Genomic DNA, 144,179 nt, shown 5'->3' on the forward strand with positions numbered 1-144,179 from the left:
CGCCGTTCTGCGACTTTCAGTTTCGGAGAGATAGAGTTTGAAAATATGGAAACAGACATAGTGAGTTTTATAAATTAGATATATGTTAAATATACGATTGAAAAGTATATAACTAACAGGTTGCCTGTTCGTAAAATATGCATAAATATTATATTTTAATTCATGCGGATTTCTTATTTACTAACATTTTAGCCTGACGTTGCCCAGGTATTTGGAGGTGTATGTTGAGCAAAAAAAAAAAAAAAAAAAACGGTTAATTTTTTTAAAACTTTGACCCCTATTATGACCCCTTAAAATTTGTTTTGGGCTCAAATCAAGTTATTAAGTTAGATCCATGTCCAAAGAACCTATATATAAAATTTCAATTATTTATACCCAAAATTGTAGGAGGAGTTTGGTAGAGTTCTCAAAGGTCAAATCATTGAACTTTGACCCCTTAACAGCTAAATTTCTGGCTTAAAACGGATTACAAAGATTTTCTCAAATCTCCATACTCTGTATATCAAATTTCGAGTCTGTAGACTGCAAATTGACAGTTATAGTATCGAGAAATGTACACAGACACACGCAGACAGATGGACACTTTCACTTTTATAGATATATAGATTATAAACAGAAATACAGTAGGTATTAAACGTAACGTTAAATTTCTTAAAAAAAAAACAAAAAACGTTCATGCGAGTATTATACTTTTTGCTAAAAAGTTCATTTCTTGAAGTAATAAAAACTCATGTTGCGATTGAAACCAAAACCTAAAGACATTAAGTCAAGTACGATAACCATTAGACCAGCTTGCCACGATCTTTAATAAGTGTTTTCAAACCTACTTATTTTTAACATAAGGAAGCTATCATTAGGTTTCACGAACCCTGCTAGTGTAACCCTAGAAAACAACCTTCAGTCGAGAGTGGAATGGGGCTGTACATGGATGGTAACATTTAATGCTACTAAGAGTAAGCTTCTTTCCTTTAACAACTACAAAAAAGCCCAACTATTGACTGCCATGATGACAAATAACACCTTACCTGAAAGCTCATCGTTCAAATTCTTCAGCTAACATTCAGAGGCATCAGGAATTGGAACAAATGGATTGAAAATGAACAAACGGTACAGCTTTAGGCCTTAACATATGTAAATTTGAGTTCTGTACCATGCATCCTTTTGTCAGGGGGAAAAAAAAAAAAAAAAAAAAAAAGATATAATAGACAAAAACAACTGACAAGAGGAAAAAATAATTTTCGTTTACACACAAAACAATATGCCTGACAACAATCATATTTACATTCCCTGACCACTTACCACCAAGCGTGATTAAATGTAATTTTTCCAATTGTAGATTGGTCTACGCTGTGTTCGTTTTACTTTTAAATTTTTGGTATTGTGGATACAAGAGTTACGTCCCTTTATCACAAAACTACCCAATGTTATTTGGAAAACAGTTTTGTGATAAAAAGACCAGAACTCTTGTATCCACAATAATACAATATAATTTCTGAACAATGTATCTCAATTTTATTTTCAATATTTAAAAAAAATAGTTTCATGGTATTTTTTATTAATACTTTAGAAATAATTAATACAGGCTTTTATCGTTCCACCATTATATATATAATATATATATATATATATATACACATATATATATATATATATATATATATATATATATATATATATATATATATGGTGGGGGTGACGTAAGAAGTTTACAATAGCTTTTTTAGAATTTTGAGAATTTTAAAAAATCAATTATTATTTATTTAAGAAGTATTTAATTACACTGGTCAACAACAAATTTGTTGTCTGCAGTTATAAAATTATTTTTATACATAAAGGCTTGAATTAAAGTTTGAAATGCAAAAGTCAAGTATCATATTCAAATTGTGCTCTAAAAACAGAAACATTCATTTCGAATGTGCTCCCGTCACATAAAAGAACCTTTCGGCTTGTGTGATAATAAAACTTCTCAAATGCACTTGTGATGTTAGGCTGTGTAAGGTGTTAACTTTGGTCCGAATTGCCTGTTCCTTCTTTCATTGGATTTTTTCGATTATTGGTTATCAATATTTATTGAAGACATTCCTATCCTAAACCTATCTAAGAACACTGCCAGAAGCATGAAATTTCTTCATGTAAAATTTCATAAAAGAAAAAAAAAAAAAAAAAAAAAAAAAAAATCGGCCCAGCCATTTTTGAGTCCACATGGAACAAATTCACACACAAAAAGACAAAGTTCATTTTAAATAGTAGAGATAATTCAAAGAGCAGGTCCATTTGAAAATATATATGCTTTATTTAATGTTGGGTTTGATTGACGATGTCAGATATATAACAGCTCGCAAAATGCAATGATTTCAACAGCCAAAATAATTGTCCATCCGAAAAAACACTGCCCCCCCCCCCAATCATATGAATCACCAATGTCCATCATTTCTCCAGCTTTCTTTTGGTTTTTTGTAATGTTGATACGGAAACTGCCGATTGGTGTAACCACTGACACGATTACTTTGGCGTCGATGATTTAAAGGTCCTTGAGATTCAAAATCGGATGACACGTGATTGACGGGTGATTTATACTCGTAGTCTTTATAGCTGTGGCTCCAGTACCTATGAGGACCCATTTTGCCTGGGCCATTTTTTTTATTATAATCATAAGCGCGGTCGTAATAGCCATCACGAGGAGGAGGAGGAGCATTTCTCCAAGAAAGAGAAGAATTCTTGTGACGATAATGGGTCGGACGTTGGTTGTCGTAATGTTCGTTATATGCCTGTCTGTCTTGAGCCGAATAAGATAGATCACCGGGACGATACTGATTAGGACCTCTGTCATAATGCTTATCATAAGGATGTCCGTTTTGAGCCGAAAAAGGATATTTCGGATTAGAGTGGTCGTAATGTTCGTCATTAGAAGAATTAATACGTCTCTTGTGTGCAGGGAGCTGAACGAATTGGTTGTCATTGTCATATGACCAACGGCGATGTTTGTTTGGACGTTCCATTTGCAATTTGCTATTATCCACACTAAAAGAAGAAATAAAAAAAATGAAATTAAGAAAAAAAAAAAAAAAAAAAAAATCAAAATCAAGCAACAAAAAATATAAAATCTTGTATTTATGAACATAAACAAGACCTAATCTCATCCTTGCCAACTATAATATAAGCTCACCTGTCTATTGAAATGTATGCATGTATGTTTGTATGCCTGCTTAAAACTTTCGACAAAGGCGACGGATTTTCATGAGATCGGTATCATTTTGAAACTCGACTCTTTGAACGACAAATATCGAAAAATTGATCAAAAACATTAATTCATTCACCCTCAATTGGGCACTTTTCTACAAGGAGGGGTCGCTTTTTTCGACAATATTTTTGAAAATCATACGCTCTTTTCGATTGACTAGCCACTTCCGGTTTGGTGATGGATGCAACGGCAAAGACGTCAAATTTTTTTTCCACGTTCTTCTTCACGGTACGGGTTCGAACCTGCCTGCCTATGACCACTTTTTTTTTTTTTTTTTTTTTTTTTTTTTTTTTTTTTTTTTGAGTCAACACACACCCCCAAACACCCGAGCAACGCTGGGCACCCAGGCCAGTATTAATTAAGAAATGTTCTAAGTTACATAGGCATAACCACTTATCAAGGCCCAGAGGCCACTCGAGGATAAGGGTTAAAGAGTGCACAGTAGTCAATTGGACAACATAGCAATTGATAGCAATGGAAATTCGGTAAATTTCTTAAGCGAAACAGTTCATCAAAAACTTGTTTACATTGGACTTGAAGACAACCATATTGTAGTCAGCTGGAAAGCAGGAAAACGGAAGACAGTTCCACAGGCATGCAGTTCTAAGAAAGAAGCTTTGTTTATGAAATCTAAGTTTAGGTTTATGCACAGATAAAGAGTGGGGGGAATTATTGATAGTGTTTTCAGCTAGACGAGTGTTTCTTGTGAAAGTTTGGCAGGGGGGGGTTGACCATAGATTGAAGCACTTGCCATGAAAATAATGATAAAGCAGAGACAAACTCGCAACATGTGAGAATCTGTGAGAAAGACGTTGCAAGGAAGAGAAAAGGATATCTCCTACGAGGCTACAAAGTCTATTTTGAACTCTGTCAAGGCAGGATAAGTCCTTTCTCTAGCAGTTCCTGCCCAGATGTGGCAACAGTATTCCATCCTTGGACGTACCTGGCTCTTATATAGATAGAGAATTGCATCAGCAGTGAGATATCTACTGGATTGATAGAAGAATCTTGATAGCTGGAAAATTATCTCCACTGTTTAAGTACTCAAGAATTCTGGTGAAAAAAAAAAAAAAAAAAAAAAAAAAAAAAAAACCTGCTCAATTATTGCCTCATCACTCTCCCGCCTCTCTTTGCTAAAATTTTTGAATTATTAATCAATCTAATTATAGTCCACCATCTTGTAAATGCTAATCTTCTTTGAGACAAACGTACTCTACTGCAGATATTTCAGCCATCATCTCTGAACACATGTACCATGCAGTAGATCAGGCAAAGGAAGCCTTTGATATACCCAAAGCCCTTAACAAGATCTGGCATAAGAGCTTCGAATGAAAATTAAATCCTATATTTCTGGATGAATACTCAACATAATCCGATCCTTCCTAGAATGCAATATACCTCGCCACTACATAATTTCCCAAATCATTACATTGGAATCATGTCACTACTGCTTCCCTGGCTGTACTGATATGCAGAAATTTAAATGTAATGTAAACAAATATCTTGTTAATCTTTCCTAAACATGCCCCCCCCCTCGCTCCCAAAATAGTAGCCCCTTACGTCCAAGTAGCAATATACTTTGTAAGGGGTGAACATGAAAAAAAAAAAAAAGTGACTATGCCTATGACAACAGCATATTCTTTTCATTGTTTTGACTCTCAAGTATATATCTGACCCAGTTAATCAACCGAGAACCATATCAATCTATATAAAAGCATATAAGATATCAACGGATGCACACTTGAGAGTAAAAACAATGAAAAGAATATGCTGTTGTCATAGCCCTAATCATCACTAATATATATTAGCAGGGAGACTCGACATTGTCCGGGATTGAATGAGGAACAACAAATGTTCTACACTTGCAATACTTGTATTGTCATCGAAATCGGTGAAAGCACACATCTTTCTATTAAATCAATCATCTGCTATAGTTGGGGACCTATCTTCGTGCAACAAGAGGAAGCTTCACATGCGTCCCCGCACGGATTTAGTCTGCAATACATTGTAGTTTACATTGCACTGTAGCGAACCTACTCTTGATTTTAGAAAATTATTTTCATATAATAGCTTAAATTAAAGTTCAAAATACAAAAGTCCAGTATCATGGTTTAATTGTGCTCTAAACAGAAATATTCATTTTGAATGTGCCCCTGTCTTACCAAAGAAGCTACTGTTGATTTTATACATCAGGCCCTTCTGCTTGTGCAGTGATAAAACTTCCAAAAGTGCATGTGTGATATTAAGCTCTATACGGCTGTTAACTTTGGTCAAAAACGGAATGCAACTTCTTTAATTGGATTCTTTGAATTATCGATAATTACAAAACCAATCTAAGAATACTCTCAGGCACATAAAGTACATTTGTATGAAATTAAAAGAATAAATAAATCGGTCCAACCCTTTTGGAGTTCATAGGAAACGAACTCACACATACTAAGTAGAAATACATACATACATACACACACTAGTAGCAACTCCAGGCAATAAATGTCTGTCGGACTTATATTCATTAACAAATTTTTGTATTATTGTAGATGTCACTTTTTACTTAAGGATAAAAAACAAAATGGCGATTACATGTGAATATCCTAAAAAATTTGGCTGTAAAAAAAAAAAAAAAAAAAAAAAAAAAAAAAAAATTCAATTATTTTAGAATTTAGAATTGGAGATCAATTTTACATGACTTCAACTTAAAATGATCCCTCATTTCCAGGTCATTTTAAAGCAGTTTTACTTGCTATAGAAAAAATTCTGCCTGTGTTTTCTCGGGGGTTAAAAAAGGGATTTTGACTTTAGGTAATTATGTGTGGTTTTGCAAGGGTTTTTGTTTTCTTAAGCCAACCCATTTGTCATAATAGCAAGAGTGTTCACTAATGGGTCGGGATACTAGGGTACAATCCTCGGTCAAATCATACCAAAGACGTTAAAAAAAAAAAAAAAAGAAAAGAAAATGGGACTTAATATTTCCATGCTAAACACCATATTATAAGGAGAGGATCAAGGGCAAGTGGAGTAATCCTGGGAACAGAGTGGCATTATAACCTACATCTCTGTATAGCAGCTAATGAAAAGGGAGCCTTCAGGTCGTCCTCGACTATAGTCAGTCACTTAGCTTTAACTTGTTTGGTGGGACCTTGTCAGTCAAAATTAAAGTCTACACTAGGGTTTTTGTTGGGGACGTTTTGCCATTCAGTCTTAGGGTTAGTAATAGCAGGATTAAGTGAAGGTGTTTTAGTGAAAGTTTGCCTCAGTTTGTTTAGTGATATGCCTGAGTATTTGGTGCTCCTTCGTTATTACAGCGAAATTCGAAATATTAAATTTCAAGTAAAACCAATGGTATCTACTTAATTGTCATGTTGCAATAATGAATGTATCCAAAAATTATGAAAAATGATGAGGTAGTAAATCAATTATGAAAACTTTCTGAAGAAAACTCGAGAAAATTAAGTTTTGCTAGTAAAAAAAAGAAAAAAAAAAAAAAAAAAAAAAAAAAGAAAAAGAAAAGAAACCGGAGAGATCGAATCGTAACAAGGGAGGGAATTATTTTCTGAAAACGGAAAATCTTAGGACAGTTTAGCAAAACTCGATTTTTTTTTGGGGGGGGGGGGGTATGTTCATTACTACGACTTGACAATTAAGTAAGTACCATTGGCTTTACTTGAAATTCAATATTTCGATTTTCGCGATTTCGCTCTAATAGCGAGAAAACACCAAATATTTTTTAGGGGACAAAGGAGAGCATTAGATAAAAGTATATTTTGTCAAGGTTTTAAACGATAGAAAGTAATTTTTTTTTAAATAACTTTCCAAGATAAAACTACCCCCCCCCCCGCCGCCCTGTTAATGCACAAAATTAGTTAGCTAAACAAATTGAATAGCCCAGAATAGGGGATCACTATAATTTCTAAAATTAACTTTTTCTTTTTTTTCTTTTTTCTGCTAAATTTTTCAGTGTGTTCACACATAATCGAAAAAAAAAAAAAAAAAAAAAAACTCACTTTTTAGGGTGAGTGGATTTAGCGGAGGGTAGTCATCTACAAATTCACTGAAACTTTAACACATATCTAACAAATTAGATGGTGAAATAATTCTTTAACAGTTAAATAAAAAAAATAGATAACTTAAAAAAAAAAAAAAAAAAGTTTATGCATGATAAAAGTAAATCAAATGATGTTTTTTGATATTTTAATATTAAGAGAAAACTTTAAAAAGAATTAATTTTCTAAAATAATTTTAAAAGATAATTATCAACTAAAATGTAAATTAATTCATGAAAATGATAAAAATTCACACGGACAATAAAAAAAAAAATCAAAAAATCAAAGCATTTGTGAAGTAGTGAAAATTGATTTGTGAAAAATCTGGGGTTGTTATTTAACAAAAGCTTAAAGCAAAATTAAAAATGAAAGGAAAAATAACAGCTAAAACAAAGCTCATCTATAATATAAATCTCACCTATCTGTTTAAAGATTTTTTTTTTAATGTGAGGAATGAAAGAATAAAACTTAGACCTTTAAAGCACTACTGAAAGCCCCAAATAACATTAAAGATACCAGTGCACTACTAAAGCTAAGATTCTCTTACTTTCTTTTGCAAAAAATGCTGATAACTCATTTTCTGTCTGTATTAATACATAACATTAAAATCGTGTTTAATTCTTGATAACATGAAATAATACAAATGACCTTTTGACCCCCAAAGAATGAATCTTTTTTTTTTTTTTTTTTTTTTTAAATTTTAGATATTTTTCTGGAGCTACGCACATTACAAAAAAAAAACAAAAACAAAAAAAAAAAAAACTTTGCAAGGGTTTGTTGTGTACTTTCAAGTTTTAGTGAACATACAAACCACTGCCCCTTGTATAAGTAGATAAGTGTATGTTCATTGCACAGACCGTGATCATCCATTCATTGTTACACTTAATTTTCTTAAATAATTTTAAAAGATAATTATCAACTAAAATGTAAATTAATTCACGAAAATGATTAAAATTCACACGGACAATAATAAAAAATAAAAAAATCGATCACTGCTATTTCACTAAAACTAGCAACGGGTGCCTGGCCTTGCCCGATCGTAAAATACACTTAAATAATTTTGCATTCATTATTACAAAATGAATGTTATATTGTACCTAATATATAGTACAGATTTCAAAAGTTAACAAGTGAAGCATGCATGGTCCCTTGTGAGTGCGCAGTGAACGAGGCACAATAAAAAAAAAATGACTAGGTTTAGCCCCCCCCCCCATTTAGTCACTAAAGTTCCCAGGAGACATCAAATCCTGGTGAAAATGAACAAACTGTGCAGTTTTAGGCCTTAACATATGTAAATTTGAGTTCTGCACCATGCAAAAAAAGAAATGAGCAAGATGGGCCTTTTTGGCTTAAAGCGGTTTATACAGAGAGCAAGGTACAAGCAAGAAGCCAAAAAGGCCCATCTTGCTCATTTCTTGCTCCAGATCGGACAAATTTTCAATTTCCTATTAAATTTTTCGCCCTCGCAGCAAGTTTGTTATTTGCACGAACTGCAACTATGCAACACACTAAACATGCAGTAGCCTAATGCATGTTCACAAGAGAAAAACTCATTACATATTTACCTTCAGAAGATAAAGAAAAAAAAACTCAGTCCACAAGTGTTGGGGACAGAAGTTGTTGAAAGGGATTGGTATGGAGGCCCACAAATCCAACTGACTATCTGACCTCAGAAAACCAAACTAATCTCCTTTGCCCATCCGCCAGAATATATAGACATTGCTGGGAACACACCAGAAAAAATTACTTGCGATAACGGCCTGTCAAAATCCATGTGAAAAGGCTGATCTGCTGAGAATCTATCGTCGTTTTTATGTCAAGTGCTCGTCTGAGCCCCAATCTATGGTCCAATGTTCAAGCCTAACGTAAACAAGTTTTTGAGGAGCTGTCCTCTTAAGCAATCCAATTTACCAAATTTCTACTACTAACGATTACTATGATATTGTCCCATTGACTACCATACACTCATTAACTCTTATCCTCGAGTGACCTCCGGGTCTTGATAAGTGGTGACTCCTTTGCAAAAAAAAAAAAAAAAAATTTTGTATTTAGTCAGCTATTATTTTTCTTGCTTGTACCTTGCTCTCTGTATAAACTTCCGTTCAAAGAAATTGTTTTCTTTTCAAATAGAAATCAAACCCTAACATATACGTACGGTAGGTGTAGATGTAAATCATTTATAACCACTACTAACATTTTATTTGAAAATCCCATAACCTTTGACCTATCTATTCTTCTTGCATAACTAAAAATAATAACTCGCTTTGCTTCTATCGCTATTATTGGGGCTTGTTTAGATAGAGTCAACATATCAATTTTTTTTTTTTTTTTTTTTTAAAACAACAGTACTAAATTGTCAGCATCTCATCTCTGTCATCCTTCAGGATGCTTCATCACCGAATCTACATGACTTCTCCAGTTCTTTCGATCTCGCATGACAGTTTACAGGTCCTGAACCCTTTCCAATCCTGTGTCCTGTAGCAAGTTGTCAATGTACCACATTCTTCTTCTACCACGGTTTGGGTGTCCATCTGTTGGTATCCAGAGAACTAACTTCCTCTTCGCTGTGTCTCAGCTACTCCCATCCTTCTCTACTGTACTTTCAGTAATACTGGTGGTAGGTTACCATAAAGGTTTTGGTTTGCTGCATGGCTCCTCTATGATGTATTGAGGGCCATCCCAAGCATCCGTGTATAACAGTCATCCAGTTTCTTCTTCAGCGCATATGTAAGAGTCCATGCCTCAGCATCATAAAAAAAGACTGTTTCTACAGTGTCAACAAAGAGTCTTTCAACATGACTTCTCCAGTTCTCTTGATCTTGCATGACAGTTTGCAGGTCCAAAACACTTTCCAATCCTGTATCCTATAGCAGGTTTCGATTTAGGTCATTCTGCTTCTACCACGGTTTGGGTGTCCATCTGTTGGTATCCAGAGAACCAACTTCCTCTTCGCCGTGTCTCATGCAGTGACTAGTGACTCATCCTTCTCTGCTGTACTTTCAGTAATACTGGTGGTAGATTACCATAAAGCGCATTTGTAAGAGTCCGTGCCTCAGCATCATAGAGAAGGACTATTTCTTTTAATTATCATATCGAAAATAATATGTGCAAAAATTACGAAAAATCATTGAGTAGAAAATTATTTATAGTTACAAATAATTTTTACAGAAAATTGGGGAAATTAGATTTTCCCTACAATGCAATTCTGTGAATATAGAGAATATACTTATCTCCCTTTTGCTAATGGCTAAAGTAATGTCTGACATTTTGTTTTAGCTGGAAGCAATACTTTTTTTTTTTTATACTAAAAACATAATAGCAGTTGTTCCACTCTCTGAATTTTCATAATTTTTGGATATATTACTATTTTCAACATAGCAATTAAGTACTGTTGTTTTTGCTTAAAACTACATATCTAAACAAATCGATCTGTCGATTATCTTAAACACCATACTATTAAATGAAAAAAAAAAAAAAAAAAAAAAAAAAGGACACACGGGGATAAGAGCGAGGAGAAGGTAAAGAACAGAGAGAAGAAGTGCAAAGACAAAAAAAGGAGGGGGATAAAAATAAAAAGACAAAAAGGGAGGGTGGGAAAAGAAAAATGACAAAAGTGAGGTGTAGCAGTAGACAATAAAAAAGTCAAAGATGCATTTAAAAATAAGTATTTAAATAATAGACAAGAAAGAAAAGTAAGCCAAAGAAGGCAGGATAAAATTTCCATCACTGAAATTTAGCCAATGCCAATAATTTAGTAAAAGGAAAATTATTCTCAAAATATAGATTCAGGGTGTGGTGAGCTTTGGTGGAATCTAACGGATGGCTGTGTCTTTTTTGGTGAAAATTATTTTCCTTTTCAAGGGCTAACACAAATAAAATAAAAGACTTACCCTCTTAAATGTTTCTCTATTTTAAAAGAATTTTCATAATTAATCTTTAATTTGGATTAAAAACTAAAAAGACAGAGGGAGGGGGGAGCCACAGTATATCAAAACAAAAACTTGTTTAAAAAAAAAATTAAGGAAAGAAAACAACAAAAACGAACACAAAAAAGGAAAACCAAAAAAGATAAAAAAACAAAAAAAGATGAGCGAAAGCAAAATAGAAAAAAAGATCAAAGGAAATGAAAAGACAAAAAGGAAACAAAAAGACGAAAAAAAGCAAATAAAAAACAGATATAGAAAAAGACAAATAGAAAAGGAAAAGAAAAAAAGACAAATAGAAAACGAAAAGAAAAGACAAAAAGAAAAGGAAAAGAAAAAAAAAGACAAAAAGAAAAAAAAAGACAAAAAGAAAAAAAAAGACAAAAAGAAAAGAAAATAGAAAAGGAAAAGAAAAAAAAGACAAATAGAAAAGGAAAAGAAAAAAAAGACAAATAGAAAAGGAAAAGAAAAAAAAGACAAATAGAAAAGGAAAAGAAAAAAAAAGACAAATAGAAAAGGAAAAGAAAAAAAAGACAAATAGAAAAGGAAAAGAAGAAAAAGACAAATAGAAAAGGAAAAGAAAAAAAAGACAAATAGAAAAGGAAAAGAAAAAAAAGACGAATAGAAAAGGAAAAGAAAAAAAAGACAAATAGAAAAGGAAAAGAAAAAAAAGACAAATAGAAAAGGAAAAGAAAAAAAAGACAAATAGAAAAGGAAAAGAAAAAAAAGACAAATAGAAAAGGAAAAGAAAAAAAAGACAAATAGAAAAGGAAAAGAAAAAAAAGACAAATAGAAAAGGAAAAGAAAAAAAGACAAAAAGAAAAGGAAAAGAAAAAAAAGACAAATAAAAAAAAAAGACAAAAAGAAAAGAAAAAAAAGACAAATAGAAAAGGAAAAGAAAAAAAAGACAAATAGAAAAGGAAAAGAAAAAAAGACAAATAGAAAAGGAAAAGAAAAAAAAAGACAAATAGAAAAGGAAACGAAAAAAAAGACAAATAGAAAAGGAAAAGAAAAAAAGACAAATAGAAAAGGAAAAGAAAAAAAGACAAATAGAAAAAAAAAAAGGCAAATAGAAAAGGAAAAGAAAAAAAGACAAATAGAAAAGGAAAAGAAAAAAAGACAAATAGAAAAGGAAAAGAAAAAAAGACAAATAGAAAAGGAAAAGAGAAAAAGACAAAAAGAAAAGGAAAAGAAAGAAAAGACAAATAGAAAACGAAAAGAAAAAAAAGACAAATAGAAAACGAAAAGAAAAAAAAGACAAATAGAAAAGGAAAAGAAAGAAAAGACAAATAGAAAAGAAAGAAAAAAGACAAATAGAAAAGGAAAAGAAAAAAAAGACATAGAAAAGGAACAGAAAAAAAAAGACAAATAGAAAAAGAAAAAAAAGACAAATAGAAAAGGAAAAGAAAAAAAAGACAAATAGAAAAGGAAAAGAAAAAAAAGACAAATAGAAAAGGAAAAGAAAAAAAAGACAAATAGAAAACGAAAAGAAAAAAAAGACAAATAGAAAAGGAAAAGAAAAACAAGACAAATAGAAAAGGAAAAGAAAAAAGACAAATAGAAAAGGAAAAGAAAAAAAAAGACAAATAGAAAACGAAAAGAAAAAAAAGACAAATAGAAAACGAAAAGAAAAAAAAGACAAATAGAAAAGGAAAAGAAAGATAAGACAAATAGAAAAGAAAGAAAAAAGACAAATAGAAAAGGAAAAGAAAAAAAAGACATAGAAAAGGAACAGAAAAAAAAGACAAATAGAAAAAGAAAAAAAAAGACAAATAGAAAAGGAAAAGAAAAAAAAGACAAATAGAAAAGGAAAAGAAAAAAAAAGACAAATAGAAAAGGAAAAGAAAAAAAGACAAATAGAAAAGGAAAAGAGAAAAAGACAAAAAGAAAAGGAAAAGAAAGAAAAGACAAATAGAAAAGGAAAAGAAAAAAAAGACAAATAGAAAAGGAAAAGAAAAACAAAGACAAAAAGAAAAGAAAAAAAGACAAATAGAAAAGGAACAGAAAGAAAAGACAAATAGAAAAGGAAAAGAAAGAAAAGACAAATAGAAAAGGAAAAGAAAGAAAAGACAAATAGAAAAGAAAGAAAAAAGACAAATAGAAAAGGAAAAGAAAAAAAAGACATAGAAAAGGAAAAGAAAAAAGACAAATAGAAAAAGAAAAAGAAAAAAAAGACAAATAGAAAACGAAAAGAAAAAAAAGACAAATAGAAAACGAAAAGAAAAAAAAGACAATAGAAAAGGAAAAGAAAAACAAGACAAATAGAAAAGGAAAAGAAAGAAAAGACAAATAGAAAAGGAAAAGAAAGAAAAGACAAATAGAAAAGGAAAAGAAAGAAAAGACAAATAGAAAAGGAAAAGAAAGAAAAGACAAATAGAAAAGAAAGAAAAAAGACAAATAGAAAAGAAAGAAAAAAGACAAATAGAAAAGAAAGAAAAAAGACAAATAGAAAAGGAAAAGAAAAAAAAGACATAGAAAAGGAACAGAAAAAAAAAGACAAATAGAAAAAGAAAAAAAAGACAAATAGAAAAAGAAAAAAAGACAAATAGAAAAGGAAAAGAAAAAAAAGACAAATAGAAAAGGAAAAGAAAAAAAAGACAAATAGAAAAGGAAAAGAAAAAAAGACAAATAGAAAAGGAAAAGAAAAAAAAGACAAATAGAAAAGGAAAAGAAAAAAAAGACAAATAGAAAAGGAAAAGAAAAAAAGACAAATAGAAAAGGAAAAGAAAAAAAAGACAAATAGAAAAGGAAAAGAAAAAAAAGACAAATAGAAAAGGAAAAGAAAGAAAAGACAAATAGAAAAGAAAGAAAAAAGACAAATAGAAAAGGAAAAGAAAAAAAAGACATAGAAAAGGAACAGAAAAAAAAAGACAAATAGAAAAAGAAAAAAAAGACAAATAGAAAAGGAAAAGAAAAAAAAGACAAATAGAAAAGGAAAAGAAAAAAAAGACAAATAGAAAAGGAAAAGAAAAAAAAGACGAATAGAAAACGAAAAGAAAAAAAAGACAATAGAAAAGGAAAAGAAAAACAAGACAAATAGAAAAGGAAAAGAAAAAAGACAAATAGAAAAGGAAAAGAAAAAAAAGACAAATAGAAAACGAAAAGAAAAAAAAGACAAATAGAAAACGAAAAGAAAAAAAAGACAAATAGAAAAGGAAAAGAAAGATAAGACAAATAGAAAAGAAAGAAAAAAGACAAATAGAAAAGGAAAAGAAAAAAAAGACATAGAAAAGGAACAGAAAAAAAAGACAAATAGAAAAAGAAAAAAAAGACAAATAGAAAAGGAAAAGAAAAAAAAGACAAATAGAAAAGGAAAAGAAAAAAAAGACAAATAGAAAAGGAAAAGAAAAAAAGACAAATAGAAAAGGAAAAGAGAAAAAGACAAAAAGAAAAGGAAAAGAAAGAAAAGACAAATAGAAAAGGAAAAGAAAAAAAAGACAAATAGAAAAGGAAAAGAAAAACAAAGACAAAAAGAAAAGAAAAAAAGACAAATAGAAAAGGAACAGAAAGAAAAGACAAATAGAAAAGGAAAAGAAAGAAAAGACAAATAGAAAAGGAAAAGAAAGAAAAGACAAATAGAAAAGAAAGAAAAAAGACAAATAGAAAAGGAAAAGAAAAAAAAAGACATAGAAAAGGAAAAGAAAAAAGACAAATAGAAAAAGAAAAAGAAAAAAAAGACAAATAGAAAACGAAAAGAAAAAAAAGACAAATAGAAAACGAAAAGAAAAAAAAGACAATAGAAAAGGAAAAGAAAAACAAGACAAATAGAAAAGGAAAAGAAAGAAAAGACAAATAGAAAAGGAAAAGAAAGAAAAGACAAATAGAAAAGGAAAAGAAAGAAAAGACAAATAGAAAAGGAAAAGAAAGAAAAGACAAATAGAAAAGAAAGAAAAAAGACAAATAGAAAAGAAAGAAAAAAGACAAATAGAAAAGGAAAAGAAAAAAAAGACATAGAAAAGGAACAGAAAAAAAAAGACAAATAGAAAAAGAAAAAAAAGACAAATAGAAAAAGAAAAAAAAGACAAATAGAAAAGGAAAAGAAAAGACAAATAGAAAAGGAAAAGAAAAAAAAGACAAATAGAAAAGGAAAAGAAAAAAAGACAAATAGAAAAGGAAAAGAAAAAAAAGACAAATAGAAAAGGAAAAGAAAAAAAAGACAAATAGAAAAGGAAAAGAAAAAAAGACAAATAGAAAAGGAAAAGAAAAAAAAGACAAATAGAAAAGGAAAAGAAAACAAAGACAAAAAGAAAAGAAAAAAAAGACAAAAAGAAAAGAAAAAAAAGACAAATAGAAAAGGAAAAGAAAGAAAAGACAAATAGAAAAGGAAAAGAAAGAAAAGACAAATAGAAAAGAAAGAAAAAAGACAAATAGAAAAGGAAAAGAAAAAAAAAGACATAGAAAAGGAACAGAAAAAAAAAGACAAATAGAAAAAGAAAAAAAGACAAATAGAAAAGGAAAAGAAAAAAAAGACAAATAGAAAAGGAAAAGAAAAAAAAGACAAATAGAAAAGGAAAAGAAAAAAAAGACAAATAGAAAAGGAAAAGAAAAACAAGACAAATAGAAAAGGAAAAGAAAAACAAGACAAATAGAAAAGGAAAAGAAAAACAAGACAAATAGAAAAGGAAAAGAAAAAAAAGACAAATAGAAAAGGAAAAGAAAAAAGACAAATAGAAAAGGAAAAGAAAAAAAAGACAAATAGAAAACGAAAAGAAAAAAAAGACAAATAGAAAACGAAAAGAAAAAAAAGACAAATAGAAAACGAAAAGAAAAAAAAGACAAATAGAAAAGGAAAAGAAAGAAAAGACAAATAGAAAAGAAAGAAAAAAGACAAATAGAAAAGGAAAAGAAAAAAAAGACATAGAAAAGGAACAGAAAAAAAAAAGACAAATAGAAAAAGAAAAAAAAGACAAATAGAAAAAGAAAAAAAAGACAAATAGAAAAGGAAAAGAAAAAAAAAGACAAATAGAAAAGGAAAAGAAAAAAAAAGACAAATAGAAAAGGAAAAGAAAAAAAGACAAATAGAAAAGGAAAAGAAAAAAAGACAAATAGAAAAGGAAAAGAAAAAAAGACGAAAAGGAAAAGAAAAAAAGACAAATAGAAAAGGAAAAGAAAAAAAGACAAATAGAAAAGGAAAAGAAAAAAAGACAAATAGAAAAGGAAAAGAAAAAAAGACAAATAGAAAAGGAAAAGAAAAAAAGACAAATAGAAAAGGAAAAGAAAAAAAAGACAAATAGAAAAGGAAAAGAAAAAAAGACAAATAGAAAAGGAAAAGAAAAAAAGACAAATAGAAAAGGAAAAGAAAAAAAGACAAATAGAAAAGGAAAAGAAAAAAAGACAAATAGAAAAGGAAAAGAAAAAAAGACAAATAGAAAAGGAAAAGAGAAAAAGACAAAAAGAAAAGGACAAGAAAGAAAAGACAAATAGAAAAGGAAAAGAAAAAAAAGACAAATAGAAAAGGAAAAGAAAAACAAAGACAAAAAGAAAAGAAAAAAAAGACAAATAGAAAAGGAAAAGAAAGAAAAGACAAATAGAAAAGAAAGAAAAAAGACAAATAGAAAAGGAAAAGAAAAAAAAGACAAATAGAAAACGAAAAGAAAAAAGACAAATAGAAAAGGAAAAGAAAAACAAGACAAATAGAAAAGGAAAAGAAAAACAAGACAAATAGAAAAAGAAAAGAAAAAAGACAAATAGAAAAGGAAAAGAAAAAAAAGACAAATAGAAAACGAAAAGAAAAAAAAGACAAATAGAAAACGAAAAGAAAAAAAAGACAAATAGAAAACGAAAAGAAAAAAAAGACAAATAGAAAAGGAAAAGAAAGAAAAGACAAATAGAAAAGAAAGAAAAAAGACAAATAGAAAAGGAAAAGAAAAAAAAGACATAGAAAAGGAACAGAAAAAAAAGACAAATAGAAAAAGAAAAAAAAGACAAATAGAAAAGGAAAAGAAAAAAAAGACAAATAGAAAAGGAAAAGAAAAAAAAGACAAATAGAAAAGGAAAAGAAAAAAAAGACAAATAGAAAAGGAAAAGAAAAACAAGACAAATAGAAAAGGAAAAGAAAAAAAAGACAAATAGAAAACGAAAAGAAAAAAAAGACAAATAGAAAACGAAAAGAAAAAAAGACAAATAGAAAAGGAAAAGAAAAAAGACAAATAGAAAAGGAAAAGAAAAAAAAGACAAATAGAAAAGGAAAAGAAAAAAAAGACAAATAGAAAAGGAAAAGAAAAAAAAAGACAAATAGAAAAGGAAAAGAAAAAAAAAGACAAATAGAAAAGGAAAAGAAAAAAAAAGACAAATAGAAAAGGAAAAGAAAAAAAAAGACAAATAGAAAAGGAAAAGAAAAAAAAGACGAATAGAAAAGGAAAAGAAAAAAAAGACAAATAGAAAAGGAAAAGAAAAAAAAGACAAATAGAAAAGGAAAAGAAAAAAAAGACAAATAGAAAAGGAAAAGAAAAAAAAAGACAAATAGAAAAGGAAAAGAAAAAAAAGACAAATAGAAAAGGAAAAGAAGAAAAAGACAAATAGAAAAGGAAAAGAAAAAAAAGACGAATAGAAAAGGAAAAGAAAAAAAAGACAAATAGAAAAGGAAAAGAAAAAAAAGACAAATAGAAAAGGAAAAGAAAAAAAAGACAAATAGAAAAGGAAAAGAAAAAAAAGACAAATAGAAAAGGAAAAGAAAAAAAAGACAAATAGAAAAGGAAAAGAAAAAAAAGACAAATAGAAAAGGAAAAGAAAAAAAAGACAAATAGAAAAGGAAAAGAAAAAAAAGACAAATAGAAAAGGAAAAGAAAAAAAGACAAAAAGAAAAGGAAAAGAAAAAAAAGACAAAAAGAAAAAAAAGACAAAAAGAAAAGGAAAAGAAAAAAAGACAAATAAAAAAAAAGACAAAAAGAAAAGAAAAAAAAGACAAATAGAAAAGGAAAAGAAAAAAAAGACAAATAGAAAAGGAAAAGAAAAAAAGACAAATAGAAAAGGAAAAGAAAAAAAAAGACAAATAGAAAAGGAAACGAAAAAAAGACAAATAGAAAAGGAAAAGAAAAAAAGACAAATAGAAAAGGAAAAGAAAAAAAGACAAATAGAAAAAAAAAAGGCAAATAGAAAAGGAAAAGAAAAAAAGACAAATAGAAAAGGAAAAGAAAAAAAGACAAATAGAAAAGGAAAAGAAAAAAAGACAAATAGAAAAGGAAAAGAGAAAAAGACAAAAAGAAAAGGAAAAGAAAGAAAAGACAAATAGAAAACGAAAAGAAAAAAAAGACAAATAGAAAACGAAAAGAAAAAAAAGACAAATAGAAAAGGAAAAGAAAGAAAAGACAAATAGAAAAGAAAGAAAAAAGACAAATAGAAAAGGAAAAGAAAAAAAAGACATAGAAAAGGAACAGAAAAAAAAAGACAAATAGAAAAAGAAAAAAAAGACAAATAGAAAAGGAAAAGAAAAAAAAGACAAATAGAAAAGGAAAAGAAAAAAAAGACAAATAGAAAAGGAAAAGAAAAAAAAGACAAATAGAAAACGAAAAGAAAAAAAAGACAAATAGAAAAGGAAAAGAAAAACAAGACAAATAGAAAAGGAAAAGAAAAAAGACAAATAGAAAAGGAAAAGAAAAAAAAGACAAATAGAAAACGAAAAGAAAAAAAAGACAAATAGAAAACGAAAAGAAAAAAAAGACAAATAGAAAAGGAAAAGAAAGATAAGACAAATAGAAAAGAAAGAAAAAAGACAAATAGAAAAGGAAAAGAAAAAAAAGACATAGAAAAGGAACAGAAAAAAAAGACAAATAGAAAAAGAAAAAAAAGACAAATAGAAAAGGAAAAGAAAAAAAAAGACAAATAGAAAAGGAAAAGAAAAAAAGACAAATAGAAAAGGAAAAGAGAAAAAGACAAAAAGAAAAGGAAAAGAAAGAAAAGACAAATAGAAAAGGAAAAGAAAAAAAAGACAAATAGAAAAGGAAAAGAAAAACAAAGACAAAAAGAAAAGAAAAAAAGACAAATAGAAAAGGAACAGAAAGAAAAGACAAATAGAAAAGGAAAAGAAAGAAAAGACAAATAGAAAAGGAAAAGAAAGAAAAGACAAATAGAAAAGAAAGAAAAAAGACAAATAGAAAAGGAAAAGAAAAAAAAGACATAGAAAAGGAAAAGAAAAAAGACAAATAGAAAAAGAAAAAGAAAAAAAAGACAAATAGAAAACGAAAAGAAAAAAAAGACAAATAGAAAACGAAAAGAAAAAAAAGACAATAGAAAAGGAAAAGAAAAACAAGACAAATAGAAAAGGAAAAGAAAGAAAAGACAAATAGAAAAGGAAAAGAAAGAAAAGACAAATAGAAAAGGAAAAGAAAGAAAAGACAAATAGAAAAGGAAAAGAAAGAAAAGACAAATAGAAAAGAAAGAAAAAAGACAAATAGAAAAGAAAGAAAAAAGACAAATAGAAAAGGAAAAGAAAAAAAAGACATAGAAAAGGAACAGAAAAAAAAAGACAAATAGAAAAAGAAAAAAAAGACAAATAGAAAAAGAAAAAAAAGACAAATAGAAAAGGAAAAGAAAAAAAAGACAAATAGAAAAGGAAAAGAAAAAAAAGACAAATAGAAAAGGAAAAGAAAAAAAGACAAATAGAAAAGGAAAAGAAAAAAAAGACAAATAGAAAAGGAAAAGAAAAAAAAGACAAATAGAAAAGGAAAAGAAAAAAAGACAAATAGAAAAGGAAAAGAAAAAAAAGACAAATAGAAAAGGAAAAGAAAACAAAGACAAAAAGAAAAGAAAAAAAAGACAAAAAGAAAAGAAAAAAAAGACAAATAGAAAAGGAAAAGAAAGAAAAGACAAATAGAAAAGAAAGAAAAAAGACAAATAGAAAAGGAAAAGAAAAAAAAAGACATAGAAAAGGAACAGAAAAAAAAAGACAAATAGAAAAAGAAAAAAAGACAAATAGAAAAGGAAAAGAAAAAAAAGACAAATAGAAAAGGAAAAGAAAAAAAAGACAAATAGAAAAGGAAAAGAAAAACAAGACAAATAGAAAAGGAAAAGAAAAACAAGACAAATAGAAAAGGAAAAGAAAAACAAGACAAATAGAAAAGGAAAAGAAAAAAAAGACAAATAGAAAAGGAAAAGAAAAAAGACAAATAGAAAAGGAAAAGAAAAAAAAGACAAATAGAAAACGAAAAGAAAAAAAAGACAAATAGAAAACGAAAAGAAAAAAAAGACAAATAGAAAACGAAAAGAAAAAAAAGACAAATAGAAAAGGAAAAGAAAGAAAAGACAAATAGAAAAGAAAGAAAAAAGACAAATAGAAAAGGAAAAGAAAAAAAAGACATAGAAAAGGAACAGAAAAAAAAAAGACAAATAGAAAAAGAAAAAAAAGACAAATAGAAAAAGAAAAAAAAGACAAATAGAAAAGGAATAGAAAAAAAAAGACAAATAGAAAAGGAAAAGAAAAAAAAGACAAATAGAAAAGGAAAAGAAAAAAAAGACAAATAGAAAAGGAAAAGAAAAAAAAGACAAATAGAAAAGGAAAAGAAAAAAAAGACAAATAGAAAAGGAAAAGAAAAAAAGACAAATAGAAAAGGAAAAGAAAAAAAGACAAATAGAAAAGGAAAAGAAAAAAAAGACAAATAGAAAAGGAAAAGAAAAAAAAGACAAATAGAAAAGGAAAAGAAAAAAAAGACAAATAGAAAAGGAAAAGAAAAAAAAGACAAATAGAAAAGGAAAAGAAAAAAAAGACGAATAGAAAAGGAAAAGAAAAAAGACAAATAGAAAAGGAAAAGAAAAAAGACAAATAGAAAAGGAAAAGAAAAAAAAAGACAAATAGAAAAGGAAAAGAAAAAAAGACAAATAGAAAAGGAAAAGAAAAAAAAAGAAAAAAAGAAAAGAAAAAAAAGACAAATAGAAAAGGAAAAGAAAAAAAAGACAAATAGAAAAGGAAAAGAAAAAAAAGACAAATAGAAAAGGAAAAGAAAAAAAAGACAAATAGAAAAGGAAAAGAAAAAAAAGACAAATAGAAAAGGAAAAGAAAAAAAAGACAAATAGAAAAGGAAAAGAAAAAAAAGACAAATAGAAAAGGAAAAGAAAAAAAAGACAAATAGAAAAGGAAAAGAAAAAAAAGACAAATAGAAAAGGAAAAGAAAAAAAGACAAATAGAAAAGGAAAAGAAAAAAAGACAAATAGAAAAGGAAAAGAAAAAAAGACAAATAGAAAAGGAAAAGAAAAAAAAGACAAATAGAAAAGGAAAAGAAAAAAAAGACAAATAGAAAAGGAAAAGAAAAAAAAGACAAATAGAAAAGGAAAAGAAAAAAAGACAAATAGAAAACGAAAAGAAAAAAAAGACAAATAGAAAAGGAAAAGAAAAAAAGACAAATAGAAAAAAAAGACAAAAAGAAAAGAAAAAAAAGACAAATAGAAAAGGAAAAGAAAAAAAGACAAATAGAAAAGGAAAAGAAAAAAAGACAAATAGAAAAGGAAAAGAAAAAAAGACAAATAGAAAAGGAAAAGAAAAAAAGACAAATAGAAAAGGAAAAGAAAAAAAGACAAATAGAAAAGGAAAAGAAAAAAAGACAAATAGAAAAGGAAAAGAAAAAAAGACAAATAGAAAAGGAAAAGAAAAAAAGACAAATAGAAAAGGAAAAGAAAAAAAGACAAATAGAAAAGGAAAAGAAAAAAAAGACAAATAGAAAAGGAAAAGAAAAAAAGACAAATAGAAAAGGAAAAGAAAAAAAGACAAATAGAAAAGGAAAAGAAAAAAAGACAAATAGAAAAGGAAAAGAAAAAAAGACAAATAGAAAAGGAAAAGAAAAAAAGACAAATAGAAAAGGAAAAGAGAAAAAGACAAAAAGAAAAGGACAAGAAAGAAAAGACAAATAGAAAAGGAAAAGAAAAAAAAGACAAATAGAAAAGGAAAAGAAAAACAAAGACAAAAAGAAAAGAAAAAAAAGACAAATAGAAAAGGAAAAGAAAGAAAAGACAAATAGAAAAGAAAGAAAAAAGACAAATAGAAAAGGAAAAGAAAAAAAAGACAAATAGAAAACGAAAAGAAAAAAGACAAATAGAAAAGGAAAAGAAAAACAAGACAAATAGAAAAGGAAAAGAAAAACAAGACAAATAGAAAAGGAAAAGAAAAGACAAATAGAAAAGGAAAAGAAAAAAAAGACAAATAGAAAACGAAAAGAAAAAAAAGACAAATAGAAAACGAAAAGAAAAAAAAGACAAATAGAAAACGAAAAGAAAAAAAAGACAAATAGAAAAGGAAAAGAAAGAAAAGACAAATAGAAAAGAAAGAAAAAAGACAAATAGAAAAGGAAAAGAAAAAAAAGACATAGAAAAGGAACAGAAAAAAAAAGACAAATAGAAAAAGAAAAAAAAGACAAATAGAAAAGGAAAAGAAAAAAAAGACAAATAGAAAAGGAAAAGAAAAAAAAGACAAATAGAAAAGGAAAAGAAAAAAAAGACAAATAGAAAAGGAAAAGAAAAACAAGACAAATAGAAAAGGAAAAGAAAAAAAAGACAAATAGAAAACGAAAAGAAAAAAAAGACAAATAGAAAACGAAAAGAAAAAAAGACAAATAGAAAACGAAAAGAAAAAAAAGACAAATAGAAAAGGAAAAGAAAAAAAAGACAAATAGAAAAGGAAAAGAAAAAAAAGACAAATAGAAAAGGAAAAGAAAAACAAGACAAATAGAAAAGGAAAAGAAAAAAGACAAATAGAAAAGGAAAAGAAAGAAAAGACAAATAGAAAAGAAAGAAAAAAGACAAATAGAAAAGGAAAAGAAAAAAAAGACATAGAAAAGGAACAGAAAAAAAAAGACAAATAGAAAAAGAAAAAAAAGACAAATAGAAAAGGAAAAGAAAAAAAAGACAAATAGAAAAGGAAAAGAAAAAAAAGACAAATAGAAAAGGAAAAGAAAAAAAGACAAATAGAAAAGGAAAAGAAAAAAAAGACAAATAGAAAAGGAAAAGAAAAAAAAGACAAATAGAAAAGGAAAAGATAAAAAAGGAAAAAAAGAAAAGGAAAAGAAAAAAAAGACAAATAGAAAAGGAAAAGAAAAAAAAGACAAATAGAAAAGGAAAAGAAAAACAAAGACAAATAGAAAAGGAAAAGAAAAACAAAGACAAATAGAAAAGGAAAAGAAAAACAAAGACAAAAAGAAAAGAAAAAAAAGACAAATAGAAAAGGAAAAGAAAGAAAAGACAAATAGAAAAGGAAAAGAAAAAAAAGACAAATAGAAAAGGAAAAGAAAAAAAGACAAATAGAAAAGGAAAAGAAAAAAAAGACAAATAGAAAAGGAAAAGAAAAAAAAGACAAATAGAAAAGGAAAAGAAAAAAAAGACAAATAGAAAACGAAAAGAAAAAAGACAAATAGAAAAGGAAAAGAAAAAAAAGACAAATAAAAAACGAAAAGAAAAAAAAGACAAATAGAAAACGAAAAGAAAAAAAAGACGAATAGAAAAGGAAAAGAAAGATAAGACAAATAGAAAAGAAAGAAAAAAGACAAATAGAAAAGGAAAAGAAAAAAAAGACATAGAAAAGGAACAGAAAAAAAAAGACAAATAGAAAAAGAAAAAAAAGACAAATAGAAAAGGAAAAGAAAAAAAGACAAATAGAAAAGGAAAAGAAAAAAAAGACAAATAGAAAAGGTAAAGAAAAAAAAAGACAAATAGAAAAGGAAAAGAAAAAAAAGACAAATAGAAAAGGAAAAGAAAAAAAAGACAAATAGAAAAAGGAAAAGAAAAAAAAGACAAATAGAAAAGGAAAAGAAAAAAAAGACAAATAGAAAAGGAAAAGAAAAAAAAGACAAATAGAAAAGGAAAAGAAAAAAAAGACAAATAAAAAAGGAAAAGAAAAAAAGACAAATAGAAAAGGAAAAGAAAAAAAAGACAAATAGAAAAGGAAAAGAAAAAAAAGACAAATAGAAAAGGAAAAGAAAAAAAGACAAATAGAAAAGGAAAAGAAAAAAAGACAAATAGAAAAGGAAAAGAAAAAGTCAAAAAGAAAAGGAAAAAAGACCAAAATAGGAAAGGAAAAAAGACCAAAATAGGAAAGGAAAAAAGACCAAAATAGGAAAGGAAAAAAGACCAAAATAGGAAAGGAAAAAAGACCAAAATAGGAAAGGAAAAAAGACCAAAATAGGAAAGGAAAAAAGACCAAAATAGGAAAGGAAAAAAGACCAAAATAGGAAAGGAAAAAAGACCAAAATAGGAAAGGAAAAAAGACCAAAATAGGAAAGGAAAAAAGACCAAAATAGGAAAGGAAAAAAGACCAAAATAGGAAAGGAAAAAAGACCAAAATAGGAAAGGAAAAAAGACCAAAATAGGAAAGGAAAAAAGACCAAAATAGGAAAGGAAAAAAGACCAAAATAGGAAAGGAAAAAAGACCAAAATAGGAAAGGAAAAAAGACCAAAATAGGAAAGGAAAAAAGACCAAAATAGGAAAGGAAAAAAGACCAAAATAGGAAAGGAAAAAAGACCAAAATAGGAAAGGAAAAAAGACCAAAATAGGAAAGGAAAAAAAGACCAAAATAGGAAAGGAAAAAAGACCAAAATAGAAAAGGAAAAAAGACCAAAATAGAAAAGGAAAAAAAGACCAAAATAGAAAAGGAAAAAAGACCAAAATAGGAAAGGAAAAAAGGCCAAAATAGGAAAGGAAAAAAGACCAAAATAGGAAAGGAAAAAAGACCAAAATAGGAAAGGAAAAATGACCAAAATAGGAAAGGAAAAATGACCAAAATAGGAAAGGAAAAATGACCAAAATAGGAAAGGAAAAAAGACCAAAATAGGAAAGGAAAAAAGACCAAAATAGGAAAGGAAAAATGACCAAAATAGGAAAGGAAAAAAGACCAAAATAGGAAAAGAAAAAAGACCAAAATAGGAAAGGAAAAAAGGCCAAAATAGGAAAGGAAAAAAGGCCAAAATAGGAAAAAAAAAGACAAAAAAAGGAAAAGAAAAAAGACAAAAAAAGGAAAATAAAAAAGACAAAAAAAAGGAAAATAAAAAAGACAAAAAAAAGGAAAAGAAAAAGACAAAAAAAAGGAAAAGAAAAAAGACAAAAAAAGGAAAAGAAAAAAGACAAAAAAAAGGAAAAGAAAAAAGACAAAAAAAGGAAAAGAAAAAAGACAAAAAAAAAAGGAAAAGAAAAAAAAAGACCAAACAAGAAAAAATGAAAGATAAACCATAGAAGAAATAAAAATAAAAGGTCAAATTAAAAAAAAAACAAACTTACCCTTTTAAATTTTCTAAATAAAGTTCCCTTTCTATATTATGACCACGAGCTGTATTAAACTCTGAAAATATTAAAAAAAAACAGAAATCCAATCAGAAATATGCGTGATATTTTTTACATTCGTGAATGAAAAGCATTTTTTTTTGTATAAATAATTGAATTCGTTGAAAAAGCATCACAAACAATGATACATTCCAGCACTAGCAAGAATTGCTCAATGGTAGAGCTTCAGACTTCAGACTCTAGGGTTCTAGTTTCAAATCTTGCTAGGTTGAGCCACACTGACGAGTCATAAATGCCGAAACATAACTATGGATAATTATATATATATATATATATGTATATATATTTATGCACATAATAGTAGAGAAATCTGGTGTTGCCTGTGATTGAATGAGGATCAATGAATATTCCACACTTCCAATACTTTTATTATCATCGAAATCGTTGAAATCGCACATTTTTTAATAAAATCAGTTGATTGTCTGCTCTAGTCGGTGACCCATTGCAATGCAACAAGAGGACGTAGTCCACAATATATTTGTAATCTACATTGCACTGTAGAGAACCTACTGTTGATTACATAAAATTATTCTTATGTAATGGCTTGAATTAAAGTTTAAAATGCAAAAGTCGAGTATCAAACAGAAACATCCATGCATCCGTCATATCAAAGAACCTACTGTTGATTTTATACGCTGTGCCCTTCTGCTTGTGTGATGATAAAACTTGCCAAATGCACTTGTGATGTTAGGCTGTATAAGGTGTTAGCTTTGCACAAAATCAGACTGTTTTTTCTTTTAATCAAACTTTTTTCGATTTGATACTTATTGGGTGCATTCTGATACAAAACATATTTACAAACACTCCCAGACAAATAAAGTACATTTGTGTGAAATCTAGAGAAAAATCAGCTGAACTGTTTTGGAGTCCGTAGGAAATGAGCTCTCATACATACACACGCAGAGAAAGTGCCTTTTATATATAAATAATATATATACATGTATATATATATATATATATATAAACTAGGAGGGAGACTCGATGTTGCCCGGGATTGAATGAAGATCAACAAATTTTTCACCCTCCCATACTTTTATTGTTATAAAAATCGCCCATTTTTTAATCAAATCGATTAATTGCCTAGTTAGGGACCCCATTCCTGCAGTGTACTGGATATTTTTCCCATGCAGTGTACATAGAACTGTAGAGAATCTACTGTTGATTTTATAAAATTATTTTCATATAATGGCTTGAATTTAAGTTTAAAATACAAATTGTCAAGTATCATAGTTCAATTGTGCTCTAAAAAGAAACATTCATTTCTAACGTGCCCCTGTCTCCTAAAAGAATCTAATGTTAATTTTATAGGCTTTTCTATAGGTTTTTTTCTGCTTGTGCGGTGATAAAACTGCTCAAATGCATTTGTGATGTTAGGTTGTATAAAAGTGTTAACTTTGGTAAAAATCGGACTTCCTTCTTGAATTGAATATTTTTTTTTTATTATCGATACTTATGAGATGTAATTTGATACACAACCTATGTAAGAACACTTCCAGACACATCCAGTAACTTTGTGAAAAAAAATAAAAAAATTAGCCAAACCGTTTGAGTCCACAGGGAACAAACACAAAAAAAGTTCCTTCTATATAATAGTCGAGATACTTCAAAATGCCTAGGAGCAATTCATATATACCTACATATTATTTCATTATGTCTTAAATTTCTTTTTATGTTATGCTCAACCCTCAAATTTTGAGTTTTATATATTCTGACAAGTACCTATATAAAGAATCTATCCATATTCGTTAAATCTTTTTGATCATACATTTATATATATACTATCAAAAGTACCCGTCGTTGACTGGGTTCAAAAACAGCCTACAGAAAATGAACTTTGATTTATGAAAGTATGATAGGTTATGAAAAGGAAGGGTTGTAAAGAGATAGCTTCGAATTTGGAGGGTATCAAAACCAAAGCAAAATATGATGAAAGTAAAAATAAAATAGATAAACCCCATAATTTATTATACCATACCTGTTCACACTGAAACACTTATCACAATATTCTGTGGATCTATATTAAAAAACCTTGTTAAACTTTGTCACATATTTCCATTCTATGGAGGTCAGGTGCGAACGAACACCCCATAATTTTATTATACCATATTTCTTCAAACTGAAACATAATTATCAAAGTATACTTACGTAGATAGATATGAAAAGTCTTTATTAAAGTTTGTGCCTATTTCCATTCTATGGAGGCCAGGTGCAAACGCAGACCCCACAATTTTATTATACCATCCCTATTTAAGTTAAAACATACTTATCAAAGTATTCTTATGTACATCTATATCAAAAACACTTGTAAACGTTTTTTTATTTTTCATTTTTAAATTTTTTATTTCCATACTTTGTGGACCAGGCGCGAACGCAGACCCCACAATTTTAATGAACCACCGTTCTGCCAGATCAAACATACCCATTCCTGTGTCTTGATACCTCGTCTATCATTATATGTAATCAGTTTTTTAAAATAGTCAACCATATAGGAGCCTATGCGTGACCAGACACACACACAGACAGACATTCAGCTTTATATATATATATGTATATATATATAAATATATATACTAAATGCTTGGTGTATCGCGCCATTGTCTTCTCATCACTCTTATACAGTGCAGAAACTTGGCCAGTGTACAAACTGGTAGTCTGTAAGCTCAACATCTATATGATTTTAAATGTCAAGTGGTATGATTTTGGCAGATTTTAAATGTCAAGTGGTATGATTTTGGCAGATTTTAAATGTCAAGTGGTATGATTTTGGCAGATTTTAAATGTCAAGTGGTATGATTTTGGCAGATTTTAAATGTCAAGTGGTATGATTTTGGCAGATTTTAAATGTCAAGTGGTATGACTGTCAGCAACAGGGAGATCCTATCACAAGTCAACCTCCCAAGCATGTATGACCTGCTCATCCGGAAAAACCTGAGATGAGCCGGGCACGTAAACAGAATGGTGAACTCCGACTACCAAAACAGATACTGTTTTCACAATTGGAGGATGGGGTACGAGGCAGACCTAAGCTCATGTTTTGTGACACCGTCAAACGAAATCTAAAGGACAGGTTGATCCCTACTGGAAGCTGGTAAACCTTCAGTCACGACCGTGACAAGTGGAGAATGATGGTTCACAGGAAGTCGTCTTCGGACACAAAGGACAGCACATGATGATATATATATCTATAAATATAAAAGCGAAAATGTATGTGTGTGTGTGTGTGTGTGTGTGTGTGTGTGTGTGTGCTCGCTTTTGCTGTGTCTACAAAAGGCTTCTTTCAGAGAAGCGGTCGGTCGGTTCACAACTTTTTAAAACTTTTTATATCACATAAAAATCGTAATATCTCACAGTTAACAACGAAGTTCGCCTGTCTATTTAATTTTCTCGATTTCGGGAAGATAAATATTCAATATTTGTCGCTCGCCGCATGTGGGTTAGTCTTTTTTCTATAAAATCTTTGGGGGGAAAAAAAAAAAGCGTTCAGCAGTAAATACTATCCCGCAGTCAAACCTGACCTCATTAACTCATTAAAACGAGCACCTGCTAAATCCAACTAATTAAATAAATTGAAACGTGCTTCCGTTAGCATTTCGCGGTGGAGCAATGGTTAAAGTCGCACTTTTTAAATTTTTTTTTCACACACTTTAATTTACAACTTTGCCTCAACGGTTCGGGTTCGATCCTCATACTTACTTTTTTTTTTACCCCCCCCCCCACACCTCCAAACACCCGGGCAACGCCAGATACCCCTCGCTAGTATATATATAAAAGAGAAAGAGACCAAAAAGATAAACAATTGTGAATTGTAAATCAATTTCAAAAAGAAAAACAAACAAAATCAACCACTAATTTTGTTTGTTTTTCCTTTTGAAACTTATTTTTACTCAATATTAATATAGCTCTAGGATACATATACATTGAACTTATATATCTACAGTACTATGAGCACTGTTCTTTTAAAAATATTGATACATTTATTAATATACTAGCAGTTCAGCCTGGCTTTGCTTGAGCCCTATGTACTGTTCATAACTTGCCCTACCTGTGAATACACTATATGCAAGATTTTAAATGTTTAGACGAAAATTTGTCTGAGTAATTTCGTAGAGACTGCAAAGGTCAATTTTTTTTTTTACTTTGACACCAATTTTGACCCCTTAACATTTATTATTTTGGTCTCAAATCAAAATACAAAATTTTACCCATGTTCAAGTTACCTACATTTAAAATTTCAAGTGTTTGGACCCAAAATAGATAGAATTTTCAAAGGTCAAATCGTTGAACTCTGACCCCTTGAAAGCCAAATTTCTAGCCAAAAACTGATTAAAAAGATTTTCCCAAATCTCAATACTCCTTATGTCAAATCTCGAGTCTCTAGACCGAAAATTGGCAGAGTTATTTCGTAGGGAAATACACACACATTTTCACTTTTATATATACTAGCAGGGGGGTACCTGACGATGCCCGGGTGTCTTGAGGTAAATCAAATAAATTTAAATAATAAAAAAAATGTTTTGGTAGGTGAGTATGAGGATCGAACCCGTACCCTTGAATTTGAAATTAATGTGTGAAAAAAAAAAAAGTGCGACGTAAACCATTGGGCCACCGCGGCATACAACGTAGACAGGCTTGAATTTATTTATTTAACTATAAAAACAGGCGTGCACAATAAAAGTTAACTCTGCTGCTTCCATTTAACCTAATTAAGAAGGTCAAATAGAAGTCACGCAGCGTTTGGGTTTGTTTACCCAAATTTGACTGTTTTTTCCCCCAACAGATGTTGGGGAGGGGAAAGCAGCTCCCAATTGTCCAGATTGAATAGCAACTGTCTGATATACAAGATTGATTAAAGCTGATTGCTTCTGGACGTTTTTCCTGGCGCAATGCTGAGAATACGTCCGTTTGAGTTTAGTTTCACTTTATTTATACTAAAAAGCCCAATCAACACGCGAGAAGCCAAAATAGCAATAATTTTGTAAAAATCGACGTAAATAAATCTATACGCTACACGCTTTCCTAAATCCTAGATATTATTATATAGAACCTATATAAACAGTTGTAAGCGATCGTAACGAACCCGAGAGCGTGTGCGAAAGAAGCCTTTGTGAGACATACACAAAATAGTCACGCATATTTTGCCTTTTATATATATATAGATCGATTAAAATAAACTCTACTCTTTAGACTCCAGGTTTAACTTCCACTATAAAATAAAATATGATGATTGCAACGTCTTGTCAGACGAGTGCCACTCCCTCAGACATTTAAAATCCATGAGCCCAAATGCCTGAGGGAGTATCTATACAAATATGATGTTACAGAGTCTTAGCTTTGTACGACAGCTAAGTTTCTTTCTCGGTTCAAAATGTTGAGATCCAGCAACAAGCAAGAGCAAGATAGCCAGCAACAAATTAAACTGCAGACCAGCTTAATGCGGGTAATGGTCTTCCGCTTTATGGTTTTTTAAATCTGAGATTTGCTTCTCCTAGAAAGGTTGCCCTCACCACGGCTTACGGGAGCCCTCTCCACCCCAATACACATATACACACACACAAATATACAAATATAAAATATACATACATATATATATATATATATACTAGCATGAGAGGAGGGGAGGACTTGCTCGGTCATAAAATAGGCTTAAATATGTTTTAATTTATCCAGATTTCGTATATATTATTTTAGTGTCGTGATTTCCAAGATAAAAACAAAGTCAGCTAGAATCAAAAGTGAAAGCAAAACTGGCATTCAAAGATGGTGACGTTACCACTGTACCAACGTGACAGGCATCAGATAAATGTACAAAATGTATAACGATTGTTTCAATTTTGACATTTAATTGACCCCTTTAAAAACTATTTTAACCGACTAAAGACGGATAAAAGAATGGTCCATAAAAAATCCAATCATCTGTGACTTTTAGTTTCGGAAGAGATAGAGTTTGAAAATATGGAGACAGACAGACATATAGCCTTTTATATATTAGATTAGCGAGGGGTACCCGGCATTGCCTGGGTGTTTGGAGATGTGTGTGTTTGTGTGTGTGTGTGTGTGGGGGGGGTTATAAAAAAAAAAAAAAAAAAAAAAAAAAAAGTAAGTATGAGGATCGAACCCGAACCGTTGAGGCAAAGTTGTGAAAAAAAAAAAAAAAAAAAAAAAAAAACGTGCGATGTTAACCATTGCCCCACGGAAACACGTTTGAATTTATTTAATCACTTGGATTTAGCAGGTGCTCGTTTTAATGAGTTAATGAGGTCAAGTTTGACTGCGGGATTTCATTTACTGCTGAATGCTCCCCCCCCCCCAAGATGTTCTAGGAAAAACACTAACCCACATGCGGCGAGCGACAAATATTGGATATTTATCTTCCCGAAATCGAGCAAATTAAATAGACAGACGAGCTTCGTTGTTAACTGTGAGATATTACGATTTATATGTGGTATAAAAAGTTTTAAAAAGTTGTGAACCGAGCGACCGCTTCTCTGAAAGAAGCCTTTTGTAGACACACAGAAAAAGCGAACATACATACATACATTTTCGCTTTTATACATTAGATTAGTGTTGGGATGATTAATCAGGATCAAAACTTTTTAGGTGCATCGGAATTCATATTGAAAAAATTTCAGCCCATTTTCTGATGCCAAAAATGATTCTTTAAATTGTCTTATGTAAAAACTTTTATATAATAACTGTTACTTGTACAGCAGCATTTCTCCCATCAAAGCCTTCATGAGATAAAGGCTTTGGGTTCAGACACAGTTTCAGGGCCGAAGCATCATTACCACTAGTCCAGAGCGCTCCAGCAGTACCTCATGATACCACCAGACTTTGTTGAATTGTTGTCAATCTATGGGATTGCCATATCTATGATGATGCAGATAGAGCCTTGTCTTGTATTTCCTTTGTGTATTTTTTCTTGTCTGATAGAGAAAGACCAAGATTAAAGACCGTGTAGTTTCAGTTCGCAATAAAACCGACTAAAGAAAGATAAAAAAATCCAATCATTTGAGGCCCCTAATGCTGCTCTGTGACTGTTAATTTCGGAAGAGATAGAGTTTGAAAATATGGAGACAGACATATAGCCTTTTATATATTAGTGTTGGGATGATTAATCAGGACTTTTAGCTGCATCGGAATTGATATAGAAAAACATTTCAGCCCATTTTCTGATGCCAAAAACGATTCTTTTAATTGTCTTTTTCTTTTCTAAATTTCGTTTAAAGCAAAGCGTTCAGCGGTTGGTCGTATTGATTTCCAAAAACCAATAAAACTAAAATCTATAGACCCCCCCCCCCAAAGTGTATTTTATGCTTCAGAAAATAGCTGTAAATTTAACATGTTTTTACGGTAATTGGAAAAAAATAACAATTCAATAGTTAAATATTAAGAGATTTATAAAGAATCGGAACCAGGAATTTAGTAAGAAATCAGTAATTGTACCGAATTGGGGAAAAATATTGAAATCGTCCCATCACTTATATATATTTTTTTATTTTTACAACCTCAAGTATTGACTTAATCCATTACAATTGTTTTTGTGGACAGAAAATTTACTGTCTGCGTCGTCACACGGTAAAAATCAAAACGAAGCAAAAAGTAAGTTATCTATCTGCGGAAACAATCGTAATGGATTAAGTCAATGCTTGATGTTGTAAAATAAAAAACATTCAACTCTACTAACATACTGAGCACTTTTATCCTGTTTTTTTTTTACCACTTTTACCTCTGAATATTTATATGTACAAAATCAACTTTAACAGAAACAACATCTGATCAGTTGGTGAGAACAGGAAATTTTTATGAACACATAAAATCATAAAATTGCCATCCGATTAACGAAACGGCTGTAATGAAGAAATCCAAGATGAAATAAACAAAAGTTACAAAAAAGAAAAAATGTAAGTCGTTGAATTTCAACAAGTTTTGTACTATATATATATATATATATATATATATATATATATATATATATATAACTGTTACTTGTACAGCAGCATTGCTTCCATCAAAGAAAATAAAAATGAAATGTAATAAGTCCCCAGACGTACCCCTCCACCGTACTGTATACAGATACTCTATGGCTGACTGGGATAGCTTCCGTACATTCATATCTGATTTACCTCTGCATTCCATGTTTAAAAAGGATGTCCTCTATAGTATCAGATCTGACCGAATGGTTAATTGTAGGCATAGACCGATTCATACCATCTAAAAAAAATTCCAACAAAAACCTTACAGCCAGCCATGGTTCTCCCCAGAATGTGCTGCTGCTATCGCGCGTAGAAATCACTTTTTCCATAACTACCAACGTAATAGATGCACCGAGACTAAAGCTACTTTCAGGACTGCCAGCAACCACTGTAAAAGAGTAATAAAAAATGCAAGAGAGCTATACGCCCAGTCTGTTAAATCAAAGCTGATCAGCGGCTTGGTTCCCACCAGTTTTAGCAAATAACAAATAGGATCCTGAACAAAAGTGTGCGTTCTATCCCAACCATTATCAATGGACCAGAGGTCATCTCGTCAGCATCAGACAAGGCCAGACTATTTGCAAAGAACTTTGCAGCTAATTCTACCCTATGCGACGAAGGCCATCAACTCCCCATATTTCCTCCTATAACACACAACACGCTAGGTAACATACAAATATCTGTGCATGAGGTCGCTAAGCTAATCAAGAACCTTGATTCCAGTAAAGCAATTGGCCCTGACGGTATCCCAATTATAGCGTTAAAAAAGCTTCAACCAGAACTTGCTCCCATACTTACGAAACTGTTTAAGCGTTGCCTTAAGGAGAAGTGCTTTCCGACTCCCTGGAAAACCTCATCAGTATGCCCTGTATTTAAGAATTCAGGTGATAAGTCATCTCCCTCTCAGTACAGACCAATACGTCTCCTGAGTGTTATGAGTAAGTTGCTAGAATCCATATTAAATAGAGAAATAGTCAACCACCTCAGCAGGAACAACCTTCTTAGTGACACACAATATGGTTTCCGCTCTGCAAGATCTACCGCAGATGTGCTAACGGTTATATCTCACAGGATTAGTGAATCTTTTGACAAAGGCTTTCTTTCTAGGACAATTGCTCTTGACATATCAAGCTACGGTATCACTGGAAATGTTTTCTCAATCATTAAATCATTTCTCTCCAATAGGCTCATAAGAGTAGTGGTCGATGGACAAAAATCAGAGGCCTGCAGTATTAATGCTGGAGTCCCTCAAGGGTCAATCCTGGGCCCAACTCTCTTCCTGATCTACATCAATGATCTCCTTAAACACATACTTAAATCATTCGTTGACATCTATGCTGATGACACGACTATCTACGGTAACACATCAAAGGTTGTATATGACAAAGTTCTCTCTGATTCTCTCTCCTCTGATCTCGAGTGCGTGGTTCAGTGGGGGAAGACGTGGCCGGTTACCTTTAATGCATCAAAAACCAAACTCCTATCTTTACATCATCAACGCTCTGATCCCCATCTGGCATCAATTGAAATGGATGGCTCTCGTCTAGGAGAAGCCCCATGTTTTGACAAGCTTCTGGGTCTGTCCTTTACTCCTGATCTGAAATGGAACATGTACATCAAGTCTGTTGCTAAAGGTCGCTGGAAAGATGGTGGGATCCTTCTACCGCTCCAGAAGATATCTCACTACTGATGCAATTCTCTATCTATATAAAAGCCAAGTATGTCCAAGGATAGAATACTGCTGCCACATTCTGGGCAGGAGCTGCTAAACACAGCCTATCCTGCCTTGACAGAGTAAAAAATAGACTTCGTGGCTTAGTGGGGGATGCCCTTTTCTCTACCCTGCAACCTCTCTCCCACAGAAGAGATGTTGCGAGCCAATCTTTGTTTTATCGTTATTTCCATGGCAGGTGCTCGTCTGAACTCCAATCTCTGGTCCCCCCTCGCCAATCCTTCACGTAAAACACCCGTCTAGCTGAATCCACTGTGAAAAATTTCCCCCACTCTTTATCTGTACCTAAATCAAAACGTAGATTCCATGAACAAAGCTTCTTTCTTACAACTGCATGCCTGTGGAACTCTGTTCCGTCTGCCTGCTTCCCACCTGACTACAACTTGGATGTCTTTAATGAACTGCCCTCTTAAGTAAACATTTCATTAAATCTCCACACTAACGTACTGTACTTGCAATAACCCTTACCCCTGAGTGGTTTCCGGGCCTTGATAAGTGGTGACCGCCTTCAGGAGATAGCTATATGCCCAGTCTGTTAAATCAAATTACTTTGGGTTCAGACATGGTTTCAGGGCCAAAGCATCATTACCATTAGTCCAGCAGTACCTCACGATACCACCAGACTTTGTTGGATTGTTAATCTGTGGGATTGCCATATCCGTGATGATGCAGATAGAGTCTTGTCTTGTATTTTCTTTGTGTATTTTTTCTTGTCTAATAGAGAAAGACCAAGATTATTAAAATATGTGGAGGTTGAGTTCGCAATAAAACCTCAGCACTTTGATAGGAAATACAAGTTTTCCAGACATTTCTGATACATTCTCCCCACAGATCTTCATATCTTTCCAACTTACATTGGTGTGTTCGGTTTAAATTTTCCTCTAATGGAACCGTTAATTCAACAACAAAAACATTTTCAAATTAATGGACCAAATGACAATATCTGGATGCTGATTTGTTAACGGTATTTCAGTTGGAAATATGAGTCGGCGTTTTAAGTCGAACGCAATGCGCCGGTCCGTGCAGCCATAAACAATATATATTTCATGTATCCACATAAAATGTTAAATATATTTTATCTATTCTCAGTATTTACTTAAACAGTGCTCAATACACGAGTAGAGAGGTGTTATGTAACGGGGCCCTGCAACAGCAAGCGAGCAGAAATTAATTAGTAGATATATACATATTTCTATACATTTTCTAAAACAAGTTTTTAACTAACGGGTCGCTAAAGGTAGATGGCTGGTGTCAACAGGCAGCAGTTATGAAAGATCACATCAAAAGTTTAATGAGTGCAAACATCTGCGAGCTAAGGGCTGATCGTGAGAACAAAATCGAATGAGAATTGAAAACTCACACGTGATTTGGGGTGAGATTTAAAAAGACAATCAGTTAGAGTCCAGGAAGTGAAAACGACAGAGGTTTCCAATCATGTTATCTACAAGATAATCAGAGAGTTGGTTCGTGAAACCAGAGTCAAACGATTATCATGAAACAAGAGAGATGATACGGCAATGTTATTCAATCCGACCCATTATGCTGAACAGCCAATCCAGAAAGAAACTACAAGAAAGTGTCTTGTATTTTATTAACATACTATCCTATTTTGAAAAGATAACTATTTCAGCATCCATAAGTCAGATATGAACCATGGCAAGAAGTGGGTTGGTTGGTTGTTTTTGTTTTACGGCATATCAACCCTTTTCGGGTTATTTAATGCCGAATTCCTAAGATTTTGAAGAAAATTTTTTTTAATAGAATATATTTGTTGTTTTCACGTTGGTTTCTATTTAACCCATAGTTGGGACCCTAACAGGTACTACCACTCCGGGTCAGAGTGGACCAATAGTAATTAAAGGGTGGCTCCACACTCCCCAAAACACACAAGCTGTGGCCTCACCACTGGATATAGTTTAAGGTCATAACGAGGACCCCCCTTGAGGGACTTTTACTCTCTGCAGGGGGGCAGTCGGCATATTCTAATGCCCCACCGACAGGGCCGGCAAGAAGTGGGAGGAGAGGAGGCAAAAAATACAGCAAAGCTACGTTCATTTATCTGTGCATTATGCACGCCCGAAGTTTTATTGCTGCCACCAATCATGTATTTAGTAATCAATTAAAAACTAACATGCGTAAAGCAATCTGCCACATGTCCTGTTTATTGTAGGTGTTAAAGAACTGCACAAGGTGCCTTCAATAATTTTCCAGAGTTTTTTTTGTACATGCATTTAAAATTGTCATAGACTCTTGAATTTTTATGATTTCAGGTTCTAATGAACAGCTACAACCTGGATTGGAATACACCCTACTAAAGCCTGATTTTTACAGCTGTTGAATTTCAAAAAATGCAATCTGGATGTGAGGACACTTTAGAAAAACGATATGCAATAAGATTCTGTTTTTGACCTTGAAGTAGCATTTTTTTTTTAGCTCCTTATATCAAGTGACTTCATACTTTGCCTGGAGTGATTTCCATTTAATATAAAAAATTTTTTAACATAGCACACCACCAAGAGCATTCAATCTCAAAGAAAGGGAATTTTGCAGCTTTAATAAGAAAAACAAAGTGCTCACCCCTTTAAGAGAGCTGTTCATTACAAAAAACATTTTTTTTTTTTTTAAATAAAAATTAAATTTTTTTTTTTTTTTTTTTTTTTTACTCACTGTCAATAGCCACTTCTGGAGATAATTTTAATTTATCGACCATGTACCTAAGAAAAAAAAAATATGTTGGATTATTTGTTGGCATACAAACAGGTATCTTTAACAAGAGACAAAAAAAAAAATAGATGGAAAATTATATATTTTTATTAATATAAACAAATTTATATGGTCATGACACTGGATATGCTAAGATTTCAGACAAATGGTCAGTTAAAGCCAGAAGTCCTCATCAGGCAAATTTAATAAATGTTTGCTTTCCACAGAAAAAAACCAGTTCTGTGATGAGTACGTTTCAAGTAAATAATTAATCATTTACTTGAAATGTACCCAGTTTGTACATACCAATCGTAGTGGGTTAAAAAAAAAAAAAAAAAATTGTTTCATATAGATTTTCAAAAAATCCAAGCTTAATGAATGCATTTTTTATTGGGTTCCAGAGCATATATAGTTTTAAAATTTTCCAAGTTCCAAATATCAAGTTTTCTCAGTTAGTCATTATATATATTAGGTTGGTGCAAAGATGTTATTTTTTTATCAGATATGTATATATATACGTCAAAAAACGACATTTTTGCACCGACCTAATGTGTATATGTTCTAATTTAGAAGTTTTAGTTGGACACACAAGGAAACAGCTCCCATAGTAAGTAATTTATGAAACAACATAACTAGGTAAATACCCTCACCCCTCCAAAAAAAAAAAACCCTGACAAGCAGCTAAATCCCACCCCTACACGATAGCGATCCCTAGGTGTAAAAAAAGCCTTCTACTCCAATAGTTTCTTTCTCAGAACTGCTAGACTTTGGAACTTCCTTCCGGGATTCTGCTTTCCCAACTGTACTGACATGCAGAAGTTAAAGTGTAATGTGACCAGACATCTTGCTACTCATCTCCCTTCATAATGCTTCTACAACTTATGTCCCAAATAATAACCCCCTACTTCAAAGTGGCACTGTGCCTTGTTTAGAATGAAAATTGAATAACAAAAAAACAACAAAAAAAGTGCAAACCTACTTGCAAATAAAATACCCTGTTCTGTTAACTCCATGAGTACAATGGACTGCAATGACATCATCTGCAATAATAGAAAGGAAATGGATTAAGATTATATATATATATATATATATATATATATATATATATAATTTAGTAATTTAAATTTTATGACGTGAAATTTAGTAATTTAAATTTTATGACGTGAAATTTAGTAATTTAAATTTTATGACGTGAAATTTAGTAATTTAAATTTTATGACGTGAAATTTAGTAATTTAAATTTTATGACGTGAAATTCCAACTCTAGAATTTTTACTATATGCAAGACAAAGAATACATTTCAATAAGAGTACAAAATAGACTTCGTGGTTTAGTGGGGGATGCCCTTTTCTCTACCCTGCAACCCCTCTCCCACAGAAGAGACGTTGCGAGCCTATCCTTGTTTTATCGTTATTTTCATGGCAGGTGCTCGTCTGAACTCCAATCCCTGGTCCCCCCTCGCCAATCTTTCACGAAAAACACCCGTCTAGCTGAAAAATTTCCCCCACTCTATATCTGCGCCTAAATCAAAACGCGGATTTCATGAACAAAGCTTCTTTCTTAGAACTGCACGCCTGTGGAACTCTGTTCCGTCTGCCTGCTTCCCTCCGGACTACAACTTGGATTTCTTCAAGTCTAATGTTAATAAATTCCTAATGAACCGCCCCCCCTAATTAAACACTTCATCAAATCTCCTCACTAACGTAATGTACTTGCAATAACCCTTATCCCTGAGTGGCTTCCGGGCCTTGATAAGTGGTGATCACTGTGTAAAAAAAAAAAAAGTATATCTCCTTAACTTATAGGTTTTCGATGTTTACCCATCTCCTCAGAGGAGAAAATATCAGCAAATATTATAAATGGTTTATACCTAATTTGCTAAATACAATAAACATAGAAAATCATAAGTTTTTAAAGTTTTAAATCATAGAGTAAGGGAAATTATATATTGAAAAGGATAGCAGGCCGCCCAGCATTGCCCGGTCGCAAAATACGCTTAAATATGACATTTTGATTAATGCAGATTTTGTATTTATTATTATTATATATATATATATATATATATATATATATATACATACACACACTAGCAGTTCAGCCCGGCTTTGCTCAGGCCCTATGTACTGTTCAGAACTTTATGTGTATATGTATCTATTAAAAAGTGTGAATATGTACGGTAATGCCTTTCTATATAATAGTCTTCCTTAACTACTATAGAGAAAAGTTAGTAGAGACCGCAGACGTCAAATTTTTAAAAACTTTGACCCTAATTTTGACCCCATAACATTTGTTTTGGGCTCAAATTAAATAAAAATGTTTGACCCATGTCCAAGTAACCTCCATCTAAAATTTGAAGTGTTTAGACCCAAAATTGGCAGAGGAGTTTGGTAGAGTATGTAAAGGTTAACTGTCAACTTTGACCTCTTACCAGTCAAATTTTTGCCTAAAAACTGATTAAAAAGCTTACTGCATGTCTGAATATGTTTAGACCCAAAATTGGCTTAATAGTTTACAAGAGACCGCAAAGGTAAAATCTTTTGAACTTTGACCCCTTGAAAGCTAAATTTTCAGCAAAAAAACGATTATAAAGCTTGCAAATCTGTAGACCAAAAACTGAGTTATTTGGGAGGAAAATGTACACACACACATTTTCATTTTTATAGATATACTAGCGAGGGGTACCCGGCGTTGCCCAGGTGTGTTTGGAGGTGTGTGTGGAAACTCCGGTTGTGTGTGTGTGTGTGTGTGTATGAGGATCGAACCCGAACCGTTGAGGTAAAGTTGTAAATTAAAGTGTGAAAAAAAAAAAAAACGTGCGATGTTAACCATTGCCCCACCGCGAGATGCTAACGGAAACACGTTTGAATTTATTCAATTAGTTGGATTTAGCAGGTGCCCGTTTTAATGAGTTAATGAGGTCAAGTTTGACTGCGGGATAGTATTCATTTACTGCTGAACGCTTTTTTTTCCCACCCCCAAGATGTTATAGGAAAAAGACTAACCCACATGCGGCGAGCGACAAATCTTGAATGTTTATCTTCCCGAAATCGACCAAATTAAATAGACAGACGAGCTTCGTTGTTAACTGTGAGATATTACGATTTATATGTGATATAAAAAGTTTTAAAAAGTTGTGAACCGACCGACCGCTTCTCTGAAAGAAGCCTTTTGTAGGCACACAGAAAAAGCGAACACACATACATATTCGCTTTTATATTTATAGATAGATAGGACCCAATATATAGTAATGATTTTAAAAAGTAAAAAAAAAAATTAATGGTGTTACCACCGAGAATCGAAACCAAAATGTTTAGCTTACGATTTACTTTTTCCTTTGACATTAATGCCTGAGCTATGAAAACATTTACTGCAAGGCTAAAAATTAAAACTTGAACCAATAGCTATTACGTTACACATGCATCTTTGTAATGCTGTCGTTCAATCTTCACCTGGTAAATTCCATTTTTTCATTTTCACACCGATTTTCCCTGGCTAAAACCCAAATATGAAGTTTTGCAGGAGTTTGAATACCCTATATATTAAGTTTCATATCTATAAACTAAATACTGACAGGAGTTTGGTAGGCAAAATGTTTAAACAAATATATATACACATATATATATATATATATAGAAAGAGGTTTGTGTTTACTATAACCTTATTACGTAAATATTACGCAAGTATGAATTATGTAGAATACCTGCATGAATATAATTACACATAATAGTTAACTAAAGATGATCATCCCATAAGAAAACCGAAAAAAAAAAAAATATTAGGGAATTAATTAAAATGAATGCTTAAAAGAATATGCAAATTAGCTAGATCTCCTCCCTGTTATTTGTGGCAATCATTTTCGAGGATGCTGGCAATAGCCCTGTTGTCATAACTTGAATTGGTAAAGAACATGAGTTGTACAATGGCACATTTCCGCTCACGCTTATTGAACATTGTGTCACTTTCAGACATGATAGGTTTCTATCGCTCTTGGAATTTGTACATCTGGCCAACTAGTAGATGGTCTGCAACAAAAAAAAAAAAATCAAATGGAAATGGAATCATGTTGTCTTTTCTAGAGCAACAATTTTATCATTTAACCCTGTATATATATATATATATATATATGATAGCTAATGCCTATCCTTGGTCTATAGACTTGAAACTTGATATACAGGGGAAGTTGGACCTATGGAAAAAAATTCGGAAAAAAATCTAGTAAAAATAAATAAGGAGTCAAAATTATAAAAAAATTAGAACTAGATAAGTATAAGTTGACTTAAAGTGCTCTTATGTATGCACAAATATACATTTATACGTCAGTTCATTTTTTAAAAACTATTTCTTATCCATCTGACGATAGCTCAAACAGTATCATGTACACACACACACACACACAGAGGCCAACTTGGATAAGGGTAGTAGAAAGACAAGGGAGAGGAAGTGGTTCACCAAGGCACACAAAAACTGTTTTAGATAGGATAGTTAATCAGAGTGGAGCAGTGACTTGGACAAAGGACTAAACAATAGAAGCCAATATATTAAGAGTTAATTTTGTGGCAGTTTACTGACAGTCTTAAGTTTGTGACAGTTGAAAGCAGGCTGTGGCACGGAGCAGCTAGAGGAGGTAAATTGATCAACCGACTAACAAACATGACTTCGACAGGCAACTAAAATGTGGACATTATCATTCAGAGGATCGTTTTCCATGATGGCGTCACATATGTACTCAGAGCCCAACTGCTAGCTACGGATCTATGTGTCACAGTCTGTGTTTTAGGTTATTTTATGCTTTTATGCTTGTGAATCAGTGCTCGCTCTCGGCAATCGCCAATGTGCGAGAGATAACAACATGGCCAGAACGACAGAGAGAGAAACCACGGTGCACAGCACTGGGGGTTGTCGATAATTGTTGAGAGGAAACATTTATTTGCATTATTTGGATTCTTCGGGCGACCGTTCTCATCTTGAGTGTTATTTTTCGCAACGTTTCACTCAATGTAACCTCTGAGCTTCTTCAGGTATATCTTTTCAAACTCGGGAATTTGAAGGTTTAAGGCTTCCAAAATTGGTACTAGAACTGTTGTTCACAAGAACCCGTGGAGCAGTGATTAGATTTGGTTTGGCTCTTTTATGGCATATCAATCCTTTTTGGGTTATTTAATGCCGAATCCAGTTATTTTGGGAACAGTTTTTATGCTTCAAGTTCTTTATATTTTCAAATATTTATTAGTAGAGTTTGGTTTGGTTTGGTTGTTTTATGGCATATCAACCCATTTCTGGTTATTTAATGCCGAATCCAGTTATTTCGGAAATAGTATTCATGTTGCATTCAGTTATTTTGTAGAACGTTTTTATTCTTCAAGCTTTTTGTATCTTCAATCGCCAGTTTGCAGTGCTTTGTTTGGTTGCTTTATAGTGGATTTTATCGTTTTTGTTCCCTGCCCTGCAAAACATGAATGAGTTTTGCAATGGCAGAGGGAAAAGAGTTGCAGTATTAATGTTTGGTACATTTTAAGCTAGGAAATCAGTCAGGAAGTGGGGAAGATAGAAAGGAGAAATTGGAAGAAGGAAAAGGAGGAAAAGGTTGTTATTGTTTTTGTTTTTGCAGAATATAATAAAGTTTTGCAAAAATAAGTATAAAAACAAAAACATCACTGTTTTTTTTTGTTTTTTTTTACATAGACATCACCACATTATCAAGGCCAAGAGGCCACTTAAGGATAAGGGTTAAAGAAATTAGAAATTGGACAATATAGTAATCATTAGTAATGAAAATTTGGTAAATTTGATAACTTATATGGAACGGCTCATCAAGAACTTATTTACGTTAGACTTAAAGACAACCATATTGTAGTCAGCCGGAAAGCAGGAAAACGGAAGACAATTAGGTATGTTTCATCTCAGGAAGCCAATATCTTCAGACAGCCTGATTAGGTAGCACCAGGCAATAGTTAGAGTACTTGGAATAATCAATTGTGAAAGTGATATTCTCATGAAGGTTGTAGGTTCAATCCTGAGTGTTGGCAACCGAAAAATACAATAGCGAATTACTTAGGACCTCTATTCAATCATGGCTGATGGAACAAGAACATGCTACTATCAAGTAAATAAAGGGTTCCATTTGAAATTCCGTCAAAATTCCTGGGTTTGACAAGATACACCTAAAGAAGGTTGGAAGTTGACCGAAATGCTGTGAAAATGACACAAGATGAGAACAGTAGTTCGAAAAATCCAAATAAAACAAATAACCAATCCTCATCTCAAAAATTCACACTTGTATTTTTTTTCGAAAATAAAATGCAAAAAGCTTAAAGGTTTACTCACCTTTCTCCAATTTATCTTCGATGGAATCAACGGCTAAAAAAAACCTGAAATTATAAAAAAAATTTTTAATTGATGTTGAAATAATTTAAAAAAGTAAATTATCAATTCATTTGTTCGCAGTTTTAATCACATATTTATAGAGACAGGCGACTTCCTGCTTTAAAAGATGTATTATATAGAGGAATTCACTATAGATAGGTTGAACCGATTGACTCCAAAGGAGGAAGTTTTATGGGAATATCAAATTCACAAGCCGTCCCCAGTTGCTTGCATATCCACATCAGGGGATATGGTGTACCTAGTATTTCCAAATAGTCACCCATTTGATATTTATCAGGTTCAATGTTGCTTAACTTTAGTGATCTAATGAGAATTGAGGTGTCAACGTGATTATCTACATGTCAGAGTTTGTGTTTTTAAGTTTTATTTTCTATACTTGTGAATCAATGCTCGCCCTCGGCAATTGTCAATAGCAACATGGCCAGAATGAAAAGAGAAGACAACAGAGAGATAAATCATGGTGAACAGAGGTTTTGAGGCAATATCAGATATTTTGTAATTTATATGCAAAACTAGGAAAACAAGTGACTCTGCAAAAAAGTGCCACAAATAGGCTCTGGATGATCCCCTTAATGTGCAACCTTAAGGGAAAAGGTCACATAGCCCACTACACAATTCAGGTCATTAGCTTTCCAATGAGCCTTCATTTGTTAAATTCTGATCAATAGTCACTGTAAAACGTAACATGCGACCACAGACGAGATTGAAGTCACTACACGAGTTTTTAGTGTAATTCGAATCTTGTTTGTAGCTGAATACTTGATGCTTCGCTAGGGTTATCAAGGGTATTTTTTTATCGTGACGCCATCACTAGATGGGTTGCCTATCACGGCTTAAGAGAGTCCCATCTACCCCCGAGAAGGATAGACCGCACCAGTTTCCCAACTTGGTATTTACAGTACATACAGCGTCTTACCTTCCAAAATAGTCATCATCTGGTACTGGCCAGGTTCGACGTTGCTTAACTTTGGTGATCTGGTGAGAACTTGCACGTCACTGTGATTGTGCTGTATATCAATAGTTGCTGAGATTTGGAACTTATGAAGACTAGCAGGGGTGCCCGGCGTTACCTGGGTGTTTGTAGGTGTAAAAAAATTTTTGGTAGGGGGGTAGGCTTGAACCCAAAATCTTGAGGTGAATAGCCTGATAACTTACCTCAACGCTACGATGACAGCGGAATTGAGAATAGTTGAAATTAAATGACAGGTGTGTAATTCTAATGAGGTCAAACATCACGCCATAGGGGAATGAAACCATGCACTTAATTTTGGCTGCAAGCCAGTTTCCCCAAGACGTTAGGGAAAACCAGTTCCCCATAAAAAGGGGAGTGTCCAAATGAATAGCAATTGTCTGCATTGATCAAAGCTGATTGCTTTTCTGAACGTCCCGGCACGAGTGCCAGATAAACATGCCTTTGCTACGGATTCAGTTTCGCTTTTATACTGAAAAGTCAAACAAACACGTATTGAGTAAAAAATATCGAAAATAGCGTGTAAAAGTCACCCAAATAAACGATACACACAACCTCCTTTCGTAAATCAGAGATATTATAATCTAGGTAGTATATAAAAAAGTTCTAAGAAACAGTGACCACCCCAAGTGCCCCCCCCCCAAGCCTTTGCCGGACATACAAAACGTGCACACACTAACACACATCTTGCCTTTTATATATAGAGGAAAAAAAACAATTCAACATCTCAAATTTTTCAGATGAGGATTAATAATTTGCATCGTTTGAATTATAATTCTCATATCAGTTATTTTCGCAAGGTTTCTGTAGGCTTAACCTTTGACCTTCTTTCTGCAGGTTCGTCTTTTCCAACTTGAGAATCAACAGGTGCTATTTCTCACGCCTTAATTCGTCATACATAGTAAAAGCAAAAATTCAACATTAACCTTTTAAGCCAGCAGCACTCACACTAGGTGAATTGAACTGGCTTCCTACAAAGGAGGAAGTCACAAGGGAATATCAAATTCACAAGCGGTTCCCAGTTTCATGTATATACCAATCAGGGGAGATGATGATGTTAGTTTTTTGCAGTTTGTGCAGGGAGGTGTCAATATCCTCCTACATACAGCGTCTGGTATTCTTAAACAGTTACCCATATGGTACAGACCAGGCTTGATGTTTCTTAACTTTGATGATCTGATGAGAATCGGTGTACACTAGTGTGTCAGCATAATTATGCCATGGATATTCAACATAATACTATTTTATTAAAAGGCCTTTTTTTTTTTTAATAAAACAATTGTCTGTTGTCTTTAAGGACATTAGAAAAAAGAATTACTTAGATTTAAAAAAAAAAAAAAAATTACACATTTAAAAAAATTTACATTTAAAAAAAAATTACACTTATACTTAAAAATGTATACTTACATAAAAAAATACACTTGCATAAAAAAAATTTACCCTTACATTTAAAAAAGTATACTTACTTAAAAAAAAAAAAAAATACACTTGCATAAAAATACTTACACTAAAAAAAGTTGTTTTTAATAAGTGATCACTTACCACAACTAAAAGTCACTCATTATAAAACAAATAATCTTTAAAAATAATAAACAAAACTGGATAACTCATTTTAAATTGAATATAATACGAGTTGTCTACCTTTAATTTAAAAATGTGCAAACAAATAAAAATTATAAACTAAAATAGCTTCACTGCCTTCCGGAAAGCTTTTGGCGTGTACAGCTATTTATTATGGGATAAAAAAAATTTTTTTTTAAATACATTTATGTGTTTGACTAGCTAAAATATTCAGAGTTATCTACTCTTGAATATTTACAAATCTCCTGATACAAACATTGAGTATGCAGAGTTATCTGCTCTTGAATATTTCTTATACAAACATCTTGAGTATACAGAGTTATCTGCTCTTCAATATATTATATAAGGCTGCAGAGAGGAGAAAAGGGCATCACCTACTAGATTATTTTGTAATTTATGTGCAAAACTAGGAAAAGAAGTGACTATGATTCAAAGATTTTATGGCTGTAAAAAAGTGCCAAAAATAGGCTCTGGATGATGGATGATCCCCTTAATGTGCGACCTTAAGGTAAAATTGTTACTATACAATTCAGGTTATTACCTTTCCAATGAGCCTTCATTTGTTAAATTCTGATAAATAATTGCTGAGATTTGGAACTTATAAAAGACTAGCGGGGGTACCCGATGTTACCCGGGTGTTTGGAGGTGTGTGTGTTGGGGGAGTAGATCAAAACAACCTTGTTTGAAAAAAAAAAAACGTTGGCGAGGTGTTTGGAGGTGTAAAAGAGAGGAAAAAAAAAAATTTTTAATAGGAAGGTAGGCTTGAACCCCGAAGCCTTGACACGAGGGTGGAAACGAAATGGAAAAAAACCCGACACCTCGGCAACGAGGGGAGAGGAAGTGATAAGCGTCTTAAGTTAAGGTTTATAAAGTGAAATTGACAGGTGCGAGAAAGTCACGTGATGTCTGACCTAGTTTTGCGCTGCAAGCCAGTTTCTGTTTCCCCCGCCTCATCATTCGCTTTTTTTGTACTGAAAAGCGTAACGAAGACGAAAATAGTGCGTAAAAGTCGGGCAAATTAAAGATAGCTGCGATCCCCATTCTTAAGTTGTAGATATTATGATTTAGATAGCATATAAAAAGTTTTAAGAAAGAGAGAAGCCCGGCGAAAAAAGCCTTTGGCAGATATACACAAAAATGCACACACACACACACACACATTTTTGCTTTTATAGATGAGGGAAAAACAATTCAACATCTCAAATTTTTCAGATGACGATTGATAACTACTAGATTACGAAGCTGACTTTGTAAGGATGGGATAGGGTGCTTCAAGCGACAACAGAATTCTATTTTATGATGTTTTTAGCTTTTATAAAGGTAGAAGATTGCACCAAGGGTGAGATACCTTCTAGAGACATAGAATGATGCAACTATTTTTCCAGCAACCTTGGCAACTGATTTGAAGTAATCCATATCATTTGGATTCATCGGACTACTGTTCTCATTGTGATTTTCACAACATTCCGGTCGATGTAACCTCTGTCGAACTTGGGACTGTTTCTGTCAAACTCGAAAATTTTGACGGAATTTCGAGCGGAACCCTTTACTTCATGGGGGGAAGCGTGCTCTTGTTCCGTCAGCCATGACTGGATAGAGATCTTAAGTAATTTGCAATTGTATTTTCTGGTCGCCCACATCGAGGATTGAACCTTCAACCTTCAGGAGAAGGTCACTTTAACAATTCATTTTTTCAAGTACTCTAACCACTGCACCACGGATAAATTCTACTACAAATTTTATTTTAAACATTGATTTGATGCAAGTTTTCCATTTCAGGTCAAGAGTAAAGGTCAGTCCCAAAAGTTTGTTGAAGCAGGATGCTTCTTTAAAACAAGAGCAATTCATATCAATTGGCGCCAAGTGGGGATCAGAGCATTAATGATGAAAAGAAAGAAGCTTAATTTTGGATGCATTAAAATGAACCAGACACCTTTTGCACCACTGCACCATATGCTCCGGGTTTAAAGAGTGGTTGGTTGGTTGTTTTTGTTTTACAGCATATCAACCCTTTTCGGGTTATTTAATGCCGAATCCAAAGATTTTGAAGAAAAATTTTTTAATAGAATATATTTGTTTTTTTTCAAATCGGTTTCTATTTAACCCATAGTTGGGACCTTAACAGGTACTACCACTCCGGGTTAGAGTGGACCTGGGAGCAATGGCAATTAAAGGGTGGCTTCACACTCCCCAAAGCCCGCAAGCTGGAGCCTCACCACTGGATATAGTTTAAGGTCATATCCAGGACCTTGAAAAAGTGAGAATCAGAAAGATCTTGGATTGTTGGCCTTTGAAATGTTGCCATATAGTGGGGTGGCTTATGGCCAAAATATGACCAAATCGTTACATGCTGGCCCAAAGCACCAAAGTTGGTACATCTATACTTTGGGTTAATACAAACATTTTTGAAGGGGGGTACCCGATTTTAAAGGTCAAGGTCAAGGTCAGGCGAAGGTTAAAGGTCAAAATGTGGTAGTACTGTAATTTCAGGTGTCATTTTAGTTTTATCTTGCTTCAAGTAGTATAGTTGGTAACATGATTTGTAATAATATGTATTTTTATGTTTCAGAGTGCTTCCTGGTTGAGAACTGAAGTCAGCAAGGCAAGTCAGTAGTGGAGAGCTTGCATTTCAATCTTCAATGCAACATGGATTGGTCAAAGTGCATCATATGCGGTACAGGAGATGGGGCATTAAAGTGTCCTGCAACACAGCAGGATGGCAAAGGTTCACAAGCATATGAAGAATTTATGAAAAATGTACATGGTTTTAAAGAACTGAAATCATTGCCTGCAAGAATTTGCTTTGGTGATGATGTGACAACCAATGACCTCAATGTGAATTGTGCTAAGTGGCATAAAAACTGTCATTTATTATTTGCCAAATCAAAATTGTTAAGGGCACAAGAGAGAAATGCTAGAAAGAGAATTGTTGACCACTCTGGCGATGATGTTAGTATTGGACAAAGAAAATCCAAACGTGTATCTCGAAGTGATGAAGTAATGGGTTGCAACATGTGTATATTTTGCAAGAAGTCAGATGGTATACTTCACAAATGTGAAACTTTAGAACTAGACAAAACACTGCGTGAGCAAGCAACAGAACTACAAGATACTGACTTGTTAGCTACTATTGCAGATGGGGATCTTGTTGCTATTGAAGCAAAGTATCACAAACAATGTATGGATGCATTCCGTGTTCGATACAGAAGTTACAAGCGATCCATGGCTACATTATCGGATACAACTGATCAATCAATGACAGACTCAAGGGTATTTGTAGAAATGATATCTTATATTGAAGCGAATGTTGAAGACGGGGAGTACATATTTCCATTAGTAGATCTGCACAAAATGTGTGTAGCTCGCTTTGCAGCCTTGGGATATGAAAAACAGGTGAACAAGACACGGCTGAAAAACAAACTTTTGAATCATTACAAGGATCAGTGTCAGGAACAATCAGTTGGCAAACAAACAGTTCTTGTCTTTAATGAAGGCCTTCAGAAGCTCATAAAGGAGGAGTTGAAGTCTCGTGATTTTGAGAAGGACGCTCTCTCAATGGTACACATAGCAAAGTTAATACGGCAAGAAATTTCAAAGACAAAATTCTGTACATTCAGTGGAAGTTTCACCACAGACTGTCAAGATGACTCAGTGCCAAATTCACTCAAAGTCTTGATCTCCATGTTGTTATATGGTTCAAACATCAAGGACCAGACCGCAACAAATTCACAAGAATGTCTGACCATATGCCAGCTGATTAGATTCAATTGTAAAGATCAGCCCAAAGTAGCAGAGAACCCACGCCACCATAGATCCAAAGAACCACCGCTTCCCTTATATGTAGGCTTGAGTGTTCACACGCAAACCCAGAGCAAGAAAATGTTGACACATCTCCATAAACTCGGAATCAGTGTCAGCTATGAAAGAGTGTTAGAAGTCGAAGACTGGCTGACAAATGCAGTATGTGAACGATATCAAGAGGAAGGTGTGGTGTGTCCTGTGCAACTTATTGATGGTGTGTTCACAGCAGGGGCACTAGACAATCTGGATCACAATCCAACATCACAAACAGCTGAAGGATCATTCCATGGCACAAGTATCAGTGTGTTCCAGTTTCCTGCAGAGAATAAGCAAGAGACAAGTAGAGAGCCCATCAAAATACCACCACAGGCACACATTAGAAATCCATCCCTTCCAGATAGTTATCGAATAGTTCCAGCTATTGCTTGCAACACCGACACTGTTAATGTCACAGAAGCTGCAGCTATGGAAGACCCTGATCCTGAACCTGTTCTATGTGAAGCAATATACAAAGAAAATCAGTGGTTAGAGGAAAGGATACCTGTAGCCCAAAAGAACAAATTAGAAAAAGGTGATATCATGGCCTGGGCCTCGCATCATTCTGCACGCGAAGGCGAAGTTACTGATATTCCCGGGACAAGTGTTCTACTGCAACTCTTTTACGAAAGGGCTGCATCGATGGCTATGGTCAAGCATGGTATGGAAGTACTGAAAAAAATAACAACATTGCGAAACCCTGGGCAAATACCTGTTATTGCAGTGGATCAACCTCTCTTTGCTTTGGCCAAATATGCACAGTGGAATTGGTCTGAAACCCTTGGCGAGTCTGAATATGTTGTTGTCCTGGGAGGCTTACATACTGAGATGGCATTGTGGAGAATGGTTGGGGATCTCTTGGAAGAATCTGGTTGGTGTATTGCACTGACTGAGAGTCGTGTTGCTACAGCTGGAACTGCTGACTCCTTCCTGAAGGCTGCCCACTTAACCAGAACAGGACATGCACATCAGGTGACAGCAATGACTCTTGCAAAGTTGCAGCGTGATTCCTTTCATGAAATGTGTCCAGAACGCAGCATACACTTCGAAGACTGGAGAACTGACATGACACAAAACAGTCCAACCTTCGCATTCTGGGACAGGATTCTTCAGCTGGAGCTGCTAGTCCTTATCTTTGTGAGGTCACACAGGGAGAAGAATTTTGCTCTTTATGTAGAAGTGTTGGAAGCATTGGCACCATGGTTCTTTGTGCTTGATCGCATGAACTACTCTCGCTGGCTGCCAGTACACATAAAAGACATGAAGACTCTTCCGCCATCAATCAGAGCTGAATTCAAGAAAAACTGGGTGTTCCTGAAGGGTAGGCGACCATTCTCAGCCATGCCTCTAGACCAAGCACACGAGCAGAACAATGAAAAAGTGAAACATTCTGGTGGTGCAATTGGCCTGACCACGAATCCTGCTGCCTTGAAACGATGGATGATTGCCGGTCCAGAGCAGGCAAGGATTCTCGATGAATTTGAAGAGATGAATAACCTGTCTGAGGAACCTTCTTTCCAGAGTCATGAGCAAGGACATGCCATTCAGGAAACATTCCACAAACAAGTCAACAATATGTGTGATGTTATCAAATCAATGGGGAATCCATTCTTGAACACAGCAAAGGAACTCATTGTTCTTGACACCCATGACTGTATGGATGAACAGGTTGTGGAAGCACTATACGGAATGGAGCAACTGGGCAAAGAGCAGTACTCAAGGTATGTTAGTGATGTGCTGGTGAAACGAGACAAATCCATCCACAGCACAATCAAGAAAAATAAACTTCCACTTTTCAAGCGACCACACACCAGTACTCCCAGCAGAAACGTGACTCAGTTGCAGGAAATAAAGAGTGATTATAACCTATTCAGCCAACTCTTCATTGCTACTCAGGTCCGTGACACAAACCTCGAGGAGTTTTTCTCACATGAAAATCACCCATGGCCACCAGCATTGTCACTGAATGGGAAACTTCGTCTACCAGGAAATAAATCAGAACTGTTGGCTTGCATCGACCCAAGTATTCAGCCAGAACCACCATCACACTTCGATGCAAAGATTTTCGATGGGGCTGCCATAATACACATCCTGCCGCATGAACACAAATGTACATTTGGGGAGTACAGTGACAAAATCTTCATTCCTTGGACAGAGAGGCAACTGCAAAGCAGCACTCGAATTGACATTGTTTGGGACAGATATCATCCAGACAGCTTGAAGGCAACTACACGTGAGAAACGAGGGAAGGGGGTACGCAGGAAGGTGTCTCGCAATGCCAAACTTCCCGCGTCCTTTGCTGGGTTTCTGCAGAATGACAGAAACAAAGAAGAGCTTTTTGGTAGTAGTTTGGTTTGATAATTAGCTCTAATAATAAGAAAATTAATAAACTACAAAATACAACTATACAAAATACATCGGACTGTAACTGTAAAAGAAAAAATAAATGTCCCCTACAAGGCTCATGTAAAATTAAAAATGTTATCTATAGCTGCACAGTATCAAAAACTCCAAATCTACAAGAACCTATTAACAGCCATAACTCAACTACCAGATTAAATAATAACACCAACTTAAATCAATCTACCGATCAATTACTAATCAACCCACCACATAATAATCCAACAATAGACCTAACGGAAAACAATCACAATAATCAAGAGGTAATATATATTGGTTCCACATCTGGCCTAATAAAACATAGAATTTCAACGCACAAACATTCTTTTAAAAATAACTCTCTATCAAACCAAACTACTCTATCCAACTATATTTGGCAACTAAAAAATAGCAATATTTCTTTCAACTTAAAATGGCAAATAATTGAGACTTGCAAATCATATAAACCAGGAGATAAATTTTGTGCACTATGTACAAAAGAGACCCTAAAAATTTTAAAATATGAAGATATAAAAAGTACAACCAAACTATTAAATTCAAGACACGAGCTTCTGACATGTAATCATAAACGTTGGTTTAAATTTAATAAATATAAACCACCTTAAATCATTAAAAATTACTCATTAGTAAAAATAGATTACAATTATTTTTATTTTTATTTTTTTTTATAAATTAAATTAGACCAATTACCTCACTTAGACCCGTAAAACAAATAATAAATAAAGTCAATAACACATGACAATTATTTCCCCTTAAAAACTTGTAAAATAAATATTCTCTCTCTATATATAAACTGTAGCGTGTTTAAATCAAAAATACGCTAACGGAAACAATTTATTGCACGAGCGTCGCCCTTTTAAAATTCATCATTCAATAAAATAAAAAGCTATAGCAAACATCTAAATGACTACTTTAAACACAGTTCCTGATTTCAAAAAGAGAAAAACTAAAAGGTAACTATCTCTATATATTTTTAAATCAAATTTATTATGTAAATTCAAAAATATATATTTTTTCTACTCATTTCTATCTCTAACCCATATTAATTTTCTTATAAATTTTAAATCCAAACCTTTTATTTCAATTTTTTCAGATTCATCTGCCTTACTTTTAATGCTAGGTTTATTTATGGTGTCTTTTAAATTCAATAAAAATCCTTCTAAATTTGCTGATGAGGAGACCGTGCTTACCAAAAAAACTATATATAATTGTTCTACATAACTTCATGTATACCACAATAAAAAGCACGGATTTCCGAAACGATCGTACAGATAATTGATTTTGTTGTTGTTCCTTCTTATGAAACGGATTTTTAATTTAATTAAAATTTGATTTTTAAATTATAAATCGCATTACTTAATATTGAATTAGCTCTAGGACATTTAACTATCGAGCTTATTATATATCTAAATTACAACGAGCACTTTCTATTTCCTGTATTTTAATTAAACTAGTAATTTCACTGTTACATTAAAATACACTTAGCTCTTTAGACTATTGTTCTAATCTCCTTTAAATTATATATATATATATATATGTGTGTGTGTATATATATATATAACTATTTTTTAATTATTTAAACTCTTCAGCAATTTTTTATGGACCTACATTTATTTTGTTTAGTTTTTATAACATGTAATATGATATATAATATTTCCCTTCCTATATTTAATGAAAACTGCTTTTAAAATATAAGTCAATTTATGAGGTGGGTTCCCTCTATCGTGCTTGAAGCCTACTCACCTCTGAGAGTATCCTGTACCTTTACAAGGCCACCATTCGCCCATGCATGGAGTATTGTTGCCACATCTGGGATGGTGCATCTACCACTAGTCTCTCCCTCTTGGATAAGCTCCAAAAAAGTGTCTTCAATCTAATAAGTCCCACTTTGTCAGCTAAGCTCCAACCCCTGCTCCATCACCGCAATGTTGCATCTCTGTTTTACAAATATTTTAGTGGAATGTGCTCTGATGAACTCGCTGCATTTGTGCCATACGTATACCCAACAAACCTGCTTGGCAACAAAATCACACCCCTTCACTGTTGAGGTTCCTAAATGGCAAAAAGCTTTTTACTCTTAATAGTTTCTACTCTCAAACAGCTTTGAATTTGGAATTTCCTTCCTGCTACCTGCTTCCCTGACTGTACTGATATCCAGAAGGTTAAATGTAACATAAGCCAACATCTTTCCTAGGCATGGTCCGAAATAGTAGCCCCTTATGTCCAAGTGGCGATATGCTTTGTTAGGAGTGAACGTGAGTAAGAAAAAGTCGAGTTATTGCTATAGAATGGAAATCCCCTGTCGATATATTCTATATCATTGAAAACAAGATTAAAAAAAAAAATAAATGCGCAAGATAAATAAATGAAACTTACTGTGAAACAATCTCTGGAGATGGAACAACCCGTCCAGGTGTAAAAATCTTTATATACGAAATGTCTTCTAATTTCTAAAAAAAAAATAAAGACAATAAAAATGTACAGAAATATTACAGGTTCAATCTCAGGTTTTGTCATTCCTTGGAACATTCAATAAAAACATGCTTGCCGCATCCTTACAAGCATTTATAGAAATTTAGATGTTTTTTTTTTATTAGCAATAATAATGAGGTTAATAAAATATTAAAAAAAGTGCCAAAAATAAGCTCTGGATGATCCTCTTAATGCATAACCTTAAGGGAAAAGGTCACGTAACCCATTACACAATTCAGGTCATTACCTTTCCAACAAACCTTTATTTGTTAAATTCTGATCAATAGTCACAGATTTGGAACTTATAAAATTGCCCAAAAAATGGTGTGTGTGTGTGTATATATATATATATATGAGAGAGAGAGAGAGAATAAAAACAAAGTTATATTCCAGAATTCGTGATGTTGACCATCTTATAATTTATCCCTTTAATTCAGTTGACTTATACGATTCTTGACAGTATCTGTTTCATAGCGCAAAATCAATCAATTATTATATCAATCAGCGAATCTATTATCAGAAGAAATAGCAACTATCAATCCGTCAAAAGGAAATGAAGTGTGATTTGACATTATTAAAATTTGAAAATTGGAACAGAAGCTGTATATACCTTTTTTATTTTTCCATTACGCCATTTGGAATATTATCATATTAAACCCAACTATTCGTACTAACAATCTACATTAATTTATGAATCTTCTACAAAAAAGTTCTATTTAATAATTAGTAAATTTATTAATTCTAATTTGTGTATACATACCTATGAAAATAACATCAATAAATTATAAACTATTATACATGTTTGTATATACAAAACTAAACTAAAAAAAAAAAAATTAAAAAAAAAACAATTGATGATTACGATTATAATTAATCAACTGATTTGAATTGAAAACCATACATAATTCAATTCTGTTGACTTATAATCAAGCTTATCATACAATTCAAAACCAATACTTAGGTTAAGTTTAAAAATTATCTGAAAACTCCTTTTTATCTTAATTGTAAATAATTAAATTTATTTGAATTAAAGTGAGGCAGAGTTACTTCCCTAGGAACAAATCTAATGAGATATTAACTTTTCTTATATTTATTTTTATTCTCTTTAATTTCATTTTTTCTTTTCTTAACATTCATATTATAAACATTTTGTAACCCATAGTCATCCATATTCAACTAATAATTCATTTTAATATAGTTTTAATGTCTTTCACTTAATATTATTAAAAAATTTAATCCGTTTATATTATAAATTAATCTGTGGAATATAAAATTTGAGTATTAAAAATTATTTCAATCGATAATCATAAGTAATATTTCATTTCTGCTAATGTTGAATCGTAAATTAATTGGTTACTTATATACTTTTGGCCTTTTCCAATGTTTCTTACATTTGTTTATTATTTATTAATTAATTTTACTATTATTGTGGGGAAAAGAAGTAAAGAGAGCAAGACAGAGAGTCGAATTTACGATGTTCTTTCGTAGAAAATATATCAACAAAACAAATACAGTTAACTCTCAATTTATAAAAAAAGATTTATTACTTTCTAGGAAATATTTCAATGAAAATAATAGTTCATTTATGAGTGAACAAAAGGGGGGAATTAGTTGAGATTAAGGAAGTTTTAAAATAATTATTTACATAAAATTAATTAAAAATGAGCATGCGATAATAAAAGAGGGAATACAAAAGTTAGTTACTGTGTCTGTGTGTTCGCCCACATTGTTTTATCAGCCGACTCGCCTGCTACGTTCACAGTGTTGTCGCGTTAGTTTTGAGCTGCAGACAGTAGTGATATATATATCTTTCAACACTATCTCTGAATTTTTGTTAACTGCCTTTTTTTGGAAAATACAGAGGTTTTTAAAGATTTTCACCGGCTCCCAGACACATAATTTCCGACAGCCCGGAAAACTCTCTGATTGGTCAAAAAAAAATCAAAACATTGAACCTCCAGAGCAATTCAGTAAAAAGAAAAAGGGCGCCTCTAGCCGCTTGCGCAGAAAACGTCTCGGGGCACTTGAATTTCCAGCAGCGAAAGAGTGAACATCGTAGCTCACCATATAACTTTCCGCCCAGTAAACGGAGTTTAAAGGTTCATCGTTCATGATAAATAGCTTTGGGGTTTTTTTTGTGAAGGAAAGTTTGGTAGTATATTTACATGTAAATGTAGGTTGGGAAAAAAAAAAAAAAATTTTTTTTTTGTTTAGAAAATTTTTACATCATTTTTATTTTTAATAATAAAAATATGTGTTGTCCTTTTTCCACCTGATGGTTCTCCCGGACTTTGATTTAGTTTGTTTCTTTTCAACCTCTGTATCAGAGGAAGATACAAAAGTGTCAGATACTGGAAGGGGTGGAACAAAATCTTTTGACGTTGTTGAAGAATATGCAGGCTTCAATCTATCTATGGAAACGTTACTGTGTACATCATCAGACATTTTAATAGTAAAATATTTGCCATGACGATGTACTACTTGGAATGGACCTGTATATGGAGCTTCCATAGATTTTCGAATCCTGTCTGTTCTCAACCAGACGCTGTCACAAATTTGAAGATCCTTAGGAATGTACACAGTAGGTAAAGAATGGAGGTGTCCACTGGATAATCCGTCTGTGTCAAATTTCCGCATCTCCTCAGCTAGAGCTTTTATGTGAGCATCTGTTATATCAATGTTTGCATCCTCGTACGCATCGATTAACAATCTAGGTATCTGTGCATTAGCACCCGTAACTGCAGTAAATGGTGAATAATTGGAATCGTTGGGTGTAATCCTGATACCTAGAAGAACTATAGGAAGAGCAGACAACCAAGATTCTCTTCTGGCAATAATTGCTGTCTTTAATGTTCTGTGTGCTCGCTCAATCATTCCGTTCGCTTGGGGATGGTACGAAGTCGTTCTCAGCCTGTGAAACCCTATAATTTTTGACAGTTCTGAGAACAGCTCAGACTCGAATTGGCTACCTCTGTCTGTAATGACATGGAGGGACACACCAAATCGCGATATCCACAGATCAACAAAAGCAGTTGATACTGACGCTGCAGTTATTTCGGTCAATGGACAAGCCTCTACCCATCTCGTATTTCTATCGATGCATGTTAATAAATAACGATAGGGAGAGAAATACGGGTCTGTTTTGCTCTTGACTGGTGGTAGAGGGCCAACAATGTCAATGTGTACAGTTTGAAATCTGCTGGATGGCAATTCAAATGGATGCACGTCACTTTTTGTGTGTTTGTTTATCTTTGCTTGTTGGCAATGCTGACATTCCTTGCACCATTCCTTTATTGACTTGGCCATTTTGGGCCAAAAATATCTGGAAGTTATCATTTTAGTTGAAGCAGCAATTCCAGGGTGTGACAAGTTGTGTAAACTGTCAAAAACAGATTTCCGGAGCTTTTGTGTGACAAAAGGTCGTGGAAAAGGTAAAGACACGTCACATAGGATTGTATTATGTTCATTAATCTGATACGGCTTCAGTTGATCACATAGAGTTTTTGTTTCTTCATCAGTGGTTTGGTGATTGGCCATCTCCTGTAAGTCACAAATATCAATTGTGATTGCATACGCTGGTCGCGATAAGCAATCAGCTACAATGTTCTGTGAACCTTTTATGTGTGAAATATCAGTCACATATTCACTCAAGAAACAAAGGTGACGCTGTTGTCTATCGGATTTTAAAGGTGTTTGGCTTTTAAAGGCGCTGCAGAGCGGTTTATGATCTGTTAATAACAACAAGTTTCTGCCTTCCACCTGATGTTTAAAATACAAGACTGCTAAATAAGCAGCTAGCAATTCTCTGTCAAAGGTAGAATATTTTTGTTGAGTTTGTGATAACTTTTTTGAAAAGAATCCAATAGGAATTGGTTGATTGTCAATCATTTGATGAAGTGCTGCTCCAACAGCGTAACTGGAACTGTCCGTAACAAGCTGATAATTAGTAGCTTTTGAATCGGGATAAGGTAGAGCGGTTACACCTGATAAACTTGTTTTTATCCTTTCAAAGGATTCAACTTCCTCCTTTGTAAAATCTATTTTCTTAGATTTTTGATTCAACCGAATACACTCGGTGAGTGGTAAACTGATTTCACTGAAATTTGGAACTAATTTTCTGTAAAAATTTGCCATGCCAAGGAATCGACGCAGTGATTTTGAATCGTTTGGTTGAGGAAATTCATTTAATTCGCGGATTTTCTTGTCACTTGGCTTAAGACCATCAACAGATATGTGAAATCCCAAAAATTCAAGTTGAAAAACATTGAAAATACATTTAGAAAGGGAAATTTTAAGGTCGTACTCACTGAGTTTCTGTAAAACAGTATCGAGGTGTTTGGAATGCTCTTCTTCACTATTTGAGAAAATAAGAATATCATCGATGTATATAAAAATACAATCGATGTCGCGGAAAATATTGTCCATCATCCTTTGGAAAGTACTAGATGCGTTCCGCAAACCGAAAGGCATGTAATTGTACTCATATAAACCGAAGGGTGTTGTGATGGCTGTTTTGCATACATCATCCGGATGGACTGGTACTTGGTGATAAGCAGAAGATAAATCAATTTTTGAAAAAACTTTCTTACCGTGCAGTTTTGATGACAAGGAATTTATGTTTGGCACTTGGTATCGATCTGGTTTTGTTATAGTGTTTAGTAACCTGTAGTCACCTACAGGTCTATAAGTCCCATCAGATTTATTCACCATGTGCAAGGCCGAACTCCACTCTGATTTAGAGGGGGATATAATTCCGGCATTCTGGAGTTTCCTGAATTCCTCTTTTGCTATGTTGTATTTCTGGGCTGATAACTGCCTCGTTTTAGAGAAAGATGGAGGGTTACTGCCAGTTTCAATTCTATGAAACACTTTAGGTTTTGTTGCATTGGAATCGCGATGTGGAGAAATTAAGTTGGGATATTTTTGCGAAATTGTGTGAACTGTTGTGTCGGCAACGTTATCCGAGCATAAAGCAATGTTCATAAGTATTGGTGATGGCTGTGCGTTTGAATATCTTTTGGTTGTTTGATCAATCAATTTGTTATTTGTGCAATCAACTATTAATCCAAAATGATTCAGAAAATCATAACCTAGGAGAGGTCTGGTAGTTTCTGCAATGAGAAAGGTCCAAGTGAAATCACGCCTCAAGTTATGAAGTGCCAGGTTTAATACTGCTTGACCGGAACATTCAATGTTCTGACCGTTAGCTGACACAATTGAGATGTTTGTTGGGTATATAACTATACCGCTTATATATTTTCTTGGGATTACAGATATTGCAGCTCCCGTATCCACAACAAAATTCAATTTTATAGCTCCTAACCGTGCGGCTACTTCAAGAAGCGGCGAAGATGTGGAAGCTATCACGCTTCGCCGGGTTAGTTTTCCGATGTTTTACTAAAAGCAGGGGAGGCAGGACGAGAACTGGGTTGCATTTGCACATTCCGTTTGTCTGGCCATTTACACCATGGTTTGCAATATTTTGCACGTTCGGCAAAATATAGATGTGAACGGCAGATTTTGGGTCTCTGATCCTTGTTAAAAGGACGAACTCCATTTGGACAATTATATGATTTTTGTGACGGATTACTTTTTCTTTGAGATCCGTCATCACTCTGGTTACGATGGTTTTGGTTCCATGATATCTGTTGTATATGCGTGGCTTCCTGTCTATTAAAATATAACAGCAGGTCATCGGACATTTTACCAAGTCTTTCCAGATCGAGATCAATTTGTGCTGCTACCACGGGTTTGATCGAATGAGGTAGGGCTTGGATGAACTTATGTCGGACAATGTCTTCTCCAACACCAATTCTACCTGCTAACGACATGAGTTCGTTCAAATAAATCGAAGGACGTCCTGTCATGATTGAAGATGACATTAGTTTGTCCAGCATTTCAGGCTTTGATTTTTCATACTGATTAATCACAGCATCTTTTAACTTATCAAAGTCTTTTGATTCCAGTATGCTGTTTTGTAATTTTCCAACTATATCCGTTGGTAGTGACGCGAGAATATGATAAAATTTTTGTCTTGGTTGCTTAATGTTCATAATACTGAACTGGGCTTCCATTATTGAAAACCAAGCTAGTACATTTGAATCAATAAATGCCGGAGTTTTCATCGCAATTGACTGCACTGGTTTATCTTGTTCTGCTGCCATGTCGACTTCGTTTTCTGCCATTTTAGTTTTCCCTTTTGTTATTCACACTTTTGCTGTATGTTGTCTTTTATAATTTTGTTATGAAGATAGGTTTTTATGTTAAAAATTTTTTTTTTTTTTTTTTTGAAAAGTAGATTTTTATATTCAGAAGGATTTGTTTTATCGTTTTCATACAAAATTTTTTTTTATTTTTGTTGAATTTCCATAGTTTTTCGCGACCTTGGTGAAATTGTTTCTTGAGTTTTTTTATTTACTTTTGTTGAAATTCACATCAAAAGTTGGTTATTTGAAGTATTAGAAGGCAGTTTTTTTGTTTGTTTGTTGGTCCATGGTGAATTTGTAGTGAAATTATTTCTTGGGTTTTCATTTTGTTTAGTTTCATTGAAATTCACATCAAAAGATTGGTTACTTGAAGCATCAGAAGATAGCCTTTTTTTTTGTTTTTTTTTTTTATAGAAATGTTTGCGTGTTCAAAATAATCACGTCGGTGGGTCGCCAGTTTTGGCCTTTTCCAATGTTTCTTACATTTGTTTATTATTTATTAATTAATTTTACTATTATTGTGGGGAAAAGTAAAGAGAGCAAGACAGAGAGTCGAATTTACGATGTTCTTTCGTAGAAAATATATCAACAAAACAAATACAGTTAACTCTCAATTTATAAAAAAAGATTTATTACTTTCTAGGAAATATTTCAATGAAAATAATAGTTCATTTATGAGTGAACAAAAGGGGGGAATTAGTTGAGATTAAGGAAGTTTTAAAATAATTATTTACATAAAATTAATTAAAAATGAGCATGCGATAATAAAAGGGGGAATACAAAAGTTAGTTACTGTGTCTGTGTGTTCGCCCACATTGTTTTATCAGCCGACTCGCCTGCTACGTTCACAGTGTTGTCGCGTTAGTTTTGAGCTGCAGACAGTAGTGATATATATATCTTTCAACACTATCTCTGAATTTTTGTTAACTGCCTTTTTTTGGAAAATACAGAGGGTTTTAAAGATTTTCACCGGCTCCCAGACACATAATTTCCGACAGCCCGGAAAACTCTCTGATTGGTCAAAAAAAAATCAAAACATTGAACCTCCAGAGCAATTCAGTAAAAAGAAAAAGGGCGCCTCTAGCCGCTTGCGCAGAAAACGTCTCGGGGCACTTGAATTTCCGGCAGCGAAAGAGTGAACATCGTAGCTCATCATATACTTTCATTTTTTTATTTATATATTTATTTATATTAGCCAAATCTATAAATATAAAAGCGAAAATGTATGTATGTATATATGTGTGTTCGCTTTTTCTATATGTCTACAAAAGGCTTTTTTCAGAGAAGCAGTCAGTCGCTTCACAACTTTTAAAAACTTTTAAAAACTTTTTATATCACATATAAATCGTAATATCTCAGTTAACAATGAAGCTCGCCTGTCTATTTAATTTGGTCGATTTCGGGAAGATAAATATTCAACATTTGTCACTCGCCGCATGTGGGTTAGTCTTTTTCCTATAACATCTTGGGGGGAAAAAAAAAGCGTTCAGCAGTAAATGAATACTATCCCGCAGTCACACTTGACCTCATTAACTCATTAAAACGGGCACCTGCCAAATCCAAGTAATTAAATAAATTCAAACGTGTTTCCGTTAGCATCTCGCGATGGGGCAATGGTTAACGTCGCATGTTTTTTTGGTTTTTTTTTCACTTTAATTTACAACTTTGCCTCAACTGTTCGGGTTCGATCCTCATACATACTTTTTCTTTTAATCCCCCACCCCCGGAGTTTCAACACACACCTCCAAACACCCGGACAACGCCGGGTACCCCTCGCTAGTTGAATGTTAAAAAGGTTATATTTTTGGTTCTGTAAGACGAAACTAGATGAAAATTTGCAGGCTTTTTGAAAATCATAATACTATTCGATGGTTAAAATTTTATGACAATAGGTAAAAAAGAACCTATATTTTCCAACCAATTAGACATGCCAAAATTTGTCTACATTTGTGAATATAGTGTCCTGGCAAGCCAGCTTTAGTTTTGTTGCTTTGGGATGAATTTTACTTCGGATTTTTTTTTTTTTTTTGCTTGGTTGTCTCCCCTGTGGTCTTGCCAGGTCACTAATATAAATACTAGGTATGTGGACAAGTAACCATGTACAGCATGCACGCAATACTCTTCGAAAGATAGCTGCAATGGTTGGGACACGTCAGGAGGACGGATGGGGAACACAAACCTAAGGCAGTAGAAATGAAGGGCGTCCCAAACTATGCTTCTTAGATTTTGATTTGCATGGAGCAATGCGACATCACTCTCCAGGTATGGGAAAGCCTGGCTGACAATCATCCTGTTTAGCGATTGACAGTATGACAGGGCACGTTCAATGCAGAAGCTGCATGTAAGGAATTAATTGCAATGAAGAAAGTCAAGCGGAAGCAGCGGCATCAGCAGCCATCCACCTTTATCTGCACCAAGTGCGGCAGGGACTACCACTCCCAAGTTGGACTGTTTATTAAAAATCAAGAATGTATTTAAGTTCAAAACTCTTCAGTGATTTTTTGAACACCCAGTATATTTGATTTTTTTTTTTTTTTACCTTAATTGTTTGTTGACTAAATCCCCCGCCTTGCTTCCTTGACTACTAACATGCAGAAACTTAAATGTAATGCAAACCGACATCTCGCTACTCAACTCCCCACTTAGATGTCTCGGCATGATTCCTAATAGGAGCCTCTTATTGCCCCTAATGGCAATTTGTCTTGCTTGAGATGAATATAATTTTTTTAAAAAAAGTGCTTGAAAACACATTTTTCACCCCAAATGTGAAAAACATTACAAAAAAAGTCCTCAGATGTACCTCTCCACCGTACAGTATATCGATACACTATGGCTGACTGGGATAGTTTCCGTACATTTACATCAGATCTACCTGTGCGTTCCATGTTTAAAAAGGATGTGTCCTCTATAGTATCAGACCTGACAGAATGGTTAATTGCAGGTATAGATCGTTTCATACACTTGAAAAACTTCCAGCTAAAACCTAACGGCCAGCCATGGTTCTCTTCAGAATGTGCTGCTGCTATTGCGCATAGAAATCACTTTTTCTATTGCTTCCAACGTAATAGATGTATTGAGACTAAAGACGTTTTCAGGAATGCCAGCAACCATTGTAAGAAAGTAATAAAGAATGCAAGAGAGTTGTATGCTCAGTCCGTCAAGTCCAAAGTAGCTGAGCAGCAGCTTGGTTCCCACCAGTTTTGGCAAATAGTAAATATAATCCTGAACAGAAGCGTGTGCTCTATCCCAACTATCATCAATGGACCTGAGGTCATCTCGTCAGCATCAGACAAAGCCAAACTCTTTGCCAAGAACTTTGCAGCTAATTCTACCTTTTGCGACCAAGGCCGCCAACCCCCAATATTTCCTCCTGTATCAGAAAACACACTATGTGATATATAAATATCTGTTCGTGATGTTGCCAAGCTAATCAAAAACCTTCATTCCAGTAAAGCAACCGGCCTTGACGGTATTCCAGTTATAGTGCTAAAACAAACTTCAACCAGAACTAGCACCCATACTTACAAAACTGTTTAAACATTGTCTTAAGGAAAATTGCTTCCCATCACCCTGGAAAATCTCATCAGTATGCCCTGTATTTAAGAATTCAGGTGATTGCTCATCTCCCTCTCAGTACAGGCCAATAAGTCTCGTGTGCGTCATGAGTAAGTTGCTGGAATCTGTGTTAAATAGAGAAGTAATCAACCATCTCAGCAAAAATAAACTTCTTAGTGACACACAATATGGTTTCCGTTCTGCTAGATCTATAGCAGATGTGCTTACAGTTATATCTCATAGATTTAGTGAATCGCTGGACAGAGGCAACCTTTCTAGGGCAATTGCTCGGCATATCTAAGGCCTTTGATAGAGTATGGCATAAAGGTTTACTTCACAACATCTCCAGCTATGGTATAGCTGGAAATGTCTTCTCGATTATTAAATCATTTTTCCCTGATAGGTTCGTAAGAGTAGTAGTTGATGGGCAGAAATCAGAAGCTATTATTAATGCTGGAGTCCCTCAGGGTTCCATCCTGGGCCCTACTCTTTTCCTGATTTACATTAATGATCTTCCAAATCAGATCCTTATATCATTCGTAGATATTTATGCTGATGACACTACTATCTATAGTAGCACATCTAAGACCGTAAACAACCAAGTTCTCTGCGATTCTCTCTCTTCTGATCTTGAGCACGTGGTACAATGGGGAAAGGAGTGGCTGGTTATTTTTAATGCATCTTAAACCAAACTGCTTTCTTTACATCATCAACGTTCTGATCCCCATCTGGCATCAATTGAAATGAATGGCTCTCGTCTTGGGGAGGCCTCATGTTTTGACAAACTTCTGGGCTTGACCTTTACTCCTAATCTGAAATGGAACACGTACATTAAATCTGTTGCCAAGGCTGCTGGAAAAATGGTGGGATCCTTTTATCGATCCAGTAGATATCTCACTGCTGATGCAAATCTCTATCTATATAAGAGCTAGGTACGTCGAAGGATGGAGTACTGTTGCTACATTTGGGCAGGAGCTGCTAGAAAGGACTTGTCCTGCCTTGATAGAGTTCAAAATAGACTTTGTGGCCTCGTAGGAGATGTCCTTTTCTCTTCCCTGCAACCTCTATCTCACAGAAGATGTTGCGGGTTTGTCTCTGCTTTATCATTATTTTCATGGCAAGTGCTCGACTGAGCTCAATCTATGGTCCTCCCTCGCCAAACTTTCACAAGAAACACTCGTCTAGCTGAAAACACTATCAATAATTCCCTCCACTCTTTATCTGTGCCTAAACCTAAATGTAGATTCCATGAAAAAAGCTTCTTTCTTAGAACTGCATGCCTGTGAAACTGTCTCCCGTTCTCCTGCTTTCCAGCTGACTACAATGTGATTGTCTTCAAGTCCAACATAAACAAGTTCTTGATGAGCAGTTCCACTTAAGTTAACAAATTGACTGAATTTCTATTACGTACAATTACTATATTGTTCAATTGACTACTGTACACTCTTAGCCCTTATCCTCAAGTGGTCTCTGGGCCTTGATAAGTGGTGATGCCTATATAAAAAAAAAAATAAAATCTTATCACAAAAAGTAGTAATCTAACTTTAGTAAGTGGTTAAAAAAAAAACAAAAAAACTGAATTATTTAATAGAAGGAATTGTATATTTATAAAGAGAAAAGATTAAATTTAGCTTACGTTCAAATTTTTTCAAAAGACAAGTTTGTAATATCTATTTATTAATAGGAGAGTTCATTCTCTGGTTATTCGATGATTCAGGGGAGATAATTTGAATATAATTCAGGAATATAATTGATGATGATTGTCCAGAGTCCCCCCTCCCCATATAAAAAAAAAAGCAAGAACAAATCTGTATGGTAGCCATGACGGAAAAGAAATATATTCCAAAAATCATAAAAATTGATCAAATACTTCTATTTTTATGGATAAAATAATTTTTAAGCAATTAACATGAATACCGAAAAAAAAAAAATCTCTAAAGTTTGAATTGTTCCTTGAAACGTTTTTTAAAATTGCGTTCCAAAACAGCAAACACCTTGTTTAGCCATAAAATTTTATTATTTAAAAATAAAACTACTTGTTTTATGTGATTTTTGGAATATGATATTTTCTTTCTATCACAAGTACATACATACATCATACAGATTTTTCTTTATTTTTATTTTTTCATATCGAGTGGACTCTAGTTGAGCATCCATAAATTTCTGAAGATATTCAGTCTACACCTTTATAATCAAGTTAGACTCAATCCTTTTGGAAAAAAAATAAACCCAACAATAAAACACAAACTTGGATACTTACATCTTTATTATAATACTTAGTCGTGTTAGTGAGATCTATAACCATTGCAAGCTTTTTCCCAAGGGATTTCACCAATTCAATCAGGTCTTCAGGAGTAAACCTAGAAAATAAAAAATACGAAGTACTTCAAGAAGTTTCCAGACTTTTTTTGTACAGGCATTTACAAATGTTATTGCTATACATCTTTTGAGATGACTGACCAATTTTTATGATTTCAGGTTCAAATGAACGGCTACAGTAAGAATTGGAATACATCATACTAAACTAGGAGGTCAGAAGTTTCGCTATAAAGATGTAAAAAAGCGGCACCTGAAGGCAATGAACATCAATGTCGAGAGTTGGGAGGTACAAGCCAAAGAAAGAAGTGGTTAGCGGAACAGTCTCCACAAAGGAAAGAAAGAAATAGAGAAATATTGGAGAAGACTTAGAGCTGAGACACTATAGATGACACAACCCTGGCACACACATGCAGTGCCTGTGACCGGATGTTTCACACAGAAAGAGGACTGTGCCAACACCGAAGGATAAAGCACTGAGGCCCCGACTAGTCATCGTCAAGATTGACAGACTGCGTACATATATATGGAATGTAGAATTTTATTATAACGACTAAATGTACTTAAAATGGTGTTCTAAAGTTACATAAGATAGTGGCTAATAGTCTAGACATAGCAAATTTTTATGTAGCATCTGTTATTGCAAACCTAAGGTATCTTGTCCAGAAGGGAATTTCTGCAATCAAAATATTATATAGGAAATAAAACAATCTTTACAAAAAAAAACAAAAAAAAAAACAAAAACAAAAAAAAAACAATAACTTACCTTTCTTCTTCTGTTAACATCTGAAACAGTAAATAGATTTATTTTAATAAGATACTTTAGATGAGTGTCTTTAATATTAATCTATGTGTCATTCCAAAAGTAAAGCCTCCTATTTTTTTTAACACAAAAAGTTCAAGAGCTATGAAGACGGGAGGGGTGCCATTTCAACAAGCAACATTTTGTGTTCTAGAATTTGTCCATGACAGGGGTTTCTTTCTTAGAGTTTCATACCGGCAGTATCTGGAACAGAGAGATGAAACTTTCAGGTTATGAATGCATCAGTTCAGTCATCATGACGATGCAATTTCCAAACACCTCTGATCCATTCAGTTGGAATAAAAATAGGAGACATTACTTTTGGAATTCCCCTCATATACTATTAAAAAATATCTAGAAACTGATAACTGGTTTTGAGAGAGAGTGTTCATACACAAATAGAAATGTGATTGACTGAAAAATAAAGAACCGCGTTTGTACAGATTTTCAATGTCTATTTTTAAGAACTTTTTAAAGTATCTCAAGACCATCTCCAGAGAAAATTCAAATTTTCAAAATGAAATTTGATATATAAACAACTAGCCTGGATGCCCGGGTGTTTGGAGGAGTGTGTTGAGCACAAAAAAAAAAAAAAAAAAAAAAAAAAAAAAGCGGTGGTAGGCAGGCTCAAACTCCTTAATTGAAAAAAGAGAATGACTTTCGAAAATATTGGCGAAAAAAAGCAACCCCTCCCTGTAGAAAAGTGCCCAGTTGAGAGTGAAGGAATTAATGTTTTTAGCCAATTTTTTTATATTTGTCATCTGAAGGGTCAAACTTCAAAATGATACCGATCTCGTGAAAATCTGTAGCCTCTGTTGAAAATTTTTGTGAGACAAACATACATTTAAACATACAAGTGAAATTTATATTAGAGACTAGCAGGGGGGGGGGTACCCGGGTGTTTGTAGATGTGTGTTTTTGGGTGAAAAATCGTTGGTCGGGTGTTTGTTTAAAAAAAAAAAACAAAAAAAAAAACGAAGACTTGACGCGCAGTTGAAAAATAATAACGTGTGAAAAAACGTGCGACGTTTAACGGTAGGTGCCCGTTTTTGATGAGTTAATGACGTCAACTTTAAGTGCGGGACAGTGTTTTATTTACTGCGAGTCTGTTCGCTTCTTTTTTTTATACGAAAAAGCTTAATCTATGCCAATGAAAATGTTCAAAAAATAAAGGTGAACTAATAGCAGCCATAAACGAAAAATGGAATAGGATAAGAGTGGATTTATGCCAAAAACTTGTTTTCTCATTCAAAAAAAAAAAAAACCTATATGTTGTATGAAGCTAAAGGTAGTTATATAAATAAATAATTTGTAAGTGACCACTTTTTTTAACAGACAAAAATTTCCTTGTTGTAAAATAGTTTCTATCACAAAGAAAATATATATATATCACATGTGGAAAATAGGTTGGTTGTTTTTTTTTTTTTACATAGGAGTCACCAGTTATCAAGACCCAGAGGCCACTCGAGGATAAGAGGTAAAGCGTGTACAGTAGTTAATGGGACAATATCATAGTCATTGTTACTAGTGTATTTTGGTAAATTGGATTACTTAAAGGGGAAACGGCTCATTAAGAACTTGCTATTGTTAAAAATTTGCATAAATTTATGTTTATTGATAAAACTATGGATGACACATTTTTCCTCACACCTTTTTTTTTTTAATAGACTGCTATTATATGCTATCAAAAATATCTATACACTATTAAAAAATAGTTTTGGGGAGTTTGTTCGTACACAAATAAAAATGTAATTGGTTGAAAAATAAGAGGTCACAGCAAAGCAGTAGTCAATATCAGAGTTCAAATCTCACTTAAGTCTAAAGGAGTATTTTTTAAAACTACATTTTATAAATTTAAAGAAATTAACATTAAATAATCATAAAATACTAGCGGAACCTGTGGAAATCCCACAGGCGACTCATTCATACGTAATATATTGATGTTGGCATTCTGTAGATGTTCAGCATAAATGGAGACGCTCTGATATTATTGTAACTATCTTGTTAAAACTGCAAAAGTATTTATCTAAGCTAGCAGAAACGCTTGGTGTAGTCCTGTAAAACACGCAAAAATATATTTTAATTCTTGCAGATTTTGTATATATTATTATAGAGTTAATGTTCTATCGATTTTATATTATCTATATATATAAAAGCAAAAATGTGTGTATGTATGTATGTTCTTTTTCTGTATGTCCGCAAAAGGATTTTTTTTCAGCGGTTTCTCGAGGCAGTCACTCATTTTTTAAACATTTTATATGCTGTCTAAATGATAATATCTCCGACTTAATCATAGGAGTCGCCTGTCTATTTAATTTGCCTGACTTTGAAACGTTAAATATTCGACATCTTGGGATCGCCGCATATTGCTTTCGTTTTTTGATATAAAAAAAGCGAAACTCAATCCGAATTCCTGGCCCACGGCCAGTGGTCTCTAGAAAGCGATGTAATGTTTGGTCAATGTCGGCGTACCGTCATCATATCAGACGGTTGCTTTCATTTAGAGATGAGACACTCCCCTAATAAACGGGGGAACTGTTTTTCCCCAAAGTTAGGTAAAAAACAAACCGGGTTATTGACCTCATTAAAAACTGCCCCGCAGAAAATGTTAACTGCTGAATAGCTATTGCTTACATCGTCGTCGTTACGCTCACACAAAACGTTAACTCTACGACTTCCGTGCGGGCACCTGTCAATTCTCTTCTTACTTAAATAAATTCAAACATCTTTCAGTAACTCATTCTGGCTGGCCGAATGGTTAACGTGTCGTTTTTTTTCACATTTTATTTTCCAACTTCGCCTCAGGGCTTCGGGTTCGATCCTACCAACTTACCAAAACTTTGCTTTATCCCCCCCCCCGTTTCTTTTTGATTTAAGAGTACACAGGCCTCGAAACACCAGGGCAATGCCGGGTACTGCCGCTAGTATATAATAAATTTGGGATTTCAAAAGTAAAGAATATATCTATATTACTTGGGTTCATCAGCTTGAATCGAAACCGAATATCAATGTTATGAATATATATAACTTTAGTTTCTCTTCAGCAATTACCAAAACCAAAACATGAAGAATTCTTGATAAAATTATTTATAAAAAAAATAGATTACTAAGGTGCCATCAGCTAAAATCGAAACCAAGACTTATGCGAATTCTTGATAAAATTATTTAAAGAAAATAGATTATTGGAATGCCATTAGCTATAATCGAAACCGAAATTATGAAGAATTCTTGATAAAATTATTTATTAAAAGAAATAGAAGTCGTCATGAGCTGATATATTTTCCCCTTTTGATATGAAGAAATTATGATTTATTACACAAAAGATAATATTAATTATCCAAATAATAACATAATAAAAATAAAATATAATAAAAAATAATTATTAATACTATTATTAATTATAACAAAATAAAAATATTTAACATATATAATAATAAAAATAATAAATTACTTAATTAAAAGGAAATAACAACTAAAAGATTATATGAAATAATATAAAAAGTATTACTTAAGAATTTGAATGAAAAACGTTTTTTTAGCGTCTCTGGAGACTTTCAAAAAATGGAACAAAAAATATTCTAGCGCTAACTATAAACAGCAAAGGATCGTTATTTTTAACTCAGTTATAACACAACGTTGGGACGCAATGAGAGGCGACCACCTATTATAACTCCGACCAAAGGAAAACACAAGAAAACTCGAGTCGTTAAAATAACAGATGAACCAAACAAGATAGAGAGAAAAATCTTTCATCTAGAGACTGGTAAATATAGATTTTTCTGAATTATCTTTGACCAAAAAGCATTTATGTCTAAAAGATAAAAACAAACATTATTAAAAAAAAAAAAACCATAGACTTCTATTAAAAGGGAAATAACTAGAAAACAGAATTATTTCCGTTACACTATCGATTATAATCAGCTTATGAGACATTCGTTTTTCTTTACTATTTTTTACTTTGTTTCTCCTTTTCCTTGTTAATAAAAATTTGTTTTTCTTTTCAAATTATCTTCTTTTTTTTTTTTACTCTTTTTTTTTCATTGATATGTTTGCGGAGTTCCGATACCCCTAGACTAGGAACAAATCCGTAACAAAGTACATAACAATTAAACGAAAACAAAATAAATAACATCTATGTAAATCGCGATATCTCCAAAGCAGTCGTGCGAGATGGTCTAGTAGTAGCTTCTTACCATTTGGTCCCGATTTAGAATCTCGCTAGATTCAACCACTGATAAGTCGTAGATAACGAAACACGTGCAAGTAGACAATTTTAAAAACAATGCAGAAAATAACACACACGCTATTGCATTAATATATAGATTATAAAACATAATTTTCTTTAACAAAACCATTTCATAGTTTGATAGTACAAAAAAGAAAAGATTGACCAAATGTGAAACAAAACAAAATATAATTTATTGAAAGTGGAAACGGGATTAAGGACAATGTAATCCTTTAAAAATGGGCAAACATTTTTTAACAACTGTTATCCCCAACTTAATAAGTTTCAGACAGTTTCTCTCTTTTTTTTAAAGCTTTAAAAAAAGACCAGTGTTGGGACAATTAATCGGAATTTAAAAAAAAAAAAAAAAAAAAAAAAAAAAAACGGAACTTTTGATGGTATTGTAATCAGTATTGGAAAAAAAAATTTGTGCCTATTTTTCAATGTCAAAAAAACGATTCTTTTAATCGTCTTTTTTTATTTGATTTTGTTTAAAGCAAAATCTTCCATTGCTGGTAATAATGATAAAATAATAAATATTTATTGATTTTTAAACAACCAGTAGAACTAAAAACTATAGGTCATGTCCCACAAGTGATTATTTTTATGTTTAAGAAAATATTTGCACATTTGACATGTGTTTTTATGGTAATCATGAAAAATAACTATAATTAAATATTTAGATATTTATAGAGAATCGAAATCTGTAATTGTATCTGAATTGGGAATTTAGTACGAAATCGGTAATTGTATCGGGATCATCCCATCACTAATATGTGTATATTAGTTACAGCATATCAACCTTTTTCATATGATTTAATGCGGAATCCAGTAATTTTGGAAAAAGCTTTCATGTTTCAACTTCTTTATATCTTCCAATATTTAATCATAGTGTTTAGTTTGGTTGTTTTGTAGATCTAAATAATTGTTAATTTATTTTATTGCAGACTATTATCCTCATCTTTCTTAGTTTCACAACGTTTCGACCAACTATTCCTCTGGCCTTCGTCAGGTGGTAACCGCGACGGGACAGGAACTCCGAATCTCATGCATTCTCAGCAATTACTGCCATCCATAGTTGTTGTCTCACCATGTTTTTGGCCAAAGTAAGCCTCCGGCCGGCTTTGGGTAGGATTGAAAGCGCTATCTTTAGACAATTTTCACCTGGAACCGCAGAGATTTAACGTCTATCCACTGCGCCATGGGCCCCAAAGTTCCTATCCCGTGACAGTTACTACCTGACGAAAGCCAGAGGAATAGTTGGCCGAAACATAAAACAACAACTAATAAAGATGAGGATAATAGTCAGCAATAAATAAATTAATAATACTAATCTCAATAATGAATTCCAATTGAATAATATATACCAAAATTGTTGTTTTTTACTTTGCAAAACATGATTGAGTTTTGCAGATAGAAAGGAAAGAAACATCAATGTTTGACGCATTTTAGGCCAGAAAGTATTTTCAGACAGCCGTATCTGGTATCACCAGGTGAATGAATTTGATTGTATAAAAAATTACTCGCTCTCTAACCACCAGATATGTGGGGGATTTTATTAGGGTTTGATATGCTGTCAGAAACGGACTCAAAATGTCATTTCCTTCTGTCGAGAAAGTGGAGCATACTTACGTCATCGAAAGTTGGAATGGAGGGGTGGGGGTATACAACCAGTAAAAATAAAATCTAGAGATCATCTCCCACAGGTGTTTAGGGTTTATTTTTATGTTCAAGAAAATATTTGCACATTTGACACGCGCTTTTACTGTGATCGAAAAGAACAACAACTTTATAAATATTTAGAGATTTATAAAGAATCGGAATCAGAAATTGTATTGAAATAGTCAAATCACTAATACTTACCATTTTTAATGGTGTCTTGCAGGCAAGGAATTGTGTTCCAGGAATCACCTGTCCGATTTTGGAATAATTGTGCCATCTGAAAAAGAATAATTAAGGCAATGTAGATTTTTTTTTTTTCTTTATAGAAAAGATCTGGCAAACTTGCATATTAACTTTCTCGAACCATTTCCCATTTTGAACATCGTAGGAAGTAGACAACATTAGTTAGTTTGGCGACCAGCCCAATCATGTTCCTCGCTTCTTGCTAGTTTCATTTTGCACAATGTTTGGATAAAAAGTAATATTGTTTTTAAATATAATAAATAAGAATATCCATAAATTTATTTCTGTAAAAATGTGTTTGTAAATAAACATTTGATAAAAATAAGTATATTTATCTGGGAAAAAAAACAACTACATGTGAAAAATTCATATTTTTTGGAACTACAAGGTGATTTTCTTAATAAAAATAAAACGTTAGTTTACCAGATTTTTGGAATATACAAGGTGCCTTCAATGTTTCTAGTCTTTTGTACAGACATTTAAAATTGTCGTAGACTCTTGAAAATTTACTATGTTATTGCTATACATCTTATGAGATTGCTGACCAATTTTTATGCTTTCAGGTTCAAATGAACAGCTACAGCAAGAATTGGAATACACCCTACTAAAGCCTGATTGTCACAGCTGGTGAATTCCAAAAATGCAATCTAGACATGAGGACATTTTAGAAGAACGATATGCAATAAAATCCTGTTTTAAACTTGGAAAAAAATGCCACAGAAAGGTATGGAATGCTTCAGACTGCTTTTGGAACATCTTGTATTAATCAAGCATCAGTTTTTGAGTGGCATAAGAGATTCGAGGAAGGCAGAGTGTTTGTTAAGGATGATGAGCTGTGGGAGGAGTAAGGAAGTGGCCAAATAAAGAATTTCATGACTAAGGACCATCATGGGTCTATAGAGACAAGTGCACAGTTTGATGTCAATGTGGTAACTGTATACACAATTATTCATAGGGAACTGAAGATGCAGAAGATTTGCACAAAGTTTGTCCCAAAGGTGCTCAGAGAAGATCAGAAAGAAAGATGCCATGGACATCAAGAAAGTTCCTCACCCTCCCTATAGTCCAGACCTTGCTCCCTGTGACTTGGTTATTCCCTAAGCTCAAGGAAAACCTTTGGGCTGTTGTTATTGTTATTATGAGACAATTGAGGAGATGAAAAAGGCTGTGACATTGACATGCTCACACAAGAGGACTTCCAGAAGTTGTTGAAATGGTACAAGTGCATTGCAGCCGGAGGAGATTACTTCAAACGGGACTAGAGTTTCATGTGCATATAGGAAATGGGGTTGGTGCAAAGACAATCGATAGGAAATTGTTCACCAAGGAACACAAAAGGAAGCAAAAACATTGTTGAGCAAGGTGTGGCGGTTATTTTTATGACAAATGGTAGATATAAATTTAGAGTTAATTTATGAACAGTTTTAGGTGTGGCCATGAGTTTTGCAACAAGAACAGCTGCAGATAATCTTGGGTTTGCTACAATTGAGGATAGTTGCCAGTTTGGGACAGTTAAACACAAACTGTGGTCAGAGCAGACGGAGAAATGAATTGATCAACCGACTGATGAACATAGCCATGACCGAAAACTAAAATGTAAACCTCAGCATGCAGAGGATCGATGGTGTCACACACACACACACACACACGCCAAGTACAACTAATATTTTTAGAAAGTGTTGGAGTCAGTGTTTTCTTTGTTTTATTTATTATGCTTGTGAACCTTTGAGAGTCACTAATGCAAGAGATAACCACACAATCAGAAGAGAAGAAAGAGAAAAAAATCTATGATACACAACATTAAGGTCGGCAATGTTGTTGAACAAGGGGACCACATGGTATTGCTAGAAATTATTTGGAAGGTTATTTCTAACTTCTACAGTAAAGGCAAAAATACTTATCGTTATTATTATTATAAGTATCATTATTTACTCACTAGGACTTTTAACAGAGGCCAGCATCAAAGATTTCTCCTTGAGAACAACCTGCGGTGTTCCCTGAAGTCTGAGTGACAACGAGTCTCCGCAGTCTTGGACAGGTCATTACAAGTGATTACTCACTAATAATAACCGGTGGGTGTTTCCCTGGAGTCTGAGTGACAATTCTCATCGGTTTTCTAATACACTCCACTTCTATGATAAACAGCGCAATGGTCGTTTACCAATAATTTATCATTGACAACAACCATTGGGATTTGATTGGCGATATGTCTCCTCAGCATCCCAACATTCTCTGCATCCTTCGAACGAAGATCTATTAGAAATTATTTGGAAGGTTATTTCTAACTTCTACAGTAAAGACAAAAACACTTTTGCTTAAGAACAATCATCTTTTTTTGGATAAAGTCTTTGTATTTCAACAAAGTTTTGTACTATATATTCTCTGCACTTGTAAAATAGATTCATTGAGATTTACTCGAAATTAACAGTGATTCAGTGTTTATAATAGTCTCAACATATTAAATGAAAACGGTATACATTGAAATTAACAATATTTAAAAAATAAACATTTATAATATATATATATATATATATATATATATATATAAATTTCTTTTGCTAACCGTTTTCCTCTGAAGAAAAAGCTAAATCTTTTGTTAGAAATTATTTCGAAGGTTATTTCTAACTTGTACAGTAATGGCAAAAATACTTCTGTTTAAGAACAATCTTTTTTTTTTTTTTTTTTTGAATAAAGGTAGTAACAAACCAAACAAAATCAATTATTGCATTCAATTAAAAATATATTACAATTCCAAATATAACAAAGAGATACTGGAAAGTGTTCGACTGAGCTTCAATCTATGGTCCCCCCTCACCAAACTTTCACAAGAAACACTCGACTAGCTGAAAACACTATCAATAATTCCCCAAACTCTTTGTCTGTGCACAAACCTAAACATAGATTCCATGATCAAAGCTTCTTTCTTAGAACTGCAGGCCTGTGGAATTGTCTTCCGTTTTCCTGCTGTCTATAATATGGTTGTCTTCATGTCCAACATGAACAAGTTTCTGATGAGCCGTTCCACTTAAGTTAACAAATTTACCGAACTTCCATTACTATCGATTACTATATTGTCCTTTTGACTACTGTACACTCTTTAACCCTTATCCTTGAGTGGCCTATCGGCCTTGATAAGTGATGACCCTATGTAAAAAAAAAAAAAAAAAAAAAAATATACTTTGTCGGTTTCTTGAGTGATTTTCTACGTTTTCCTTGTTTAAGAAAATCAGTTTAGTAGAGGTGAGGCGCTCTTCCTTATTTTTTTTTTTTGTCAATCAAAATTAACTTCCTCCCAATATTTAAGAGTTCCTTCCTTGGAAATTTTTTTCTGAGAGTATATATATAGAACCTTTCCTCTCAAGTAAAGTGTGAAAAGAAAAAACAAAAAAAAGAAAAAACAAAAATAAAACAAAAATAAAAAAAAAACATTAATTATAATAAACTCATTTATGCAAATTTCCAAACATCTTATTCAGAATATTTCCAACAGTATCACAATGGTTTTATAAAGATATAGGATACTGGCAAATATGAAAATTTTTCTAGCCCTGTAGAGGGAGCCCACCTTTCTGTGTATTTATTCCAATTCATATTACTTGAGAATGTCATAGTGGAGAGAGTAAACAGACTTGCGAAAACAAACATGGCGATGTTTGAAAGGTGCTAAATGGCTTGCCTCTCCACAAGGGCAGAGTTAGACACAAGGTTTGTAATGTAGGGAAAATTCAGCTCCCTAAAAAAAAAAAAAAAGGGGGGGGACACTGAATAGGAACAAAAATAAAAATTGTCTCAGCCATGAAAGATTTCTCCCCCACTGACCGAGGACAGAAATGGTGAAGTGTAGCATCAGAACAGATACTACACTGATCTTTATTTAGTTTTTTGTTAAAAAAAAAAAAAAATAAAAAATAAATAAATAATTTTAATGCTAAACAAAAAATGCAAAAATTACAAACAAGAAACTTAAATATGAAGCCCTTAATAAGAAAATCTTTTTGTTTTTATTCAAGTAACAACATGGCAATAAAAGTAATGGCTTTATCTTGTTAAACTCAGGTGATCAAGTGTAGTTTTACACGAGTCATTCTATAAGTAAGACATCTTCATTTTTTAACTAAAAAAGCTAAAACATTGAAAAGCTATGAAGATGGGAATGGCACCATTAAAACGAGCAACCTTTTGTGCTCCAGAATTTATTTTTTATACACAGTCACCACCATTCCCAATGCACTTCAGTTAACCGCGCCAGAGAATGCTTTGTCACTCATGTTTGTTGCTACTCTGAAATCGACAAACCTCTCTCCTAACTGTGCTGACATCAACTATCAGCTAAACAGGTGCTGGTGAATGTTGATGGGTCAATTTTTTTCTGCATGAGGGAATTCAATGATGCATCCCTGTTTCTGACACACATCTATCACAGGGTTTTTTTTTTTTTTTTTTTTAAGAGTCTCACACTGTCAATATCTGCAACAGAGATGAAACTTTCAGATCATGAATTAGTAATACCCACGGACGAAAAAACGCTTTGGATAATCACAGATTTCAAGGTAGTTCTACTAAAATAGCCATATTTTTTAAACCAAAGCACTTCAAGTCTTCAAATTACTACTGTTTTGTTCGGAAATGAATATACTTTCAAATGAATTAATAAATATTAATGTACATTATATATTTTAAGAGTTTTAAGCAAATAAAGTGATAAAAATGTGAACGTCATAAAATGGCGTTTTCGGTAAGGTTTTGTAATGACCCCCCCCCCCTGTTTTCTAAAGGTCCGTACCGTGATTGTATGAAGAATTTCGTCATGAAATTTGGGAACCAATTAGAAGAGGTGTTAATCTTAATACTGTCAAGTGTCCGAAATATTTTTGACCATTTCTTTTTTTGTTGTGTTAAAAATAAGACTTTAATATGACGAGTATTGAACATTTTGAAAAAAAAATTCTTCGGACACCCAGTAGTAAGTAAATCAATCTTTTTACTATCTTTATCAATTAAAAGTATTGTTTTATGTTGAGTAGGACCGCGGTAATTGATAATTTAAAAGGACCTACCCGAAAAAAAAAAATTGTTTCTATTTATCGAATTTGGTCAAATGAAGTTTAAGCAGCAGCAGCAGCAGCTCCAGCCTGTAGAATCAGCGATAGCACAGTTGTAAACAAACACGCGTTCTTTAATTTTTATTCAAGAACGAATTAAGAAAAACATGAAAATATGAATATAAATGTTCTTATGTTTAATTAGAACTATTTTGTTATCAGAATAACATTAGTTTAGAACTATTCGGTTTTCAGAATATATAATAACAACAATCTTAACCAATTCGGCATTATAAATCTGTTGCAATTTCTCACATTTCTCGTCAAATTTAAAAACATGGTTAAAAAAACAAAAACTTTTGTAGATATATAGCTTGCATGCACTTTTATTCTTTAAATTAGTTTTGAACAGCGAATTAAAACAATGTTTTACTGCGAACAGCCACAAATGTTTTTTTTTCAAAATCAAAATAAGTATCAAAATCTCGTTTATACATAGATTCGAAAAAGTTGTCAAAAAACAAATATATAACAAATAAATGTTATCAAAGGCAAGATAAGTTACTTTTCTACCAAACTGGATATATTTTTTGTGTTTTTATTCAATGTAACATGTTTATTCAGCTCGAAAAAAATACAGTGTTTACCGTGGAAAATTAAAAATGGCGCCCGCCCGGCCCGACTCTCTTTGACACGGTAAGTTTGAGAAAAGGAGTTAAAATAAAAAAATTATACAAAATACTGTTAAAAACTCACCGAATATATGTCAGCCTATGTCACGGTAACATATATTGAGCGAGTTTCTAGCAGTATTTTGTCTACTTTTTTATTTTTAACTCTTTTCCCCAAACTTACCGTTTCAAGAGAGTCGGGCGGCGGGCGCCATTTAAATTTTTCCAAAACATCGGTAAACACTGTTTTCAAGCTGAATAAACATGTTACATTAAATAAAAACACTAAAAAATTATCCAGTTAGGTAGAAAAGTAACTTACTTTTGATAACATTTATTTGTTATATATTTGTTTTTTTGACAACTTTTTCGAATCTATGTGTATAGTAATACAAACCCTCAAAATCTATATCAATATTCTTGAAATTTTAAAAGCAGTTAGAAAACACATCAAACTACAATTAGGAAGCTTTTTATTTCGTTATTTTTTTTTCTACTTATTAAGCGAAAGATATTTTTACAACCTGCTCCAGCATAGTATAAACGGCCTATGGAATTAACACCTTCAACCTCGAAAATAGAAATCAACAAATTTTTGAACGCTCTTTTTGAAAAAAAGCTCTCTTAACTTCACCTCTAATACAAATTATGTGTGGCAAGTCTCCTCCTAAAACACTCTTTAACCCTAACAATAACACTAAGTTCGAGTGGCAAGCCCCCCCCCAACAAAATACCTCTGTAAGCCACATACAAGCATCTAAAACAAACAAACAAAAAATAGATCCTTCCTTAAAGAAAAATACACATAAAAATAAATTGGTTAACTGTCCTAAAATGCTAGAACGGCCAGGAAATGATGAATTATTTTACATTAAATTTTTGTGAAACTAACCGCTCCCCCCTCTAATATTGTTTTTGTTAGCTTTGTCTCTGTCAAGTTTTCAGTATGTTCACACATAATTTTCCTTAGCCCTAATTAATTCAAAGTCCGAATGGCAACCCTCCCCATATTCTCATTGCATAGAAACCCTCTTAAAACTACACATAATCATCTTAAAAAAAAAAAAAAAAAAAAGCATGCATATTTTCCCATAGAAAAAAAAAACAGTTAACTGCCCTAAAATGCTAGAATGACCTGTAATAGGAAATTATTTTACATTCAATTCTAAAATAATTTGTTTATCTTTCATTAAAGTTTTTCATGGCATTTTATACATAATTTCCTAAAAAGGTAGAATCACATTTTGGAGGGGTGGTCAGAAGATGTTGAGTGGGGTTAAACAGAAGGTGTTAATCTACAATAATACCAAAGAAATATTGCAATATATTCATTTTTAAATGATCTTATGTTTAGATTTAAGTTTTTTGTACATAAAGCACATTACAATTCAACTTTGAGTTCTCCAACTTCTTTTCTGTTTATGGATACATGGCATTTTTAAGGAATTGCTGCATATTTATGCACATTTACTGCCGATTATTTGGAAACCATAAACTTTGGGAGATTTTCAGTTGCATATTCTGATTCCTTGTACAAAAATACACTTATATGGTAAATTTCATTTCTTAGTCTTGTGTTTTAACAAAGATATGACATTTTTACTGAAAAAGTAGTGTAAAAAATGTGACGAAACGCATATGGTCTTAGAGGGAAAAATATCCAAACGTGTGAGGCACAAAAATAGCCATAACTTCCTTAATTTTAATCAGATTTAAAAAATTTTAAAAGATTCTTTCTTAGCTCATCAAGCTCATTCTATGCATACCAATATTGAAATATTTCAAGCTATTTCAATTTTTTCATGTGTATTGCTACATGAATGCATAAGTTCAATCATCATAACAATGCAATTTGCAATCCCCTCTCATCCATTCGGGTGGAATTAAAACAAATAGGAGGCATCACTTTTGGAACGTCTTTCGCATTAAGGTTTTTAATAGGGAGACTGCTTATCAAATGGTTTTAGGATTAGTGTTACTGTTAGGGTAACTGACTTTTTTTTTTTTTTTTTTTTTTTTTAAATCTTTTCAACATGAATATAACTGAAGGCCTCATATAACCATTTTGATTTTAGTGTAATAGTATGCCGCACAAGCATCAAAAACAAATTCTGAAATAAATTGCAATTTCAGCACGTTAAAGTATAGAGGTCAGTATATAATTATATTTGACATTTGTGCACTGCTGCAAAGGAACCACTTTTTTGGGTTTTCAGTTTGGAGATTCGGAGAGTGCACAGTAGGGGGCAGACAACTTTCTTTCGTGCATTGATACAAAGTTTTGACTTCGTTACAAAAATTGAAAATTTGAAAAATAAAAAGTTTTTTTCAAAATTCACACGCATTTCAATAATACACGAAAAAGATTTATAAATGCTCAAAGTCATACATTTCGACAACTTTTATTCGTTCATGACAAACAATAAAGTTTAATAATTATATTTTATGAGATGAAAATTCCTGAATTTATATATTATATATATATATATATATATATATATATATATATATATATATATATATATATATATAGGTGTGTGTGTGTTAAAAATCTATTTTGTGTCATTATAATTTTCTTATATTCATTTTAATTTAATAAATGTGTAACAAATCTTAAAAAGAAAAAAAAAATGTATTTTTGTTGAGATTCGGTACTGAAATTGAATTTTTCTACCCCTACGGTGCAGTGCTGCCTGCAGTGCTGCACTCTGCAGTAGTGCACTAGTGCACTCTCTAAACTGACCCCCCGCCCCAAGTGGTTCCTTCGCAGTAGGGCACAAACAAGTGTCTTAAATTCTACTGCGTTTACTGCTAGTTATTTATTTTTTACTCTTTTTTATACTTCTACAGTTTATCGCCGAAAATGGAGACGCCATTTTTTTCGCGCACCTGTGTTAAAATCCGAGGCCGAAATCAGTATTTTAAACTATGAACGAAACATGAAATAAAAAACAAAATAATTAAACTAGATAATGATTTTTCGGTTTCATTTTAAATTTGTTGTTGACCCTTCAAAGTTGCTTTAATGTAAAAAAAAAATGAATCATTAAAATTATTTATTTGTTCGGAAAAAAAAAAAAAACTATTTTAGGGTTTGTATTACTGTACACATAGATTCGAAAAAGTTGTCAAAAAACAAATATAGAACAAATAAATGTTATCAAAGGCAAGATAAGTTACTTTTCTACCTAACTGGATATATTTTTTGTGTTTTTATTCAGTGTAACATGTTTATTCAGCTCGAAAAACATGCAATGTTTACCGATGTATTGGAAAATTCAAAATGGCAGCCGACTGTCTCTCGGAGAGGGTACGTTTGGGAAAAGGTATTATAAATAATGAACTAGACAAAATACTGTTAGAAATTCGCTCAATATATGTTACCGTGACATAAGTTGACATATATTCGGTTGTTTTCTAACAGTATTTTGTCTAGTTTATTATTTATAATACCTTTTCCCAAACGTACCCTCTCCGAGAGAGAGTCGGCTGCCATTTTGAATTTTCCAATACATCGGTAAACACTGCATGTTTTTCGAGCTGAATAAACATGTTACACTGAATAAAAACACAAAATATATATCCAGTTAGGTAGAAAAGTAACTTATCTTGCCTTTGATAACATTTATTTGTTCTATATTTGTTTTTTGACAACTTTTTCGAATCTATGTGTACTGTAATACAAACCCCCCAAAACGTTTTATTTTTTTTCTACATATTTTAGGCGGTTCAAATGAATATGCTCTATTGCTATTAGGGAATTCCCCTGACATCATATTACGCAATAACCAAACTAGGACGATCACCTAGAGAATAGAGAAATTTGAGGTTGCAAATTTTATTGCGCCTGGCTTAGTCATCTCTTCAATTTTGATGGCGACATTATGGACGGAGGCAGTAGAAAATAATATTTTTAGACTTTCATTCTTTTCAAAAGTGAAAATTCAACTTGGTGACTTATAAAATGGCTGGCTGTGTTACCGATTTTTTTTTTTTTTTTTTTTTTTTTTGCATTGATTACGAAGCATCAGTTTAATAACGCAATAACTTTGTAACAAGGAGGTTTTGAAGCAGATGCTACTCGCCAGAAAGTAATGAGTTAAAATAAAAAATAAAATAAATAAAAACGAATTTCCGGTTTTGTAAAAAATAAAGGTATTTTTTTCCGACCTGTCCCAGAGCAGTATAAACACCCCCCAACCTCCCAATGTTAAGAACGGCTTTCGAGATTGAGGGGGGGGTATTCGGAAATCCGTTTTTAACATGGGGAGGTTGGGGTGTTTATAATACTCTGGAGCAAAAATTTACTGTTAATAAATTACTGTTCCACACACGTCCAGCTTTTCTAACCTTAACGGTTGTTAATAAAATTAAGTGCACGCGTACGAACAAGTACCCCCCCCCATATACTTGTTATTTTCGCCCCCCCCCCTCTCTCAGCGGATTTTTATTAAATAGGGGGTACTTCTACAGTTTATCGCCGAAAATACTGACGCCATTTTTCTTTGGAGCAACTGTTAAAATCAGAGGGGGGGAAAAAAGTATTTTAAACTATGACCAAAGTAGGAAATAACAAAAAAATTACAAAATTGTTTCATTAAAATTATATTTTCTTACGCAAACTTTTCAATGTCTTTTGATACAATTTTATACAATAAATGTAGGCACCGCCAAAACTGGGGGGAGGGGGCAGGTAAGTACTTTTTGACGGACCGTCTTTTTAAAAATCTACCAAAAATCAGGTAATATCCAATCAATACGAAATTTTCAGCGATTATTAAGAGAATGAACTTTATAACAGTGTACTTATTTTTCATAAACGATATATATATATTTTTTTTTTTTTTTTGCTTACAAACCCCCACCCTTGTTTTGAGGGGGTTCCAAATATGCTTAAAATAATCTGAAACTGAAAAAAAAACATCATGTTGTAAGGGACGGGATTATAGATAGATAAAAAAATTTTTTTTTTAAAACTTGTTTGCATACCTTATTTTGATGTCTGAATATCAAAACTTCGATTTAATTATCCCGCTTTTAAGTTTTGAAGTTTGAAATTCGGTGAATATGTTAAGTAAAATAATTAAGTTAAGCAAAACAAAAAAAATTTTTTTTAATATTTATACGAAAAAAGCCATTTTAAAATCTTTGATAAATAAATTAACAATTTCTTTTTAGCGAGCCGAATAATGCATGACCATTAAATAGGGCATGCTTTGAAGAATCGATACAAAAAAAAAAAAAATTCGATAAATATTGTGCCCTTTGTGTTAAAAATATCATTATTTTTTCGATCAAGTTTGGAAACGTTTGCCGCCTTTCGACTACGGTGGACCAAACGCGCTGAAATAATTTTTTATTTCTGCTTTAAATTGCCCCCCTCCCCATTTTGGAGAGCCTGGCCCCCACACACATACACATTAAAAACGAAACTCATAAATAGTCATCCATCTGGTACTGGCCAGCCTCAGCATTAATAATATATTGAAATTTTCGTCACTGAAAAATAAGTTTTTTTTTTTTTTTTTGGTCTTCCGTAGTTTGCTTTTTATCAAGCACAAATGTAAACAGTAATCAAATCGACTCGAAATAACTGGTTGCCTATATGAATAAGTGGAATTATTTGAAATCCAGGTACTTATAATATTTTTGCATATTCTCATAGAAAATCACCCTAAATCTTAGTTAGACAAGAAATAAACAACTTAATTCTTTCAAAATCCTTTTTTTTTTCTTTTTTTTTTTTTTAACTATTTATATACCTTTTTTTGTGCAAAACAAAAAACGCCAATTGTTAACTTTTGCGGAAAATTTAACATTTAAAATTTAATTAAAAATAGAAAAAGTTTTACATTATTCTGCTTTCTATATGATAAAATTCAGGGTTTTATCTTTCTGGAAAAACAAAAGTTACTCAGAAATAATGGATTTTAATAAATGTAATTTCGTTTTAAAAAACAACAACTTGATTTTTCGGCCATTTTTGGCGGTGCCTAAATAAATGTTTTTGGTTTTCAAATGACGCACGCTTAGGTGTGTCAGAATTTTGGGGGAATTTTTGACACCCCTAACACAAAACTGCGAATAAAATATAGAAAAAACTCGTAATTTCTCTTTTTAAAGTGGGTTGTTTATTTTCTTTATGGATTATACTTCCAAAATAAACTATTAAAGTCGTTTAAAAAAATAGAAATATTATTTTTAAATTTTTTTTTAAAAACCAGTGTTTACAAAGTGTCTGCGCGTGTTCATGCAGCCATTTTGTTTACATAATGAAATCAATTGAATTTTACGAGTAAATATTTTTTCAATTTTTTCACTTTAAAAATCTATCAAAATTTTTCTAATGGTTCAATTTTTACAATATTTTCAGGTTCAATGTGAAATTTTATGCTCTTTCCAATAAATCGAATATAATATTCTAGACAAGGGTTTTTTTTTTTTTAAAAAACTCACCCTCCCCATTTTGAAATGTCTTTAATTGACATTTCAAAATGGGGAGGGTGAGTTTAAATAATTTTCTCACCTCAAATTTATATATCACAAATTGAAGAGAAAAGATCAATAAATAAAATAAGCTAATTTAAAACAACAAAAAAAAGAACAGTTATTTGCAAATTTACCTTTAAAGTCCAAAGTTTAAAACCTTTTTTTTAAAAACCATGTTGCATTTTTTTAAAGTGAAATTTTATTTTGCACAGAAAGTTTCGTTTAATTAAAATTATTTCTACTTCATTCAATATTTTCTTTTTAGATATTAAAAAAAATTCACTCCATAAAGAAACAAAATATATTAAATCAAAAACTCATGTACTTCTTTAAGAGAATAAAAAAAATAAGAAATCGCTCAACTATTTTTTTGTTATCGGTAAAAACTGATAAGTGAAATGGGACTATTTTTCACATACGGTGGCCCATATTTACTAACTTTTATTACAGCCAGCAATAGAAAGAGACATTAATTCTGTCGCTTACAGGCCACCATAGTTCATAACTCTAAGAAAGGGAGACAGTTATCTCCCCTTTTCACCATTTGAGACCAGCTGAAATCGCAATATTTTTTAATACTCGCTTAAAAAAGTATTTTATTTAAAAAGGACATGGAATATAAAATATAAATATGAATAAATTCTTAACAATGAAGAATGGAAGTACCCACTGATTAGTATTTTTTATAGGTAAGTGATTTTTTGGAATTTATATATACATATATTTTATCGAAGTAAGTTAAAATGCATTGATTTTCTTTAAATCTTTTTTAAAGATAACCGATTAAAAAAAACAAACAAATATTGCATAATTTGCTGTAAAACCTGTTATTTTTTTTAAATTTGGTCTTTGCTCCTTTAATTAAAAAAAAAAAAAAATCAGGGTTTGAATTACATTTTTCAAGTAGTTATAAGCTTTGAAAGATAGGTCAAATTATTTAATTTTTTATCACGCATTTTTAATGGCATTTTCTGTTTTTAATAATAAATACGTTTCGTGAAAAACTTTCCTGTTTTCATTAATTAAATCGAAACATTTCCAATTAAACAATTACAGATATGTTCTTTGATTTTCTTTATTTACATTTTTTCTTTTCCCATAGTTTTTTCCGGAAGTAATTAATATCTAGTTTAATTTTTTTGTTATTTATTCCCTACTTAGGCCATAGTTTAAAATACTGATTTCTCCCTCTGTTTCTAATCAACAGGTGCTCTAAATAAAATAGCGTCTCCATTTTTGGCGATAAACTGTAGAAGTACCAAATAGGGTACTAATCTATCCTATTACTAAAAAAAATTAAAAAGTCAATATTTAAATATTTATCGAGGGTGCTCATTTTCTAATGCAATGTTCTAGTAAATCGATCACCCATTTTAGAACCACTCAAAGTTTTTGAGCCAAATTTTGTTAATTCAGCCAATTTTAAGGAGTTTGGCAATTTTTAGTATTTCGCTTGAAATTTGCTCTTTTTTCGTCATTTTACATAAATATTTATGGCTATCTTCAAGTTTCGTCACCCCACATTTTAAATTAACAGGAAAATCTTTGGTATACTTACATGTGTGTGTGCGTGCACAAATTGATCCTCCATATTAGAACCACCGGATGAGAACACATACACCTCTTTTACATAAAGAATTTTTGGCACTTCTACAGAATTGGGACGAAATTTTCGGAAATCATACAACTGAATTTCACATGCAAACAATGGTATCTACGTATTCCTCATATTTTTAAGATGATTATATAAAAAAATTACGAAAACTGATAAGGTAGAAAATTATTTATTAAAGAAAATAAAAATAGAATTTGATGAAAACGATCATAAAACACAAGTTCAACAGGGAGGTAATTTTCCGTTTGAATTAAACAAAGATGGTGGCAATTTTTCACCCGTTAACACGATTAAAGTATTTTTTTTTTTAATAATTCAGTAATATTCAGGTAATTTCGACTGTATAATTTGGAAGCTAAGATTGTAATTTATTAGAATTGACAAAAAAGTCAGTTTAACAGTTGAAACCATTGTTTTTTTTTTTTTATCTGAAAACTTCATTTATCGATTATAAAATCTCGTCACAATAATGTAGAAGCACCAAATATTTCATTTATCAATCTAAGACAATAATTAATGATTTGTGTATAGTTCTCTCGGACTACAAGAACTTACACACTAGGGTAGGAAAGTAGGATTGAGAATCAGCACCCTCGAGGAGAGGCACTCTGACCTGCAAAAAGTGCTTGGGCAGCCCCGTCGTCATTCTCCAGGTAGGGCGCCTTAGGAGAATTAGCAATAAACTAACCCCTTCTCAAAGAGAGAAGGCAAAGCCTGGGAGGGTGGACTTCCTAGAACTGCAGAGAAACTAACACCCATCGCAAAATCAACAAGGAACAGGTCATTACAGGAATGATCTAATCTATGTTGATTTTGGGGGCCCGGGATGTGCGCTAGAGTACCAACTAAAGTCACCTTTACAAAAGTTATTTTTAGGGGTATTCGAGTCTGTATCGCATATCGTTTTCAATAGTCGCCATGTTTTGTTGTTTTCGCGCATGTGCATTCAATTTTTTGTGTTAGGTCAGAACAAGAAAAATGGCTTCAGTTTTGATACAGACTTAAAAATAAAAAAAAATACTGTTAGAAACTCACCCAATATATGTTACCGTGATATATATTGGGTGGGTTTCTAACAGTATTTTGTATAATTTTGTTTTTTTTTAAGTTATCAAAACTTTAAATATTTAGGTGTCAACTCACGGCCATTTTTCTTGTTCTTACCTAACGCCCAACACTTTTTATTTTAGACTGAATAAACATTTTAAAGTGAGTAAAACCAGTAAAAGATGGAACGTATACACTATTGGACCTGTGCGCTGAAATAACATTTAGAAAGCCATTTTTAAGATGGGGAGGGTGTTTTGTAAATATTCTGTACTGTGTCAGAAAGTTGAAAATTACATCATGTCTTCCATTGTATTATTTTGGCCCAAATCAGATTGATTTTTTTTCTCTGCAAAGCGTTGCGCTTTCGCAGGCTTTTTGTATTTTGCGCGTTTCCTTTTCAGTTTCAGTGAAGAACCTGGAGTAGACCGATGGGCGAATCTGTTCCAGTCACATCAAGTAGCCGAATCCTAAAAGAAGGACGCTTGAAACTCGACTTCACGCAGGAGGCATGGAGCCTCCAACCTTCATCTCTTTGAGACAGTTTATCTTATGCCTAAATAGTTCGGCACATTACCATAAGTCCGCTAGAGACTTTGAAACAATTTATTCCATACCTAACTATAGGCAAATCTCGATTAAGTCCATTAAGAGACTTTGATTGGTATGAATTACCGCACTAACATTTTCATGAACTTCTGCACTATGCTATCAGTGCAAATATTGGAGCCTTTACATCAGATGGCATCTTATCGACTCCTCCTCCTCCGACTGCAAACTCATATCTTCAAAGACAGAGTGAACCAGTAAATAGTTCCTGTTGAAGAATCACAAGGTTAACAGTTTTGTTTACAGAGGCAAAAGATAGGCATTAATTTTTTGCAATAAAAAAACGCATAAGAAATCTTTCTAACCGTTTTTTATTCCTTGAACAGTGGCAAAACAAGGCAATCACAGCAAAGGCCTACTTTTAAAATTCAATCCAAGTTTTATGGATCCTCAGTTGCAAAAAAGGAATGCCCAGCTTTTGCCGCTGTAAACAGCGAGCTGTTAACAACCTCGTAAGGTAATAATCTTTGATTCTTCAACAGGAACTGGAAGCAGGTTCATAGTCTTTGAAGATATGAGTTTGCAGTCATACAAGGAGTCGATAAGATGCCATCTGATGTAAAGGCTCCAATATTTGCACTGATAGCATAGTGCAGAAGTCCATGAAAATGTTAGTACGGTAATTCATACCAATAAAAGTCTCTTAATGGAGATGTGCCTATATTTAGGCATGAAATAAATTGTTCCAAGTCTCTAATAATCCAAGTCTCTAATAATCCAAGTCTCTAATAGTCCAAGTCTCTAATAATCCAAGTCTCTAATAGTCCGTAAGTCAGTTAGAAACTTGGAACAATTTAACTATTTAGGAATAAGATAAACTGTCTCAAAGAGATGAAAGTTGGAGGCTCCATGCCTCCTGCGAGGAGTGAATTTCAATCGTCCTTCTTCTAGGATTCGGTTGCTTGAGGTGACGAACAGATTCCACACATCCGTCCAGTTCAGGTTCTTCACTGAAACTGAAAAGCAAACACACAAAATACAAAAAGCCTGCAAAAGCGCAACGCTTCGCAGCGAATATAATCAGCCAATCTGATTGGTTCAAAATAATACAATGGGGTTGGGGGGTGATATAATTATCAAATTTCTAACAACTGTCACCTAAGAATTTAATTTAAAAAAAAAAAAAAAAAAAATACCAGAAAACTTGAATTTAACTTGAAAATACTATTTAAAAAATAGTGCATAAGCGCCTAAAAACTTTTGCAGATAGGTAGAAGAGATGCGAAAAAGTGGCCAGAAATTCAAATACGTTAACGAACATGTTAGCAAAGGCAAGATAACTTATTTTCCTACAATTCTGGAAAAGTTGACGTTTTTACACACTTTAAAACATTTAATCGGTTCAAAAAGCACAATGTCCAGCGATAGGTGCGAACAAGAAAAATGGCGGCGAGCTGACACTTAAATCTGTGATAGTAACTTAAAAATAAAAAATTTACGAATTACTGAATTTAATTTTAAATTTATACGTTAATTTTGTTTAAATTGTTAGGCGAAAGTAAAAAATGGTTATAAAATGCCCTCCCATTGTTATATTAAGAAAATGGGTTTCTAAAGAATAACGTTATTATTTCGGCACGGTCTGATTTTGCATAATCAATTTAAGGTAAATTTTTAACCTGGTTTCCACCATAACATTTTCTTTTAAAAAGACGGTTTGAACAGATTTTCAGGTATGCTAAAAACGAATATCTCAGTTTTCCGCAAATAAGTAGTTTTCCAGATATTGAGCAATGTAATTGCAATGCTTATACACTTGTTACCGTGCTATTTGTTTTTAAATATTATTTTTTAGTTTAATTCAAGTTTTACAATATCATTTTTATTTAATTGTTAAGTGAAAGTACAGAATAATTACAAAACACCCTATCTCCAATGTTAAGAATAGCTTTCTAAATAACGTTATTATTTCAGCTTGGTAACAAAAGTGCATAAGTACCGTCATTTCGTATATTATTGCCGGTGGCTATCTTGGTACGCGCACTCTTGCATCTCTGAGAAAATAACTTGCGGAGTATGCGGTTTTGTGGTTGTTGTAAAAATGGAACGGAAATTTAAATTCTGTTTTAAATTTAGTACATTTTTACATTACGTACATCGTTCGCATTCGACATGTCAACTTTCATAGGTTTTCGGGTATGCTGACAAGGTTGGGGGTGTCTATTCCAAAAGCCGTTCTTAACGTGGGGAGGATGGGCTGTTTATTTGTTTTAAGTATACCCGAAAACCTACAAACATTGACATTTCCAATGTAAACGGGGAGTTGGACTTGTGTAAAAAAAAAAAAAAAAAAAATGTCAAAAATCAAATATATAACAAATAAATGTTATCGAAGGCAAGATAAGTTACTCTCCTACCTATCTGGAAAAGTTTTTAGTGGTTTTACTTACTTTAAAACGTTTAATTGTTGCCGTGAGTGAGTTTCTAACAGTATTGTGTATGATTTTTTAGTTTTAACTCATTTTCAAAACTTCACATATTTAGGGATTGTGTGTCAGCGTAATTGTGCCGTATTATATATATCACAAATAAATGTTACCAAAGGCAAGATAAGTTACTCTTCTACCTATCTGGAAAAGTTTTTAGTGGTTTTACTCACTTTAAAGCGTGTAATCGGTTCGAAAATCAGTGTTTGTCGATATATTTGAAAAATAAAAATGGCGGCATGCTCGCTGTTGAACACCGTAAGTTTGGGAAAATGAGTTCAAACAAACAACTTATACAAAATACTGTTAGAAATCCACCAAATATGTGTCCGCCTATGTCACAGTAACATATATTGAGTGAGTATTTTGTATAGTTTTTTTGTTTAAACTAGTTTTCCCCAACTTACCGTGTTTAACAGCGAGCATGCCGCCATTTGTATTTTCAAATACATCGGTAAACACTATGTTTTTGGAGCCGAATAAACACGTTACATTAAATAAAAACACTAAAAAAATTATCCAGTTAGGTAGAAAAGTAACTTCTCTTGCCTTTGATATATTTGTTTTTGGACAACGTTTTCCAATCTATATATATTTCGTTTAAAAATTAAATTATTAGTTTTTGTTAATAAAATTTTTATAATATATCTATATAAAGCTGAATGTCTGTGTGTGTCTGGTCACGAATAGGCTCCTATGTGGTTGACTAGTTTAAAAAACTGATTACATATAATGATAGAAGATGTATGGAGACACAGGAAGGGGTATGTTTGATCTGGCAAGACGGTGGTTCATTAAAATTGTGGGGTCTGCGTTCGCGCCTGGTCCACAAAGTATGGAGATAAAAAATTTAAAAATTAAAAAAACGTTTACAAGTGTTTTTGATATAGATGTACATAATACTTTGATAAGTATGTTTTAACTTAAATAGGGATGGTATAATAAAATTGTGGGGTCTGCGTTCGCACCTGGCCTCCATAGAATGGAAATAGGCACAAACTTTAATAAAGACTTTTCATATCTATCTGCGTAAGTATACTTTGATAATTATGTTTCAGTTTGAAGAAATATGGTATAATAAAATTATGGGGTGTTCGTTCGCGCCTGACCTCCATCGAATGGAAATATGTCACAAAGTTTAACAAGGTTTTTTTAATATAGATCCACAGAATATTGTGATAAGTGTTTCAGTGTGAACAGGTATGGTATAATAAATCATGGGGGTTATCTATTTTATTTTTACTTTCATCATATTTTGCTTTGGTTTTGATACCCCCAAATTCAACCTAAATTTACACCCCCTCTTTTTCATAACCTATCATACTTTCATAAATGAGAGTCAATTTTCTGTAGACTGTTTTTGAACCTAGTCAACGACGGGTACTTTTGCTAGTATTATATAAAATCTTTCATTTTTTATATATATATAAAAAGTACGATTGTTGAAGGTTATCCTTTCGATTACTTTCGTTTTTGGGGGCACAAAAAAAAAAAAAAGGTTAAAAAAGGAACGAAATTTAAATTTCCGTTTCATTTTTACAACCGTAAAACAGCATTTTCCGCAAGTTTTATTCGAAAACCTTTAAAAAAAACTTTTTAAAATGAAAATGTTAAGGTGGAAACTAGGTAAAAATTTACCCAATTTACGTTAAAATTTATAAGCCTATGCGAAAGTGATTCCCCATTTTAGTTTCGAATATTTTTTTTTTTCGCATTTACTTTTTATTGACAAAATTCAGTAATATTTATTGGATGGATCGACATCCGATGACCTTTTTTGGCTAGGATCAAAGTGTAGTATCTGTTCTGATGCTACACTTCGCCTTTTCTGGTCTCGATCAGTGGAGAAGTCCTAAATTGAGGCAATTTTTGTTTTTGTTCCTATCCAGAGAGCCCATTTTTGGGGAGCTGAATTTCCCTACATTAAAAACCGACCTTGTCTCTAACTCTGCCCTCGTGGGGAGGCATGTAAATAGGAACATTTGTTGGATGGGTTTCTACCAGTATTCTGTTTGATTTTCAAGCCATTGAGATTTCAAAGATGTAGATGTCACACAGCGGTCATCTTTCTCGTTCTCATGTAACGTACGACACTTGTTTTTCGAAACGAATAAACATTTTTAACGTAAAAACACTAAAAACTTATCCAGCCTTTACTAATATTTGTGGTACTTGTACAGTTTTATCAAGGCATTAAAAAATGAAAATATCGAAAGGTTATATTGTACGTATTCGCTATGGAATGAAGTTCTCCGAAAAAAAAAAATTCACTTAATTTCATCAAGTATGTTCGAACATGTTTTCCCACACATATACACACCCACATGTATGCACGCGCGCATATACACATCCTCATACGCACGCACGCGCACACACACACCCGAGCTGTGACCTCACTTCCTTTAAAGTGAAAGCCAGACATGTGCACCCAGAACACTGACCCCAGTATAAAAGTCAACAAAACCTGTCAACTTCCTCTTTTGCGTCTGGACCAGCGTTCGACCTGTTTAGTCGACGAACTGACCGCATGTTCTAACGTCACTCTCCCTGCTACTGTAATGTGGGGCAAGCGCAAGCACACTTAATACGCTTTCCCTCTCCATGAATTGGATTGACTTACTCTCTATATCTCCCCTTCGCTTTGGCCCATCGACACAGACGTGTGCGACGTTCTACTGAGTTTAACCCTTTCTTTCTACAGACGGCTTGCCACTTCGCGTTTCTCTATTGTATTCCCCCTTTCCTTCTACGCGCGTAGTTGTCAACGGCTGAATGCAGTCGTGCACACCCAAGACTTTCATTTCTCAACAGAAAATAAACGACATGTTTATTTTATTCCAGCATTTGAGTTCCTTGTTTTCTTCATTCAATTCGTTTCATTATTTTTTCTTGTAGCGAGTTAGGGTATTTTATATCCTGGTCCGGAACAATTTATTTTTTTTACAGTGAAAAACATTTTGTTAGGATATCAAACAAATGATACTCATGTTTCGATTTTTAGAAAAGCTAGTATTAAGGATGGGGAGGGAGTGTCGGCGCTTTAAATTGAGTTGTCTCCCCGTGGCGTGTTAAAAAATTCAAAGATGGCTACCTTCAACGAACTTATCAACACGTGCTTTTTCCGCCGTAAAAAAAACAAAAAAAACTACTCGATCAAATTAAGTGAAATTTTTTTTTCGGAGATCTTTAATCGAAAACGGATAAGTATAGCCTTTTTTCGATATTTTTATTTTTTAATGTCTTGATTAAACTGCACAAGTACCATATTTGTTACAATTGCTTTTAAACGACTTTTTCGTACGTCTGTCTATTGTAAAACAAACCCAGTTTTATTTATTTTTTTTTTTTTGAGTGGTCAATATGCGCTAGAGTACCAACTAAAAACTTTTTAAAAAGTTGATTATTAGGGACTGTTTTGAAGGAATATCACATTTAAAAATTTCAACAACAAGTAGTTTCCACTATATTAAGTCCTTTATTAACCAATGTACTCCCTATTGTTTTCACTGGTCGCCGTGTTGGTTTTTACACGTGCATAAAGAAAAAAAAATGGCGGCCATTGAAAACAGGGAATACATTGGTTAATGTCATGAAAACTACTTGGCGACAATTTTAAATGTTACATTCGTTCAAAACAAGGCCGAATGCCCCTAATAATCAAATTAACCCATTCATTTTTTTACCGCCAAGTTTTTCAGACTATTTATATGTAATCGCCTAAAAACAGTAGAATCTCTGTGCGTGTTGCTGGGGGAGTAGCATAAGGTGTGCAGTGCAGTGGCTGCAGTGCAGTGCACTCAGTGGTAGAATTTTACAAAAAAAATAAATAAATAAAATAAAGGCAATTATTTCAATATGGAATCTTTCGAAAGTGTTAGTTTCCAAATTTTATCAACTACTTTGTTGAATGCATGTGTTTACTTCAGTTTTGTGACGATCGTTCTGCTTCACGATGAATGCCCTGAAAAAGTGCTTTCTGGTTAATGTTTTGTTTTCTAGTTACAAGATATTTCGTTATTCTGGAAAAAAACCCAGCGAAGTTAGTTTTCTTTTAGGAATATTTCATTATATAAAATAGACGATGTATGTAGTCTATTAATTCTATTTCCTAATCTTTCCAACTTCTGGCTGATGTAATCACCATATTTATCATCAGTCCAAGTACTTATATATATAAGTAATTGGACTTAAATATATAATATATTAAATCGAAAACTGAATTTACATTAAAACGTCAGGTACATTCATGATACTTTGTAATTCAAGCCAAAACTTTTTTTTAATGTCACCTTAAAAGGATTCATTCAAACATCAATTTTGAAGGTACTCATGATGCAGAGAGTGATCCGTGTTGAAATAATAACGTTATTATTTAAAAAGCCATTCTTAACATGGGGGAAGGGACGGTGTTTTGTACCTATTCTGTACTTTAACCTTATAATTGAATAAAAAAACAAAAACATATAAAATTTTAATTAAACGTGGAAACACGATTTTAAAAATAGCGCGGATCTCTGCACTCTGCATTAGCACCATTTCGAATTTCGCACGAGCACAATTACAACGTGGTGATTTAAAATAAACTCATTCGCCATACGAAAGCAATTTTGTAGCCTTTGAGCTGTCATTTAAAAAGTAAATTCTAAAGAGAGACAAATTATCAGAAAAAATAAAAGGTGGTGATGGTGCTAATGCAGAGTGATCCGCGCTATTTTTTAAATCGTATTTCCACGTTTAATTAAAGTTTTATATGTTTTTTTATTCCATTGTAAGGTTAAAGTACAGAATAGGTACAAAACAGCCTCCCCTCCTCATGTTAAGAATGGCTTTTTAAATAATAACCTTATTATTTCAGCACAGATCACTCTCTGCACGAGTGCACGAGTACCTAAAAAGTGAATAATACGCGAAAATAACTACGAAGAAAAAAAGAAAAACGTTACCTGTCAGGGACGGGAGACATCTTCAAAATGTTAACCGGAACTATTTTTGTTTTTGCGCATGTCAATTAGAAATCAGCTGACATTCCGGAAATGGTTGACCAGAAGTGGCTTTTGCGCATGACAATTAGATATCAGCTGTTGAAAAGCGGAAGTTCTTATTTGTATATAAAAAGTAAAAGTCCATATTAATTGGACTCATTGTTTTGTTTTTTTTTACGCATCGCTTTTCCTGCCCACGTAGAAAACTGAAAGAATTGAGTGAACAAAGAAAATGTCTTTTACATCCATGATATCTTCCCTCCGGCATTCGTTTAAGTCGGGAATCACAAAAACAGCAGAATGGAGACGTAAACAGCTCATGGGCATGTTAAAACTCATAGATGAAAACACCGAGGACATTGTTGGCGCTCTAAAAAACGACCTCAGCAAGTCCGAGTTTGAGAGCTTCCTCTTCGAAATCGACATAACTCGTAACGATATCGTCAACCACTTGAACAACCTCACCGAATGGATGCGACCAACGTCCGTGAAAAAGGGTCTGTTTTTTACCCTGGATACCTGCCAGATCAAACCCGAACCTTTGGGTGTCGTCCTTATTATCGGACCCTGGAACTACCCGTTTCATTTAATGTTAATGCCTTTGATAGGGGCCGTTTCTGCCGGCAACTGTGTCTTACTGAAACCCTCCGAGCTAGCCCCTTCTACCGGGGACTTGATTAATAAGCTAATCCCCAAGTATTTGGACGAAGAGTGTGTTAAAGTCGCACTTGGGGGCGTAGAAGAAACTACGCAAATTCTAAAAGAACGCTTCGACCATATCATGTATACTGGGAGTCCAAATGTCGGAAAAATTGTTATGGCAGCCGCTGCGAAGCACCTTACACCTGTCACTCTAGAACTTGGAGGTAAAAACCCCGTATATGTGGATAAAAACTGCAATATACAAACCGTGGCGAACAGACTTATGTGGGCGAAGTGTGCTAATGCCGGCCAGACATGTATCGCACCGGATTACGTGATGTGTACTGCTGAAATTCAAGCCCCTCTTGTGGAGGCAATGAAGGCTAGCGTGACCAAGTTCTACGGCGAGGACGTGGCCAAATGTGATACTTACGGACGGATAATCAATGATAGACACTTTAAAAGGGTCCGGTCCTTGTTGAAGGACCAAAGTCCGGCATTTGGAGGCGAAACTGACGAGGAAGACAAGTTCATAGCGCCGACCGTCCTGACTGATGTAAAAAAAACCGACCTCATCATGGAGGAAGAGATATTCGGCCCCATCCTACCTATATTACCAGTGGAGAACGTCGACGAGGTCATCAGTTATGTTAACGAGCGAGAGAAACCTTTGGCAGTGTACGTCTTTTCAAACGACAAGAAAGTCGTGGAAAGGTTTCTTGCCGAGACGAGCAGTGGTGGGGTCTGCGTGAACGACTGCATCCTGCACGTTGCCCTGGAAACTCTCCCCTTTGGAGGGGTCGGAAATAGCGGCATGGGGAACTACCACGGAAAGTTCAGCTTCGACACCTTCTCTCACAAGAAGGCCGTCATGTGGAAGAGCCTTGGATTGGAATCCCTCAACGACCTTCGTTACCCTCCGTTCACGGCCAAAAATCTCAACTGGATTCGGATGTTGACGAAGAAATCTTTTAAACGTGGGTCGCTTTTTGTGTTCTCCCTGTTCAGTTTAGGGATATTCGGTTTTGTAGCGTCCATTTATCTCTTAAGGAACCCCGGCGTTCAAATGCTGAAATCGGAGTTTTAAGCTACTTCACATGTTAACTCCTATTTCAGTCACGTAAATTGAAATTGGGCGAGATCGTTTTAATGGTCTAGTCACACCCTTTTGGTGCCTTTAATTTTCTGGTACTTATGCACTTTTGTTACGGTGCTGAAACGGCTTTTTCTTTAGAAAGCCATTAACATGGAAGGGTGTTTACTTCCACTTAACAATTTGATAAAATATCGTAAAATTTAAATTTAACTAAAAAATACTATTTTGAAAAATAGCGCGGTATTATAAGTGCATAAGCAATTTACGTATTGCTGACAGTTTAATGAATTTTTTTCTCTTTAAATTTAAATTAAAATTTCGATTTCCGATTCCTATTTTGTTAAGATGTCATAATTGCCCTTACCACTAAACAAATGTTTGGGTGGCAATACAATGTTTTTGTTCAGAAGTCAACCTTTAAAAAGACCAATACAGAAAAATCTTCATGTACGTACCCGTCACGGAACGAAAACGTCATATTCCAAAAATCACATAAGTAGTTTAAACTAAGAAAATCACATTTAAAAAAAAAAAAAAAAAAAATGGCGATATTGTTTTGGCCTACCATGTTTAATCAACGGAGACAACTGTTTGAATTACTGAGATTTTAAAATAATGGATTTTAAAGTAATGTATTATGAATCGTTAAAACTTGAGTGCTTATTTACAATAGCGTGTCGTCCTCAGGGTTGTCAGATCATATTTGAAGCCAAATCTTTAAAAAGAAATGGTTTGTATTGCTGTAATGCTGTACAGATTCGAAAAACTGTCGGAAAACAAATGTTATCGAAGGCAAGATAAGTTAATTTTCTACCTAACTGGATGTTTTCAGTGTTTTTATTTAATGTAACCTATTTATTCAGCTCGAAAGTGTTTACCGATGTATTAGAAAATTTAAAATGACGCCCGACTCTCTTGACACGGTAAGTTTTGGAAAAGGAGTTAAATGCAAAATACTGTTAAAACCCACCGAATATATCAGCCGATGTCACGGTAACATATATTGAGCGAGTTTATGACTGTATTTTGTCCTTTTTTTTTTAAACTCCTTTTCTCAAACTTACCGTGTCAAAGAAAGTTGGGCGCCATTTTTAATTTTCCAATACATCGTTAAACTTTTTTTTTTCCGAGCAGAATAAACATGTTACATTAAATAAAAACACTAAAAACGTATCCAGTTAGGTAGAAAAGTAACTTATCTTGCCTTTGATAACATTTGTAATATATTTATTTTTGACAACTTTTTCGAATCTGTAGTACAGTAAAACAAACCCAAAATAATATAATACCCCTTCCTGGCAAAGTTAATAATTGTAACCAAATGTTCAAACAAAAGCAAATTTTACATTTAAATTGTAAATATACATATTGTTTTTCATTGTGCTACTTGGCCTTTTGGTCAAGATCAAAGTGTAGTATCTGTTCAGATGCTGCACTTCCATTTCTTCTCTTTCGGTGGAGAAATCCTTCACGACTGAGACAATTTTTATTTTTGTACCTTTTCTCCACGTTAAAAAACGATCCTGGTGTCTCTGTCCCGTGGGGAGGCATAGTAAATAGGTACTATATTTTTCCGATGTCGTTTTCATTGCGACGTTTCATGTATATAAGATTTTATAACTTTCCTTACTAAATTGTGGTTTAAGTTTCAAAGTAATCCCCAAATTCATTTTACTTTTAATTTACGTGACTAAAATAGGATTAACTTGATATTGGATGCAAAGTATATTGCGACATCCTGAAATATGGTCATTTTTATGACCAAAGATGTAGAAGTGATTTAGCTCCCTAAATGGCTGTCAAGTTTTAATTCCCCCCCCCCCCGTGGTGGCTGAGCAAATTAATTCAGTATCTTGATTTCCTCCAGATTTTCTTCCAAAAACTAATTGTAATTCAAATATTTTAAAGTGTGTAAATATATTACACACTAGCAAATCATTCGGCATTGCCTGGTTGTAAAATATGCTGAAATATATTTTAAACTATGTAAATGTCGTATTATAGAGCCAATTCTCTAATATATTGTACCCAATATAGTAGTGATTTAAAAAAAAAAAAAAAAAAAAAAAAAAAAAAAAAGCTGACTTCATTGCCATCAGGTAGAATCGAAACCAAAACATTTATCTAGCGGTATTCACTTCTAAGGACAGATGGATATCAGAACTTTAAAAATTAAATGTATACTTGCCAATGCGTGGAGGATACAAATTAAGTCGACTTATGCCTGCTCAGTTCCAAATGTTCACCTTTTAACCTCTTAGCTATTTTTCCTGCTAAAAACCAAATGGAATTTCTTCCACAGGACCAAATACCCTGTATATCAAGTTTCAAGTCTGTGGACCAAAAATTAAGTTTGATAGACCGCTCCGTGCACAGACAAGCTCACTTATATATCATGAGTAAATAAATATTTACCAAAGATATAAATCCCCCCCCCTCCAAATCTTACGATTGATCTTGTTTTGTTGCCATTTGGAAAATCGGACAAGACTAGTCGATAAAATTTGGCAGTTATTTGGGTAATCGCTTCAATATAACTAAAACTTAATCGGTAAGCAAAATTTTATATATGTATTTGAAAATTCATACTTCCCCTACGTAAATATCTCATGAAAGTTAACATTAAAAATTGGTCGGCGCATCGGAATAGACCACACTTATTTTTTACTAGCGGTTGGTCCACGCCACGGCCTTGCCCGATCGTAAAATATGCTTAAATGTTTTAATTCAAGATTTAATTTTTTTGACTATTATGCGTTTGTTTTTTACAATCCAGAGGTACAAAAAAGTTGTCGAAATATATCCAATAAATCTTATCAAAGGCAAGATAAAACTGGATAAGATTTTAGTGTTTTTATTCCATGTAAAATGTTTATTCAGTTTGAAAATCAGTTTATCGATATATTTGAAAAACACAAATGGCATTGAGGTCTCTGAACACATTAATCTCAGCCACTTTTATCCTTGAGTGGCTTTTTGCCTTGATAAATGGTGATTCGTTAGTGTAAAAAAGCACCATTTTATTTAAGGTCCCCAAAATGGCTGCTATAGACCTTTTTTTTAATTGCTCAGATTTTATTCAATTTAAAAAAAAAAAAATTCCTTACTAATTTAGAAAAATCTTTCTTTACTGCTAACCCGGACTTAGGGTTAGTTGGGTTAATGAAGGGCTTAGTTTTCTATTATGTTTGCAAAGCTAAAAAAAATACAGGACCGATCTAATAACTAGGCATGTTATTTGGCTTAGGTGCCCTAAAGTGAAATTGGGCGAATAAACTGTGCGGTCTCTATTCCAAAACTGAAGTTCTAAGGATATTTGCAGTATATTTTATTACTCTGCATCTTATTTCTCTTGTTTCAGAAATAGCATCAATGGCGTTCACGAACTCTTCCGTTTAAGTCCCATAAACTCTAGTGGGACACTAACCAAGTTTGGGTGGCATTACAATGTTTTTTGGTTTTTCTTTTTTTTTGGGGGGGGGGGATACAGAATAGTTAACTGTCAAATTCATAAGCAAAGTCATTTAAAGCGGACACAAAATTAAATTCTCTACCGACCTGTAGACTTTTAACATGCTAACTTATTTCAGAATTTAACTTTATAGGATGCAAGTCAGGAGGTCACACACCTATAGGATGTGTTTTCAAATTCATGACGTAGTCACCAAGTTTCTAGAATCGATTTTCGGGAGTGTATTGTAGTGGGACCATTAAAGGTAAATTTAATGGGGTTGTCAATCAATAGAAAGGGTTGCCAACTTGCATCCTATTATGAAAAAATAAAATTTAAAAAAATTTCAGAAAGACAACTCGACAAAACATGAAATTAGTTAGAAATATTAATTCAAATTGTTCCAACAAGAGTGTTTTCTTGGGTTGAATGTTCATGAAGGATTAGTGAAGTAAGGATTTTGTGAGAATGGCACGAGGCTTGAAAATTTATTTTTTTTTTTATAGGATGCCACACAAAGGCTTAGTCCCTGTGGCTATTTTTGAAACGGTCCAGAAATCATTAGTGTGTGTTTTCGTATAAGAACAGTAGTTTGAAATAAGAATGTTCAAAATGAGACTGTCCCCGTTAAATGTGAATTTCCAAGATGGGTATTGATTCGCTTGCAGCCCACATAAAAACCATGATAGGTGTTTAAACGTCTTCTGAAGGCGGAGTTTCCGCAACACGTGATGCACTTGATAAATCTGCAGAGAAACTGACTCTTCTGTGGCATTCTTGGTGATGCTGTTTTACGTCTAAATAGACGGAGTCCGGCGTATGTGACAACCATGAACAGTGGTGATGGTTACTTATGGAACTGTTTTGTGGACCATTTAAATTTTGGTGGGTTAATCTTTATATACAGGCTTTCTTGAATGTTCCAGCCTGTTTATCGTATTTATATGTGAGGGAGCGTAACATAGGTCTGTTTTTTCTTTTTTTTTTTTTGTGTGGTGGTCACATTCGTCATGTACCTACGCATTTTTTAAATGCATGGGTGTTTCACAGTGGTGATCATTGTGAAATGGTCCTGCTTGGCATTTATTCTGGCCGAGCATAAGTTGCTACAACTTCGATGCAAGCTCAAAAAACGAACATTGTGGCTAAGAGTATTGCTTAACTTTGCCAAACTTAAATACTTTAGTGTGGGTTTTGTTGGAGGGGGGGGTTACCACTCGGACTTGGGGTTAGTAATAGGACAAGTTTGCTCTTTTCAGCGTAGTTAATTGAAATTTTAGTTTTGACACTAAATAGAATTATGAAGAAAATTTAGTTTCTATGTGATAATAAAAAAAAAATAAAAAAAATACAGGGCGGTAGAAAATTCCACTTTACTGAATTTGCTGTAAATTAAATTTAGTTTTCGATTGTTAACTATTCTGGACTATTTTTATATTTTTTTGTCCATTCTTCATCAGTAGATTCAAATTTATTTTACAAATATTAAAAGAATTCACAACGAAATAAACTTGATTATAATTTACTCTAAAATAAACTTATGGGATCTGAGTTTTTTTTGTTTTTTTTCTCTCTCTCCGAATTGGAGTCCAGAATAGTTAACACTCAGTAATTCGTATCTTCATCCCCCTCTAAAAACAAATGTATATCGGACACATTAAAATTAACTTTTAACGCTTAAAACTCTTTCTGTCACTCTTATAAAATCTGTTTTGAAATACAGGTCTTAGCTGCTATTAAGATATAGGGTGCTTGTCAAGATGCAGTCGACAGATCGATTTTTTTGTAAAAATGTTTTTAGAACAATATCATGTACCTAATTGTCATGCCGAAAATAGTAATATATCCAAAAATTACGAAAACGAGTAGAAGTTCATTTCTAGTTGAAAGTAATTTTTATGGAAAATTTGAGTAAAACCGCATCTTTCTCAGATATTATAAAGTAGGCAGTAGGAGGCTAAACGCAGGGGACATAACTCTGAAAGGAATATTTTCGATTACTTGTCATGACTGCAATAATTGTATACTTTTTTTTTTTTTTTTTTACTGAAAGCAACATAGCAGTTCTATTCGATGAATTTTCGAAATATTTGAATATATTACTACTTTCGACTTAACAATTAAGTATGTAATATTGTTTTTGCTTAAAACTATATATTTATAAAAATAGATTTGTCAACTGTAACTTAACAAGTACCAAATATAGTGTCCTAAGAAAAATTTCTAGAAAGTGAGTGTTTATACAGATATTAAACCTTAACTAGTTCTTGTTTCTCCACAAGGTCGGGCTTTAAGGAGTAATCTGAATTGAAAACAAAACTGCCTCTGTCTAAAACTTCTTCATAGACCGAGGACAGAATAGACTAAGTGTAGTTTAATTAGTTAGGAAGGAACTTCATTCTAATGCGTTTTATGACTTAATTTTCTTTAAATCAGTTATTGGATGTTAACTATTCTGGACTTTTAATGAAAATTGAATACATGATCTATTTCAGATTTCATGGAATTTATTTAATTTTTATTTTTTTTTTGAAAATCTTCAGGAACTGCAGTAAATGATTCAAATTTCATGTTATTATACAAACTTATGATGTAAAGTAATATTTCAAATTTTACTTAAAGCTATCTAGTATATTAAAGATGTTCAAATTGCAATTTTTCAGAATTGGCTATCATTTGAATGTTTCTTTTGAAGTTAAAAAATTTTTTTTTTACAAATAATTGAATTTTCTACTTTTTAATGTAGAAATAAACATATTTGGAAATGTAGTATTGTTAACAGTGCAAAAATAAGGATATGCAACAAATAACTTTACTTTTTCTACCTGTATAATTTTAAAGTTTGGAAAAAAAAATGTAAGATTTCTCTAGATTTATAGTCACTTTGACTTGGCCAAACACGAGTTAAAAAATTATCAATTTATCTTTTATGCCTGAAATTAACAACCATCCTTGAAAAAATAACTTCTGTTTTGCTAAGTGATGATACCAAATTCAAAATAAAATCTTAGTTTCTGCATATTTTTTGGCATGTTGTAACAGTTGTTTATTCCCACTTTATTTTATTATTACATCATTGCTTTATTTTCTCTGAAATTCTATTTTTTCTTTTCCTTTTTGATAGAATTAAAGTGGCAAGGTTAAAGGTTGGGGGGGGGGTTAAACTCTCTCCGAAAAGCTTAAACCTAAACCAAAGATTAAGTTTTAAATGTAAGTAACATAATCCCATGAGAGAACACTTCTTAGCCTACAGGTCAAGATCAAAGTGTAGTATTTGTTCTGATACTGCACTTCAATTTTTTGTTCTCAGTAAGTGAAATCCTTCACAACTGAGACAATTTAAATTTTTTGTTCCTTTTGTCCACGCTAAAAAACCGTCCTGATGTCTAACTCTGCACTTGCGAGGAGGCAAACTAAATAGGAACTTTTCTCGAATAGCGCCCACTCCTTAGTGTTTGTCCCCCCCCCTCGAGTCAAAAACTAGGACATTGTTTGTTTTTGTCCCCCCCCCCTCTCTCGAGTCAAAAACTAGGGCATTGGTCTTGTGATGGTTTATCCCAGAAACTACACATTGACATGATTGACTTACACCACAGCCACCGAGAGTAAGAAGGCCTGTTATCTGAAAAATGTCTGCAGGCAATATAGGTAAGATTTGTCAGACTGTCAATACTATAGGAGGGCATTTGAAAAAGAGCAATAAAACATTTTTAAAAAGAAAAAGGAACACAGTTATATTAATATTGAAACTGAACTTTATTTAATATAAAATATAAATATTATTTATGTAAAATTAATTTTAAAGCAATATACAATTTAATACTGATAAAACTGAATTATGAATTTAGGGAACAAACAATTAAAGAAACACTAAACACATATTTTTTGGCCTTCAGAACAAGATCAGTGTATGTTTTAATGCTACACTTTACCTTTTCTGTTCTCAGTTGGAGAAATCTTTTATGACTGAGATTATTTTTGTTACTATCCAGAGTGCCCCTTATTGGGAAGCTGGATCTTGCCCACACAAGATTGTTGAAATATTTAAATAATTATTACTTTAAATACAGAAATATTTAAAGTTTTGGTTTTCTGTTCTGTCCATTCCCCCCCCCCCATGTTTTTCATCAAAATGTGTAGCGTATTAGTTGTCTCACAGGCTATCATTGGTGATTGCTCACTGGCAGTAACTTGCAGTGTTTTCTGAAGACCAAATGACAAGTCTCCCCAGATTTCCAGTGTTCTCCACCTCTTGACCACTTGTGCAGATGATTGCATGTTATTGCAACAGCCGTTGTCACTGATTTCTTGTTGGCATTGACCATTGGTGTTTCTTGGGGTTTGGGTGACGAAATGCCTCCCCAAGGTACCAGATTTGAACTGCACACTTCCATTGAAGATTAGGTTTGTACTCACACCTATCTTTCCATCCTCCCTGACCATTCACGGTCCTGGATATGACCTAAAATTATATGATGGTGAGGCCCCACCTTGTGGGCCTTGGAGAGTGTGGAGCCACCCTTTAATTGCCATTGCTCCCAGGTCCACTCTGACCCGGAATGGTAGTACCTGTTAGTCCCAACTATAGGTTAAATAGAATCTGACTTTAAAAAAATATATATACTCCATTAAAAATCGTTCCTCAAAATAACTAGATTCGACATTAAATAACCTGAAAAAGGTTGATATGCCGGAAAACAAAAACCAACCAACCCTGACCGAGGCCGCCGAGCCCTGACCCTTCACAACTAGTTGGTGTGGTGCCATTTGATGTCATCTACATTAGTTTTTTTTATTACTATTATGATAATATGGGTGCTTGTGCAGTGTACGCATGTATTTTAAATATTTCCAAGTTAAATGAAATTTTGGGTTTGTATTACTGTACACATAGATTTGAAAAAGTGGTCAAAAATCAAATATATACCAAATGTTATCAAAGGCAAGATAAGTTACTATTCTACCTATCTGAAAAGGTTGTTAGTGGTTTTACTCACTTTAAAACATGTAATTGCTTTGAAAATCAATGTTTATTGATATATTTTATTTGTTATATATTTGTTTTTTGACAACTTTTTCGAATCTGTATATTAAAACAAACCCATGTAAATTATTTACAGTTAAAATGTTATAAAAAAAAAAAAAACTTGAAGTTTTAAATTTATTTCAAAGAAATAAATTACGCCTGGTGCTAAAATATTGAAAATTCACCGATCATAAAAAAAAAAAACTGCAGTGAAAAATGCAAATTTTAAAATATTTGGAATACTCAGTGAAAAGTGTTCTTTATTAAAAGAACAGACTGAAAAATATAAATTTTTTTTTTTTTTTTTTGCAGTAAAAAAAATAAATAAATGAAATATTTTACTTTCTCTGATAGAAATTAGATTAAAAAACTAGTTCACTTACTATATTTTAATTAAAATTATCCCAATGCGCAATTATAATAATTATCCAAATGGAGAATTGTTCTTTCTCTTTAGAACATAATGGACAATCGGTAACACATATTGGTAGCCATGGACAATCGGTAGCCATATTTTTTCATGCCTGTTAGCATGACCACGTGGTTGAATACCGGAAGCTGTCTATACCTACAAGTTAATCAGGAAGTGACGTTACGTTGTCATGTGCATCGGCCTTCTTTACTCTCAGTAGCCATGCTTACACACGTTTCGAATGATAGCAGTTTTTATTTTTACACGATTACTTGTTAACACCTTGAAAAAATACTTGGAGTTATTTTAACATCTAAAACTCCACGATTAGCAAAGAACATTTTGCTTCCTCTATGTACCTGAAATCAAATCGAACTTCTATGAACGGTTTCTTTTCACAAGTACTTTCCACTTGTGGAACACATTACCATGGAAATGTTTCTCTGCAGCCTAAAACATGGTCGTTTAAAGTCCAATGTGAACAAATATCTTAGTCCTAGGAATTAATCTGTCAGTCCTTAACTGTTATAACCTATATCCTTGAATGGTTTTGGCCTTGATAAGTGGTTATCCCTGATAAAAATCTGATCAGTCTCCAATTTTTACATAAAATGATCATCCAACTTACCCTGTCCCCTTCCTTCGCTGTAAAGTTAGTAATTTTCTTTTTTTTGTAAGACACTTTAGTGGTGTTTGAAAAAGTGGTTAGACATCTGGTTAGGATCAAAATGTAGTACCTGTTTGTTTCCAGGCATTATCTCCTTAGAATAAGGAGTAGGCTCATTATCTGCCTAACTTATTTGTGAGTGTTGGTACAGTTCCCCCCCCCCCCCGACAAAGGATGGATTGGACTAATTCTCTCTTGTTTGGTCGCACTTTAATCAATAACTACTCCTTGGATTTTTAAAAATTTTGCGCAAACATAAGTAATGGTGAAAGTAAATTTGTCAGAACAGATTTTCCGGGATAACTCTGGTTGCCCCACCCCTCCCCAGGGGGAATTATAGGGGTAAAACTGCCCCCAAATCATTCATTCATCTGTTTGTTCACACTTCTCGATAACCATACCATAGATTTTTTTTTTTCTTTCTGAAATTTTGCACAAACATTAATCATGATGAAAGTAAATTCTTCCTTTAGAAGGGGACCCCCGCATGCTTGGTTTGTTTGAGAATTGACTTAATGAAAATTTTTGCTAATAAATGCAGACATTTCATGACTGAACAAACTGATTTTATGTATTCAGTCACAATGGGGTGGTAGTTATAAATCTTAATTGTATATCCTAATTTATAGTCAAAGCAAGACACCAGATTTATAATGGTTTCAAAGAATATAGACCTTTTCAATCACAAATAGCTATGGCTTATAGTACCTACTTTAAAAACCCGATGGAATGAGGAAACTTATATATATTTGAACTAATGCAATTTTTATTTTTCATTTCTATTTAACTAGCCCGGGTGTTTGGAGGCGTGTTGAGAAAAAAAAAAAATAAGTGCTGGCAGGCAGGCTCGAACCCGTACCGCGAAGGAGGAAAAGAATGTGAAAAAACATGACGTCTTTACCGTTGCCTCCATCACCAAACCAGAAGTGAAGGTTTAAATTAAGGCTAGTCAATCGAAAAGAGGGGATGACTTTCGAAAATATCGGCAAAAAAGCCACCCCTCCCTGTAGAAGTGTCCAGTTGAGGGTGAAGGAATTAATGTTTTTTAGCTAATTTTTTGATATTTGTCATCCAAAGGGTCGAGCTTCAAAACGATACTGATCTCGTGAAAATCTGTTGCCTGCAAAAGTTTTAGGCAGACATACAAACATACATACATTTAAACAGGTGAGATTTATATTATAGATAACTAAAAATATTACTGTTTGCATAATCAGTGATGGTTGGATGAACTTTTGACTTTGTTTACTTTTATCTGAACTCCACATTCGCATTTCTGCTTTGAAGATAAGATTTGTTTATTGGGAACTACGTAAATTTGTTTCCTATGCAGATGTGTTTTTAACAATTGTAAACCAGGTGATAGCTATATTAATTTTATTGGTTAATTATTTTAATAACTTAAAAACTTTCTAAAATTTAAATAGTTCAAAACCAGTTGATTAATCTATGCCAGACAATGAATCCAGAAGGATTAGAAAGTACTCAAACTTGCAACAAATATGGCAATTACCTCGGCCAATTCTTACCAGAAGTGAAAACCGTTAATCTAAGTTGGAAAGGATAAAGAATTTAATAGACCGAAAAAGCCCGTTTTATTTAATGAAGTATACTCAAGAGAAAGTGTCTACTTTGACCGGGTGTAAAATACGCTTAATATTTTAATTTGTCCAGATTTCATACATATTATTATAGTCGTAATTTCAAAAGTAAAAAAAATTTAGGTACCGCAACTGGAGACATTACCACTGTACCAACGTTACACTAGTATAAACTGATTTAAAAATAAAGAGGAATGTACAAAATGTTGTAAGATTTTTTTTTCGATTGACCCATTTTTGACCCCCTTAAAAACAATTTTAACTGGCTCAAGACCCATAAAAGAACTGCCTGTAAAAAATCCAATCATTTGCTCTGCAACTTTTAGTTTCAGAGGAAATACTTTGAAAGTATGAAGACACAGCCGTTATATATATATGTGCACACACACACAACTACATATTCAAGTTTCAATTGTAGCTTTAGTAAGCAATGATCTAAAGGCAAAACTTAGAACAGATTTTTTTTTTTTTTAACTTCAGGAAATTAAAGCTCTGACAATTTTCTAGTTAATGTTTGTATTAAAACTTAGATGGCTCTGTTATTGAGTATAAGATTCAGGTTTTACCTCGTGAATACAAACTGAATCTGGATTACTGAGCTATATATAAAATAATCTCTAGCTAAATAATAGCCCATGAGTTACAGAATGTCTCTTCAAGAATATACATTGAACACAGAACTGCAGTAGGTTTTCATAAACCTTGAATCTGAAACCTTTCTGAATTTTGATGTTTTTTTTTTTGTTTTTTTTCTAGTTATCTAATTTCAGATGGATTCCAATTAATACCGGGACCAATAGATTGGTATGGAAATGAAACTAACAACTGCTGGACTATATCTATATAATATATATATATATATATATATATGCATATTGTTTTTTAATTGAAATCTTTAACAATGCTTCACCTCTCATTTTTTTTTTCTTTTTGTTGAGTTTACTGAATCAAAATTTTAAACTAATATAAAACTGGAACGCACCATTTTTTTTTTTCTCCTTCCACTTGGATTGCGATTCTTTGAGGGACACGGGAAATCCAATTTGGTTTACAAGGATGAATGGACCATGAATACTTACCTTGAACTTTAATTATGTATGTAGCAATTGAAAGGTTATAAAATCACTTTCATGTTGGCATGAAGTAAAGATTGAATATGAGTAGGGCATGTGAGTTCTCTACTTTTAAGAGGACTTTTTTTTTTTTTAACTGGTCCTACCAGATTAGGTTGTCTGAAGACATTGGCTTCCGGAGACGAAATGTGCCTAATATTGATGCTTTTTTGTTTTTCTATTTCATTTCTCCCAAAACAAAAACCCACCTTTTCCTCTTGCTCTTTCTATCTCCCTGACTTCCTGACTGGTTTCCTAACTTAAAATGTACCAAACATTAATACTGTAACCCTTTTCCCTCTTCCATTTCAAAACTAATGTTCTGCAGGTCAGGAACAAAAACGATAAAATCCACTATAAAACAAACTAAACATTACAAACTGACGATTTGAAGATACAAAGAGCTTGAAGAATAAAAACTTTCTACGAAATAACTAGATTTGTCATTAAATAACTCGAGGGTTGATATGCTGTACAACCAAACAATTTTTCTTCTTCCTAGATGTATAGTATCCCATACATGCGAGTTTTCCCCACTATTTTTAAAATTTTCTTTTTTTTTTTTGTAGAGAAAATACTAATCTCTTTATCACTAGGTTTACTATCTTTTATGTGAATTCGGAGCCCCCCCCACACACACACGTTTAATGTTACACTTGCCTTTCTTCCTCCTGGCAAAAGATTTTTTTTTTTTTCTTTTTTTTTTTTTTTATGTAGATTTCTTTCCATTTGTCGACCTTAATTGAAACTGGTATTGAAAAGTTTTTTTTGCATTACCCTCTTCATGCACAGCAGGGCCATGGGCTCTGCAGGTTTGTTAATTTCTCTTTCAGCTCCCACCTCCTATGCCATCTCTGTATTAATGATTACTTAAAATGGCTTGATTATTAAAAAAAAAAAATCATGAAACTTAGAAACTCCAGAGACTTTAAGGATTTAAAATTATAGATTAGGAATTAATTACTGGCTTGAAGTAAAGGTAGAAGTCCAGTATTATGGTTCATTTGTCCTATTAAACCAAAGTATTTTGTGTCCCTCTCAATATTAAGCCGGATTTGAATTTAAAGAAATAATCAATTTTATACTAATTTTGTTAATTTTTCTTTTTGTTGTTGACAAAAAAAAAAAAAAATTGGATGGACTTTTTATTCGCCATTTATTTTCTATATAAAACCCTGAAAAATTGATTTTTTTTATTTTATTTATTTTATTTTATTTATTATTTTATTTATTTATTTTTTTTTTTTTTTGTGAAAAAGATACGTAAGTGCATGACAACCTGAGGAAGCACATTCAAGGTGTGGCTGAAAGGTGTTCTGTGATCGAAGGCGTTCAAAAGTAAATGTGTTCTGGATCGTTGAATAACAGCTATTTAAGTGTGATAAATGGATTTATATATATATATATATATATATATATATACACACACACACACACAAATCCACTACCCAGTTGACCACCCACACATGCCCCCACTGCAATAATGTCTGTGGGTCAAGGATCGGCCTCCACAGCCATCTGAGGACCCACAAATGACCAGACCTAATCTCATCAACAAAACAATCATACTAATCACGAGTGATTGCCGAATAAATATAATATATATAGGATAATTAGTTATCAAATTCCTCTTGTATTAAAAACCAGAGTAATGAAAAATCTAATGTACATACCTTTGACAAAACGAAAATTACAAGGTGTCTTTAATAAGTTTTCAGACTTACATGGGAACTCTTATTGGTAGTACAAAAATGAAACTCTAGTACCCTTTGAAGTAATCTCCTCTGGTTGCAGTGCACTTGTTGTACTGTTCCATCAACTTCTGGTAGGCTCCATGTGTGAGCATGTCAATGACCCTTGTCGCAGCCTCCTTTATCTCAATTGATTCATAACGACAGCCTCTAAGGTTTTCCTTAAGCTTAGGGAATAACCAAAAGTTACAAGGAGCAAGGTCGGGACTATAGGGAGGGTAAGATGATCTTGATGCCCATCTTGATCAAATAGTCTGTGACAAGGATGGAGTTGTGGACTGCACCCTTGGGACAAACTTTGTACAAATCTTCATCTTCAGTTCCTCACAAATGTGTGTAGTTCCCACACTGACATCAAACTGTCCATTTATTGTCTTTATAGACACAATGGTCTTTATCCATGAAATTCTGTATTTGGCCAATCAACATTGGTGTTCTGACTTCCTTACTCCTCTTATACCTCATTAACCTCAGACTCCCACCATGACTAATGTTTGCAAAATTAAAAAAATCAAGGCATGGTTATTGAGAAAAGTATTGGTGAACAAGTGAAGAACTTGGTTCAATCCCTCCCTTTTCCGGGGGGGGGGGGTAATAGGACTACACAACAAATTTACAGGATTTTTCTCGAATATATTTTCATTTTGTCAAGTAGACATCATTTTTTTTTTTTTTTTTTTTTTTTTTTTTTAGTATAGAGAATTCTGAACAAGAACCAAATAATTTCTTTAACCAATGAGCAGATTATGAATTTTGGAATATTTACTCTAGGCAACAGGGTGAGTAACATGGGAACATTTTTGTAAAGTACAATTTTAGTGGGTACACACCTAACCCAAAATCACAAGCAAAAACTTGAAATAGGTTAGATGCAAAAAGAATACAGAAAAGAATTGCTCTTTATCAAATTGTTATATTAATACATGTTTAACAGTCGGTGCATGAGCATTGTGCTTGGTAAAATTTTAAATCGAACTTATGGAATATATAGTCTAGGCAACACGGTGAGTAATGGCGGCACATTTAATTTTTTCTTTTTTCTCCCAAAGAAAAATGTCATTAACTCTTTCATAAATCATTTTCTGTATAGTTAATTTAAATTCTTCAAAGATTTAACATTAAAGTTATTTAATTATTTTTTTTTTTCTCAAATTTAACCTAAAATACTCAGTTTTCACGCTAACCACTTTTTTATAGTCATGGCCATAAAACCGTTAGCAATAGACAGAGGCTACTAACCTTTATAGGATGCATAAAACTTTGGTCAACTATCGTGATAGTCCTATGCAGGACTCTGAAAATGTGACAGTGATACATGTTCATGCACATAATTCTCACGCAGGACTGCAGAACACAATACAAAAGATCGTTAGTACATCTCTTGAAGCACTAGTGTAATTATGCAGAGGGTCTTATGTGAATGTTTGTCGTCACAGGTTTGTAAAACTAATATCGGCAAAAATTGTCAGTGGTTTGTATGCAGTTTTAATTTTAAGTTGAAAAATTATTGAAATTTTTCCTTTCAGACCTTTCCGTTTCTTCTTACAAAGTTATGTTTGAAAAATTTTTTTTGTGTGAAGCAAATTTTTTTTTTTATGCATAATGAAAAAATCAAATCTTTAAGAAGCATAAATTTGTGTATAAATGTAATTACTTTTATGCGGGTGTTATTTCATGCATGGTTTCAATGATTTGAACACCATTGGAATCCAAATGTCTCTACCTGGGTTCGTCAGGACAACCCAGCATGCGGATACTTTTCTTTACATGTAAACCCTGACTAAATATTCAAAATCATAGTATTTGTGGCCCAAATAAGATTTCCTCAGTAAGGCTAACCAACACTGGCTTTTACAAGAAATCGTGCACCTTCTCCAATGATGTAATCACACAAGTCTGGTTACTCCACCAGACTAGATGAATTCTTGTCCTGGAATCCAACAAGACCAAGTGACCACAAAAGATATACTATAACATATTTAAATGGTCAATTGAGGAAAGGAAAATTGTATTTCCAACTTTACGAACTCCATGTTTGAAAGGTAAAGAACTTTAATGGAATATTTGAATATCTATTGATCTCATATAGAGATCAAGTGTTAGCCCCAGGAATGGTGGGGGTGGGGGTGGGGGGTCTGAATTTCTGAGAACTTCAACTGAAGTAAAATGAAATACAAAAAATGTATGAGAATATACATACGATATGGCTCCTTTCAGTCTGGACAGAATATGGATATTCCGTGTAAGGATTTGTATTGGAATTTAAGTTTTATTACCTCACAAGTCGAAAGGCTTGACATATAAAATCAACAGTAGGTTCTTTGATATGACTGCCAAACTTTCACAAAATTTGGCCAAGATCAAAGTGTAGGATTTTCTTCAGATGCAGCACTTCCATTTCTCGTTCTCTTTCAGTGGAGGAGAAATCCTTCACGACAGACCATTTTTATTTTTGTACCTTTTCTCCACGTTAAAAAACGGCCCTGGTGTCCAAATCCGTCCCGTGGGGAAGCATTGTAAATAGGTACAACCAATATGATTTCTCCAACTCTATCTTGCCTAAATCTAAATGCAGCTTCCATGAACAAAGCTTCTTTCCCAGAACTGCGGTCCTGCTTTCCGGTTCAATACAACATGGTAGCCTTCAAATCCAATGTAAACAAATTCTTGTTGAGCTGTCCCCATAAATCAAATTCTACCCAATTTACACCCTTAACGATTACTACACTACGACTTTACATTCATTAACCCTTATCCTCGTGTGGCCTTCTGGCCTTGATAAATAGTGACTCAAAGTAAAAAAAAAAAAAAGTCCAAGATACAAATCTTATGAATATAGGTCATGGAAATGAATGTGGAAAATATTTTGGATCACATGACTCTCACAGACAGCTAACCTAGCTACCCAGACCTGAATTTTTGAATTGTGTACAGCTGAGAAAAAGATGTACATCTTCTGAAGTGAAGCTGCACCTTGTCACTCGTCTAGCTGAAACCACTGTCAAAAATTTTCCCCACTCTTTATCTGTGCCTAAATCCAAATGTAGATTCCATGAACAAAGCTTCTTAGAATTGCACGCCTGTGGAACTCCATTCTGTCTGCCTGCTTCCCACCTGACTACAACCTGGATGTCTTCAAGTCCAACGTAAACAAATTCCTGCTGAACTGCCCCCTTAAGTAGACACTTTTAAATCTCCACACTAACGTACTGTACATGCAATAACCCTTATCCCTGAGTGGCTTCCGGGCCTTGGTAAGTGGTGATCACCTTGTAAAAAAAAAAAAAAAAAAAAAAAGTGCATGCCTATTGGACTAAACTAAGGCCGTCTGTCAATCCAGTGGGTATTGCAATGAAGAGTTCTCATACCAAGCAAAAGTATAGTTTATAAACAAATTGATATTGCGTTTCTGAATTTTTGAGATGAGGATTGGTTATTTGGATTCCTCAGACTACTGTTCTCATTTTGAATATCATTTCCATAACGTTTCAGTCGATGTAACCTCCAACCTTCTTCAGGTGTGTCTTGTCAAATTTGGGATCCTTGCTTGCTTGAATCTTATAATAATTTTACCAAGAATTCTTCTGAAGTTTTGGTTTCGGTTCTAGCTGATGGCTCCAAAGTCCCATTTTATTATATATATATATATATTGCTTTTGGAGTCACTACTTCATATTGGGTCAATATAATATAATCATTAAAGAATTGAGTCTATAATATATGAAATCTGGATAAATTAAACTATATTGAATATTTTACAACTGGGTAAGGTCGAGGGCCTCTGCTAGTATGTTATATATAATTTCCAAATAGTAAAACTCATAGTTACAGATTAATCCTATTCTGAGGAGAAAAAAAATGCTCAATATTAGAACAATGCTTTTTCAAAGCAAACACAAAATAGAATGCATTCAAATCAATACTCAGGATTCTTTTGAAGGATAAAAAAAAAGCGATTGTGCAGTATAGTTAACAGGAAAAACGGAGAGGAAGTGAAAAAAACTACCATTGTCACCAAGTGGATGGAAATAAATTTTGTTATTTATCGATTTAAATTTTTTTTTTTTTTTTTTTTTTTTTTTTTTGTAAACGGACACTGAATCATTAACTCGAACATCTCGTTTATATTTCAAAACATTTTTTTAATCTTTTATAAGCTTCTGAGCCAATGATACAAAATCTAAGTTTTTTTTTTTTTTCAAAATGTGATAAAATATTACGTTGGTTTAAAATCTCAAATTTTGACGTCCAACTTATCAAAAAACATTTTTGCACTAACATAATAAATTTTTTTTTTTTTTTTTTTTTTTTTGCCTTTGCCCCCTGTTAACTATACTGCACAATGGCAAAAAAATAAATTTGAAACCCAATAGATGAAAACGATTGCTTTTATTATAATAGATTAGCATAACAACTACTTTCCAAAATAAATACCATTCAAGACAAAACATTTTAACAATTCATCTTGTAAAAAGAAAAAAATTAAATCCGTGGTTCTCAACCAAGATCCATATGGGCCCCTGGTGATACATATAAAATTCTTGGGGGTCCCACTAAGGATTTTAACAAGATTGTTCGTGGAAGTGATGAGTGTTACAAAATGTGCGCTGAACAGAATTCAGGTTTAGTTTTGAATTTAATTAAATATATGCAACGGTAGAATTTGAGTACCCCCCACCCTCCCCACAAACATGACAAGTAACAAAATCCCAACTGTAGAGGTCCGCAGATGTTGGAAGGCTTTCCACAAAAAAAAGCTAACTTTTTGAATTCCTTCTCCGCTTTCCTGGCTCGACCAACGTACAGAAATTTAAATGTAATGTGAAAAAACATCCTGTTGTACAACTCCTTACTTTGGATGCCACTAAAAATCTGACCCCTAATTCAGTCGCTTATGTTATGCGGACAACATTTAGGGTAATTCTAAGTTAAAAAATTATAAAATATTTTAGTAACACTATGACTTAAATTTAATCTTTATAATGAGACATGAAAGTGGTGATAATTTGTTTTGGCGAATTAATGTTACTCATTATGGATGAGGCCCTGTCGGTGGGGCATTAGAATATGCCGACTGCCCCCCCCCTGCAGAGGGTAAAAGTCCCTCAATGGGGGTCCTGGATATGACCTTAAACTATATCCAGTGGTGAGGCCCCAGCTTGTGGGCTTTGGGGAGTGTGGAGCCACCCTTTAATTACCATTGCTCCCAGGTCCACTCTGACCCGGAGTGGTAGTACCTGTTAGGGTCCTTGGCAACTATGGGTTAAATAGAAACCGACATGAAAACAACAAATATATTCTATTAAAAAAACTTTTCTTCCGAATCTTTGGATTCGGCATTGAATAATCCGAAAAGCCGTAAAACAACCAACCAATCATCATGGATGGATATTCTAGTTTAATAATGAAAATATAGAATTTCTTTATTGAATGAGGATGGGATATAGCAACACCTTATGTCTCTACGGCAAGGCATCTAGTTTGGTATGAATAATAATAAAAAACAAAGTTTGACAATTGTGAATTAATTTGAAACCTAAAAATTTAAAGAAATACGCAAAAAAAAAAAAAAATTGGATAAATACTAGCTGAGGAATCAAAAATGACAGGCTGCTTTGTTGTTGGGTAATGTCTTTAATGCTTGCCCTCCATGAGAGGGGTGGGAGTTAACTCTCTTGTACCCTATGGTATATAAAACAAAACTGAGAAAAATGTGAGGTCAACTAAATTGAATGATGACAATTCCTTTTTTGTTTTTTCAAGTCTTCATCTGTAAACCAGCTTTACAGACATTCACATGTGCTCCTCCACCTCCCGGTCCTGCATATGACCTTAAACTAGATCTGATGGTGAGGCCCCAGCTTGTGGGCTTTGGGAAGTGTGGAGCCACCCCTTAATTGCCATTGCTCCCAGGTCCACTCTGACCCGAAGTGGTAGTACCTGTTAGGGTCCCAACTATGGGTTAATTAGAAACTGACTTGAAAAAAAAAAAAAAAAAAAAAAAAAAACAAATATTAAAATTTTTCTGAATCACTGGATTCGGCATTAAATAACCTCAAAGGGTTTTTTCCCCATAAAACAAAAAAAAAACAACCAATCCTCCACCTTTTGCAAAGAATCTATTATTGCACCTCTATCATCACTTGTTCTCCCAGAATTCAAGGGTTGGACGTTTGGGTTGCTGACTTGGACGAATGGTTTCTCTCTACTTGATTCAATACTAGTGGGGCAGGTTATCTCGATATTCCATTAAGAATTTTTCACATAGTAATACATAGTATGGGGAAGATTGTTTCAGAAATCTGCCCTACTATATTTGCTAACCTATGGTCTGTTTGATTTTTATCACTCCATCTCTTCCTAGGTTGACCTCTTTACCAGACTCCAGGGGCATCAAAGTAAATAATCATTACTTGGCCACTTATCGACTGCTTTGCGTTGGATGTGGCCAAACCATCTCCGTCTACTCCAATGTAGGATCTCATCCGCTGAATGATGTCAAGCCTAGATCTCCTCTCATTGAGAGAGGTTCTATCGGCAAGCTTTGAGGATCACATCCATCGTATCATTGCCTGATTGCTAGGAGTTAGTCTGATCACATTTTCAACTGTAACAAGCCAAGTCTCACTGGCTTACGGAAGAACACTTCTGACACAGGTGTAGTAAACATAGCTTCTATTGTGTAACTAGATGTCTCTGCAAGTAAGTCGGAGAAACACGATACGTAGTTGAATATTAAAGGTGCAACTGATGATCGTTACTGGAGGCCTACTTTAAAACGTTTGAATGAATGCTACACATCTAAACAATATCAAATTAGTAGAGGATGTCCGAAAGCAGTTACACTGCTTGAGACTATTCGCATCGTGCCAATTGAGGGAATGGTGGTTCCGATAGCTTGGAAATGTGCCAAGAGGCAATAAAACTTGCCTTTGCACCGGAAGTCACCAGAAAACAATCAAGGGGTACGCTGATGATGTAGACCAGCATGTACGCTCATGATGGGACAATTCTAAAATTGTTCCTGATTCCAATACAATTACAGATCCCGATTCTTTAAAATTACTAAATATGTAGGTATAGTTTTCTTTAGATTGTCTTAAAAATCCACGTGATATAAAGTACATATTTTCGTGAATGGAAAAATACACTTGCGCAGGTGATCTATAAACTTTAATTTTGTTCGTAGGTTAAAACCAATACGCATTTACAATTTTATATTTAGCAGCAATCATGGAAAATAAAATTTAAACAAAAAAAAAAAAAAAGAAATAAAAAAAAAACAACAATCGTTTTTTGCATCGAAAAGTAGGCTCATTATTTTTCGATTCCTGATTCAGATTAATCGTCCCAACACTAATGTATGCCAATTTTTACTTCATAAGCAAATGGATGTTGATTTAAATATTTAATAAAAAAAAAAAAAAAATGGAATTTCTTTGACTTTTTAACAGACACAAAGATAGTCCCTTATTTGGACAAGTGCCGACGACCGACAATAGCCATTGCATTGATGGAAAATGATTAAGGGATAGGCCGATGATATAGGTAGACACCTTACAAAGATCTGTGTGAAATCAGCCTCCACTCAAACCAAGCCTATGATCATGTCAAGTGTAGACACATTGCAGACCCAGTTGTCGCTCTGGATTCCATTGCTTTAAGATATCTGCATTGCACTGATTGAGGTAAAGATGAAGGAATGGTGGTTCAGATAGCTTGGAAATGTGCCGAGAGCCAATAAGATCATTGCGGAACTCGTCTTTGCACTGGAAGTTACCAGAAAACAACCGAGAGGAAAGCCGATATGTATGTATGTATGGGAACCGAGTTCCCCATGCAAGCAAACACACGAACATGAACTGATTTTAAGGTAACCACTATTATCGCCCTTTATTTTGCGAAATGCCATTCTTTGCCACAAGGGGTCGATAAAACCTACTTCTACACTCGGTTTGTATTTTTTTTTTTTTTTTTTTTTATCCCGGGACTTCACAGCATGCATACGTGACAAAAACAACCTCCGCTTTTGCAGCCGCAAAACTGTCATTCGAACCCTCACCAAAGACTTTAGATACAAACACGCAAGTAATATTACTTATACATCTTTGCTATGAACTGTACAACTTGTGTCTATGCTGTAAATAAATGTACATTGATTGTTATTATATTGGCATATTTCGTGTACTCATTTCTTGTCTAAGAGGAATATGCAACTATTCCTTTTATTTTTTTTTTATTTTACTAAAATTAGAGGATTTTGCCAGCGCCAAGAAAAGGTGACTTTGTCCTTTTTATTTATATATATGCCAATTTCTGTTTTCTGAGCAAATGAATCCTTATTTCTGTAATATTTGCTACCAGAAAAAAAAAATATTTCTTCCACTTAATGTAAACACAAATAGCCCCCCCCCCCAACTTTTTTTTTTTTTTTTTTTTTTTTTTTTGACAAATGCCGAGGGCCAACACTACCCGTTGCAAAACTAGTCTTTTTACTATAAGTTGATGGAAAACAAATAAGGGATAGGCCAATGATATAGGTAGACACCCTACATAAAGATCTGTGAAATCGGCCTTCACTCAGACCAAGCCTATGATCCTGTCAAGTTTAGACAAAAGTCCATTATTGCAGACCCTGATTGCGTAAAAAAAAAAAAAGGTTGTGATTATGTAACGTATGTATGCAAAATGACGTCGCCAGGAATAACGTTCAAGAAGATAACGTGAGGGACGTAACAGCGGTAATGAGAGAATGAGGAAATGTCGTACAACAACAAAAAGAAGTTCAAGTTCTTGTCTTTTTTTTTTTGTCTCCTTTATGACTGAGGCTACAGCGTGTTGGTTCTCGGACAATGTTACAATTACAACATCAACTTTTCATAACATTTTTAATAAATTACTTTTTTTGAGTAGGGTAAACTGAAAATATTTGCTTGTTATGCTTAGGCATAAGGGTGAGTAATGTGTGTGATATTTAGTTTAATTTCGTTCTTTGCAAATGAAGACCTTAATGAAAATTCAAATACTTCTGATTTTTATGAAAAAAATAGTCTCATGGGTGAGGAGTTTGCTCCTCGTGGTACATAAAATGGAAGAGTGCACGTTTTCTCAATTTCAGTTTCTTTGGGATATTCTAAATCTTTTTTTTTAAGAAGCATATGGGCAAAAACTTCCATTTTTAAAATTAAAGTATTTAAACTTGCATAGCCATTAAAGACCAATTAAGCAAAATTCTTTTAATTTCAATTTTTTCTTAAGACCTCTTAGGCCTTAAAATTTAAACGTTTTCTAGAATCAAAATCGTGTAATGAATTTTACTCAAAATAGGCTGCACTGGTGCACTAACTACTTGTCTGTCTCCCTTAGATAGCCTCTCTCCCCCTAAGCCTCTAATCTTGGATTTTGCACTGTCTACTAAGCTCCAACCCCTGTCCCATCATCTCAATGCTGCGTCCTAGTGCTTGTTTTATATATACTTTAATGGAATGTGCAAATACGTCCAACCTAGTCAACAACATTCCCTCCCTGCTTCCGGTTTCCTTGACTGTTAGTATGCAGAAATTTAAATGTAATATGAACAAGCATCTTGCTGCTTAACTCCCCACTTATGATGTCCGTATAAAATTGGCCAGTAATTAACAGTATCCTTTATAAGTGGAAAAATAAATATAGAAAAAAAAAAAAATTTTTAAATAAAAATTAAGTAAATTTCTTGATTTAAAAAAATCTAAAATAGTAATATAAAATCTAGTATTAAAATTATAAATTAAAAATTTTTTTCTGTTTTTAAATTAAATAAATTTTAAAAATAAAATTAAAGTAAATTATAAAATAATTTTATAAAATAAAAACCTAAAAATAAAATTTTTAATTAAGTCACAAATTGATTAACTAAGTTTTTTTTTTCTTTTTTTTTTTTTTTTTTTCAACTTTAACTAAAACAAAAAATAAATTTTATAAGCGACTCTTGTTTTGATCAGCCATGTTTTAAACATAAACACAATTCAAACTACTAAGATCAAAATCAGCCTTGTAATAAATACAATTAAGTATTAAGATCGTAAAAAAAAAAACTTCTATATAAAAAAAAAACTACTTGATTAATGATTTTTGGAATATGACATTTTTCATTACATGATGTGAACATACATCAGATTTTTCTGTATTTATTTATTTATTTATTTATTTATTTATTTTTTAATTACGTTAAACACCGGACAACCAGATTTTTTTTTTTTTTTTTTTTTTTTTTTTAATATTGAATGACAATGGAGTTACATCAGTGGTAAATAAAAAAAAAAAAAAAAATAATAATAATCAAAGGGGTTCATAAGGCAAAAGGTTGAGAACCATTGATTTTTACTCCCCCAAAATATACCTCCTTTTAAAAAAATTCAAATCTGAAACAACAAAAGAAACAATTAGAAAAACCAATTAAAAAAAAACAAATAAATAAAAAACAAGATCTAATAAGTTTCCAGCATTAACAGTTAAGAGATTCTTTTAAATTCAGCTTTTTTTTTTTTTTTTTTTTTTTTTTTTTTTTTTTTTTTTTAAATTTAACTTAAAATATCCAGGGTGTTTTGAAAATCGATGGCATAACTCTGGTATTATGTTCTATATGTGCAAAAGAGTGTGTGTGTGGAGGGGGTTGTTATAATAGCAGTACTTCTGCAGTTTATGGACCATGTTATTAGATACGATTTTCAAGTTACATTAAATTTTTACAGTATTGTTTGTTCATTAAATTGTTAGGTGAAAGTACAGAATTGTCACAGAATGTCCTCTCCCATATTAAGAATGGATTTATAAATAATAGTACTTATGCAGAATAAAAGTTGAATTTAACTTGAAAATCCTATCTAAAATAGCATGGTCTACACTTATATATGATTGTTGATTTATTTTTTACTAGCCTGGGTGTTTGTAGGTGTGTTAAAAAAAAAAGTGGTAGTAGGCAGGCCAGGCTCAAACCCATGACGCGAAGATGGAAAAGAAAGTGAAAGAAAATCTGACATTTTACTGCTATTCCATGATGCAACCGGAAGTTTGTAATGTTAAAATTAGGCAAAGTCATCCAACTGATACAATGGCTTGCAAAAAATCGACCCCTCCTTGTAGAAAACTGCCCAGTTGAGGGTGAAGGAATTAATGTTTTGAGCCAATTTTTCGATATTTATCATCCAAGACCTAGAGCTTCAAAATGATACTGATCTCGTGAAAATCCGTATCCTCTGTCAAAAGTTTTAGGCAGATAGACAAACATACATTTAAACAGACAGATGAGATTTATATTATAGATTAGCGATTCTGTAGTATTTTCTTTCTTCCCCTCCCTGAGCGCTTCTTTATAAGGAGTTATCTGCCCTTTGTTTACTTTTTGTTTTTTGATTATTTAACTATAAGTCTTTTATGCACGTAATATTTAATATATAGTATGTTTCAATCCTTGTTAAAAGCTTAGCCATGCTGATGTTTGATGATATCCAGAAAGATGTGTTCATGGATAACTTTTATGCATGTAAAAGTATTTAATTTTAATAAAAATATTTAATATATAAAATTAATAATTACTCCCTCCCTTAAAAAAAAAAAAAAAAAAAAAAAAAAAAGGGGGGGGTGCAAATAAACAAAGGGCAGGTAACTCCCTCACCGTTTAGTACACGAAACAAATACAATACAATCGCTAATAAAAAAAAAAAAATAAAATAAAAAAAAAACCTTGTGTACTTATGCAGAGTACGGACCATGTTTTGTTTGTTTAGATAGGATTTTCGAGTAAAATTTTTACAGTATCGTTTATAAATTTTTAGGTAAAACTACAGAATAGTTAACATGTTAAGAATAGCTTTCTAAATAATAACCTTATTTCAGCAGTACCCACATAAACTGCAGAAGTACCGTAATAGAACTTCATTACTAGTTTCATTTTCTTTATTGTCCACGTCTTCCTCTGATCGTTTGGTTTGTGTCAATCATATTCAATTATGTTTGATTTGTTGCCACTTACAAGAAATAAGGGTCAACATTCGCAAGATGCTGACTAGGTCCCTCATGCTTTTTGTATTTGTTTGGTGCCTTAGCAACACCAGACCCAGGATTATTTTATTTATGCTCCTGTCACAAGGATAGTGTTTCTCTATCCCATGTGTAGAAATAACAGTGCCTTATAGAACATGTTTGATGTTAATGGATATGCCATCGATTTTTTTTTTTTTTTCTTCATATATTATAGCAGATAAAATGTCTAATTTAAATCTATAATTATATTAAAAAAATTTTTTTTTCGACATTTTAGCTTCGAAGCTTAATTCTAAAGTAAAATTTGCAAAATCAAGTTTTTTTTTTATCTTTCAAATTTTTAACTGATAAAATATTTAACAAAAAAACTACAAAATTATAAACAAATTTTTAATTTTAAACAATGTTTTAAATTTCCTGTTTTTAAACTCTCTTACAAATATATATATGCCAAAATTCAGTTTTTATTTTTTAACTTTGTTGCTTCTTTAGAATGGCGCCCATATCGACCTGAATGTTTTTGGGTTTTTTTTTGTGATGTACAAAACAAACCGGAAATGAAAAAAAAAAAAAATAGAAAAAAGTTAGATAACACTGAATCACACAAATTCAAAAAGGTTTTGAATAGAGGGGGGGGGGAGGTGATTTAAAATTAAAAGGTTTTGAATAGAGGGGGGGGAGGTGATTTAAAATTAAAAGGTTTTGAATAGAGGGGGGAGGTGATTTAAAATTAAAAGGTTTTGAATAGAGGGGGGGGAGGTGATTTAAAATTAAAAGGTTTTGAATAGAGAGGGGGAGGTGATTTAAAATTAAAAGGTTTTGAATAGAGGGGGAGGTGATTTAAAAATTTTACAAAAACACTTTTTCTACATCACAACTCCCTAAAAATGAAGTTAAAAAAGTTCTCAAAAAAAAAAAAAAAAAATTTACCCATCCAACAAGTTAGACACGGTCAAGTGTTAAGTTGAAAAACCAGTGCATTAGGATTAGTGCACTCTGGCCTAAAATAAATAAAAAAAAAAAAAAAAATGTATAAGTGCAAGAAGGTAAAGCCTGGGAGGATGAACTTCCTGAGACTGAACAAAACCATATCTCAGCCTAACAGCAACTAGTCGGTTAAATATAAAGCTAAAAGTATAAAAAAAAAAAAAACTAAATAGGCAACATCCAAAATTGTCTTTCTGTTTACTACCTTTTCTCCTCAAAGACAGATTAAGTAGTATTACCGTCTGTGGTGATATTTTATTTATAATGCATTTTGTTTTTGTCCTCCACCCCTACCCCACCCTGGACAAAAGGAGAGTGGACCTGTAAATTCACCTTTGTCTGTTCGCCCACCTACACTTTTCTCAATAACTACGCCTTGGAATTTTTAAAAATTTTACAAACATTAAACATGATATGAGTAAAAGTAAAAGAACGGATTTTCTGGGAAAACTCCGGTTGCCCCCCTAGCGGTGCCTTTCGGGTTAAAATGGCTAAAATTGACACTTTTGCGCTTATTAAAAAAAACTGATGCCTTGAATTTTTTATAAAACTTTTTGAAAAGTTGTAACTAACTGATTTCTATATAATTTTGTTTGTCTATACTTTGCGATAACTGTTGGGTGTGCCCCAGGGGCTCTTTTAGGGCTAATAAAACTTCATTTTTGGGATTATTTCACCATATTTGTCCCAAATTTTCTGTGTTATGTCTATTTAGCAGTTTTGCATGGTGCTGAACTCTGATATGTCAAATTTACACAAGCACTCGTGTAGCCAAAACCACTATCAATTTCCCCCACTCTTTATCTGTGCCTAAACCTAAACGTAGATTCCATGAACAAAGCTTCTTTCTTGGAACTGCATGCCTGTGGAACTCTTCCGTTAGTCTGCTTTCCAGCTGACTATAATTTGATTTTCTTCAAGCCCAATGTAAACAAGTTTTTTATTAACCGTCCCCCTAAGTAATCCAATTTATGAAATTTCTACTAACAGTTATTACGCTATAATCCCATTGACAAATGTATACCCATTAACACTTATCCTCAATTGGCCTCTGGGCCTTGATAAGTGGGGACTCCTTTGTAAAAAAAAACAAAAAAAAAAAAAAAAACTAAAATCTTCCAAACTTTTGGTTATAACTGATGGCACTCAAGTAATATATATATATATATATATTTTATTTTTTGAAATCGCAACTTTATAATATATAAAAATCGCTAGAACATTAACTTTATAATATATACAAAATTTGCAAGAATTCAAATATATTTAAGCATACTTTACGACCCGGGTGTCCCTGCTAGCTTAGATTAATACTTTTGCAGTTTTAACAAAAGAGCTACAATATCAGAGCATTTCTATTTACGCCGAACATCTACAGAATGTCAACATGAATATATCACATGAATGAGTTCACTGTGGAATTTCCACAGGTCTCGTTAGTTTCAATAAAATTATTTTTTTAACACCGAAGAGGCGGGGGGGGGGTGAATTACCTTGAGCCAGGCAAAAAGAAAAGGTTGTTTCATTTGACGTCTATGTACTTGACTGTTTGGCCACAGTTCTGTTATTTCAAGTCTGTTTCTATAATTTGCAAATGGAAACATTCAGGTCGATATGGATCCTTTTCTATAGAAGTATTTTAACTTTTGACATGAAAAGAGATTTTCCTAAATATGTAAAGCTAATATAAGATTTATAAAATTTCAAAACTTCTGTACTTTAAAATATTTTTGATTGAAAAAATTTTTTTTCCAAAATAACTTAACACTAAATATTTTTTAATTTCAACTCTTAAAATATAACATTTTTTTTAATTTCAATTTCAAATAAAGTTTCCAATTTGAAAAATTAACTTTCCAACATATTTTTTTTATTTAAAAGATAAAAGCTGAGTTTAAAATTCAACTTTTATCTTAAATAAAATTTTGGTAATTTTTAGTGATGGGACGATTCCAATATTTTTCCCCGATTCGGATACAATTACCGATTCTGTACTAAATTCTGATTCTTTATAAATCTCTAAATATTTAACTATTTTTTTTCTCCAATTACTGTAGAGACAAACATTAAATGTGCAGATATTTTCCTAAACAAAAATATACTTGTGGGGGAAGATCTATCAATTTTAGGTTCACTGGTAGTTTGCAATCAATAAATATTTTTTATCTTTATCAGCAATGGAAGATTTTGCTTTAAACAAAATCAAATCAAATAAAAAAAAAAATAAATAAATAAAAAAAATAAAAAATAAATTTTAAAAATCGTTTTGGCATCGGAAAATCAGTACAAATTTTTCCGATAACCTCAAATATTCTAATTTTTCCAATTAATCATCCCAACACTAGTAATTTTGCAGTATAGTCAACAGTTGAGAAATCGTATACAAAAAACAACAAATAACTTGGATTATTCAGATTGTCTGTTCTCATCTTTAGTGTTACTCTAATATTTCGGATGATCTAACCTCAGATTTCTTTAGGTATATTTTGTCCAACCTGATTGAAGATTCAATCCTCATTACAGCCAATATTAACAATACAATTGCAAATTATTCAAGACTTTTACCTGGTTATGGCTGACAAAACGAGAGCATGCTACACTCGTGGATTAAATAAAGGATTCTCTTTCAAATTATCTAAATTTGAATGGACCCGATTCTAAGAATTCTATAGAAATAAACAAGATAGGGAACCCTCTTTAGTGGGGTACTATGGGGAGTCCAAACTTTTGTTTATAGAATCTGTTATTAAATTGGAAGTCATGGTGATAATAAACTAATCTGTATTAGTGTGTTTAATCAATCGATCAATAATGGTTTTATCATTCAATGAGGAACCCTTTCCCTGCACTTTAGCCATCTATCTCTATTCCGAGCTATCCGCTCTCATGTGTTGTATCAGGTTGTCCCTTCATCTTGTTCTTCCCTTTGACATCTTATGTTCATGAGGTGTCCATTGCATTGTCCTGATTGGCCATATGTTGTCTGGCTACATGCTCTGCCCATCTGTGTTTGGATGTTTTGATGGCAGTATTGATGTCAATAACTCTTGTTATGTTAGGGTAAAAAGGTAAGTAATTACCTTTTTACCCCAAACACACTAACACAGATAATTAAACTCATTACCTACTTCCAATTTTATAACCTTTTCTATAAACAAAAATTTGGACTCCCCATGGGGGGGGGGGGCCCTTAATGGAGTACTATCTTGTTTATTCCTAGAACTCTTAGAATTCGGTCCATTTAAATTCAGATTATTGTTAAATGTAGAATACTTGGGTAGGAGCTGCTAGAAAGCCCTTATCCTGCCTTGACAGTTCAGAATAGACTTCGTAGCCTCGTAGGGGATGCCCTTTTGTCTTCCCTGCAACCTCTTTCTCACAGAAGAAACATTGAGAGCCTGTCTTAGTTATTTTTATGGCAAGTGCTTGTCTGAGCTTCAATCTATGGTCCCTCCTTGCCAAACTTTCACGAGAAACACTAGTCTAGCTGAAACCACTATCAATAATTTCCCTGTCTTTATCTAATACAGATAATTAAACATATCAATTTAATAAAACTTATATAAAGTTTTATTAAATTGATATGTTTAATTGTTTGGACTCCCTATGGGACCCCCCCCCCTTGCTAATTATTAGAATTCAGTCCATTCAAATTTAAATTACCGTTAAATGTAAAATACTTCAGATATATTGACATCTTCAATAACAGATTCTGTTTGGAATTTTAGATAGATTTCTGAAGGTTGGAAGTTACAGTGGCTGAATTATTGCGAGAATAATATTTAAGATGAGAACAGTAGTCCAAATAATCCCGATTATTAATCCTCATCTAAAAAATTCAAAGAAATAAATTATATCAAACATAGAATTTAAATTACTACCGACTTGTATGCATCTAATATGGTAATTTCTTTTTATTTTTTTTATTTTTTTTTGTTTGTTTGTGTAGCTAACTGTCCCATTAAAATCAAAATGTTGGCTGCCTTATTTGAAATGTTTTTTTTTTTTTTTTTTTTTTTTTTTTTTTTAACAAGTCTAAAATGTAGCTTTGAAAACATCTTTAAAATTATACAGGTCGGTAGAAAATTAAATTTTAATACATTACGTGTAATTTTTTTTATTTTCGATATCTGGGCTGCTAACAATAAAAATTTGAGGCTGCACAAATGTTGGCAGCTGTGTTGGATTTAAAAAAAAAAAAAATTTTTTTATTTCTATCTGAAATGGAGCTTTGAATGAAATCAATTTTTTATTTTTTGAGTACAAAATATTGAGTTTTATGTTTGGGAAAACTTATTTTTTGTATATTTTTGTATATTTAGTTTATTTTTGTTTGTCTTTCTCGATTTCTGCAAGAATACCAAACTTGTTCTTCCAGAATTTTCCCAAAATAACCAGATTAGTGCTTGAATCGTTTTAGCCGAATATTAAAAATAAAAATCACAAGATTATTGCTTAACCAACACAACAACAACAAACAATAGTTTAATCTCTTGATAATATCTTATATAATAGGCAGTATGTATGTGGGTATGTAAAACTAAAATCCAAAACTATAAAACAAAAAACTGTGGTCTGGCTGAATCTATATAATTATAAAACTGTGGACCATCCACCCACGCTTGAATCTTATCCACCAAAAGCAGTTATATAATACCCTTTTATTTTTTATGTTTGAATTTTTCTTTTTTTCTGTCCTTCTTTTTTTATTTCTTTGTTAACGATCACCATCATCAATTTTGGTTTGTTTCGATTCTAGTTGATGGCACTAAAATCATAATTTTATTATTTTAATTATTTTTGAAATCAGGAGTACTATATAATAGGAAATAATCAATAGAGAATTGATTCTATAATAAATACGAAATCTGCATAAATTAAAATATATTTAAACATATTTTACGACCAGGCAATGGTGGGCGCCCCTGCTAGTAATATATAAAATTAAGGGGGGGAAAAAAATTCATTCTCTGATCCTAAACTGGTGCAGATTTCATGGGACGGGAGGGGGGGGGATTCTTTTTTTTATATATATTTATGTACTTAAAATCACTTTAATTTTTTTTCATCCAGGAGTCACTTCCTTATACTGACTCATTCTTCACTGAATTTATATAAAGAAGTGTGTGTATCCAGAGAGGAGAATAAGCTAGGTCAATGAGAAAGAGATAAATGTTTTAATAGAAATATGTCACACTTCTACTCTGGCAATTACGGTTAGCCCTGCTAGTATCTTATATATAAATTAATGAGATTTTCCCCTGTAGTGTTGGCCGATATAGCTTTCTGACCAAAAGACTTGACTTGGTTGTTACGTGTACAGTTAGATTACCATTTCTTTTTATTTAAAAAAGAAATGGTAATCTAACAGTACACTTAACAACCAAGAAATTGGAAAAAATACATATGTACAACAAATAGATTTCACCAAAATCCATTAAAAGTTAATTTTCTACCGATTTGTATACATTAAACGCTCTGAAACTATTTAAAGATTTATTTTTTTTTCTCTCTCTCTCTCTCCAAAGTTGGATTTTGTTAAACTTTTTCTATATATAAGAATAAAAATGGCTGCTTGGTCCTCTGTAGTTTTTTGGTACTTCATTCTTTTAAAAAAAAATAGTTAAAAAAAAAAAAAATTGTCCTAGCACTAACCCTAAGTTTGAGTGGTAAGCCTTAACTTAGGGTTAGTGATAAGGTAATTTATTTTTACTATATTAAGCCTGGAATTAGCGACCACCTTCAAAACTCAATGTCATCATTGATTTTTTTTTTTTTTTTTTTAAGTCAACAAATTTAGAAATAAATCTTAATCAGTTTCAACACTTAAAAAATATACAGGTCGGTAAAGAATTAAATTTTAATGCACTTAGTGAAAGCAAGGAGTTGTATGCATGTAGATATATGTATGTATATATTTTTTATTTCTGAGTTATTTGATTACTCCCCCCCCAAAAAAAAAAAAATCTGACTTTTTACGATAGAACGCAATCTAAAAAATTCAGCTCCCTATAAAGCAGCACAAAATAAAAATTGGCTCTGTGTATAAGGATTTCTCTGTCACTAGCCAATGACAGAAAAGATGAAGCATAGTATTAAAACATATACTAAACATTACTCCTAGCTAAAAGACCAAAATGTGTACCTATTTTCTTGCATCCCCACGAGTTCAGACACAAGGTAGGTTTATGATACGGAGTAAAAAAAAAAAAAAATCGTCTTCCCCAAAAATGGCACTCTGGATTATGACACAAATAAAAAAATTACCTCCATCTAGAAGGATTTTCTCCTCGGTAAAAGAGGACAGGAAAGATGAAGTTTAGTATCAGAACAGATACCCCCCCCATTTCATTCCTAGTGGATTAAGTTCAGTGAATGTGGTGGCCATGATCATCGTCTGGCGATAAGTCCACAGTGAATGTTTTTATTAGAAATAAGTTTGGTTTGGGATAAAAGGTCATTTATTTACTTAAAGAAAAACACAGAAGACAGAATTTTAATAAATGCTATTTTTCTTGTGTAATATAATGTGTACCATTTAAGAAATATGAATCCCAAAAAAAAAAAATCAAACGATTTATTTAATTCAATTAACTGTTTTTTATTTTATAATTTGAGAACAGATATGTCATCCAGAGACAGCTGTTTCATTGTATCACAACTTTTCAATGTGGCTTGACATGGTGTTCAAAACCTAACACTTTGTACAATAGGCAACAATCTTTCCACACATATTAGTGTATTTATGCAGCCTTTTTCATTTAAGCAGACATTGTTAAAAATAACAATTTACTGCTTGATTATACTGCTTTACCATTTCAATTTTTGTTTTGAAGAAATAAAAAGTACAGGATGGTCGCTAGAAAAGCAGGAAATTTGAAGGTCAGCTTAAATCATGAATAAATTACTATTTATTTATTTATTTTTTTGATTGGTTCTTTTTGTTGGTTTTCTAGGTTAAGACGCTGCAATAAAGTGCTCTGACGACATTTTGAGTATCTATGAGTATAATATAACATGTTTATTTGAAAAACTTTGTAAAAATAAATCGTTTTTACAAATTTCCTGCTTTTCTAGCGACCACTTCTGTAGTTGAATTGTTATTTTTTAACAATGTTTGCTTAAATGAAAAATGTTGCATAATACACACACACACACACACACACACTAGTTGTACTTACCCACTGTTGCCAAGAATTGTGTTCAAATTTATTTCTAATAAAAGGTAGTAAGATTATTTGTATTACTAGTTTTGATTGGACTTAGAAATTAATCTTACTACAGTTGAGAATTTTTTAGATTAGGGCTGATTGTTTTTATTATTACTTGTATTGATCATACTTGTTCTCATCTTGAGTGTTATTTATGCAAGGTTTCGGTGGCAATCAACATGCCTGTCGAAGGCTACACCAACTGAAACATTGCACAAATAACACTCATGATGAGAACAATAGTCTGATCAATACAAGTAATAATACAATCAGCTCTAATCTAAAAACATTCAGATTAATTTCTAAGTTATTTATTCAATTACAAAATTAAAATTAATTTTTTTAATTATCTTTGTGAAAGAAATACCGTTTCGAAACCCACATATTACTGATTTAAACCCTTATTTATTTTTTTTTTTAAAAATCTCTAAATAAAATTTTTATTTTCATTTGACAGTGGAAAATAATTAAAAGAAAAAATTGTCTTTTTATTTTTTTTTATTTTCATTTGACAGTGGAAAAGTGCAGGATTATTTTACTTTTAGTCAGTTTTTGCCTTCCTGTACGCTTAGGCCGTATTTAGTCTGACTAAAAAATAATCCAAATAACAATTCCACATCTCAAATATAATTAAAAAAAAAAAAATCTCGCCTAAAGGTTAATAAATAAATATTCATATTTGGATTCTTCAGACTACTGTTTTAATCTTAAGTATTATTTTACAATGTTTGGGTCGATGTAACCGCTGGCCTTCTTCAGGTGGATCTTGTTGAATTTAGGGAATATACACAAGACCGTTTATTTAATCTATGGGTGTAGTATACTCTCATTCCATCAGTCATGACAAGGTAGAAGTCTTAAGTGATTCACGATTGTATTTTGGAGTCATCCATGTGGGGGGTTGAACCTTCAATCTCCAGGAATATATATTTTTTACAACTGAATTTCACTAATCTATCCGCTGTGCGACGGTTTCATGCAGATTCGCAAGTTTGACATAGAAATTTGCGAAACACCTGAAGAAGGTTGAAAGTTACGTCAAGCGAACCGTTGTGCGAATAAAACTTTAAGATGAGAATGGTAGTCCAAAGAATCCAAAAATTCAGAACCGAAATAAATATTAAAACAATATGAAGAATTAAAAGCATCTACCTTTTTGTCTACAGAATATCCGCATTAAAGAAAAGACAATCTTTTTTCTATAAAAAAGAAAAAGCATGCATAAAACAAATCCCTCTCCTCTCCCCAAATGAATGCAGGTTATAATGAAATGCATTCTACACTGTATAAAACTGAGTGGCCGCAGAAGACTGGACTTCAATTTGTCCAAGTTTAAATTGGATCCGTTTCAGCCAACCCATAAGAATTGATGCTGTGAACGAAGCTTGGTTTTTGCTTTGGATCGGGGGTTCCCAGTTTTGACAGGCTTGAAGACGGACTTGCAAATGAGCTGGAAGCTAAAAAAACAATACAAAAAATAAAGGAATCGTTAATGCATCTAGGGGCTACAGGTGGACCTTTTAAAATTATATATATATATATATATTAGCAACCATATAGTTTCTATTAAAAACCTTGTAGAGGAGAATTATGGTGTCATCAATTGTCTTAACTTTTTAAATAAAATACCTTAAACATAAAATATGAGGTGCCTTCAATAAGTTTCCAGATTTTCTTGTATAAGCTTTTACTGATAGTACACACATAAAACTGTAGTTCCCCTCGAAGTAATCTCCTCCGGCTGCAATGCACTTGTACTGTTCCAACAACTTATGGAAGTCCTCTTATGTGACCATGTCAATGACCCATGTCACAATATTCTACGTTTCTATGGCATTTTTTTCTAAGTTTAAAAGAGAATTTTAGTGCATATCCTTCTTCTGAAGTGTCCATGTTCGGATTGCATTTTTGAAATTCACCAGCTGTGACAATCAGGTTTTAGTAAGGTATATGCCAATTCCTACTGTAGCTGTTTATTGGAACCTGAAATCATAAAAAATTGGTCAATTATCTCATAAGATGTATAGCAATAATATACTGAATTTTCAAGGCTTGTACAAAAACAAATCTGAAAACTTATTGAAGGCACTTCGTACACCATAGAATGGTAAAAATTAACTACGGTTAACAAATATAGGAAGAAAGAGTAAAATTATATAAAAAAAAACAAAAAAACTGCCCTGCTTATTATTGAGATGACTTTGTAAATTATGCTCTCCCCCATCTCTTTCCAGATTGTAACTTTATAAAACGAGCAAAATGATTTCTTTTAAAAATAAAACTTGTGACAAAATACCTCTGAAAAGTCAACGATTGTATGACATTAAAGGTTCATACCTGCATTAGATGAATCGACTTTTACCATGGAAACTTTCAAAGGTTAAATCTGAGTCACCTCAAAATTGCTTATGGGTTGCTGATTGGAATGATGAGGAAGTAGGGTGTTTTTGTTTTGTTTTTATTTATTTTTTTTTTTTCTTTAAAAAGGTGAAGAGAACTAATCATGAGTCGAGTTTTACAGCAAATGAATGAGTTGAAAGCTAGGGAGGTTCATTCGCAGCCAAACATAATGAACCTACAGTGTTAGTTAATAATACAAGTCTGTATGGTTTTAAAAAAACTTCGACTTTGTTTGGGGGGGGGGGGCACTTACAGCATCCTAAATAGCAAAACTGAATGAAATAAAGATTTTTTTTTTTTTTTTTTTTTTTTAATGATTTTAATAATTAGAAGCTAATCCAACTGGCAACCAACCCCAGACTAAAGCTTGCAATGCAATGCCTCCATTCAGTTTTAAGACAATGGATACACTCTGAATGTGAAATTGTAAGGCAAGTGTTGTGCAATCTCAAACCACACCTCTCCTGAATCGGCACTGCTTGAGTTCAGTTGCAGGGAGAAGTGCTAGATGATTGGAAACAATGCTGAGATAAGCGGAAAGCACATGCAGCAACTGGAATTCTCAAATGGTTACTCATTTTAATACTGACCAGGCTTAACATTGCTTAACTTTGATCTAACAGGAACCGGTATGTCAATGTGAATTATGCTGTAGAAGACTTAGGCTTACATTTTTTTTTTTTTTTTTTTTACTATCTTTTAAGACTGAAATTAGCAATCATCTCCTCCAAAATAATTGATAACCATGAATCGAAAATACTTGTTTGGCTAAGTAAGAGTGATGACAATTTGTTGTCATCACTCTTACTTAGCCAAACATACATAATAAATTTTACAATCAATATTGACACTTAAAAATTATACTGATATGTAGGAAAGTAAATTTGGAGTTAACATCAGCAATGACAATTTTGGGAATAAATAATGTCTTAGATATTTAATGTTAGAAGTGTAAATGGAGTTCATAGTAGCTTTGTAAATTTTTTTTTTTTTTTTGTGGGAGATTTATATAAGAGCAAAAATAATGGAAACATGTGTAAAGCTGTTTTACATGATTGTACAAGACATCCACAAATGATAAAATGACTATCTAAAATATATCCTGTTTACAATATCATACAAAATGGAAAATACTTGTGTTTGGCTGAGTTAAAGTGACGATAACAAATACATAGATAAATCTTACAATCAATATCCACACTTGTAAATTATACTGAGAAGTAGAAAAGTAAATTTGATTGCATTTGGTAACAGTTATGTTGCATATTTTTTTTTTTTTTTTTTTTTTTTTTTTTGTCCTATTAACTATACTGCACTTTTACCAAAAAGGTTAATTAAACTTAATTACCTGAGAATGATACGCAAATAAGATTGCAGTCCACATGGGGAATAACTGAAATAGAAAATGATAAATAAAAATCATTATTTGACAGACAGGTTAGCTTTATATACAAATATGGTAAAAGTTAAAACAAAATACAAATAACTTAAATAAGTTATTTCTCTTGCAATGAAGAAAGGAGTTATCTGCCCTTGGAGTGTGCAAGATTGGACATGATAGTTTGGGAGATAAATAAGTGTATTGTATCTTTTAGGTAGTTACTTTTTGGAAAATTTTATCAAATATACAAGAACCTGTGTGTTAGGTTAAAAAAAAAAAAATACTGGAAGCATATGTAAAGTTACATTAATGATTATATCTCATGAAACCATTCAATCTCGAGACAATGAATATCCCCTGTAAAGGTTGCATTTACAAAACGTTCCAAACCAGTGGAGTCAGTGCTAAAATTCTGCAGATATTTAGGGGCATAAAGCAACTAACCAGAACATATACAATCTTCATAGCATTGAACTATATTTAGCGGCTAGAATCAGTATATTAGTGAGGGTCACAATTACAGGGTGGAACGATAAGTATCACCCTAAAGAAAACAACACTACAACTTCAATTTAAAACATCCAGGGTCTTGATTGCACCAGGGGAACACCACACTGTTCCATGCTCTACGAAAGAGTAGGCTGGTTAAAAGTGCTCACCCAATGCAAAGGCACCCTCTCTCCTTTCTCCAATTTACCTTAACGATCTGTTCACCTCCTTTTACGTCTTACTAAAACAAAAAAAACTGCCTTTCTCATTATACTCTGCCTTCTATTCATGCACTCCAAGTGCATAAATGAGTCAGCCATTTTGTCTCTTCTTTCACATAGAGCAACACAGGTAAGCCCTTTATTTTGTTTGCAGATACACCACATCTTCAGCACATCCAGGTACATTTTGGTGTTGACTTCCAAGCCGACTTCGAAGATGTGAGGTGGCATAATGTGGCCCTCACTTAAAACCACATCAAAGACCAGAACCATAGCTGGAAACTGTTTTCATCATCTTGGGCATGTCCCTATTATTAGTACTGGCAATGATCCTGTTGTCATAACTTGGATCGGTAGAGAGCATGAGTTATACAGTGGTGCATCTTCAATCTCGTTAGCTGAACATCTTGTCACTTTCAGACATGATAGAAGGTTCCTATTGCTCTTGGGATTTGTACACAACTGGCCAACTAGTAGATGGTTTGCAAGAAAAAAGAAAACTAGTCTTCATCAAACGGAAATGGAATTATGTCATCTTTTCTAGAGCAATAATTTTATCGTTCAACCCTGTAATACTTGAATTTGGACCATCATGCCACAACGGTATCACAATACGTGTTTTAAAATCACGTTGATCATGAGTACACGAGTGTATATCTTTGGCGCAATAGCTGCACAATTCGCTCCTAAATCAGCATTACTTGATTCCAGTGACTACTAGCGAACCTAGAGGATGCAGTGTAGACAGTGATGATTAAACACTGCAAACTTGAGGTGTTTGATAATCAGTGTCTAGGTCACATCCTTCGGATTTGCTGACAGCATTTTGTCCGCAACACTGATCCACACACACTGCAAGACATCTTCTCTCACAAAAAGCCATCCTCATGAGGCGTTTGGCTATGCCCTTCGTCGTTGACCGGGCAATGCCATCCATGAGGCTATCAACCTGGCCCCACTGCAAGGCTGGAAGAAACGTGCAGTGGACAGCTGAAAACTTGGATCGAGATGGTCAAACAAGACTCCGAGTTGATTCTGGGTCCTCACCTCTACGGTCTACGTCGCTGAAACCGCAAATGGCTCACACTCATGGCTGCTGCAGCATCAGATCGTCGGGCGTGGTTCGCCTCAATTCAAGATGTGACTAACGCAATGGTTGGAGCTGGCTCAACCGATCAATAGTGATAGGCGAAACAAATACAAGTAATAAGTGGCAAGAAGTTCGGGATGACAGGAAACAATACAGAGATAAGCAGAGTGCACATACACCACTTGGTATTCCCATTTTAGTATTGACCAGGCTCAACATTGCTTAACTTCAATGATTAAATGGGTATGTCAACACGATTATGCCACATTGTATAAAATGTGCAGAAATCATACAAATGATCCCCCCCTCTATCTAGAACACATCCTGTTTACAACATAATATCAAATCCATCTGCACAAATATATTTTAATTAATGTTTACTAGAAAACGTTTAACATTAGGAATAATGTAAACAGAATTCATACAAGTTTGATAATTACTTTTTACTTTGCTGTGTTTAAATAATAGAGAAAAAATAATGGAAATTTGTGAAAACCCTGGAAAATTTTAGGTGCTAGTCTATAACCGTACAGTACCCCCCCCCTCCAAGAAAAAAACAAAGAAAAATCTGTATGATGTACATACGTGTGATGGAAAAAAAAATATTGTACACCAAAAAGCACATAATTTGAATCAAGTAGTTTCATTTTTATAAATAAAATCATTTTTAAACAAATTTGAGTTTTTTTTTCCAATGCCACCCTCCCTATGTAAAGAATGGCTTTCTAAAATCTTGTAAAAGTTTGAATTATTTGTAATTATCTCCCTTATCCTGCAAAATGTCATTGAGAATTTTTTTTTTTTTTTTTTTAACTTGCAGGAAGACTCATATCTCGGGATTTAATGAGAAACATTATTTTGCAATAAGTTCATAAAACCATATTACTTTAAAAAAAATTTTTTATTTTTATTACTGATGCTCTCTCTCTGGTTCACTTCTTACTATAGTCGGAAGAAACTGAGATTTTGACTAATTCTCTGGATTAGTATCTTATATATATGGGTTAAATTTTATTAAAAACAGACATACATATTGGAAGTTTTGTTTGAAAGCACATACAAATTTGGGACACTTTCATTAAACTTTTATGTAGATTCTCTAACCGTCCTTTCTATAGGAAACACACATGCATTGACACACACACACACATATATATATATATATATACACACGCACTAATAGGCCACCTGGCATTGCCTGGTCATAAAATATGCTTAAGGTACTTTAATTCATGCAGATTTGTATTATTTATTATTATTATTATTATTATTATTGTTGTTGTTGTTGTTGCTGTTGCTGCTGCTGCTGCAGCAGCAGCAGAACCAATATATTCTATCGATTATTTTATTGTACCCAATATAGAATAGTGATTTAAAGTTTCAAAAAAATATGGATGCCATTAGCTAGAATCGAACCCCAAACATATAGCTCTCCAGCCTTATTTGTTACAATCTTTATTATGTCCTAACGTATATAAAAATGTAAAAAATAACTTGTATTATTTGGACTACTGCTTTCATTGAATATTATGTAGTATATAGTAATGATTTCAAAATATATAAAAAAAAAAAAAAAATCTGACTTGGGTAGCATCCACTAGAAGCAAAACCAAAATGCACAGTGCTCCAGTCTTAGCCATTAATTATCACTCCAGTGTTGTTATCGTCTGAGCTACTAGCAGATGGATATGTGATTTTGAGCAATGAATGTTTGATTTTGCGCATGCACAAAAGTAACAGCAGAAGTAACAAATTTATTTGACTTACTCTGCCAAGATCGACTGTTTATTTCTCTTTTTGACCTCTTAGAAGTTACTGTAATAGGCTAAAATCAAAATTGTTCCACGAGTCTAAATACCCTATATATCAAGTTTCAAGTCTGTAGACCAAAAATTCAAAGAGGATTTTGGTAGAGACTTTCCGCACACACACAGACAAGGTCACTTATATATAAATACATTTGTGTCTGCTTGAACCATTTTATCCAATTATGCACAATGTTGAAAATATGCATAAAAGAACCAAGCGTAATTATTAAATGAGACCAATCACCTAATAAGAAAACATAAAAATGAATAATTAATAAATAAAAGTTTTGTTTTTTTTAAATATGCAAATTAGTTGAGTTTTACTTAGTAGCTCGCATATCCATGACTGACTATATTAAAAAGTTTGTCTTAATAATTTTTAAATAGAAAAAGTAGACTTTTAATATCAATGTAAGTGCAACAAAAAACTCAACTTTATAGATAGATAGATAGATAGATAGATACCTCTACTAATATATAAAAGTAACTTTGTGCGAGTTCCTTTCCCATAAGTTCCAAATCGGCTGAGCTTATCTTTTGCAAATTTCATAGAAAGGTAATTTATGTCTGGCAGTGCTCTTAAATATGTTTTATACAGAAATTTATCCATTAAGTATTAAAAATCGGAAAAATCCCATCCTAAATATGTTTTTTTCTTATAGATAAAAAAAAAAAATTGCTACACAGGCAAGGGAGATAATAAAATATTAGCAAATGATTTCTTCTTAAAATAAAACAGAATTATTGACATCTGGCAATATAGCTCAATGCTAGAGATTTTGACTATAGATTGAATGATCCCCTGTTCAAGCCCAAGTGTACCTCACAATTTTATTTAAATTTTTTTCTTATTAATGAGTTCAATTTATGATAAAAGAGTTACCATTTAAAATCGCTGCAAATCATTTCTTCGTTTGCATATTTTAAAACTAAACATTAATCAGAAGTGACTTTTCCAGAGCATTCATTGTCAAGTCCAAATATCAGTCGACGTGATATTGTAAACAAACACATATGGAATTTGACGAACAACATCATTATTTTTATTTATTTATTTATTTTTTTTGCAAATTAGTTCACCGGGGAAATTATTCCTTATAATATATAATAATCAACAGAGAATTGATTCTATGATAATACATATGCAATCTGCATGAATTAAAATATCATGTTTAAACGTTAAACGTATTGTATGACCGGCCAATGCCAGGCATCCAGGTAGTACGAGATAAAGTTTGGCATAAGGATTCCCAAGTTTCACAAGATGCACCTGAAAAAGGTCATAAGTTGCATTAAGCAAAACATTGTGAAAATAGCATTCAAGATAAGGGTGACGTTGGCGAAGTGGTTAATGACACAGACTGAAAACCTGGGTGTGCCAAGTTCCACAGAAACATTTTCGCTTAAGATTGTTGGCAACCTTCATGTAGTTCATCCTGTAAGTATCCGATGTCTTTCTAGAAAAAATTGTAGGTGTCTTTATGATTAAAGTTTCCACTTAACTTCCGGTTTTAGTTGAATTTTTACAGTATCTTTTGCTTATTAAATTATTAGGTGAAAGTACAGAATAGGTAAAGGAAACCTCCCTCTCCATGTTAAGAATGGCTTTTCAGTAAATTTTTACTTTCTTTCCACCTTTACACTCAGCTTTAAAATGATGACTTTTAAAGGTTTTCAGGCATGCTGAAAACGAATATCACATTTAAATTTTGCGCACACAAGTAGTTTTTTGGATATTAAAACATTTGTTTTCCAATGTATTTGTTAATAAATGTCAGTGGCCTTTTTTGCCATTCTTAACACGGGGAGGAGGGAGGGTGTAAGATGCATGCCCATTAGTACTTGTTCAGTTGGGAAAAAAACATGGCCGCCAGTAGGATTTAATTGGATAATAAATTTCTTAATATCCATAAAACTACTTGTCTGTGCAAAATTTAAAAGTGATATTTGTTTTCAGTATACTCGAAAACCTATAAAAGTCGTCAATTTTTAATGGTTAGTGTTGAAGTGGAAAGAAAGGAAAAAAAAAAATGATGGCTTTTTCTAAATGACGTTATTATTTAGAAAAGCCATTTTTAACAACCGGAAGTGAAGTGGAAACTTGAATCGCAAAGATAACTAAATTCTAATTGGAAAAATATCGGGGAAAACCAATGCCAGCAATAGAATCAACCGATATTCGTTTTCAGCATATTCAAAACACTTTCACCAAACCAAACACCTGACTTTATGTCTAGCCTCCTGGTAAATATGACTAGTTGCTCGAATAATCCAAATAAATGATTTATAAAAAAAATTAAAAGATAAAGTGAACTTACTTTTGCCAGAACTGAAGAGTTGCATTCTTGCAATGCTTCCATAAGTCGAAGGAAGTGAAGATTTACCATTTCTGCAAGCTGAAAATTTTTTTTAAAGAATTAAGAATTTAAAAAAAAAATATTATTAATCGGACTGACATCTCCTTGATAAAGCCAGGTTATTGGCAAAACTTCAGAATTTAATAACACCAAAAAAAAAAAAAAGTAAATAAAAATGATTTTATCATTTACAACATTTTCAGGTTTTCAAATTTTCTTATTTAAATTCATTAAAAAAATGTTTTCTAAAATGTGTAACTTTACATGGCTTCAATTTCGCGCTTAAACCAAGCGACAACACATGGATATAAACTGTTACTGAGACAAGACGTATTTTCTCTTCGGGAGGCTTCGACCTCTTATTACATCATTATGAAGAAGAAGAAAAAAAAAACTTAAACGGACTGACATCTCCTTGATAAAACCAGGTTATTGGCAAAAATTCGGAATTTAATAACACCAAAAAAAAAAAAAAAAAAAAAAATTTTTCATTCCACAACATTTTCAGGTTTTCAAATTTTCTTATTTAAATTCATTAAATAAAATGTTTTCTAAAATGTGTGACTTTACATTGCCTATTATTTTTTTTATCTTTCTTAACCCTAAAGAAACACAACATAAGATTTTTTTTTTCCATTCTATTATTTACTAGCCTGGGTGCCTGGTGTTGCCCGGGTGTTTGGAGGTGTGTGTTGAGCAAAAAAAGTTGGTAGTGAGCAGGCAGGCTTGAACCCGTGCTGCGAACGAGGAAAAGAATGTGAAAAAAAAAAAAGTGACGTCTTTACTGCTGCGTCCATCACCAAACCGAAAGTGGCAAAGGTTTAAATTAAGGCTAGTCAATCGAAAAGAGGTGATGACTTTTGAAAATATCGGTGAAAAAAGCGACCCCTCTCTGTAGAAAAGTGTCCAGATGAAGGTGAAAGAATTAATGTTTTTAGCTGATTTTTCAATATTTGTCATCCGAAGGGTTGAGCTTCAAAATGATACCGATCTCGAGAAAATCCATCGCCTCCGTCGAAAGTTTTAAGCAGACATACAAACATACATACATTTCAA

General features: G+C 32.6%; 3 protein-coding genes across 4 annotated transcripts in view; 1 reads left to right on the top strand and 2 right to left on the bottom strand.

Annotated features, from left to right (window-relative positions):
* Positions 1–2,269: 2,269 nt before the first annotated feature.
* LOC145267067 (RNA/RNP complex-1-interacting phosphatase-like) lies at positions 2,270–97,491 on the bottom strand. Of its 2 annotated transcripts, XM_080123023.1 has the most exons (11): positions 97,362–97,487; positions 74,478–74,553; positions 68,354–68,373; positions 67,532–67,631; positions 55,415–55,488; positions 44,191–44,234; positions 38,846–38,906; positions 37,831–37,877; positions 25,396–25,456; positions 11,172–11,187; positions 2,879–3,021 (listed from the first exon to the last, which is right to left on the bottom strand). In XM_080123023.1, exons 1-11 carry the CDS (start codon positions 97,379–97,381, stop codon positions 3,013–3,015), a joined length of 528 nt encoding a protein of 175 aa, XP_079979149.1. In that variant the 5' UTR covers positions 97,382–97,487; the 3' UTR covers positions 2,879–3,012. The 2 variants fall into 2 exon arrangements, with proteins under 2 accessions (XP_079979148.1, XP_079979149.1); XM_080123022.1 differs by lacking the exon at positions 11,172–11,187 and having other exon boundaries at positions 2,270–3,021; positions 97,362–97,491.
* Positions 97,492–97,632: 141 nt separating this feature from the next.
* On the top strand, positions 97,633–111,199 carry LOC145267066 (aldehyde dehydrogenase family 3 member B1-like). The gene is made up of 2 exons (XM_080123021.1): positions 97,633–99,019; positions 111,052–111,199. The coding sequence occupies exons 1-2, from the start codon at positions 97,633–97,635 to the stop codon at positions 111,057–111,059; spliced, it is 1,395 nt and encodes a 464-aa protein (XP_079979147.1). The 3' UTR covers positions 111,060–111,199.
* Positions 111,200–133,814: 22,615 nt separating this feature from the next.
* The window catches only part of LOC145267065 (protein unc-79 homolog), a gene marked incomplete in the record, with an annotated part of 244,654 nt that continues 234,289 nt past the window's right edge, over positions 133,815–144,179 (bottom strand). Inside the window, 3 exon segments of the mRNA XM_080123020.1 lie at positions 133,815–134,834; positions 137,126–137,170; positions 143,085–143,162. Of these exon segments, the coding sequence (XP_079979146.1) occupies positions 134,655–134,834; positions 137,126–137,170; positions 143,085–143,162 (303 nt within the window).

Source organism: Euprymna scolopes, chromosome 42, assembly GCF_053919585.1.
Source record: "Euprymna scolopes isolate OS-2025 chromosome 42, ASM5391958v1, whole genome shotgun sequence".
NCBI classification, from domain to species: domain Eukaryota; kingdom Metazoa; phylum Mollusca; class Cephalopoda; order Sepiida; family Sepiolidae; genus Euprymna; species Euprymna scolopes.

Coding starts and splice junctions, on each gene's coding strand:
- LOC145267067 (XM_080123022.1), bottom strand. CDS start 97,381: ATGTCTCCCGTCCCTGACAG. Junction 44,235..55,414: donor TCTCCAGAGATTGTTTCACA/GTAAGTTTCATT, acceptor TTATAATTTCAG/GTTTTTTTTAGCCGTTGATT. Junction 25,457..37,830: donor TCCAGAAGTGGCTATTGACA/GTGAGTAAAAAA, acceptor TAATATTTTCAG/AGTTTAATACAGCTCGTGGT.
- LOC145267066 (XM_080123021.1), top strand. CDS start 97,633: ATGTCTTTTACATCCATGATATCTTCCCTCCGGCATTCGTTTAAGTCG.